Source organism: Astatotilapia calliptera, chromosome 15 (assembly GCF_900246225.1).
Source record: "Astatotilapia calliptera chromosome 15, fAstCal1.2, whole genome shotgun sequence".
In the NCBI taxonomy this organism is placed as follows: domain Eukaryota; kingdom Metazoa; phylum Chordata; class Actinopteri; order Cichliformes; family Cichlidae; genus Astatotilapia; species Astatotilapia calliptera.
The window spans coordinates 12,981,139-13,084,189 of NC_039316.1; the positions used below are offsets into that span (position 1 = coordinate 12,981,139).

Genomic DNA, 103,051 nt, shown 5'->3' on the forward strand with positions numbered 1-103,051 from the left:
ACTTGCCTCCCCTCAAGCAATTTTTGTCTAAATATCTGAATGTATGGCGAGTGTGTCGAAACACTCTTGTTATCATGCTGTTCAAATGGGCCATCTTAAGTCTGGAATACACCGGCTATTCTGCTACAGAGCAGTTCATCATGAGAGGATTTAAAGTCAGCACAGCACTGACTCTGTAGCAGCCCATATGGAAAAGAAATAGTAAAAACTTATATGTGATTACTCATGAAAGTGGCCACTTTCTCATTACTTTCATACATTGTTTTAGTAAGTATCCAAAACATACACGTTTCATTATATAATTTTTCAAGGGATCTTATATCTGTTTTCACTCTTATATGCTTTTCATACAAGTTTCACACAAGACAGATACAAACTTTATAAGATTTATATATATCTTTTCCATATGGGAGAGTAGCATAGATTGCATGCATGGGTACAAAGGCTGCTGAGATAAAGATAAAAGTATTGTGCAACCAGTTGCTGGTGGTTGCTCATGTGAAATTGGTCACAAGAATCTATACACCACTACACAGCGCTGGTATCCTCATTGCGATTGCTTTGGCCAATAGCAGGATCCCACGGTCACCAGTAGTTTGCATGCATGAGGCCAATTTGTTTCCAAAAACGGCGGTAGTGAAGCGATGGTGAAGCTTAGAAAAGTGCAACGCAAACCGGAAATGAAAATCGTTAGATGCAAAGTAAAAGTTCCCTCAGCTGTATGGCACAGCTTTTCAACAGGTTAGAGAATACAACTTTTTGCAAGTGACTGCAGGGTACCAGCAAGTTGTAGACCAGTCTCTAGACCTGTGTGACCGAGGTCTTACTAAGGTGCATCCAAAGACCCTACAGGTGCATCACACAGACACCTGTTAATTAGTGCTAAGCATCACTAACCAAAATTGGAGCACAGACTTTGTGAATGGGGGTGTCAGTACAATTAACCAAACAACAGGTCGTACAATCAAATTATCTGTGGCAAAGCCTCACAAACAGCTAGGACTGTATCCACCTCTTTCTGCAAGAGTCACTCAGCACACACGTCTAATAATCATAAACTGAAACATTAATGTGGAAAAAAGCTACAGAAATAAAACTATGTTTTGTACCACCAGCATCGACATTACAGAAAGGTCACTGTGCCTCCTCAGCTGAATTCGTGTGACATCATTTTACTTCTAGTTGTAACAGTAAGCCATTCAGTTTTTGCAGTAACGACCATGATCATATGAATTATTCACTTAAGAATAGCTTTACTGTATCAACAGCGATCGTGGTAGCATGACTGATTTTGGAATGGATGAGTGCAAGTCAGTCTTTGGGAATTACCTATCATGTGTTACTTTGGAACTAAAAGAAGGGCATTCATCAGCTTGTGATGCTAGCTTTAAAGCATGAGCTCACTTGAAAATTGCAAAACAAATGTAAATGTGTTGGGAGATATTCTGTGCTCACAGTCAGTGATCCTAACTGTCCGAGTATGTGGTGAGTTCATTAATCCTTTTCTGTACCCTGACGAAGTGTTGCTCCTCTTTTGTATACTACGCAGTCTCAAACAGATATTTCTGTACTTTCGTAACTGTTGCCCCATTTCTTTATAAGTGTAATATGCATGTATGACTGTTACCAGATTTATCATGTGGTTTAAAGTAGGTAAGTAGGTTGTTCATGCTCAAATTGCTCATGTACCCTATAGAGGTGGGTCAGTGTTTAGGTTTTAATTATAGACTATGGGACTGCTTTAAAAGTATATTTAATGAGTTATTTTTACTGTAGATTTTAGTTTATATCCTCTGTTTTGTTTCTGAACAATTCTGAACATTTCTGGTGCAAAGTTGAGTATTTAACCATGGTGCTTTACAGGCCATTTGAGGATCTGTAGTCCCCGAGGTCATTCTTTTACTTTCCATTTTCTCTTCCTTCGCTGTCACCCTTAAATAAAGGCGTAAAACGCACAAACATAATCTTTAAATCTTTTTATTCATGAGCTGATTTGTATTCCCCTTTAATTTCTTAGTTTGATCTTCTGTCGTATTTTGAACCACAGCGTTTACTTCGTTTTATCTCCTTCCTGCTTGTAGCACGCAGCACTGGTGAACACATCAGTATGTTAAGTCCAAATTGCATGGCCGAATTATCGAGCTTTCTCCCTCCATCTCCCTCTTTTGCTCCACTTCCAAGCCCTTTCCATACTTGAAATGTTTTGCAGGGTTACTGAGATGTTACACTGTCACTGTGCAAGTCTGGATTTTAAGTTACAAATCCTCAGAGCCCTGAAGACCAACCAAGCGAGACTCTGAGTCACCCAATGCAGTGTGTGCGTATGTGCAATTGTGTGTGTAGCTTTTGTAGAGCAGGGAGCGAGGCTGTACGAGATGGGAAAACTCAATGTCAGCCACACACAGCAAAGAACCATCCAAGGCCTTTAGATGTCAAGCACAAAATTAAAACATCTCTCTGAGCGCCGTTTGTGTGTATTTGTCCCAGAAGCAAATAGATTCAGCCTGCAACCTGCGTGGATGATTAATTACACAAACAGTTATTATGCTTGTCAGTTCACAGTGGGGTTAGGCCAAAGACGTCATTAAATTTCTCTCAGGGCTAAACGAGGTTTTAATGGGTCTGTTAGAGTCATCAGAAGAACCTATGGAGACAGGATTTTTTTTAATTTTATTTTACCTGATAGATTTTACAGTACCATTTGTCGCAGCAGCCTTGGAGTGCACTCCCAGATGAACATACATCATTGCTTCATGTAGGCTGAGAACTGGTGGAGCTGGTAGAACTGGTGGAGCTGCTCAGCGGCCAGTAGCTCTATACTTACTTCCTCCTCCTACCATTATTCTTCAAATGTGATTTCATTTACATCAACAGCCACTAAGCCAACGTGTACTGAATGATTGTGTTTACATCAGCGCTAACTTTGATTGTAAATTTTTTTGATTTAGTTGCAGTCGTAGTCTTTTGACTAGAACATCATTTAGTTTTCTTTTAGTTTCAATCGACTAAATATCATAAGATCATAGTAGACTAAATCTAAAGTTGATTCAGTTGAATAAAATATAAAGTGTTAAAGTTTGCCGTGGTTTTACCAGTGTGAGTTGCTCCATGATTTAGAAAGCGTTTCATTTTCCTTGATATCAAATGTGAAATGTGTCCATGTGTCTGCTCTTGCCTTCTTCCCAAGCACTGACATTTGGTTGTATTTTTCATGAGAAACAGGGAGCAAGCGTGTTAGCAGAACCCTCCCACCCAGATCAAACTGTGCGTGTCTAACCTTACCGCAGACAGACTGCTTCTGACTGGAGGACTTCCGAGCTTGTGCCGCCTTTCTACACAACCTAATTGGTTCTGATTGGATCGTCTCTCCAGAATGTTTTCATTTAATTTTTATTAGTTGACGAAAGTGTCAGTACCTTTCATCATAGTTTTTGTACTCATGCATTCATTTTGATTTAGTTATCCTCTTGCTTTCACTGAAAAAAAGAAAAGAAAAAGCAATTGATGAAAAATATGACAAAAATTATTAGTCAACGAAATTAACACTGGTTTACATGATGTTATTTGGCTTAAATAACGCTGAAGTCTACATTAACACCAGTATTGGAAAATCTTACCCATAAAAAACTTTGTTACATTTCTATTGCTGCTTGTAAGTTCAAGTCCTCATCCGGTTCTGTTCTAGGGCCTCTACTTTTTCTGCTGTTTATATCTGCTCCCTCTTCAGGACATTTTGGACATTTTTAAGAACTGCTATGCACTGCTAAGCAGGTGACATTCAGTTTCAACACATTCCGTTTAGTTTTAAGATATTTCTAAGCAGCCACCCTATGATAGCTGGGATAGGCACCAGCTCCCCCACAACCCTGAGAATATGTGGAAGACAGTGGATGGATATTTCTGAGCTTCGGATCTTGCAAAGGTGCTTAGACACTTTTAAAAGTTTGATGGATAACATTATTTTACAACTTAAGAAAATAATAGATATCCTTGTTTGTGTCTCTCACAGATTTGGTATTGGAAACTCCAGGTTCCTTTGCCACTTTTGCTATATCTTCTATCAGGAACCTACAGGTAACTTTTAACTCAGTTTTCACTTAGGATACTCACATTAAAACCTCTGGTTTGCTCTTATTTTTTATCATTTAAGGAATATTGCCGTTGCCATGCTCTGATCTAGAAATTGTTTTTCATGCTTTTATTTCATCACATTGGGGTTACTGTAATTCATTGTTAACAAAGCTTCCTTGGAACCTCTGCAGGTCAGTCAGAGCACTGCTGAGAGGCTTCTAAGTACTCACATGTCACATCGTTGCTAATCCAGTTGCATTACTTCCCTATTAATTATAATTTTGAAATTCCCCACAAAAAAATAATTAACGTTTAAGTTGCATTTTGTACACAGCTGAGTGTCTGTACCATTTAGATGTCTGTTAGGCCTCCAATCAACAGAACATTGCTCAGTGGATGAAGGTGAATTGCTTGAAATTAGGCTAAATTCAAATCTTTACAGAGCTAGAAACAAATACTGTTCAATAAAATTGTGAAGTAATTTGTTTTTAAAGCTGAACGGAGTTATACCACAAAACGTCCAAATATCTAGTGATCAGCGAGCATAATTCTGTGATATTTCAGACTGTTTAACATTAATGTATCTACTGTTGCTTGAATCATTCTAATTTTGTTGAAATGACTGGGAAAATAAGTTGGAAAAGAGCATGAACTCCCCTCCAGCGTTTCAAAGAATAATAATCAGTGTGTTTGTTTTCAGGCGTGATTACAAGTAAAGACAGAAATCAGCCACCTGGTACAACCACTTCACTGTATTAGAAATCTCAGTCTAGAGCTACTTGGCGCCTTGACCTCATCACCCTGCATATTCATCACACTGGATAATTAGGACTGCATTCTTGGAAATATGTGATGTTTTGCAAGAACTACAGATTTATGGGTATAGCATCTGAACATCGATATCAGCTTTATTTATGGTAAAAATGTTGCAAAATGTACACGCTTGTAGAATAAAATGTGAGAACGTGTTAAAAAAAACTTTGAAATTGTAATTGAATATTTTCCCTTGTAAAAATGCTTCAGACGCTTGTGTTTAAGTTACTGTAAAATAAGTAAATATCAGTAAATATGCCATTTACTGAAGGTGGTGGAAATGTTGTGGTTATATAAATTGTTTTGGGTAAATGTTAAAAAAAAAGAATAGGGCATGGAGAGTTTTAAATTCAGTTATTATTATAATAAACATTGACTTTTTCCCAGGGGGGAGAGGGATACATTACTATAAGAAAATAAAATAAATTGCATTGGATCAGCCAAATTATTATTTTGTATATCAGTACTGGGCCAGTGCATCCTTATTAAGCTCCGGGTGTGGGATTTAAGTGGTTGATTTAGCCTTAAACAGGAATTTCCTCTTGGATACTTCATCCATAAAATAATCATCCACAGTTTATATGCTGGTGTGTAACACGTCACAATAAAATGACAATATTTTGATGATGGTTTTATCTGTACTGAGCTTCCTGTCTTGGCAAAGCACACAGAAACAGTGCAGGGAGCAAAGCTGCAGGTTTTAATAACAGTGTTTTGAACAGTCGCCTCAGACTCTCGCAGCTGCTTATGAATTGGTCATAAGGATGCTTTCTGTTTGTTACTCTAGATGATCCCTAAGTTGGGACTGCTCCAGCTGCTAAGATTTAAGGAGAAATTAAAGTCAGAAGACACCAGGTGCATGAGAACAGACGAGAAAAATGATTTGTTGGTGAACAATTCGATCCCTGGACAAAAAAAAAGAAAACTGCCCTTTTAACCTTCAACCAAAGTCCCTACAGAGCGTCTCCAAGGCAGAAAAATGACTGCTTCAGCTGTGAACATCTGCGTATTTGAATTTGAAAAACACTGGGGGGGGGGGGAAAAAGCTTTAAAGAGGTCACAAACAGGACAGAGACCAAAGAAGTGAACGTTTACTGACTTGATTCTCCTTGCTACTGCCCGAGTTTTGAATTTTCGAACAACATGTCTTACGTATTCCCAAATCCGTTCTGCAGCTGCTCCTGTGGTTAGGCAAGTGCTTTGGGCTCTGGTTTATGTAATGACTGCAAAGCAACACACATATACAGTACGGCTGACTGAGCTGCTGCATGGCCAACGCTGTGGCAAGCCGAAACAGAATCATTACAAACACTTTCACTTATTAAATTGGCATGCTGCTGAATGCAAGAGTTTATTTCATGGTTCAGTGCAAAGGAGTCAAGAGCAACGCCAGGATTTGAAGGCCAGAAACATGCCCTGATACTAGATTCATAGGAACAGAAGTATTTATCTTTATAGACAGAGAATAGAAAAAATGAAGCACTAGGAGTTTAAGTGGAGCCTTTTGATATGAAAAGGTTGACGTGGATGAATTCGTTGTATGGGTGTAAATATAAACACAAGTCAATTATAAGCAAACTCAACACACTTTTGCATTAAACGACTAAAAAAACGGAAGAGTGTAGCAGCAACCACCTGCCAGCGAGTCTGTCTTCCTTAAACGTCCTCACAACACGCTGCTCAAAGGTTTGTGATGATGGGTCTTCTGACACGTCAACAAAGCTGTCAGAGAGAAACTCCTCTGAGCTCTGTGCATAATACATACACTACTAACGCTTATGAATTTAACACTCAAAGGTTTGCTGAGGTCAGAATAAAACAATGTTCATAGAAACCATAAATCGGACATGAACACTAACAGTCAGAGGTACACTTTTCAAAATTAGGTGATCATACCCTCCAGATACCCAGTGCAAAAATGCAGAACAAGAGCTCCACACAGTGGAGAAAGTAAATCTAGGCACAATTTGCTCACGATTTTGGGAACGTCACAGTCTGCTGGAGGACCTTTAGTTAACATTTAACAAAATGGAGCTTTAATATCTTCTTCCTTTTCTTTTCTTTGTCTCAGCTTTGCCCTTCACCTGTGAGCCATTCACGCTGTACTTCAGTGGTCGGTCTGTGAAAAGAAAATACACAAAATACAAGAAGACAGAGAGTAAATGTACAGCTTTTACTGTGAGCTTTTAGCAGCAATGGGAGACATTTGCAGTAAAACATGACAAAGTTGCTGCTGTTTTACATAATATAAAACATTTTATTGAGCAGAATGTGGGGGGGATAGCAGAGTGATAGTACACTGACTTTGCCCTATTGCAACATTTATAGCAGATTATAGTGACAGTGTCGGCATGCTTGATAATCTCATTTTGCACCAAAACATTTTGTCGTTTTTTGTTGCTATTATACTCAACATTTGCCAGTAATTATTCACACAACTACCTGGCAATCCAAAACTGTAAACTATTTAAGCCACTATCGCAGTAACTAACAAAAGCAGAAAATATTAACATTTTAGAAAACTGAGCAAGATTGCTTTTTTCATTTTTCCTTTAAAAACTGTGATTAAATTAGAAAAATGACTAATTAGTCATGAGATCTATGTCAAGACATCATTTTCAGAATTAATTCCACTAAAATGAACACAAACCAACCTGGGAAAAGGATTTTTGTCAGCGAAGCTTTCACTTCAAAAAGCTCGGGGTTCTCCTTTGAGTCTTTCGTGGCATGGAAGCTCGTCAAGTGCAGCGCAAGCCACCAGTCTTTTCTTTCAGCCATCTTTTCACAGACAATGTTCTCCCAGTCTACTCTGTTAACATTACACAACAGTAAGAAACAATAATAAAGTATGATCTGTTTCAAGCTGAATTAAAAATATAACTTAAAAAAAAATGCACATACTGATTTTGAAGCTTTTGGATCACTGCCTTTAAACGGATCCACACTTCCAGGTTGCTCCCCCAGCAATTGAAGTCCAGCATTTCCAGGACAACTCCCAAAGCTTTCTGGGTGTCACTTTGTTTCTCTTAAAGAGCAAAAATCATATATTTTTTTATTACAAGAGAGAAAGAATGATTTAGAGACACGGCTCTAACCTTGGAGAAAATCAAACAAAGGAATTAACATTACCTATTTAGTACTGTCAAAACAGAACAGCTAGCTGTAAATAACTTTTCTATACATTTACTATCATCGATTTTGCAGCAAGACTGAACTTTATTTGGCCAACGATAGACATTTAAATCCATATTTAATTCCCTTTTACCCGACTGAAGCAGGAGAGAGCTATACTCCAGCATCAACTCATGGCTGGGGACCAATGCATGGAGGACCTACAGCAAAACAAAAGGACATTTTAAGCTTTTGAAACTGAACTGGATACAGTGTGTCTTTTCATTTTTGTCCACATAGCTTTAAATCTAGTAACAGCCAATTTAAAACCTTATTCAGTGTGAAGTTTAACAGGGATCACTCCAGTTTTCCCTCAATACACAAATACACAAACTATAAAATATTAATCATTAATACCATTTGAACACCTAGATTCCAATTTAAATTCCATTTTTTGAGACATCTTTAAAGCACTGATTGAAATAGTAATTAGTTACAGTGAGTTTCATATGCAGCTTTACCTTCAACACTTTCATCAGTCTCTTCTCCGAAGCACCTTGTCGCTTTAAATACTGGTAGAGGTAGACGTGCGCATTGGGATTGGGTGGGAAATTGCTGTCATACGCATAGTCATTCAGGACTTGCAGAGCCTCCTTATGATGCTCATAAAACTCGAGCATCTGCCAAAAAAATAAAACAACGGTCATGTAATCAATGCTAATATTTTCCTTACACTAAACAACAACAAACCTATAAACAGGGCAACATGTGACAAACAGAAAGAGGCTAAAGTACCAACTCCACTCACAGGTGTATTTCAAACACTTTATCTTGTATCCACTTCAGAATACCAACATTTTTCCTCTCAGGTTTGGAGACCTATTGATTGTCTATCCAACCATGTGGTTACGTCAGTGAACAAATCTCGCCCTGGTTTCACTGAGTGCGCTGCTGCTAGCTCCTCCGTAATCTTAAACTCTTTTTTATCCCATGTAAAGAGAACTAACTGGGCTATGTCACTGATATCAAAGCTCTGGTCCAGAGCCAAGGAGAAAAAGTCAAAACTGTCTGCTTTGTTTTTCAACTGTAGCTCCAGATTTCCCCACAATGTCCTTGATCCATCTTGTTATGGATGTTATGTTAGCATGTCAGAGTGCACCTAACGTCCACCAGAGAATGCCTTACAGCTTATTTTGTAGGAAAATGCAAAGCTGGTCAAACATGGATGCTGGTAGCATCCATAAGCTCTCGTATTTCACAGTGTGATTAGTAAGTAAGTATGTCTGTGGAGGTTCTAAGTCATCCAGGTCATCGTAGTCTAAGGAGCAGGGAAAGAAAAGCATCTGGACTTCTTTAAGTTGCTTGAAGATGTTTCACCTCTCATCCGAAAAGCTTCTTCAGTAAGAAAGTAAAAGGTTATTTATATAGCACTTTTCACAGACAGATGTCACAAAGTGCTTCACAAGAGAGGTAACAAAAACACAGTCATAAATACATCATGATAGGCTTCAGCGCCCCTGTGATCCTGAATTGGATAAGCAGAAAAAAAATGGACGGCTGAAGGAAACGAAGGAAGGAATGAGTGTTTACCTCAACATATCTCAGTATGAAACAATCCCAGACGCCTGGATTTTTCAAAATCTCCTCAAGATTCACTGACGCTTGCCTGAAGTAGTTTTGCATGGTTTGATTGGAATCAGATTCATAATAATCTGAAAAAGAGAGCACCAAACATCAAAGATGTGAGCCCAGACAGACAGGTTTTCACACACAAACACATTTTTCCCCAACATAATGAATTTAAACTGCTCTGTCAAACACGCAGTTCCCATGTCTGACCTGTAGGTGGCAGTGTGACTTCACACGAGCCTCCTACACGCATCTTACTGAGAAACCTAAATAATGCATGTTCTGGGCTGTTATGCTGCACGTTGCCTTACCGCTGCTGGAGCGTGTGGACTTTTTGTCACACCAGATGATATAATCCAGCAGGCCCCTGTACGCCTGGATCAGTTTAATATTCTGAATCTGAGCTGCTGTCTCTTTCCCGTGCCTCCAACTCTCAGCGCTAGCAAGATGCCGCTTTGCATCTTCAATCTGCTGGTGGAGCAGGAGGTGGAAGGAATGTTCCAGAGAAATCTAGAAACACAAAATGACAACACCTCATAAGAAAAAAAAAATATGCAGATTCACATGAAAACTACACTGCGGCCACTTTTATTAGTTGAAGTACCATTAGGTAATGTCTAAACCCCGAATGCTTCATTCGCTCATAGATGGTGTTGTAATCTTCCATTGTTGAGTTGGGATGATGGTGAAAGATCTCAGTGGCAGTTCTCCAAATAAACTGAAATTTCAAAGAGAGCATTAAGGTCAAGGATGAAAATGAATGCAGTGTTTAAAGCTGAGTGTTTAAACAAGTCTTTATTAATTCTAATAAAATCTACCTCCTTAGATGGCTGCGCTGTGAAAAGATTTCTGTCTTCTAAAATTTGGGGGTAGTACACCATATATTCTGCTGCCTCCTCCCATCTGTGGTGCAGCATGGCTTCTCTGATGCGCTCCCGACACATGCTGGTGGTCCGGCGAAACCCATTCTGTTGAGTCTGATCTGAAGATGAAAGGTATGAGTTCCAAACCTCAGACAACATTGGATTTGTGAGGCTGATAGAAACATTTTTGATACCTTTTAAATTTGTTTTAATAAAGAAATAAAATATTTGTATTTCACATTAAAGTGAAGAAATTATTTCTTAATTACCGCTGACTAAACTTTTCTATAATGTAAAATCCAGGACTATGTAGAAGCCGGCAAACAGTGTACCATACATTGATCAGTGAGCAATAAGTCTTGCATCTAATATGTCCTCTGCTGTCTAACAGAAAAATTTATTTATGGAAATTCTGTACAACCCACCTCCATAAATGGGTTTAACCAGAGGGAACTTTGATTTCTTCTCTCCTTTTGAAGAGTTGTCCTCTGAGGAGTCAGAGTCATTCTCTAAGTCAATGTGAGGCTCCAGCTCTCTTTCTAAGTCATCCATAATCAGCACAGCAGTTAGACTCAGTCAGGATACTTTAATCGGCTCATCTGCAAGAAGAAAATTAGTAACAAATACATAAATGTATTTTTCTTCCTTTTTAAAAGGTACGTATTATTATATAAGACAAAGCAATCAAAAACAGGCACCATTAGTGTCACTGTTTCATGAAAACTTATTTAAAGATATGCATGACAACAAATTCCAATTACACCACAGTGCTACTGCACTAAAAATTGTCTATCAAAATGGTAAATGAACTGGTTCTTACATAGCACTACTACTCTATCTGAGCACTCAAAATGCTTTACACAACTTGCCTCATTCACCCATTCACACAAACACTTTTTCTATGGTCTTTCCCTGTAAGTGCTTTCTATCTAAACTTCACAAGCATTCATACGCTGATGGATGCACCGGAGAGCAACTTGGGGTTAGTATTTTGCCTGCACAACGCTACACCAAACCATATCATGCAAAAATCTTAGATACTTTGGATTCTCATCCACATACAGAAAGGTATCTGATGGCTCCCAAATTTATTGTGCAACATGATAATTACTCCAAACATGCAGTGCTTAATTAATTATGTTGTAAAAAAAAAAAAAGAGAGAAAAAAAATGTTAGAAATTATCAAAAACTTGTTTAAACTAAAAAGTACATTTGTTATTTATTAGTCAAATAACAAGCTGAATTCACTTTGTATACCCAAAGTTGAGCTGAGCTATTTTCTTCTGGTTAGGAAGTAAACAGAAGTAGTAATAACTGTAATTTGACATCTTAATCAGAAAATAAATATCATTTAGGGTGGCTGTGGCATAAACCCTAATAAATTTGTTAAGCACTGTATATTGCCAGAGTCATTTTTGAAAGAAAGAAAAAAAAGCAGTCAATCTCGGCTTGCATACAGACACAAGATCAAATCAGGCAGCTTGAATCCACTATAGAAATGTTTGGAACAACCTACCCAGTAGCTTAAAAACGTTGGGTATGAGAAAATAGAAGCATTACTGCTGTTTTAAAGACAAAAACACTCACTTTAGGACTTTACTTGTGTCTGGGTATTAACTTCCTGAGAAGGTAACGGACAAAATAAAAGTATTCAATACTTAGTAGAGGCTGAAATATTTGCACAGTACTGCATTTAAACAGGTGTGCTTGCCAATAGTTCAGTGATGTGTATTAGAGCAAGACCGCTTAAAAAGCTTTCATAATATAATTGGTCACTTTATACTAGAGTTGGCAATGTGCAATTGATAAAACTTTGGACATCTACACATGGGATATACCAGTGTTATTACAGTCTTGTTAGTGCAGAGCTATTCTTTGCAGCTGTATTTGATGCTAACTCACTAGCTTTCTTCACAACGGCTTATTTAGAGGCCAGCGAAAAACTACAACTTTAAGTTTTAAGATATCAAGAAATGAACATTTTTCCACAAAAGCAACAAAGAAACGGTCTGTTTTCTTCTGACTTACCCACCAGTTTTAAGTTTGCTCAGACTTTTCTGGAGAAAATTGTTTATCCTCCGTACCGATGTTAACAGCTACCTGCATCAGAGAGCTAACGTCCTATCCAACGAGCATTGCTGTTGTTAATCTTGAAAATTAATATAATGCAACGGATTGCTATGCTGTTGATTACTGTGACTTCCACACATTGTTTTTGACCGCCATGCTTTAGTACCTAAGGAAGTACAGTAGGAAGCTACGCTGCCATTGGCTGCTGTACCCGGAAAGGGCGGGGCAAATACTTTTCTCCTTCCTCCTCTGAATTGAAGCGAAGAAACCTTACAAAACTGACTCCTGTTTACAGATATTTCCGCTTTTGTGTTTCTATAAAATGCTGCGTTCAAGAAAAAAATAGGAAAAACAAGGATAAGAAACCCTAGACACAAATCAGCATTGTTTACCCTCTCCACTTTACTTTCTCTACGCTTTTATTTATATTAAACATTGGCAGTGTATAAAATACATTATTTTGTCACTTTTTACATAGCTCATGTTATTCACGGTTTTTTTTGTTTATTTTTGTTTGTTTGTTTTTTTTTACCATTACTCCAAAAATATTTAGCTATGAAATACTGAACTTTTTACTCCACACCATTTATTTTAAAGATTTAGTTCCTTATTATCTTTCACTCAGAAGGATAGCAGCAAGAGTAAAACGGCAGGTTTAGAATATGTTAGTGAGATCTGCTATGATGTATGGTTAGGAGATGTTGGTCCTGACAAAAAGACAGGAGGCAGAGCTGAAGGTTGCAGAGTTGAAAATGTTCATATTTCATTGGGAGACTCTAGACAAAGTTAAAGGGACAAGGTTGAGATGGTTTGGACATGTGCAGAGGAGGAGCAGATATGCTGGACAAGTGATGTAGTGAGTGACAAGTGAATGTAGTGAGGGAGGACATGCAAAGGGTGACAGAGGAGGATGTAAGGGACAGGATTAGATGGAGCCAGATGATCCACTATGGCAACCCATAAGGGTAGTATTATAACTATATTATACGGGGTCTAAATTTTTCTTTTACCTCTTTTCAGAATAGTTACTTAGTAGAAAACAATTATCAGGATCTTGTGTAGTGCCACTTTTCATCAGCAAAGAGGCTCAGTGGTTAGTGCTACTAAAAACCTGGCAGGGCTCTTTTGTGTGGTGTTTACATCTTCTCCCTGTCATTGCACAGGTTTGCTGTTAATCTCATTAATTTCCATCATCGGTTAAATAAATGCTCATAATAAAAATATAATAAGATGCCATTTTTATGAGGGCAGAGGGATTCACATGAGCCTGAAAATCATGCCCAGTGTTCTCTCCACTCTATTTATTTATTTCTTTTCAAATAATAGATTTCCAATGGGCAACACCGCCTTTGTTTTTTACCCTCTCTGTGCCAGCCTATTTAAAAGATCTTGGAAACATCCCTGCCAAAGGCAAACAATGGAATCCATTAAGATAGTAAGATGAGGGCAAGTTATCAAGACACCAATATGAAGGAGCAATCCACAGCAGATATATTTGTATATTAAAAAAAAAAGAAAACTACTACAGAGATATTCAGCATATACAAAGCAGTGATGTACATGATTTTCCCAGCCGGCAATAAAGTGTAAAGCACAACTGCAATGCAGGATCATCCTCATTAATCACGGCACAGATACTGCTCCTAAGCGCACATATGCAAAGTTAACTGAGGCACATCAGTTAACTTTTTATGACGGTCATTTCGTGCTAAACGATAAATCAAAAGCATTTATGCATTAGTTATTCATATACCATTTTGGTTGTCTTTCCACTGTAGTAGTCAAATATGCCCAATAGTCAAGTATGCATGATAAGGAAACCCTTTTGCACATGCACTAGACTAAATGATAAGCCTAATTTATGACTGCATCTGCTTCATTTTTTCTTTTCTTTTCTTTTTTTTGGTGTTGTTTTTTTCCCCCACCACGGCCACATGAAGCAGACACATCCAATCATGCATCCTGTGAAAAGCGATCCTGAGCCTACACCCAGCCGGATCTGCTGTGCTGACGTGTCGGCTCCTGCTGCCCAGTGCTCATGCTCCAGCAGCAGCAGCGGAGTCAATCCAGTCAACAGAAACTGCCAGCATGGCAGCAAAACACGTTTACCGACAGGGCTTTTTATTACTTTTATTTAACTTTATGTCAGCCGCAGCCCTGGAGAGAAGGTTCTCCGACATTAAGAGATGCGCCGATAAGGAGTGCAGCAGTAAGTCCGCTGGCTTTCCAACTAATATCTCAGGGGGGCTTCTCTGATGCGTCTTCGCACCATCCCGATACTACAGCCATAAACTGCCGTTATCTCTTGACCTGTTGCCGGTCGATATTTGCGACCTTGATCTCCTCTTGCAATTGTTGTGATGCTGTTTACCTGTGTGATGCCCAGTGAAAACAGGACAAGCAAACATTAACATTAATCATTTGGCTGGGTAGGATTACTGGTTTCGATGCAGCCCCTGTTGGCTGGGTGCCTGTCAGCTTCGGCCTGCCTCGCTCCCGGATAGTGGAAGCTAAGGTTAGCAGCTAATTAGCCACCGGCCGGCTCGCTCTGCTAATGTTCGGGGTAAAGGTGATAGGTGAAGTTAAAGCCACGGTGTTTATAGTGTTCAGCCACATTTGCCTCACTCTCATGTGGATTTGTGGGATTGGGCTGCTTTGCCACAAATCAATATGCTTCTGTAACGCTTCTAGCTAGCAAAGTTTACATTTTTCCCCTGCCTCCTGACTCTTAACCTCTACATTCAGTGCAAGACTTAATAAAGGACACGCAGCAGTTTTACTTACAATACAGAATATTCATTTAGCAATTGTTAACCACAACCGCAAAGTCATCTATAGAACGTATTTTTTATTGTTGACTTATCATCAGGGGGAGCTAATTTTGACTCATAAAACAGTAAATATCACACACTGTAACTCATAAAACACAAGTCAGAGCTGAAACTCAGCCACTCAGAAATAAGTCTGAGTGAAATACAAAATTTAAGACAGTGGTTAGTAGCTAATACTTGAATCATAGTTAAAGCTTCACCTTTTCTGCTTTTTGTGCATCAGTTTTGGGCTTATTTTTCTAATGCACGTGTTGTTAAAGTGGCAGCATACATTTCTGTTATTTAGCTTTACATCAGTTAAGTATGTTGTAGTTAAAATGTAGTTGTCCAGTGAGATGTGTGGAATAAATACCTAACAACATAACAGAAGAAAACTGCCGACAGATAAGTACAAGAATTACTGACCATGTATGCTATCATCCCTCTTGTTGACTGATATGCACATTCAGCTGTAAGTATTAGTTATTGTTTATGTTAAGATGTCTTTGTTTCTCTGACACAACAGGCTGTAGGAAATGACAACAAACCAAAATTACTGGTTTCAGCTAAGGGTCGAATGCTTTGTATAAACATCAGCTTTAGCCCGATGTTTTACATCTGGTGCATCCAAGAACCCATCCACCCAGTTTCTTCTGCATATCCAATTCAGGGTCATATTTGGGGTGCAGTCCATTCCAGATGGTCTATCGGAGGCCTGACGAACCATTCACACTTATGGCCAATATAGAATCACCAAGTGCTTTACATGTTGGCTTGTCAAGCAAAAGATTGCTGATTCGATTCTAGCCTGCGATGCAAATAAACCTGGGGGTTTCTGTCATCAGGAAGTAGTTTCTAGAAAACTCACCGGACAATATGAAAGCACCACACAGCGGCCTTAGCCTGCAGTGGATTCAAACTCAGCTTCTTGGTGTGAGGTGACTTGAACTAAGCCCAAAACAAATATCCATCCATCCATCCATTTTCATCCGCTTTGTCCGGGGCCGGGTCGCGGGGGCAGCAGCCTAAGCAAAGAGGCCCAGACCTCCCTCTCCCCAGCCACCTCTTCCAGCTTATCCGGGGGAATACCAAGGCGTTCCCAGGCAAGCCGAGAGATATAATCTCTCCAGCGTGTCCTGGGTCTGCCCCGGGGCCTCCTCCCGGTGGGACATGCCTGGAACACCTCACCCAGGAGGCGCCCAGGGGGCATCCTTGTCAGATGCCCGAACCACCTCAGCTGGCTCCTTTCGATGTGGAGCAGCAGCTGCTCTACTCTGAGCCCCTCCCGGATGGCCGAACTTCTCACCCTATCTCTAAGGGAGAGGCCAGCCACCCAAAACAAATAAAATCTTTGAATAAGTCATTCTTACCCTTTGTTTTTTGTTTTGTTTTTTTCAGTGCTGCTGTGTCGGGGGAAAGCTGTGAATGATTTCTCAGGACCTGATTGTCGGTTCTTGTCTTTCAAGAAATCTGAAACCATCTATGTATATTACAAGCTGTCAGGAAGAAGACCTGACATATGGGCCGGAAGTGTAAGTATACTATAGCACATATTTATTGAGCTCTGGATTTAATTTGTGTAGTTAAAATCCTGAACATGTTCTCTCGCAATAGGTTGGAAGCCACTTTGGCTATTTCCCAAAAGACCTTCTGGCAGTTAACCACATTTATACTGATAACGAATATGAAGTTCCAGCTGAGGTATGGAAATATATAAGAAGATAATCCACTTGTGGATACCACAGATAGTAAGATGTAATTTTTAATTTTTTTTTTTTTATCTCTTCTCAGGAAACAGATTTTGTCTGTTTTGACACTGGATTTGACAAGTTTGATAATTATGATGTAGATTTGCTCCTTGGCTTGTCAGCAGGGGAGAATGATAGCGAAAACAACAAAACATCTTACCAAGTCCAAGCAGCAGAAGCAATAGAAACAAGAGAAGAAGTAGCTCAGAGTGAAAAACAAACTGAGCATCATGATAACTTGGAGGAGCTTCATAAAGCCCCTGATGATCAAAGTGCCTCTTCAGCCGTTCTTGATCAGTCAGCTGAAACACCTTTACAAAACACAATGGAGTCCAATGCAGAAGTTGCACGTGATGCTACAGAAGCTGAAGAGGTTAAGGAAAAACATGTACCAGAGTCTGTCCCTGAAAACTTGTCAGAAAAGAGTGAAACCAAAGATACACCCGCAAAATCGGAAGTGGAGTCTGTGCCCAAAGATGATTTTGTTTCAGAAAGCGAACCAGTCTCATCTTCTGAAGGAGTTCAAATCCCTGAGTTGAAAACTACCATTGGTTCAACTTTTGATGCCATCGTCACCGATGAAGAAATCACCGAGAAAATTACCCCTTATGAAGAAGAGGAGGAGAGTGTAGACGTGGAAAACCATCCAGAAAGTGGCACTAATGTTAAAGAAGAAACTCCACTGTTCTCTTTTTCAGAAGACTCCATCAATACTCAACCATCTGTGGAAATCCCCAAGTTAAAAACGACCCTTGGGACAACTTTCGATGCTGTGATCACAGATGAAGACACCACCAAGAAAGTTACCCCGTATACAGAGGAGGACAGTGAAGATGTGGAAGACCATCCCGAAAATAATAGTGATACTAAAGAGGAAACTCCACTGCTGTGTTTTTCAGAAGAATCCGTCAACACTCCAGCATCTGACTCTATTAAAAAGCCTGAAACTCCACTGGCGACACCTGAGGATAAACCAAAGACAGCAGAGGAGAAGAACGTGTGGACATCACTCGGAGATGCTGTGTTTTCAGCTGTCACTGGAGTAGACATAACCACACAAGAAGTGAATTCAGAACAAGAGGAAGATGATGATGAGCGAGTGCCAATCCCTAAGTTAAAAACTACCCTTGGGACAACTTTTGATGCTGTTGTAACAGATGAAGAAAGCACCAAGAAAGTTACACCAAATCCAGAAGACGACAGTGAGGATGTGAAAGATCAGCCCAAAAATGATAGTGATACTAAAGAGGAAACGCCACTGCTGTCTTTTTCAAGAGAATCCTCTAACACTCCAACACCGGAGTCTCCTAGAAATCCTGAAAGTCTGCCATTGACACCTGAGGATAGACCAAAGACAGCAGAGGAGAAGAATATGTGGACATCACTCGGAGACGCTGTGTTTTCAGCTGTCACTGGAGTAGACATGTCAGCAAAAAAAGTGAATGAAGAGGAAGATGAGGACGAGGAAGACGAGGAGGAAGAGGATGTAAAAACCCATGATGAATCACTCTTGGTAAAATCCCCAGAGGACCCAGAGAACATGGAGCCAGTTCTTCAAGATTCTTTGAATTCTACATCTGATAATTCTAATGTGAATGAAGGCACCAGTGACTCAGAGAAAGTTTTGTCTGATAAGAATGAAAATGATGTAGAAGTTACTGGACATAAGGAAGCTCAGGATGAAACCAAAAAATCAGCAGAGGATCAAATAGAGCATCTAACAGAGGGGATGAGAATATCCACGGAGCCACTGCCACAAGATAATAATTTAGACAACCATGAGGCTGAAGTAACACATATAAAAACCACACATGAAGCCACTAAAGACAAAGACGAGCAGGAGGTGCCCAAGGATTCAGAGATTACTGAAGACAAAGACGAGCAGGAGGTTCCCAAGGATTCAGAGATTACTGAAGACAAAGACGAGCAGGAGGTGCCTAACGATTCAGAGATTACTGAAGACAAAGACGAGCAGGAGGAGCCCAAGGATTCAGAGATTACTGAAGACAAAGACGAGCAGGAGGAGCCCAAGGATTCAGAGGCCACTGAAGACAAAGACGAGCAGGAGGTGCCCAAGGATTCAGAGGCCACTGAAGACAAAGACGAGCAGGAGGTGCCCAAGGATTCAGAGGCCACTAAAGACAAAGATGAGCAGGAGGTGCACAAAGATCCAGATGTCACTGAGGATAAGGCAGCAATACCAGACAGTATTACTGCTGCAGAGCAGGAATTAGACAGTGCAGTGGATGAAAAAGAAAACATGACCGAAAGTGAAAAACACCTCGACTTGTCCGCTAATGAGAGGTCCAGTGACTCAGACCTCAGAGATGATGATAACGTAGTAAATGACAGCCTGCCTAATCAGATACCTGATGATTCAATGACAGATTTAGGAAGTAATAACAGTCGAGCAGAATCACCTGTTGATGAGCCAGAGATTCAGGATGCACTACATACAAGGGAGATGATGGAAGAAGATGAGACTCCAGATGCGGAGGAGGGGAACGATGAAGAGAGAGAAGAATTACTTGAAGATGAAAACGCGCTTTTGTTCTCGCAGTCAGACAAAACCTTGCCTGAAACAAGTCCACCTACCGTGTCACCTCCAGAGCCAGAATACAGCGAAAGCGTAATGAGATTGACTCTGCTGTGGGATCACTTCACAGAGGAGAAGATGGAGCAGGTCCAAAAGCTTCTGGGTCTAAAAAATCTCTTCAAACTGGAGGCCATGTTCATGGATCTGGACATAGAGTTTCAGGCTACCCGTCAGTCACAGACGGGTACTACAGAGGACATTGAAAATGCGCTCGAAGGCATCTTGGAAGCCTCTGAGAACACTATCTTGGACGAGATTGAGAAGATGCTTGATAGCCGGGACACTAAACACGACTATGATCACCATATGGACCCAAGTAATTTGGATGAAGAAACAGAAATACTGGACGACTTTCAGGAGCTGGCTTTCAGCCTGCGGCAAAAATATTCAACAGCCAGTGACAGCACACCTTTAGCACTAGAACTGTCATCAGACACTGAGAAAGGTGGGTTTGATCTGTATTATTTGAAGTATCTTGAGTACAAAAAGGCTTACACGTCTCTGTGGTTGCTTATTCTGCTTTAAACATTGACAGTTGTGCTATTAAATATGTTCATTGCATCAGTTTATAATCAAAGTGAATGCAGAATTTGATACTGTGACGAAGCAGATATCCAGCATCTTGTTTCCAGATAAATAGATAGTGTCGTCATCACGCTAAAAGGGAGTTCAGTTCACACCCAACAGTAATGGAGCCGTTGAGATAGGATTTCCTGCTTTTCTTACCATCCTAACAACAATTAATTGTGGTCACAAAGGGAAAGAAAAACATGTTTTCTTCTCGTTCTCTTTGACATCAGAAACTTCCCCCTAGGTTTTTTCAGTGTAGTCAGCTAGTCAAATCAACTTTTGAGGTGAAATTTTAGATATGTTGACTATCAGTGAACACAGTGACATAAGACTCTGACCTAAATTAAAAGGAAATGTTCATAATTTCATTACAGAAAATTAAATAAATTACTTTTTAAAAGGTAAAAAAATAGCAAAAAGGCCCAAGAGTTTAGTGAACTTACCTCAAATTGCTTATTTTATTCAAACTCCAATCCAGAAAAAACACTCTTAAAGCTATTTTACAACAATAACAGAGGAGAAACTATTCCAAACTTTCTATCTTTTCTCTCACTTTGTTTACTGTTTTGTTTTTCTGAACCAATGGTTTCATTTTTGGGCAGCACGGTGGTTAGCACTGTTGCCGCACAGCAAGAAGGTCCTGAGTTCAATTCCCCCACAGTCTTTCTGTGTGGAGTTTGCATGTTCTCCCCGTGTTTGCGTGGGTTCCCTCCGGGTACTCCGGCTTCCTCCCACCGTCCAAAGACATGCAGCTTGTGGGGATAGGTTAATTGGATAATCCAAATTGCCATTAGGTGTAAATGTGCGAGTGAATGTGAGTGCGAATGGTTGTCTATGTCTATGTGTTCGCCCTGCGACAGACTGGCGACCTGTCCAGGGTGTACCCCGTCTCTTACCCTATGACAGCTGGGATAGGCTCCAGCGCCCCCCACGACCCTGAAAAGGATAAGCGGAAGCAAATGGATGGATGGATGGTTTCATTTTCACTCAATATACCAATTTAGGTATAGCTTAAGCATCAAGCAGATGGTCACTGTAGTGGATTTTCTGGAGTTATCCCTATCTATTTGTTGATGTACTTCTATTTGAGGAGGTCTGAAAACACATTAGTCTTAGTCAATCTTTTAGGAGACTGATAACGTGACTGTCCAGTGATGGCGCTGGGTATTTTGGCTCTTCAGTGGGCCACAAGGACAGCTCAGCTGCATGCTGATAGTGAAGAGACATAATGTGTTTCTTTATCTTGAGAGTTGACATAGGAAAGGGTTTATGAAAATCCATAAGAGATTAGAATTTCAGAATAACTCTAACCCTTTCTTGTAATGTTAAAAATAACTATATTTCATATTACTAATGCATTTCACTTGAATAATTCTTTTTTCACAAAGCCAAAATGGATTTTCATGATAATGAATTTGTCTTTGCTCTGCAGATGTCATGCAATCTAGAGGCTAGTTCTAGATTTAAAATGTTTAATCTTAAATTTAAGCATTATTGGGTTTTCCCCTATGTTTCCATCTCAGATGAACAGGAATTGAATGTTAAAGAAGATGTGCTACACATTGCTGAGGAAGAATTGGACAAAATACCAAAGGCCGAGAGCGATGACAACCTGACAATAACGGATCCTGAAGAAAAGCCAGCTGAGGTTGAAGAGGAACAGCTGGTTAGACCGGACGTTAGTGTGGAGGAAGATGGTGGACACTTTAATAAAAACAAAGACAATCCGCTGAGCTTCAGCACATCTGATGAGATGCAAAAGGTGCCTCAAGCCACCCTGGAAAATGCCTTCGACATGGGCCTTGGTGTTGAGGTTGAACACTCACCCTCAGGTTAGTAATGTCTTTAGAGCAATGGTGTAATGGAATTAAATTGCAGGTTTCCACCAACAGTTATAATATGTAAGATTACAAAGAGGCTGTGTGGTGTAAATAGTAATACAGGTTCCCCATTGAAATTGTGCCTTGAACCTTAGTGTGCCATGGTCACAAAAAAGGAGCATAAATGTTTGATTCCTAATAAAATGGGGCGATCATGGCTCAAAGAGATGTCAGTTCGTCTTGTAACCGGAAGGTTGCCGGTCTTGTCGTTGTGTCCTTGGGCAAGACACTTCACCTGCCGCCTACTGGTGATGCCCAGAGGGGCCAATGACGCGATATGGCAGCCTTGCTTCTGTCAGTCTGCCCCAGGGCAGCTGTGGCTACAACCGTAGCTTGCCTCCACCAGTGTGTGAGAGTGAATGAATAGTGAAATTGTAAACTGCTTTGAGGGTCTCGAAAAGCGCTATACAAATGCAATCCATTATTAAAATATCATTGCTTTTGTGAAATATTTAGAACATGTAAACACATTATGAGAATTTTGGACTTTGGCTACAATAAAATAGGATAATCTTGAGGTCAGCAAATCAGTCACATTAAGCTTCCTCTGGTTTTATCATATTAAAGTTACACTATATTAGTTACATATGGTTTTGCCTTTATGTTGATATTTAACTATATTCTGTTATAGAAGAGCTTTACATAATCCAGCAATAACAAACAGACTTACTAACTGTTAAATTCTGTTTGACAAGGGTCTATGGACTCCATGGAACCAGTGTCCGAAGTGCACGAAGAAGAAGTGGGGTTATTCTCAACAGGGCTTGTTTATACGGGCTGCATCCTTGCAATGATCACGAATAAAACTGCAGAGTGGAGCACTGTGGTAAGTGTACCACCATTGCATACACCACATCCTGTATACATTAGATTCACCACTAATCTAATTCACTAATCTAATTTGTGAAATATTTCAGCAACATCCAAATGAATCTAAATCTGTAATCAGTCTCGATGATCTGACAATTAAAAACGTCAAAATAATGTCCGATTTTTCTGATCTTTCTCTGTCATGTGCAGGGAAGAAGCACAAACATGCAGATTTTTAAGGAACAAGTTAAACAAATTAGTTCTCTATCATCTCCTCTGTCTGCGTATGCTGAATATCTGTTGCTGGTTTGAGTGCCGCACAGAAAAATGAATAAACAAATGTTCCCTTGATGGCTTCTTTAAAGGAAGTAGGAAAGAAAAAACTTATTATATACTTTTTAATGCTATCCCAGGACATCCTAACATCACTCATAGTTCATAGGGACATACTACATACTATACTTGAGTATGCTGCTATTGACTCTTTTTGGCATGGTTTATTAGATTGGATGATTGAAGTCTGAAGAAACAATTTACTCATTTAACATACAGAGGCCTCGTTATCACGTGGAAGAACAACAGCTTGGCACCTCCAGCAAAACCCAAAACATTTGAACCACGCTTCAGAGCAGATTTTCAAAACATCTCGGCTTCGGAGGCTTGACACAGTGTCGAAACGTCTGTTTCGAGCTTCCCATCCCTACCAAAATTTACTATTTTATTTGAACTTAGAGTGTCTTAGAAATATTACTCGTAAATGAGCAGTACACAGTCTAGAAAAGTATTGGCCTCTCTGATATAGTTACGCACCATATTTTATGTTGCTAGGGTAACCAGATCCGGGCAAACTAAATGTGATGAAAGGGGTTTGTTTGCGAAGACTCTGTGGGACGTGTTGCCAGTGCCGAGAGGGATTTTGATCTAAATTAAAACATGAATACACACACATACTGTGCAGGTTACAGGTTTGGCATTGATCAGGTCAATCACAAATAAACTTTGATTTACTCTAATTTAGTTAAACTCAATTACTATAGAATAGACATAAAGAGGAATTTAATTTTTTTTATGGTCCTATGTGGCAGTCTTTGTGCAGTCTTGCATTTCCTGTTTGCATCACTGTAACTGTTAAAATTTCCACCTCTTATCTCTGTGGTAATAATTTGGGGATTTTAGTTGGGAGGCATTCAAAGAGCGAATGGTTCATAAGATCACTGTTTCAAGACTGGGAGGAGACACAAAGCTATCCTCAGGGGTCACAAGCTAGTGGGAAGGGCATCCGGTGTAGTATCTGTAACAAATCAACATGTGGTTCCCTCCTGTGTGGCAACGTCTTGGGAAATAAGGGAACAGCTGAAAGCATGAAAGTACTTTCAGCAAGGAAGCATTCATAGTTCAGCTCATCAATTTTTAAACCAAAATGTTTCTTGTGAGACTAGTGTCATCAGGAGTGTGAGACTGTACAGCATTTTTATATCGAGACAGTGTCCCGCATTTTAAATGACTCTAATTTACAAAAATGGACTTGTGTCAGAATAAAACAACTCAAAGAGAACTTGGATGCATCCCTGCTAAAACCCAAAGATGATTAGCAGACAGAAAAGCTGAAAAGACAGCAACTGCAATGACAGCTGTTGGAAGCATGTACAGAAAACTGTTCCATAGGACCAATTATGAACTTCAGTTTCCATCTATGCTCATCACTAATAATAAAAAAAAACAAAAACAGGAGCCTCAGCTGGAGATGACAGAGTTAAAGATGCTCAGATTTTATTGGAAGTGACCAAGATGCTCAGCAGGATATCAGACGGTTGTGTGATAGAGTAGAATTCAAGGAATAGGGTGAAATGGAGGCAGATGATCCACTGTTTTGTTTATAAGTTTGTTTTATAAGAATCACTGGCGAGGACTTTTGTAGAGCCAGCCAAAATGTAGGGCATTGTCGCAATATTTGGGGCAGACGTCACAGACTGTTGTCTTGCTGCTCTGAAAATAGGAGGGGATGGATCGATCTAAATATTGATTATATAGATACCGGCGTTGGTACTGGTATCTGATCAATACTTGTGTGATAGGATTGATCCTTTAGTTTATCTCCTCTGAGCATGTCGCTTCAGTTACATCAAACAGTAAGCATGTCTGTTCAAGCATCCCCACAGCCCTGTCCACACTTCGCTCATCTTCCTTCTTCCAGTTCTGACGTAATTGGTTCTGATGTCACTCAATTTAACACTTAAATTTTACTGAAACTGAAAAAATATATCCTGAACATGAAAATATTTAAGTAATTTAAGTATAGTATAAGAACCCTTTTTGGTTCACTATCAAGTCATTTTTATTTATTAAGCACATTTAAAATAACAGGGGTTGACAGAAAGCGGTTGCCAGGAGGGCACATTTAAATTCCAGCGCTTCAAAAAAAAGACAAAAAGTGGGAAAAACAGTCAAAGGTGCACTTGTGATTTGTTGACCAATTAATGCAAAACTCACAATTATTTGTCATAAAAACGTATTCAGATTCACCTCATAAATCATTACATGCGGCTCTTAAAAGTACTGACGCAGGCAAAGCTGGGTCTGTATATACTTTATATAATAGTATACTTTATACTGTATATAATATTGAATAGATACCAAAAATTGCAATGTTGCATTCCACTATCCCACATTGTTCCGCATGAATAAACTCTTTTCCCCACATATAGTTTTTGGGGAGCTGGAGACTTGCATGACTTTAGAGACTTTTGTTCAGCCAGCCAAAATGTGGGACAGAGGATTAAAATCGTGTGGGTACACTTCTGGTCGCCCTACATAGACGTCGGTCTTACTGCTCTGAAAGTGTGGTGCATTATGTGAGAACTCAAATTTCCAGTTTTCCCTGAACGCCCCCTCCGGCCCTCCCCCTGCCTTGTTGACTGTCGCGGTACAGGCTGAAGTTCGACACAGCCGGTGCTGAGCTGGCTGCTGGGGCTAACGGCCTTATTGTGGCATGTACAGGCAGATAATGTGTTGTTGAGTTAGTGTAGCCTTTTTTGGTCGCTACAGTCGTTATCCATAATCAGAACCACCAACTCTGCTAACGACCGTCGCTTCACGATAACTGCTGTGAATGGGATTTGACGGGTGATCTTTAATTACCGTTAGCAATTCGTTGTTACCAACTCCTATCTCCACTATTTTACGTTGTCCATTTGTCTAACGACCGCTTATTTGTCTTTCATACGCGGGAGACATTAACGCTCCTGAATAACGAGCGTTTGCTTAACGATACAGTTACTTTGTGAATAGCTAACGTGCTAGGCAGCTAGCTGATACCTGTCAAACTAGCATCTGGCTAGTTCCGTTCTTGTTTTTAAACACGAGAATGGAGAGGGAGACATTATCCCTGCCTGTCATGGAACCGGAGAACACATATGTAGTTTTTGTGGAGGAACTGCAACATGTAAGTATTCATTACAGTATTTAAAAAAAAAAAAAAAGCCAGACTGACACCTATATGAATATTATTATTTACGCTGTCACGGCCTGTGAGGTTAACCATGACGTGTTAATTAGCAGGTGGCTGATGGATAATGACTTGGACGGTTCCTTGTCCTAAATCTACTCACCAAACTTGCCTTTAGCATTAGCAGCAGTCGACCGGGTCTTGTATATTTGATTGAAGACCTTTCACTGTCCTGTGCCCTTTTCATTGCTATCTAACTTTTCTTACAGCCCAGCCTTTGTTGAATTTGTATTGAACATTTAGAACTGAAAAGCAGTAAATTGAAGAGAGGCTTTTAATATTTGCCATTAGTATTAAGGCAGCTGTAATCCCTGTATTTTATTAGAGCCACGGAGTGAGAGCATGTATGTGTTTGCTACTGTTGTCTCATGGGGAGTTCAAAGGTTTCTTTGTGATTGGACTAATATGCTCGGTTTGGTATGACTGGGCATAAATGAAGCTAGTTTAACTATAAAGTGAAACCCACCTAGCTTGTGAAAGAGAAAAGCTTGTAGTATGAATTGCTCCCTAATCAAGTAATGTATGAAATGCTACATCACTTCAAAATGTATGTATAGAACAATGTAGAAAAACACGTTATTTTTATCTTAATAAATAACCAACAGAATTATTTTGGTGACTAAACTGAGAGTGTAGACTAATCTTTTTGTGTTTTTATATCGATCCTGTGTCCTTTATCACATACACTCAGCTGCCACTTTATTAGATAAATACTTGGGGGCTTGGCAATGTTTTCCAGTTTTCTGTTGTCCAATCCTGCTGAGCCCATGTCAGTCATATCATTAGTTTCCTGTTCTAGCTTACAAGAGTGGCACTTCTGCTGCTGCAGTAGCCTTTCAGCCTTAAGATTCGTTGTGGGACAGAGATGCTCTTCTTGCTAATCTTGGTTGTAATGAGTGCTTATTTGAGTTACAGATGACTCTTTACTGATGTGTCATAGTTTGGTAAATGTATGCACAGTGTGTTAGTCTAACGGTAGATTTAATTTGATGTTTAATCAGAGCTTCTGCAGTGTTTTTATTGTATATTGTCTAGTTTGTTTTTCCATTGGGCTTTTTTGTTTATTTATTTTGCAGCCAGATTTATAGTCATAATTATTTTGATACATTTTGAAACATGGTAACTCTCTTGTCTCTTTTTAATTGTCTTTGAGCTAAATTAAAAAAAAAAACATTTTTGTAAACCAAAGTATTCATGCAATAGCCTGAACTTAAGCTTTTACTGAGAGGAAAAAGTGATGTTGTGATAGGCAAAATGAGAATATGAAAGGAAAAGTGCAATCAAGTTATAAGACAAAATAAGAGCATCACTATGAAAATAATTTTCAATCAATTTCTTTTTCAATCTTCTTTTCACCACTTTTGAAAGCTGTGTTTGTAACTAGAAATCGATATAATTGAATTGCATAGTGCTAGTTTAACCATCTGTTTCCAGTTTAATTTCGTTCTCCAGAGTTAAAGCTGTGGTTGTGGGGTTGTTTTTTTTTTTTTTTTGTCTCTTCAGATGATTTCATTGCTGCCAGAAGAGTGGAAGCCAGGAGAAACTTTGTTTGGCTGTCCTTGGCAAGCTGTTGTCATCACTGCTTTGGTTGGAGTATTGACCTTCACCCTCTTCTTCTGGAGGACTGTGCTGGCAGTAAGTGTTGTGATATTGCTGCTCTGTTTATTTGGTGCCTGTAAAATGCCAATATTATTTGTATGAGCTTTGATTTAATAAGGCTTTGTATCCCCCTGGGTTATACTCCCATTGGATTGAGTTATACACAGTATAAAATCTTCCATATTTAGGTCATTGTTGGATGATATTATACACTGTAAGATTTAAAATTGATTTTTTTAATTTTATTTTTAAAGATAAAGAAGAAAGAGTACCTCGGTAAGTTTTCAGTTATAATTTTTGCACAACATGACAAAATGCATATGTGTACGGCCTCATTGATTGTGTGCTTTGTGTAATGGGAAAAGTGGATGAAAAAAGACTCAGAGAGCAAATCCAGGTGCACAAAAAGGAAAAGGATGAAGCTCTCGCCAAAATGGCTGAACTCCAGAAACAGGTGAGCCCCAGAAAGAGAAATGTTGTTGAGTTTCTCCTATACAAAAACAAACAAAACACATCTGATTCATGTTTTCTTCTTTTTGTAAAAGACTGAACAACTGAAAGAAAATCAAAAACAGTCAAAGGAAACTGTTAGTTGTACAGTGAAAAAGATGCAAGAGCTAGAGGTAAGCAGTAAGAGTCTTTCTCATATGTATTTAGTCTTACGTAACCGGGTTGAATCTTTGTTGACACTCAGTTATTTGTTGAAGGGTTGTCGTTAATTTTTTTTTCTTTACTGTTTGCAGAGCAAAGTCTTACAGGCTGAAACATTGAATAAACAGATGGCCGAGGAAAAGGACAAATACGCACAGCTACTGGAGGAAGAGCGGGCAAACACTCTCCAAAATGAAACCAGAGTAAGTGTTTCATTTGCTTTCTGCTCGTTGTTATTTGCGTTCTTTTCACTGATTCATGCTGCAATTATTTATTTATTTTTAACAGATTGAGAAATTAGAGAAGTTAAACGAGAAGCTACAAGCTAACAGGAAAAAGATTCAGGAAGCGCTCTCTAAGGTACAAATCCTTTTGGGATATTTTTTTTTTTGCAAACTCTGTAGTGTTACTGTGACCTTTTAGCTTTAATTTATCTCATAAACTGTTTTCTTTCATCCATAGACTACTGTTCTCCTGGATGAAGCCAAGATTCGGGAAGATGCCCGAAACGTTCAACAAAAATGTCTTGAAAAAGAGTTTGCTGCGTTAAAGGACGAGAACAAAACAGTAAGACAGATATGGATATTTCTCTTTTATATTGTCATTAATCTGAATGCCTAATCAGATTTAATTTATGCTTTTTACCCTGCCTCTTCTAACAGCTGAAGGTCACCATTAAAAGCTGGGAGGAAAAACACACAGAGCTTAATGAGAAGATTAAAGTCTATCAGAAGTCCCAGAAAGAACTGGAGGACTCTGTGGTGCTCAAAGATCACAATGTGGAGGTCATTTTTTTTCACTAACTACTGTCATAACTCTTCCTGATTTTTGTTATTATTTATTTATTTATTTATGAAATTGTCTCATTCTTGCACAATATGTCCACTTCAGGTGCTGTCTGAACTTCTGTCTGACCTGGAAGCTTGTGATTTACAAAAAGGTGACACCAAAGTTTTGGCCAATGGTGAAGTAGCACCTGGTAAGTTTGTAGTTTATCAGAATATTTATGGATGAAATACGGCGAGTAGTTTTATTAACCACTGTTTAATAATATAGTGTTTTGTTGTTCTTTCAGTGTCTCTTACAGACAAGAAGACGGCCGTAAAGAACAGAATCAAACAGATGATGGATGTTTCTAGGGTGAGATATCAACAGATGTTGTAAAGCTTATTATATTTTAGTTTATAGAGGATTGTTCGGTTTCTAAATGTTATTGCATTTTCCTGTATTTTTCCCTACAGGTTCAGACCACTCTTGCTGTAGTTGAAGAAGAGCGGGATCGCTTCATGACAAAACTACTGAATGAAGAGAAGTCCAGGAAGGCAATGGAAGGTACATTGTGAATTTGTTTAATGTCCTCGGGATTCCCATACACTTGTTTGCCATACACCTAGGGGTCATTTTTGACCCAAGGACAACACAAGGGTTAAGAAGTTGTGTAATTCAGTTGGGTATCTGCATCCTACTAAACTCCTCTTTGTTTTATTTTAAAACAGAGCAACACCAGGAGCTTGAACATGCAATCTCAACCCTGAAAAGTGAGAAGAGCCACATTGAAAACCAGTTCAAGATCCTCCAGCAGAAAAACGAAATCATGGTCGAAATGTATCAGCAGAAGGAAAATGCCCTGCAGCAGTAAGTGAAGTCTTCAGCAGATTCGAAATTGTTACTTCCTGTCGTGAATGTCTGAAAGTCTTCTGTATTTTTGTAGTTGTAAATTTTACTTGCTGTCTTTACACCATGAATGATGATGATGAGTAAGTGAAACCTCTCATCAGTTGTGATTTGTAGAAGGACTGGGAGTTACTGTGTTTCTCTGCGCACACAGGAAATTAACGAAGGAGGAGCTGGAGCGGCGCAGCAAAGAGAATCTGCTGTCGGAGGTTGGAGGGAAAGCTGTTGAAGCTGAGGAGCAGGTTAAAATTTTAAGGCAGCGCATTAATGAGATGGAGGACCAGATGAAGAAGACTGAGGAAGTCTACAAAGAGCAGGTAGACTGTGTGTTTGTTTGTTTTTTATCTTAACGTTTTCAGATTAGCCAACAAAATAAAAACATTACTCCAATCTGAATCTCGGCTGAATGGGATTTTCTTTCTTTAGATCAAAGAGCAGGAGAACAAAACTCACTCAAACTGGGTATGTTTCCACACCGTTTATTTACAGATGCGATAAATAATTTATTCGGTCTGCGTAAGATTAGTATTGAGCTAAAACATTACTCTGCTTCTTTGTGCTGCCTGCAGGTGAACGCTCGTAATGCAGAGCGAGCTCTAAACCAAGAGAAGCTCGAATCATCGAAGCTTCGTGAAAAGTGAGTTTTGGCAGTTGTTAAAGCTTCCTTGTTGTTCTGGAGTATCAGAAATTTTGTTTGTTACTCATAATGAGGCTGTTTCTATACAGGAAGTTGCGAAAGCCTGAAAATGTTTAGTCGTTACCTCACATCATAGCTGTTCCTATTACTGCTTAATGTGACTTCAGGCTGAATAGATTGGAGGCTATTGATTGTTTGTTTTTGTTTTTTTTGGACAAACTGTGAAATTATTTAATGACGTCACCACTGGCTCTGTTACATTTTCATCAGATAATTAAAATTGCCGTAAGTCACAGCCCAGTTTAACTGCATCTGAGCTGTTTTTCTTCCTATTCACAGATTGGCTGTACTCACCTCTCAGCTCAATGAGCGCCGCGCTCCTCTCTTCAGACCAAACTCTGGTCAGCCTGCAGGCCCTCGCCAAGGTAAGCAGGCACATCTCACCCTCTGTTTTATTTCCATCAGCTCAGCTGTCATCCCGAAGAACCACTGAAGATAATACTGTTTTCTGTTGCGGGGCAGGGGGGCTCCAGTTTTGCCTCATATGTGTTCTGATTGTGTATTTGTCCTGTTCATGTGCTTGATTTTTCTTGGAGACCCTGAAGTGACCCTCTTTATTGCATGACTTGTGTTGTTTTGTCAGCTGCAGTTCTTTTCTTTTGGTAAATTGACGGTTCAATTGTAACAGGTGACTCATACGGGCCCTCTCCTGTGAGTGGGGGTGCACCATCCCCACCTATAATGATTGAGGGTCCCAGGCGTCCTCCTTCTGCCCCAGTTGCACGGAGAATTGACCCGTTTGGTGAGTCCAAGTGGATTGCTTCCCCCACTTCCTTTTTACCCAAGTGGAACATCACTCTCCGTTACAACCTCATCTCTCTCCTCTTTCCCTCCTGACTTTATTTTTCTTTTCAGCTCTCTCACCTCAAGTTTTCCTTTTATGTTTTTTCCTAGTGTGTATTGCATCCTGATTCCTTCGGGTACCAGCTCTTATTTTCACCCTCCCTCCCCTTCCAGTTGGATCATTTGCTTGTTTCTGTTGAAATGTGCTTTTGCTTTTGTTTCATTAAAAACAAGATTAGATTGTGGAAGAAGATTTTCTGAATTTGTATGTGTATGTGTGAATAAGTTATTCTTAGAAATCAAAGATGATTTCATTTAAATGCAAGGGTTTGGGTTTTTTGTTTTTTTGTTTTTTTGTTTTTTGTACCTCTGATTTATTTTTTTTATTTTTTTTCCTAGGGTGTACAGTCTCTTTGTTTCCTCTTACTCTGTGTGTTGCGGCTGTGTTTTCCCTGCGAAGGGGCTCCATGGAGTTTTGGTTATTCATAGTTTTGTGTTTTTCTACCCTCAGGTCCTCGCCCTCCATCAGATCCCCATGGTCGTTACCCTGAAAAACACATCTCTGGGATGGGTATGTCCTCTGCAGTTTGTGCATTTCGAAGGTTTTGTGTTTATTTTGAACCTGTTATTAATGCAGTACTGTTTCCCCTCTTTCAGACATGATGGGCCCACGTAGCTCATCTCCAGCCAACTTGGATGCATCTGTAAGTTTCTTTTTAATCATATCAAACCCATTTTTATGTGATACCATCTCTCCTTTCATGTGTAGACTTAGAGCTCCTGCTGCATTTCCACTGTTTGTCCTAATCTGAAACAGACGCAAGCAGTAGATCCACAGATAAAAACAGAGACTAAGGCTGAGGTCACCACAGAGAATCCAGAGGCAGTGAGTACAGATGCTGTCAGTCCAGGTGTTGGTGTGAAGGTGTTTGGAAGCACTCCACGTCCTCTTCCCTTAAGCTGGATTTGGATTTGGAAGGGGATCAAAGGCTCTTCTTTTTCTCTGGGGCTGACTAAACATTTTTTTAGGCTTAGTGTGTTTTTCATCTCACTGCACTGAAAGAAACAGCAACTCAAAAATGTGTCTTGAAAATACTGGGGTTATGAAAAATTGCAGAGTATGTGTGTCATATATCAAGATGCTATGAAAGTGGCTTGTTTTTAATCCAAATAACCATGGTGTGTGGTTAGTGGTCATGTGATTAAACCCTGGCTAAATGCACTGTGTGGTTTCTGGATCACTTCACTGCATGACAAAGTGTTAGCCCATCTATACTCTCATGAAAGTTGTCACTTCAAATTGTCATGTTTGTTTGTTTTCCAGGGTCCAGGATCCTTCATAGCATCACCAATCAGGGACTCACCTGGACCCATGGTCCACGGACCTCCACCTGGTCCTGCACCCTATGATCCAATGCTCCCTCCTGGCCGTCTGCCACCACCCATAGCTTACAGACCACCGCGACCTGGCCCATATCACCTCCCACCTGGCCCTCCTCTTCTTCAAGGTCCTCCCCTACCAGCTAATGGACACCCAGGTATGCCCCTGCCTGGACCAATGGGAGGAGAGTTTGGACCCCCCAATGGACTTGCAATTCCCCCCAGGCAAGGCCCTGGCCCAGGCATTGATCCCCGGGGTCCGCTCCCACCGCAATTCCGTCCCCCTCCACCTCATCACTTTGGACCGATGCCTCCTCCACAGGGTACGTTCAACTTTTTGTTATATTTATAACACTATATTTTTAGGTCCATATAAACCTGATGTGGACCTCTTTATATGCCAGACTTTCTCATTTTAGTTTTAGCCAAAATGGGAAAAGTTCACTAAAATGTTATAGTTGTACTGAGTAGGGCTGTAACTAACGTTTATTTATGTAGTCGACTAAGCTGCCAATTTTTCTTTGATTAGTCAACAATTATTTCCATAACTCTTATCTCCACTTCCCTTTTTGATTTAATTTCTAGTCCAAAATAACACATTTCAAGATGTTTCAGTTCATGAATTCATGATTGCAGTGGACATATCTTTGAGATGATGTCCCCAGCTGTTGAAAACCACGCTAAAGATGCTCTCTGTCATGACTTCAGCCATTTGAGAGGTGGATGAGTCTCTTTACAGGACAAACTCATCTATACGACTTTGCTTAATACTAGTAAAATAGAATTGGAAAACTGTCATTTCTAGTAAAACACAAACTCTGGGACATACTTAGATCAGTTGAACTGCCAACAGACAGTCTGTTGTCATCATCTTCAGTATTCTTCAGATTCAGATTCATCATGCAGAAGAAGAGCAGCAAGCTATTAGACATGATTCACAGTGGAGTTGAGTGAGTCCAGATAGATTGACGTAGAGGCAGTGTTATGGTAAAGCCTGGAAATGGACTCCATTTGTAGCCGCTTGCAATGCTTAAAATTTGATGAAGAGCAGCCATTCATAAACAAAGCGGATAATAGCATGATGGTAAATGAGCAGAAAGTAGTGCAGTGTACCACATGATGAGAGGAGTTACGGCTTTAACAAAAAAAAAATATATATATATATATATTTTTAATGTTTATACATGACATTTTCTCACATTTGCCACCATTAATTTCTAGTCATACAAGCCAATCTTACTTGGACTTAAAAAATATATAATAAACTGATCAGGGAAGCCATTCATATAGTTCGCCTTATCAACTCTTCGGTTTTAACTAGTTTAAGGTGGCATTCTGGCTTTCTAATACTCAGCTTTTGGCAGATTTAGATTCTGTTTGTAGCAGCTGAGGGGTTCCTTGGACTTACGAGATGAACATACACAATGCTTATCTCTTATTAAATAATGCCAACTTTATGCTTCCCTTCTAAAAATGGCAAATAACATAATCTGCTGCTGTGGTTTTCATCCTGGCTGACTAACATGAAACAGGAAGGGCCGGGGCGAGCTGGTCAGCAGTAGCTGAACTTTCAGAATAGGTGGGAGGGGATTGTCCACAAGTAAATGAAATGCAGATGCTAATTTGGTGCTGATTTAAAAATGAAAAGAAAAAAATTGAGTTGCAGAATATATTCTGGTCCCTGTTCATCTACTTGGGCTACTAAAGTCTGTGTAAGAAGACCCTGAGGCAGAAGAAGGCAAAGGCTTCTTTATTTCCTGAAAGAAGTACAGACCTGGTCTTTGGTCTTTTTTGTCTGTGTGACCATCATTTCCCTGCGATTTTCCTGTTTAGGTGTCCGTGGGCCCATGGGACCTCGTCCACCCTTCCCTCCTGACATGCGCTTCCCATTACCACGTGACCACCCTGGCCAACCTGTGGACCTGCCTCTAGGTGCCCCGCCTCATCCAGCACATCCTGGTGATGCTTATGGCCCGCCTGCACCCGATGCCCTCCAGAACTCTGTAGCCGCTCACAGCGTCCCCAGACAAGACCTGCACGTGAAGCAGGAGGCCCCTCAGGACTCAGCCAGGCCAGAAATGGTCAAGCCTTAAATATGCCACCAGCTATGGCAGAGGACTCAAACACCCCCGTTAACTAAACCTGTCACAATAACAACCCAGATCCAGTACAAACAAAGATCATGATTATTTTCATAGTCAGATGCAAATGTTCTTACAGCGAGGCCCGCAGATTAAAGAATGATCAGTTATGTCTGAAATGTGAGCTGAAAGGGTTGCCACTTTTCTAAACAGCCTGTGCAATAACACTTCGTTTTATGCCAGATTTTCATTTGTGTTGATCTTTAAGAAAATTATATAGCTATGATTTTTAAAGGGGCAGTTTTTTTTTTTTTTTTTAAAAATGTCATTTCCTGTGGAAATTGTTTTTTAAAATTGAGAAACAGGAGGGAGGTTTAGCTTCTAGCATTTCAGGAATACCATGATTTTTCCCAAAGCTCTTGCTTTACATACAAATTTCAAAGCAAATGTGTAATTTGACGGCCAGATGTATAACTTATTTTACTATGTTGGTAGAACTTTTATTAATAAAGAATATAAAAGCTGTGTGTGGTACGTTAATACTGAGGATGTTTTTTGTAGGGTGTGCGATGAAGAATATATGTGAAGAAATAAGGCGTACATCTGTGCTGTTATACAGACATGTTGGTCCGAAAGCTGCTGTTTCGTATTTGCTGTCTACTGCTCAGTGATTGTGCTGTTGGTGGGACAAGGACAAAAAAGCTGCTCGGTTAATCTGATTTGCTGAGCTGGGAAGTCGTTCCACCAACATGTTAATGTGCTTTTAAGTCAGAATGTGAAAACGTACAGAGACAATGTGTTTGCATTTTTATTGCTCAGAGTGATGATGACAGTTTTTGTTATTTAATTACCTGGGGTTTCTTTTTCTGGTTTACAGCTAAAATGTAACTTTTGTAGCTAATCCAGGTCCCTCTATGTGGAGGGAAAGTGTTAGAACAGAATGCCATAATTCAAATTAAAAATGAGGGGAAAAAAATTATTTGAAAAACGTGAATTTGCTCCATTAATCAAAAACGTCTCTTAGTTAACCAAATATTTACTTTGACCCGCCGTGTGTCTGAGTATGACGTCAATAAGTTGGCCACCTGTGCAACAAAAGTTTCTCAGACTTCCCAAGACGTTTTTTTATGCTCGAGTGGGAGTTCATGTGAGTTTTCAGTCTTTTTCCGCTTACTCCACTACCAAAAGAATGTGTAAGGAGTAAATACACAACACTGCTTCTCACTGTCCTAGGAGACTCTCATTCATGCTTCATCTCGGATTCAGCGCTGGCTTTGGGCCACTTCTGCCTTTGTGCTCTGAGGATTGTATGCTATGTGATAGAAACTAGGGTGTCTTGTGGGCTGGATCTGGCACTCGGTGGTAGATTTCTCCAAGTAGCCCCTCCTAAAGCCATTTATGTCAGTGGTAGTAACATTGTGGTGTTGGCTTTTTGGTGGAAATTCTTGGATATGGTGTTACTGACCACCATCTTACAAACCACATTTACCCGAATATTCAGGAAGCTAGAATACCCAGAGGTAACCTGCACAGAAAGTACCCTGGCCAAAGCAGGGGATTTGAACCAGGAACCTTCCTGTTTCCTTTTTTTTTTTTTTGGGTTTGTAAATCTGACAAAATTAAAGAAGCAAAACACGATACCTCGGCTACATAAAGTCATACGTCCGTGCTGATCTGTGCTAATTATAACTCAATTTTCTGTCTTTACATCATCTTCACATTAAACATTTTTATTCGTAGAGTTTGAAATACTTAATAGCATCACTTCTTGATATTAACTTTTCTATTTCAGTATATTAATGTATAAACTTTTCCTCACTCGAAAAATATCAGTTCAAATAAATCAACACACTGCCTCATTTGTAGTTTATTAGAAATTAAACACGCCGTAAATGTTTGATACAATTTCCTTCATTCTGCCAAAACGAAAACACTCCACAGTTCTCACTCCTGCCACATCAGAGCACTTCACACATACACACGGTTACTGTATATTCATCAGTTAGTGTATCTTACAGTTAATTTACAGTCCAGATTTTTTTTGTGACATTACAAAAATAAAATCTAAAAATCAAAAATTACAAGACGTTTTAGTGAAGAACATCTATAGAGTCAAAATGGAAAGAAAGATGTGAAAAGCTCGAGAAAAGAAAGAGGTCTCTAGAATAAAAAGAAGAGCACAAGCGCATGAGAACAGTTCTGAACGTAACCCCATTCACACAGAGCCAACACGAAATCTGCAACGTAACAGTGGATTAAAACCCTCTGTGTGGTTACGACAGCATGTGATCCAACACTGCGTATCGGAAACCGGTGCTAAACATCCGCTTCATGGCGAGACACTTCCACAGTATGCAGACCGTGCTGCATCTCTTTCCCTCTACGTTTCTAAATCCACGCTGACACGTGGCCACTGTCAGATTTATAGGGACATTAAACGTCTCCCTTTGTGATTTTTTCTGAAAAACCCAACCGTTTTTTTTTTAAAACCAGTATCACTTTACATGTGCTACAAGTTTAAAAAGAAAAAAACATTGATTAAATTGAAGATGTTACCTGTGATGGCCCCACTTGAGTCATTATAAACCTGAATGTGACTACTCACTAAACCAGTATGAAGTGCAGACTGAGTTTGCTTAGTGTTTAATTACAAATGAAAATTAAAAATGTACTTTTCAAATGATATGCACGTTTACTTCCGATGGCACAATTCTTGCATGACTTGCACTTCGTTAGGTACACTGGTTCAAATGCTGGTGAATGGAATGGCATGCTTTGGGCCCCTTGGTACCAACTGAGCATTGTTTAAACACCACAGCCTACCTGAGTATTGTCGCTGACCACGTCTATCCCTTTATGACCAGTGTTCCCATCTACTAATGGCTGCTTCCAGCAGGATACCACACCAGATCGCAAAACTTAAACCATCTCAAACTGCTTTCTCGAACATGACAACAGGTTTACTGCACTCAAATGGCCTCTCCAGTCCTTAGACCTCAATCCAGCAGAGCACCTTTAGGATGTGGTGGAACAACTCACAGGCATTTGCATCGTGGATGTGCAGTTGAAAAAAAAAAGAAAAGAAGATATAGCCTAATAAAGTGTCCAGTGAGTGTAAGTTTAAACAGATACAGTTTGACATTTTGAGCGGGGAAACTTACAACATGTTACTTAGTGAGCTGGCGGCAGCTGAATCTGTGCAAAATAAGCCACCTTTAATTCAAAGCTGCTAAATGTCAGGAACTGTAAATGTTAAAGCAGGAAACAAAACTGTGAGACAGAGTCTGCGACAGGCAGTAAACAGATTCTTTGTCAGGTTAGTGCCCCTTTAAATTTCTGTTAATTCACTAGTTTTAAGACAAAATGAGGAAACGTCAGGACTCGTCTCTCTTGCGTCTGTTATACCTGTTTTAGATGTGTGATTATGAACCGTTCATAACTAAAAATGATAAAAGTTTATTATTGTAGTGCACTCCGGACTTCATAAATACACCCGGATTACAAAAAGCACTTCTTTTGTGGCTCAATGGAACAAGCTGTCGCTGTTTTGTCTTTAATTTATTTCATGTCTTCCTTGGTTTGCCGAACTTAAAAGTCTAAACTGAACATTGAAGGATTCAGATGCAGATGCTCACGGCCTCTTCCTGACCCCCCGAAAAAAAGAAAAAAAATCAGTGAGCTACGGAAGACTGAAATGAGGTGGTTTGAACATGCTACTTCTGGATTCTGGAAAACTTGGTATTTCCTACACTTCACAACAAAATCAAAGACTTTAAAATCTGAGTGTGAGCTGATGCGACAGGAATCCAGCTCTGTTCACTTTACTTTCTTCAAATACTCATGGAAAAAATAAAAAATAAATACCACAGGTTTTTTGTTGTTGTTTTTTTAGTATTGCTTGATGCGATGAGGGGGAACACCACATTTTGCTGGATGTGGATGTGAGAGAGGCCTTCGAAGGTTCGAAGCGTGGTCCGACTTAGCTGTCTTTGTGTAACGTCTGATGAAGATGGAGATAAAGTGGTTTCTTTGTGAGAAGCTGCAGTTTCTTCCTCTTAAAGTCCGTGGGCTTCTTGTACCTGAAATGAAACACAGGAGCAGTTTTCACTCCACAATCGAGAGAAGATTTTTCTCCAGTTCACGCTGGAAAACGCTCATTGGACGGTGAGACTCACAGCTCAATTACGATCGGCCCGGGTTTGATCTCGTCCATTTCCATGAAGGCAAAACACTTTGTGCTGGTGAACCTCTTTTTGGGTTTGTAGTGCTTGAATTCAAAGAAGATAGCTGCTCCTGGAAAAAATGTAAACGTACCTCAAATGTTAAAGGAGGATATGAGAGAATATGTTTAATAGTCACATTAAATCAGGAAAAATACTGGTGCTGGCCAGAGGGATACACCTATTGTATCAATTTCAAATTCCCTTTGTTCCCAAGTTATCGCATTCACAAGATTTTCAGAAAACATAACCTCTGACCTTGAGATCGAGTTAACTGAGATAAGAACTTGCATGAGATTTTTTAAGCGATACATCCATGGTATCAATTTCAAAATCCTAGGTGACAATATTTCTAAATTTGCAGCAGGTTGCTGTCTCTTCCTGGGCTTGGTTGTGCGTGAGGTTTCTTCCTGTTAAAAGTGAGTTTTTTCTTCCCACTGTCGCCAAGTGCTTGTTCAAAGGGGGGCGTTTGATGGTTGGGGTCTTTACCTTACAATATAAAGCGCTCTTAGGCGCCGTTGTGATTTGGCGTTATATAAATAGAACTGAAATTAATTGAATTGAATTAACTTAGGTGCCACATAGGTCACATAGGTGCCACCTATGCAGTAATAATTAACCATTAACTAATAGTAAAGTGTGGAGAATTCATAGCCAGCAAGTGGTCTTCTTTCCTGGCTCCTGCACAAACTACACAGACATCTCTTTATATCTGCTACATGTGAGAAGGACTGCCTGGAGTTTTTGTTTATGTGTAAAAACAGCTTTATTTTCACTGCAGGTTTATTTTCTAGTCGTCCGCTCCTCCCCGCAGGAGCTCTCTTGCCTCTACTCGGAGAACGCTGAGCAAAAAAAAAAAAAAAAAAAAAAAAAAAAAAAAAAAAAAATCACACAAATTACTTGGCATGCTGTGAACCCAGCGTGTGGCGGGGACTACCTTTTGGTAATTTCTCCACATGTCTCTGGACCTCCACGTCCACACTGAAGTGAATGTACGTGTCTTCCTTTCTGGTGGCCACGGGGGTATCCTGCACCGGGTTCAGATCGACACCGTTTACATCTGCAGCCACAGGAAAAGGCGGAGAGGTTTTCATGTACAGGGGACAGAGAGTGTGGGAGTACAGCTGAAAAGAGGGTGTGTCCAATCTGAAAGCAGCAGCTGTGAAGGTTATAAAAGCAACTCCAGGCCAGCCTGCTGAAGGCGTGCACTGTGGGATCTGTACCTTTGACACTGATGGTCATGTAAGGATCAATGCACTGTCCGGCGTCCTTTAACCCAATTTTTTCAATCCTTATTGTAAGTAGCGTCATCCCAGGCTCTGAGGGTAGCCGTGGTAACAAGGTACCTATAAAAGGACAAAGGTCAGAAGATATTAGCAGTTAGAACTGGTTTTAAAAACTGGTTTCAAGTTGGGGATTTTGGCAAACCAGTTTTACACATTTTGATCAATCCATAGGAATGATGCGTTTAATCCATTCTCCTTTAAGTCCCTATCACTTCCTGATGGATATCTGTCTTTGGGGCTTTGTCTACAGGCAGTTTGCCAGTAAAAAGTTAGTTTACAGAGGTTTAAATCTCTTTAGCTAAATAAAGTTTGAACTACAGCAGGAAACAAAGCTGGCGAGAGGAAATAAAGTGAACCAAAAAAATATCAAAGCTGTAGCTGTGAACCAAAAACCATCATCTGAAAGAAGATAAAGACACATTAAAACAGAAGGGAATACAACACAGCCAACGAGCCAATCAACAGTGGAAATAGGAAACACGTGACCAAATTATGTTGTCGTTTTGACCCTAATTTGGGGGCAAAGTTTCCCACCGTACACTGTGGAGTTTAATGGATCTGACTGGCAGTCCTGCACATGTGTTTTAAGCCCTTGTGACTACTTAAATCAAAGTTAAGGCTCATTTAAAATTGGGGCTGCAAGTAATTGCTGGGATTTGAGCCAAGAAGTCTGCTGCTCCTTGTACATTACTCACATTTATATATAGTTTGAGCTATTGTAAGCACAAAAATATGGGTTCCTCTATTCGCCCCCATCCCGAGAATCTCACGTACTTTTGGTTTCATTATGATTAAATTGGACACAGAATTTATTGTGCTTCTTTTCTGTTGGATCAAATTTCGCAGCATCCTATGTGAACACTTTTAGAAAAGGTCATCAATGACTCTCACACACTCATCATGGGCATGAATGCCGTGGTAGTTTTTTGGCTTTTTAATAGTTTCTGTGAACTGTTTTTTCCAGGATAGAATAATAGTGCAGCATACAGCTTTAATAACACAAGTTTTAATATATTTTGCATTTTTTTCTCATCTCCATAGGGTCAAAGGTATACAAACAGGCTCAAATCTATACATACATCCGCATACAATCAACAATGTCTTTTAACTTAGCAAGGCTGAGGCCTTCTAACTTCTCGTTAGCAGTTGTTATTGACTACAACTAGCAGAAAATCTTTGCCGGCATAAAACAAAGATTTGTTTGACGGGACTCATTAGATTGATCAAGTTAAGAAGGTCTCTTGGAGAAATTTCTAAACAACTGCAGATTCCTGGATCAAACAACTTAAAACCAGGAACCAATGAGGCGCAAACTTCACATGAACTGGAAACGTCTGAAACACCAGCATCTCTGTCCACGGTGACACAATCATCATAGACTGAGACGATGCTGACCAAGAAAGAAGCTCCTGCTCCAAAACCCACAACTGAAATTTGCACCACATGAACAAGCCAAATGCCTTCTGGAGAAAACTGTTATGGTCAGACGAGACAGAGATTGAGTTATTTGGCCACAATGACAAGAGGTATGTTTGGGGTCGTAACGGTGAGGCTTTCAAACCAAAGAAAATTGTACCGACTGTCGAGCATCACGCGCTAGGGCCTCCAAATCCTTCCATCTAACCTCAAATCAGCAGCTAGACGGTTGAAACTTTGTCACAGTTGGGTGTTCCAACAGGACAATGTTCCCAAATGCAAATCAAAACTAGGAAAATGGGAAGCAGGCTAACATTAAGCCCTTAAAATAAACTTCCCTATTTTTGGACTACGCTTAAAAGCCAGCTCTCCTCCAGGAAATCAAGCAATTTAAATAAACTCTACTAATTCTGCTGAGAAGAGTGTTCAAATATCCAATTAGAATTATGCCAGAAGCTTCTTGGTGGTTACCAAAAGCGTCTGCTTAAGGTGCAACTTAAGGGACATTTAACAAAATGTCATTGCAGGTGCATGGACCCTGTGTGGATTCGACAAAATACCAAATAAATAAAAATTTGTGCAAGCAAATCTTGCTTTTTTAAAGTCACTAAAGCTGCATGCTGTACAATCCATCCACCCTGGAAAAATAACAGGTCAAAGAAATTATTAAAAGCCCAAAATTACCATGACATTCATGCCCATGATGACTATGTATAAACGTCTGACCACAACTGTATATTTAGAGTTTTCGAAACCTCACTTTGGAATGATGATGGAACAAGGAGATGTTAGGTTGGGTATAACACATCCTCTGAGGACAGAAATGATCTCAGAGCCAAATCATCACATTTACCATAAAGTACTTAACTCTAATAAAGGAAATATTTCTGATTTTAATAAATGAGCTCTGAAAAAAAATCTGTTTGGCCAAAGCTGATGGAATCAGGCGACCTTGATCAGTGGAAAAGCTTTCTGTTGGTGAAAGAGTGAATCATTAACTTCACCTTCCAGTCACATATACGCATCTAGTTCTAAAATTAACTCTGAATGAGGCAGGATTATTCACAGTCATGCAATAGAGGACAGATTCAAACGCCTTTCATTCATAAGCTGTACCTTGCAAAGCTGCTAATGAAGCAGGCGGGAATGAGCGGTGAAGCCATGCACGGCACCAACAGAAAAGACAAAAAAAAAAAGCAAACACACACGGTCAGATGATCCTCCAAAACACGACAACATGTAACAATGACATGTGAACTCAAGCGGGTGATAAACAGGTGTAACGCACCAGGAGCCCGTGGCGGAAAAGCTTCCGTTGAACCTGCTCCCGCTGTGGCATCCTCCTCCTCTTCCAGCTCGAGGTTCTCCTCTTCACCTGGAGCAAAGATTTTCCTGATGGCAAGGAACACAAACCCGCCCCCCCCAAAACACCTGATTCATTGGACTGATAAAGTTTACATATCCCTGTAAGGAAAATATTTAAAGCGTGTGCCCCCCTTCACAGACACACTTTTTTTTTAGAGACCTGAAGATAAAATTATCAACGCTTGTGTGTGATTACATGACTCATGTTGATCTATTAGTTATTCTTTTATTGTATTAATTCACAAAAATCTGTAAATCCAGTAATGTTGAGAGACAATGACACATGCAGCACGAGCCCAAAGCAGTAATAACACCAGTGATGGATTTTTACCTTAACGGCACCGGCTGAACATCGAATGGAAACTCTTTGTTGTAGGTGAGTACATTTCTAATTACTGTTGAAGAAAAAGGAGTTAGGTTGATTATATCACTATTAAAACATGTCAGAATATCCAGTAAATTGTCCATCAGTGTTTTTCCTTCATAGAGAAATTGTTTCCACAGGCCAGAGCAAAAGGAAAAAAGAAAAATCACCAGATCAACATTTTAAATTCGTCTTTCATTTACTAAAGTGTAATAAACATTTGTTTGCAAAATGCCCAGAAATGCATGTAGAGTTCTGTCAAATAAGGCCACACAGTTTCAGCACCTTTACTGTACACACATCAATCATGTTTTTCTGCAGAGTCGCCCCTTAGAGGCCCATTTCGAGCCAGGAAAAAACCCAGTCATACACTTACTGGTTTCCAGTTTCTTCAGGTCTTCTAAGTTGAACTCTTCCTTTGACTGAGTGCACTGAAGAAACCCAGACAAAAGATATGTTCAGTATTTGTTTTTCCTCAGGAAAAAATGTAATTTTTTGCAGCGCTGTGCATAAGTCTTGAGCCACCCCTAATTTATTCATAATGGGAAATAGAAAAGTGTGTAAACATACAGCATACAAGGCAAAAACAACTCTAACGAGCTTGAAAGCCAAGATTTATGATCACTTTTATTCATCATGAACTGACGTCTCTTAGTCAAGCTTTCTTATGGTTTCTTTAGGTAGTCTTCAGAAACAGCTCTCCAGGCTTCTTGAATGACATTTACAGCTCTTTCTTGGAAGTTGGTCGTCTTCTGTTCAATGTGAGACGATCTCACACTTATCTCACATTAATGTTGAGGTTCAGGCTCAGGGGAGGTCAATCCACGACTGACAGTGACTCTTTGTGTGTTTCTCTATTCAGGAATACTTTTCCTGCATTGGCAGTGTGTTTGGGCAGAAAAATAACGCCATTATCAAACACTTTCTGGACGGACCAGAATCTGATTGTACTTTTCTGTGTTCTTATTCCATCGATTTTAACAAGATCCCTAATGCACACTGGCAGAAACGCAGCCCCAAATCATTACAAGGTTTTACAGATGGGTGTAGACACCCACCACTACACCTCTCTCCTGACCCCTTCTATACTTACCGATGATGATTTGAACCAAAAATGTCAAACTTGGATTCATCACTCCATAAAACCTTTTGGCACTGATTTCGAGTCCAGTTCTTGTTTAATTTGGCATCCCTCAGCCTTTCCTCCCAGTTTCCTTTCCTTAAGAACGCCTTCCTGACAGCCACCCTTCCACTGAGACCACTTCTGATGAGGCTTTGTTGAACAGTACATGGCTCAGCTGAAGGGTCAGATGGATCTCTCAGGTCCATGTGTCAGGTTTTTGATGGATTTTTTCTGGTTTCTTAAGGCTTTGAAGTACTGTTTTGTATTTTAGGCCTCTCACTTCTTTTCTTCTATACTTGACACTTTTCCTTATCTTATTTTAAGGACACCTTTTCAGTTATAGCTCTTTGGGAATCACTTAGTCCAACAATCACAATTTTATGCCTTTTAAAACTCAAAGTGTCTAAAGATAACATTTTAAATCATTTATTTGCTAAGTTGCCTGTTATGTGTAGATACAAGACCGTTTTACCCCTTGAATTAGGTGCCTTTTTATGCTTGAATGAGTCACTGGTTAGTGTTAAGTGACTTAACAAGGAAAAACTTCCCTTTGGAAATGGTCAGGTACAAGGAGTGGACCTGACCATTGGCCAATGTCCAAAGACAAACTTTGAAAGACCTTCAGAAAGCCTGGAAAACTATTGCTCAAGACCACTTTCAAAAGTGTTATATGCATAAGTAAAACTGCCGATGCTCAAATTTTACTTTTATATAATAACGATGACCTCAGCATCTCTGAAAACCTGGATACGGCCTCCTTTTTGTAGCTACTAATCACGCAGACTCCTATACAAACCTGCAAACTGGCACTTCTCATCTCCAGACATGTTGCAATCTTTGCCAGAGTTTTCTTTAAAAGAAAAAAAAAAAAACACTCGTTAGTTTAAGTAAAGTGACAGGCACTCCGGTGCAGAAGCTGCAGGCGGATGTAATGATTACCTTCTGCTCTTCGGTGAAGTCTGATGAATTTGCTGACTGGACTTCTTTTTGCAGTTGTCTTGCCAAACTAAACGAACCCACATGAAACACAGTTAGACGCGTTAATGATTCACTGCAAGACCCTGCAAGACTCCTATAAGGTAAGGTGTGTGTCTGTGCGCCCCCCTGCGGACAGTAGAAGCCGCTGCAGTGATCTAGATTTTTGCATTGTTAGTGCAGTTTTAAATAAACTATTAACTGGGAGAGAAGCTGGGCGCATTTTAAGGAAATTGCAAAGACAAAGATCTGGTCTGAGAAGCAGAAACCATTCCTCACTCAGCAGATGAAACCCACCCATAACAATGAGAGGGTGTGGCTGACTGTTTCCCAACACTCTGAGGAATACTGGCCCGTTTCTGCATTGCATGACACATAATGAAACAGACTGCTCGCAGCTCCGACCGATTTTCCATGACAGGCTACATGGACGGACTCTCCCTTAAACTCTAAAGTGCTGCTGTGGACAGAGCTAGGATGCATCAGGCAACACATCTGCTCCCCACTGCAACAACTGCCACATCACGTCATGGATGGTAGGGTTTATTTACTGCTCCGAGAGCTGACTGACAGCACACGGGCTAACTTCTTGCACCTACTGTCTCCTACATGTTTCCCCGCAGATTTTAGGGACAGGCGACCCAGAGAAGGGAAAAATAATAATTTTTAAAAAAGAAGAAGAAGAAGAAGAAGCACAGCGCCCGGACTGCGTTCGGGTTAAACCAGCGCTGTGGACACACAGGACACACATGTTGAATGCAACTTACATTTGGTACTCATCTATAGCCTCCACTAATTGTCCCCACGAGTCAAAGTCTGTGCCTTTCTTAAAACTGGCGTGCCATTTCTGAATAGTCTTGTTGACATCAGACATGTTGGCGGGGCGGATACTCGCGGCGCTCTCAGGGCAGCATAGCCGAGGAGGAGATTCATCTACGGGGCTTCAGCGGCAGCGGAGTCGTCGGCCAGGTCATCTGCTGTCCAGAGGCGCGCGGATAGACCGGTGACACTCCGACCAAGCCCTTTCTGCCTGCTCACCCTAATATCAGCGCATCCGCAGGAGAAAGGAAGTCCCGCCTGGAGCTCGGGGTGCGCGCGTTTCGGGACTCGGGGTCGCCCGAATGGGCGAAGAGCACCGCGGCGCGTTTGAGGTTTGAGTGCTGCGGGGAGAAAGTAGAGCTATTTTATTGAAAGGTGCAGGGATTTTTAACAACTGTATACACCAGCAACAGCTATGAAGCAGTACTACAGTTAAAATACTGCAAAGTAACAGTGTTCATGTTTGGCTGTTTGGGGTTGTTTTGTTTTTTTATGTATTCTCCACTTTTTATTTTATTTTTTTCTTTTCTTTTTAGGTATAAGGATCTTTCACTACACTGTTTTGAATTTTAAAAAACAGTAAACACAAGCTCCAACGAAAACCCCCCAAATAATATTTATAATAAAATACAATATGATTGTGACTGTTTTATTTATATAGCACCATTCTTTACACTTATACTCAATGTGCTTACCAAGCGATCAAAACAAGAGAAATCATAGACGTCTACAGTGTCTTAAGGCAATACAAAATGCAAGCTAACGAACACAAACTTATTATATGTAGGAATAATTAAAAGGTTTCAAGTTAAACATGTGTTATTACAACACTAACAGGGTCCACATGATTACCTTTTATTATAAAATTTAAAAGTGTTATTTCATTTATTTATTTATTTATTTGTCTTGATGGTTGCTCAGTCATGCAGGCAATGAAATCCTAGACCTTATTAGCAACTCTATAAACAGTATATTCGCATTATGTGAATACACTGTTTAGAATGAAACCTGCAGTCAGCTAAGATAGAAGTTACTTGAATGAGTGACGAAACGTTTCCCGCACGTAAAACTCTACGTCTTGTTTTCTCCCTACTGTAATATGTTCATGGACACCGTAATATTTCTACTTTGGGTCTGCAAAAGCTGAATAAATTTTGAATTAATAAAAAAAAAAACAACTAAATGATTTTAGAGGGATCCAAGTGATTCATGGGCTGTCCAAAGATAAGCGTTGAAGCACATCTGTGGCCTTTATTTTGAAAGAAATCGAAATGTCTTCCGGTTTCTCCCAGTATGTCGGGATGTGGCGGAGGAGCTGAAACAGCGCAGCTAGTGGTGTCCTTTCGGACGACTTGGCCGCTGACAGAATGAGATAAGATGGATAAAGAGACGGCGGCGGATTGCTGTGCGGCTGAAGACGATGAATATCCGGACTCGGAGGTTTTTTGTCTGATGAGAGTCGGGAGGAACTCAGACTGGCTTCGCTTGTTCGAAAACACAGAGGTGCAGCTTGCTAATGTTAGCTAACGTGCTATATTTATACTAACATGAAGCTTGCTGAAGTTCACGGCAGATTCCAGTTTACATGTTGGGGGAACATTACCCCCAATTTATGGTTAATAATTAAGAAGTGTTTTAAGCTGAAGAGTGTCCCTGTCCGTTTTTATAAAACCGGAGATGCAGACTGGAGCTAACTAACATGTTTATTTTTGGCTGTGCAGATCACCATTGGACGTGGTGTGGATGTAACCTACCAACTACTGTCTCCCACCTGTCCCCTAATGATCTCCAGACTGCACTGCACTTTCAGGCAAAGTGAAGACGGCCACTGGACAGTGACAGACAAGAAGGTGACAACGAGCTTTATTGTGAAATATATTTTACAGCTGTGCTAGAGGTCTTTGGTACAAGTCCTGTGCAGGGATGGGCAGCACTTTCTCTAAGGGAGGCATGCTGACGTGGATAAAATAAATAGAGCCACACGAAATTAAAACATGATGCGCATATTACTAAATTATGCCAAACCCAATTAGTGTGCGAATATCTAAAAGCTAAGAATGGGTTCATGTTTTAAAACCCACCAGTATTATGTTGGCATTTGGTGAAGTTTTGAGTCAGTCTGGTTTACTGTGACATAAAGCCATAAATACACTTGAGCATCAGCATTGTCAACTTTTCTATGTATTTATGTGTTCATCACAAAAAAAGGATGTCAGGGAATGCCAATTTTGCCCATTTGTGTTGTAGGAAGTTTGTTATTCTGTAAATCTTTTCGTGGTATTTATCTGTCACGCACATCTTTATATAATAACGGCAAAATAAGTATTGCAACAAGTCAAACTGTGCAACAGATACCACAAATTATACATACACAAATAGCAAAAGTTTCAAACCCTTATAACTCTAGAAACATGAGATGAAAGGTGAACATCAATACCATACTAATCATATACTGTTTTATGTTCTGAGGTATACTAAAATGCAGAAGGCCAAAGGTTCAGGACCTTCAACAGCAACACCAAATCACATTAGATGTTAGGCATTGAAAATGTGAAATAGATTAAGTTAAACTGCCAATATTTTATCATTGCTATTTAATGAACATTTCCCCAAAGATTGTTAAGACAGTGTGCATCCTTATGCAAACTTTCCATGCTATGGTATTTTACTTGTAGTGTAAATTTCTTCATCTGCAGTTTTGTCTTTTTCTTCCTTACTCGTGAATGAAATCTAGTCTGTTTTGGCCTTTAACAAGTGTGTTAAAGTCCGGTTCACTGTCAGCACTAAGGTGGGATTTGATAAACTTCATTAATAAGAATGTCTGTTTACGTATGAAGTTAGATTCAAAGAGGACCAACATCTTCTGTGCATGCCTCCTTATGTGTTGAAAGTTCTCCTTTTTGAGAGAAGAATTCAAATCCAGCGCTGATACTGACTCGAAGTTCTCTGCAGTAGGGAATCAAAAGTGCAACAAGCATCAGTAATGTGTTCATTTTTAGCACTGACTTATGCAACACATCCTGGTGTACAATACAATGGAAAAATACCAGTTCCAGTTATGGGTTCATTTCAGTGTCTTTATCTGGGATCTGCTTAAAAAGTCCAAAATTTCTCTCTGTAAGCTCTCGGTTGTAACACCTGTCGGTTTGTTCCATTTCAGCCTCAGCCTATCCGCGTGCAGTTCATGAATAAATCTCTGTCTTTCATACTTGCTTTCATTTTGCTTTCTGAACTCAACTATGTAGTCTTTGGTAATCTCATGTACAAAAATTAGTAACTGCTCTGTCGCCCATCCCTTTTGTATGTGTCTCTGAATGAAGCTGTGGTGGGGAACGTTAACGTGGACATGACCTACAGTCTGAACGGCAGAATGACATCATTGTAAAATGTTGCATGTTTGAAAAGAGTTTCAGTGTCCTGGACACGAAGGAGTGGAATCACCTGCTGAGACGGCTCCTGAAATTGTTTCGGTGTGAGGAAATATCCTTAAACAGTTTACTCTCCACCATGTGTAAATGTCTTGGAGACAGGATGTTTAAGTAGTGTAGGCTTGTTGTGCGAACATCCCGTACAAGACACATGGACTACAAACAATCCACGGTACCTTCGTGACATCTGTCGACCACCTCTGTCATGCCACCACATGAAAATGACTCCTGTCTCCCAGCTGGGATACGGCTCTGGGTCATACCAGATGCTACAAAGTCCATGAAATTTAGTGGGTCACTTAATATTTGCATGTGTGGCCTTTCAGCCGTGTGATGAGTTTGTATTTATCCATAGATGCCTTTTTACAGTCCTGTTATTTCCAGCAAATGGCAATATGTCTGAGCTTAAGTTTGGGCATTTGTGACTTTAAAGTACATTTAAATTCTCAAGTTAATTCAGTTTTAAATATGTTTCTGTACCAGTGTATTATTTTGGTTCTGTTTTTTTCCCTCAGAGTCTTAATGGTGTTTGGGTGAATGGAACTCGTCTGCCTTCCGATGAAGCCCATCCGGTCAGGCTCGGAGACTCCATACAGCTCGGAGTTCCTGTAATTGGAAACAAAGCAGAGTTTGACTATGTCGTCGTCCAGAAGCCCCTCAGAGACATTAAACGCTTCCTGGCAAAGAAACTGGTAGAGCGAGTAACTTCAAAATCTGCCCACATATCCAAGAAGCCCAAGAGGAAATTGACCATGGAAGAAGTGGAGCCATCTACCTCGAAGCCCAAACTCTACCGCTGCTCTTCTGCAGACAAGTCCTTGGCAGTGCCCTGCCCTTTATCTCCGCTAAAAGGTCAGCAGCGACTCAGTCACATAAAGCCAGAGGGAACCAGACCTGGCAGAGATGACCGTCAAGCAGAACGACCTTCAGATGGCTCCAGTGCTACCCGTGACTTTGACAACTTGCAAATGTAAGCCAGAGTAACAGCAAGATAAGAAACAAATGTACCCAGTAATAAAAGAATGAGTGAAAAATACTACTCTGAAGTTTTATTTTCCTTGTTTATTGTCTGCAGGTACAGTCAGAACATTCTGCTCTTAAGGGAGCAGGTGGATAACACCCAGAGGCAGGTCGCCTCCCTGGAGGGGGAGCCCCGACAGGCTGACCCGCTCAGAGAGGAGCAGGTCAGGGAGCTGCGGGGTCAACTAGATACACTCAGAGCTAAAATGCACAGGATGGAGACATTAGAGAAGTCTTTTAGTGAGACTAAAAGGCTGCTAGAGGTGAGTTGTTTTTTTGTTTTGTTGTAGTGTCTTTTATGTACAGGAGTTCCTTCATTAGCACCCATTTTAAAAATAGCCTCTGTTTGTTGTCTTGTTGTTACTTTTTTTTTTTTTAAAGCTCCTACAAGTGACAGTTCATGCTTGATTGGCACTGCTTTGTAAGATGCTATTTTAAATCAAATCTGTCATTAAATTTTAGTTATTTGACAGCCAGCAGGCCTCTGGTGTGAGTGTCTCTGACCAAACAGTCAGAAACAGACTCATAAGGGTGGCCTGAGGGGCTGACGTCCTCCGCTGAGGGCTGTGCTCACTGCCCTGCGCTGTGGTGCCCGATTGGGATTAGCTATAGAATACCAGAACTGGTAGGTCTCTCCTTTTCATGGATGAGAGCAGTTCACCCAAAGCACGAATGATAGACACTGGAAAATGTTGTGCTGCCTGTAACATTGTTTAGCACAACTGATTTGGTGTTGCGTTCATGATGGTCTGTGGAGGCATATCCATTGAGGAACATAGAGGCCTCTACGCTCACATAGAGAGTAAATACAGCCTCTGTGTGAAAGTAGATGCACAGATATTGGGATGATATGCTGATACGCTTTCAGCATGTTTCATGGTGATGAGCAGTTCTACAGAAGATGGACAAAAACTAGTCTTGGATGTTTTTCCCACTGTTATTAGTGTTATTATATTTTATCATGATTGTATGTGAGTATGCATTCATATTGGGGGGTTATGTGTCTTTCTATTCCTCTGCAAAGTGCTCTGAATTTCCTCGTGTCTGAATGGTGCTGTACAAATAAATCCAACTTGACTTGTTGCAATAGCACCACACTCAAATTCAGTGAGCTCTCTTGAAAGGTCCATTCTTTCACAAATACCAAAGATTAAGCAGTGTAGGCCCAATACTTTTGCACCTATAATCCAAAGAATACAATTTTTGCATAAATAATTGCAAAACTCAAAATATTCTCTTTCACCCTTTTATGCTTGTAGGAGCAGAAAACGCAGCAACAAGAGGAGCTTTTAAAAAAGCAGCTTGAAGAGGCCCTGCAAGAAGTATGTCGGATCAAACTAATTTGTGTGCAGTAGCTGTTATTATTTAGAGTGCTTGCATTTTGGTAAAGCAGAATACATTTTAATATGTGAATTTGTTTTCCACAAATCCTTAGCAAAAGAAAGTGATAGGTGAACTTGCGCTCTCCCGACAAGGCTTTGAAGAGATTCTCTTGGCCAAAAACAAGGAGTTGGAGGTGACAAAGGTATATTTAATTAATGCATTTATTTTTTTCCCTTCACATATTTCCACCTGCTTTTGCTTTCGAGGCTTGACTCCATTTCATCTGTTACAGGAGGAAAAGGAAAAGGCAAGAGCCCAAAAAGAGGAAGTAGTTACACAAGTGACTGAAGTGCTGGAGAATGAGCTTCAGTGCATCATCTGCTCAGAGCTCTTCATTGAGGTAGAGCTGATTACAGTTTAAAAGCAATTATTATGAAACTTATTATACGTTGTTTTGTGTTTGAGCTGATTTGTATACTAGACGCCTCTAACTGTCATCACCTTGGTTGATCCCCTGCAGGCCGTCATTCTGAACTGCGCTCATAGCTTCTGCTGTTACTGCATCAATCAGTGGCGCAAAAAGAAAGATGAGTGTCCCATCTGCCGGCAGGCCATCCAGTCTCAGACCCGCTGTCTGGCGCTGGACAACTGCATCGACCGTATGGTGGAAAACCTGAGCCTGGACATGAAGGCGAGGCGGCAGACCCTCATCTCTGAGAGGAAAGGTGAGAGGTGCGTTAACAGTGGTGTCCTACATCAAATACAGTCAGAGATGCATGCGTGGCATTATGACGTCTGCTTTCACTTACAAACACAAACCACTCAGAGTAAGTTTTCCTTGTTTCAGATAAGCGAGCTGTTGACCATGAAGTCATCAGATCAGGTCAGTGGAAAGCAGTGAAATGTTTCTTTGATGCTGTTGAGTCGGCCGGGTTATTCAACGGGGAGGAGTTCAGTAGTGTGTCATCTGTGGGTGTCTGTGGATTTATATGCTGATGTCACATTTTAGTTCATAGTGAAAAATAAAACTTTGTTCAGTCCTATGAAAAACTAAGTGTACCCCATGATTCAGTAGCTTATAGCTTGTAGTCATTTAGCAGCAATAACTTGAAGTAACCATTTTCTGTAAGACTTTAAGTCTCTCACGTTGTGGAGGAATTTTGACCCACTGTTCTTTACAGTGTTGTTAAGTTTATTGAGGTTCGTGGGTATTTGTTTATCCAAAACTCTCTTAATGTCCCACTGTAACATTTCAGTTGTTTAGGTTTGGACTTTGGGCTATTGCACCTTAATTGTTCTTTTTCAGATACAGTTTGTTGTAGTTTGCTGCTGTGCTTGTGATCATTGCTTGTTGCATGACTCAGTTTCAGCCAAGCATTAGCTGTCAAAAAATGGCTTCATATTTCACTCTCGATTGCCTTGGTACACGGAGGATTCATGGTCGACTCAAAGACTGCAGGGTGTCCAGGTCCCGTAGCTCTAAAACAACCCCAAATCATCACCCTATAGCACCAGGTGGGGTTGTGATGAGGAGAGGTGGATTTTTCAAACACAAGATGGCACCACAATGAAGCATTTTCTCTGTATTAAAATTGCAAAAAAATTGAGCTTTCCTACAGAAGGAGCTACAACATTATGTATAGTTGAGTTAGTGTATTAATGTGCGGTATAGTTGTGGTGAAAATGAGCATCGTCTGGTCCTGATGTTGGTGGTTTTAGTTTTCATCAGATTTGTTTCCAATTTGAAAGACAGAGCAATGCTGATCTCATCTTTTTAAAGTTTGACAAAGAGCTTGAGAGTCCCTCGTGAAATGTTTGCAAAATGCAACTTTTTGCCTTTTTGTGTTTCACAGCAGCTGAATCTGCAGAGGTGATGGTGATCCCCGATGATGACAGTAGCAGCAACAGCAACAGCAACAGCGACAGCAACAGCGATAGCAGCATGGTGTCCATAGATAGCAGCCTCAGCTCCGTGTTGTCTGTGGACACGGACAGTAGCATCCATTTGGAGTCCAGCTCTCCGTACAGCGGATACTCTGATGACAGTTCTGATGAAGATGAGGATTAGCCCCTTTTTCTCCTCTGGGCTGTAATATGGAATTAGACTTTTCTGCTGTTGAGTTTCGCTTTTCCATGGAATGTTCCCGGGACATTTAGGATAGAGGATGCAAAGTTTGGTCCAGGGAGGTTTATGTTTAGTTATTTTTTGTAAAATAATCATTTGTGTTGTCTTTATTTTCAACTAAATGAATAAAGTTTATTCATATGCATTTCAAGTTCAATTTCTGTTTCCTTATATTTCAAGTAAACCTGGGAATTCAAACTTTTGTCAGTGGCACAGAAATCCTGCGTGTGTTTGGTGATACACGTTTTACTTCTTTAACATTTACTGGCCCAGGTAACTAAAAATTCTGCTGTGTTTTGAAAGTCGCCACCTTGGTGTTAAGTTACATTCGCAAACAGCCTCACAGTTCAAACAATGTGTTTAAACTGATGTTGCTGGTACCACAGCAACATCAGTCCCTTATGACCAGACAATGATTGTGTTATCAAAAGCAGATAAAGGCAGAAAAAGGGGATCTAGTGGCTCTTTTATGCTTTGGAAAAGGGATGTTTAATTAGATTAGAATAGAAATATCCCTTATTGTCCCTCATTGGGGAAATTCAGGTGGTCCAGCAGCAAAGTGATAGGCAGATGGAGCATTCAGATTTAAAAAAAACAAAACAAAAAACTTCACAACATAATGACAAAAAATACTGTGGAGTTATTAAGTTATTTAAAAAAATCCATCTTGTATGGTCCCTCTGTGCCTGCCTGGCTTCTTTATGGGTACTCCGGCTTCTTCCCCCTGTCCAAAGAAATGCATGTTATCTTAATTGGCTGACTGTGAATGGTGGTCTGTCTCTCTATGTTAGTCTCAGGATTGGCTGACAACCTATCAGGACCCTGCCTTTCAAGTGGGATAGAGTCCAGCCCCCTGTGACCCTGAATTGGATAAGGGGAAGAGAATGGATATATACGGATGGATATAAATCTCCTATGATGAAATATTTCTATGCTGATGGGCTGCAGCACAGTTTATAATGTGGTAATGCTGTAATAGTAACACTTTCCAGAGCTACTCTCATTTATTATAGCCTGCCATGGTTTCTGGCTGTGAGTCAGGGATTAGAAATCAGGAGAAGATCTGCTAACTGAACCCCAGTAAACTGAATCTTATATAGAAGTGTTGAGATCAAACATAATCTCCTTCGTCAGCTTTGTTGGTTCAGTTTGTTTTTCCATTAAAAGAAAAAGAGGTAAAAGCACATCAATGCTGGTTACCTAGCATAAATCCATTAAGCTTTTTGTTCTTCAGTTGGAAAACATCCTCCTGCATTTAATAGGTTAACAAAACTAACAAGTCTCAGTGTGTTAGAAAAAATAAAGGCAACATGTTTTTAAAACGACATACTGTCATTTGTTTTCTGTGGCTCCCTGCCTTCAATTCATGCCCTGAGTCACCTGGGAGTCGCCCTGCCTTGCAGACAGGCTGTGGAGCTGGGAGGCTTGCAGAAAAGTCTGGCAGCACTCCACAGTTTACCTCAGCTCTCACTGCTTCAGCCTCATATAAACAAACAACTGAATGACTTCAAGTCTTAACATAGTGTGGGAATTTTCAGTAGCTTCGCATGATTCATAGTTGCTGAGATTATGTTTCTTTTTTTAAAATTAGGATGTTTACATGGGCTGTTGAAGCGCACAGGGCAATATTTAAAGGGCACCACTTCCAAAAGGCTTTATTGTCATCATGCCCCTTGACCATTAGAGCTGTCATCTGAAAAAGATCATGAGATCATGAGTTACTTCACAATGTTACACTTCTAAATCTACCAGCGGTGGGCGTCACATTTAAAAATAGATTTCCATCTTGGAAAGAAGCACTTTATTTTGCTAAATCCTTCTATCCTTTAGTAATTAGACACACGCTCTGTTGCCTGGTAACTAATGCAACAGCTCCTTGGGATCTGAAAGAAAATGAAAGAGAGATGGCACCGGCTGCTCCGGTGCTAATGCACACAGTCCTCAGACTGCAGACAGACAGCTTTGATCCTGTGTTAACTCCATGGCCTGGCTTTGGTTGAGGTCTTAATTGCACTATAATCACTTCATCTATCTAATGCTCCTGAACTAAATCACTTATTATCCCTGAGAAACAGCAATTATTCAGGAAGATGTATAAGCAAATATCCTGCCGCGCTGCACTATTTGTTAGGGGGGAAAAGGTAGATTCCAATGTAAATATTCACACATTCTTAAATTAATTATTATTATATCTTAAAAATAAAATACTTACATTGCCAGAAAGTAAAAGTAAAAGTACCCAGGCATGTTATTCTTTCTTTTGCATCTTCTGATTCGATACCTCTGGAAAACAGTAGGGTTGAATAGCTGGTTGGTTTTTCCCATTTCTCTTGTTTGCTTCATGCCAAAACATCAGAGATGCCACTTTGATCAGTAAACATGTGCACCTCTTATGTGGTGCAGTGACAACCCCTCCCTTCGAACACTGTGATTCACTCCACAGAGAGCACTGGGACAGCAGCCCACAGAGTGAGTTTGCCTTCTGTGCTGTGGATGCCTGATGTCACGCCAGTCCATTAAAGCCGGAGTACGAGGGACGCGTGTGTCTGTCGGACCGCGTTACACGAGGACGACAGTGATGGACTGCCTTGGGGCTACAGTTGGAGCCTCTCGTTCCTCCATCCGAGCCGCCATCCGACTCCTGGAAGCAACCTCACGATGCCAGTAACAGCTATCTAACTGTTACTCAGTCACGCTCTCTCTGCCCTAGCATATGGGGAGCAGAGTCAGGATTGCAGCATCATGTACCTGCTTTCATCCATGCTTGAATGTTACACAACTGATGAAAGCTGATGAAGTCCACAGATGATTAATTCAAGGAACAAATTTATCCTGCATCTACTTGGTATTTGATTCGGGCACTTTAAAGCAAAGATTCACACAAATGTATGAAATTAAGTGTTACATCTTTCCACTGCATCAAAGCAGCAAGTCTACACACTCTCGTTCCGTCTTTACTATGCTACAATGCTTTTCAGACTATGAAAAAATGCTCTAAGTGTAATTTGTGGCTTATGTGATAACAGTGGTGTCAAATTCAAACATCTCATTCTCTCAGTGCAATTAGCTCCTACAGCTGACTCTAAAATTTGTGACTCCATCTCTATCCATGTAAAATAACTTGGCCTTAAATGATGTTTTGCTTAATAACAACCATGAATCTCTTAAGGTGGTATTTACAGATTTCTCACCTCCTACACAGTAGCCTTGCGCCTGTTTTGTGTTGCTTGTGAGACAGATGGATCCACTCCAGTGTGCTCTTTTCCAAAAGGCCCATGGTCCAGACCCAAGGTCCATCTGGCAGTTTGGTGGCATCTGAGTGTTTCACAGCATGATCACTGCTTCCTCAGATGCAAACCTAAACACAAAGCACTCGTTTCTCTGTGAAAATAAAGCTGTGGTTGTATAAATACTGGATGTTATTTAAACATGCGATTTGTTCCAGGTAGCTTTGATTCCCAAATTAAGCAACTTATGATTGTACTCTTCTTCTCTTTCTACAGCTCATTGTTATTATTATTAATATTAATATTAGTAGTAGTAGTAGTGGTAGTAGTAATACTATAGCTTGTCATTGTCTGTCTTGTGTATTTAAGAAAAACTGTTTCATTTCATGAAACTCGGAAATTTGTTTTCCCGAACCGGTGACTCACAAAAATGAAAATGATTTCCATGTGAAATGCGTATTTCCATGTGTCTTACTAAATTTTGTATTTATTTTTTTTGTCTCCTAAACACAGCAGTAAACAGTATAAACATTACGTTTATACGTACATCGAGGTATCGGTCAACATTCAGAGTAAAAACTCAAATTTCCCAGAGACGTTAAAGTAAACTCACTGCGTTCCGTTCCCATGGGAACAGATGAACCCTAAACCAGTACTGCAGGTATGTTAGCATGTATACGACAAGGATTAGGCTGTGTATATCTAACTGAATGACATAAAACAAATATTAAATAGCTCCGTGAAGAAGTTTTTATTCGATAGCTATAACAGTGGTGGGACTACATGCTCTTAAGCTAACTATGTAAGATACCGTATTGGTCAGAAGCTAGCAACTTCTGCCCAACTTCAAAAGCAACTCAATAGCCCAATAGCTGAGCTACTTAGACTCACCATATAACTACAATTGAAAATATAATATCTGTCTATGAAGGAAACTTTAAATGTGTGATTTATTTATTGACTTATTCTTTTTTATTATTCATTATTTATTTATTTATTTTTTTAGTCCACTTCTGGCACTTATTTTGTAAAATTACTGTAATAACTTTATTCGAACATTGTTAGGAAATAAAAACTGCACGTAATCGCAAAATGTAATCAAAGTAAGTGAGTTCGTTAACTGAATTTAAATTAAGCTGATGCAGTTCATAAATTATTATTTTATTTAGGGGGGAAAGCTATTTGAACCCACCTGGCCTGCCTGCCACCCCGTTTGTTAAATTATTATTTTAACCACATTTTCAGAAAGCTGAGTTCAATTTTCTATTCACACCCAGGACTGATCACTGCAGTGATCATTGTAGTAGACTAAAAGACCACAAAAAGTAACACACCATGCCACGGTTGAAAAAAGCTGTTGAGAAACAAAGTCATTGAGATCTATCAGTCAATGACAAAGCAGTTTCTAAGGCTTTGGGACTCCAACAAACCACGGTGAGAGCCATTATCCACAAATAGACAAAACTCGGAATGGCGATGAACCTTCCCAGGAGTTGCCGCCATAGCAAAGTTACTCCAAGAGGACAGTGACGACTCATTCCAAGAGTTCCAAGGAGAAAACCCCCGCTAACAAAAACGACACAAAGGCTCGTCTCGCGTTTGCCAAAAAATACCTTGATGATCCCCAAGACTTTTGGGAAAATATTCATCCAAAATTAGGGTCCAAATTTATCCACACTGATGTGAAAGACTCATTGCCAGTTACTGCAAATGCTTCATTATAGTTCTTGCTTCCAAGGGTTGCATAACCAGGTATTAGATTTTTCACATCACCAGGCTATTTGTAAGGTGATGGGCCAGATAGATTTAAATAGCTTTTTCCCTTAATAAATGAAATGATCATTTAAAAACTACATTTTGTATTTACTCAGGCTATCTTTGTCTAATGTTAAACTTAGTTTGATGTTCCAAAATATGTAAATGTTACAAATATGCAAAAAAAGTTAGAAATAAGGAAGGGGCCAAATACAGCACTGTATTTTCCCCATACATTTCACTTAAGTGCCGTATCTCTATACTATAATGCCTCTCTTTATCCTCCAGGGCTAATCTTATCCAAAGTGAAGATTGCAGTAACATGAGGAGGATCATTGCTGAATATCTAGACTGGTCACTGGCTACAGTGTCCAGTTTGTCAAACCTCTCTCTCCAGTGCATAGTGAACAACTTTGAAGGTGGTTTTTAGTATCGCTATTATCCACAAGTTTATAATCTCACTTGTAATAAAGCTGGAACTTAATTGCAAAATGTATACCTGTTGCAGAAAGGCCAATATATGAAGAGCTTACATCCAGTGAGAAGGACTTCATTCAGAACAGAGTGTCCCTTTCCCTGCCTCTGCATTTCGCAGCCAATGTTTTCCCAGATGGCGTTTACTGGAAGCGATGCTGTGAGCAGAAGTGGAAAGTTTGTGACGTCTCTAATTACGGCGAAAGCTGGAAACGAATGTTTTTTGAAAGGCAGCTGGAGAACATCATTGAACTTTTCGTTCCAGGCATAACAGAGCCAAAGACAGTTCTAGACATGGTCACGCTTTGTAAAGACCACATCAAGAAGCTAAACATTGCTCAGCTTCTGCCACCTGTCAAGGAGCCGCAGACGGAGGATGAGGAGCAAGCATCAGAGCTGACACTTGCAAATGATGATGATAAATCTGGTATGGACCACTTTGACTTTAGGATCTTGCTTGACAAGCTTACAAACCTGGAAGAGCTGCACTTGGTGTACAAAGTCAAATCATGTGGTATGAACTTTGAATGGAGCATGTTTGAGATGACCAACCGGGACTGTGAGTCCCTTGCCAAGGCACTTAAGTCCTGTAAGACATTAAAGGTAAGTATTGCATTAAATTACATAGTACCCATTCCAGATATCCTATGTGAAAAAAGCTCCCGCCCGACTTCGTGCAGAAATAAATCCCCATTCTATGTACGTTTTTTCAAGCCCTCAAATAACAGGAGTGGGATTGGGTTGAAATTTGGCACCTTATTTTGTTTTCCAGCATTTTGATGCTGCAGGATTGCTGCAGGATATTTTTGGAACAAAAAAGCTCAAAAAGCTACAGCAAAATATCAGTTTTAAAACCCAGGACAAGTGTTGCACTCAGGAGTCAAAATCTACTTGTTGCTCATTGCAGTTGTTTTTCTGTGACCAACTTTGAGCATCAACATCAAAGGATATGTCAAGAGTTCTGCAGAAAAAAATGCAAAAATGTATTTTGTGTAATATTGTAATATTTTAATACTTGCAATCTATCCATTAATTTTTATCTGGGTTCTGGCTGCGGGGGGCAGAAGTCTTAGCAGAGACGCTCAGAGCTCATCTGGGCGGACACCAAGGCATTCTTAAGCAGGCCAAGAGATGTAATCTCTCATGTGAGTAATGGGTCTGCCCTGGCACCTTCTTCTACTAGTGCACACCTAAATACCTTACCTGCATCCATTAGGTATCCTAATCAGATGCCAGAAGCCCCTGACCTGGACTTTCAATGTGGAAGAGTAGCAGCTCTACTCAGAGCTGCTACTCTTCTGACTGAATAACCAAGTTCTATCTATTTCATATTCCAATACTGATGCTCAAAGTTGATTATAGAAGAAATTTTGCTGAACAAAAAAGCTGATAAAAATTTGATCTTATTATAGTTTTTAACTGTTTTTATGTATGGATGTATGTATGGATAGTCAGTTTTTAAGTCTATCCGAACATCTATTCCATCCGTTTTTCTTCTACTTATCCAACAGAAACACAATGCTATGATGGTACATCCCCCCCAAAAAATACATTTTAATCCGATCTAAAAAGTGCCAAATTTCCAGCATCCACTTTGTACTTTGAGAGCCTGTAGCACTAAAAATGAAGGCAAGCATATTCTGAGGGTGTCCTGATTAATTTTTCAATGTTTACCCATAAAACATTACTTATCTGATCGTGTGGTGCTGATGTGTAAGCATGTTATTTTTTGTGTGTTGCTTGGAAAGACCCATCACAGGTTCTTACTGTTTCCTCAGCTCTTTAGGCTCCATCTAAGCCACCTTGAAGATAAAAAGTGTCGTTTGTTGGTGAAGTACCTTTTAGACCACCCCTCCCTGCGCACTCTAGATTTTTCTCACAACGTGATTGGAGACAGCGGAGCCAGAGCCATCGGCAAATTGCTCACAAAGAGCAAGCTGGAGATCCTTAACCTGTATGACAACAATATTGGCGGCCCTGGGGCCAAGGCTATAGCTCATGCCTTGTCCAAGAACACAACTCTTGTGTCCCTCAATCTATGTCTGAACCGTCTGAAGGATGAGGGTGGTCAGGCTATTTGTAAGGCCTTGTTGAACAACAAAACCCTACTTCACCTGCAACTGGGAGCCAATGGGGTAACTTGGCTTACTGTGCTTTCCCTGTCTAGTATGTTAGCACAGAATAACACCCTGAAGAGCATCAATCTCTCCTGCAACACACTGGGTGAGGTAAGAGAGAAATAAGTCTACTTTTCGCAGCAAGGAAAACTGCTAAAATTAGAAACATGCTGTCTCAGAAAGATGCTGAAAAAGAAGTCTATTGTAATTCCTTATTATGTGGCTGTTTTATTATTGAAAGAAAACGGATTGCATTCCTCCGGACTGCAGAATACATTTTATCCAAAATGTATAAATTCCGCACCCTAACCATCCTATGAAATTTGCGTTGACAAAGATAAAATCTACATTAAAACCCTACAGCCCTATATTCAAGAAAGCACTAACAGGAATAGAAAGATTGTGTTTCTGCCTTGTTAATTAATTCAATCCAAAAGTGAATTTAAAATCCTTGTCCGCACATACAAATTACATACAAAGTCCTGAATGACCATGCCCCTTCATATCTTGAAGACTTGGCAATATAGTGTATCAGGCGACAGACACACTCTTTAATTTCAAGGTTAGACTTCAAAACTTTCCTTCTTTTCACATGCACATCCAAGTTTCTCTTTTGATTTAACTACGTTGTATTTTGAATCTGGAAGCAAGTGCCACCAAGAAAGTGAATCCTTAAAAGACCATTAACAAACATAACATTTTATGGACAAATTGGGCGTCTTTGCATAAGAAGTAAGACATTTGAATAGTTTCCTTTAAATTCAGACATTCAGTTGATACATTTCTTCTTATTGTCTAGAAGTAGATGCAAAATGATTTTATTTGCATAGTGCCCTTCTCTTCATCTCGCCCTCTAGGTCCTCTATGCCATGTAGGAGGCTATTGCCATCGTAGGCTTGTAAAGACCACATCATATCTTTTCATGTAATTTCATGTGTAAAATAATTAACTGATAATTAACTGATTATTCATTTATTAGAACTTTACTCAGCAACAATTAAGGATAGCGTTGAAAACATCCATCTGTCCGAGCTACTAAAGTGTATGCGTTTTTTTATTCTGTGATATTATTTCTTCTTTAATTAGTTTTGACTGCTGTTTAGACCAAAGAACCTATTTTAATTCAGTCAACATGGCTCATAAACAGTATATCAATAAGTTAATAAAACTGATAATTGATTTAAAAAAAAAAGAAAGAAAATAATTTGTAGTTGCAAAGATATTATTATTATTAATAATAATAATAATAATAATAATAATAATAATAGATAGATAGATAGATAGATAGATAGATAGATAGATAGATAGATAGATAGATAGATAGATAGATAGATAGATAGGTTTGCTGTTATCCCGAAAGCCATGCAGATTAAAAACTGTCAAAAATTAACTGACAGAGAGGAAGAGTGAAACTGTTATTTTAAGTTATGGTTTCACTGTAACCACTTATTACTTCTTCTTGTTAAATTTGTCAGCTTTGGAATGCTGGTTCATTTTGAAAAACTCTCAAAGCATGCTAACGCCTGTGCAGACACAGCATAGTGAAGTCAACAGAGCAGCTGTAAAGTACTAGGATTTTCAATTATTCATAGATATGTGTGGGAAAACATGTAATAATGGAAAACTGAGTAAGTGTTGTTTCCCCAAGAGAGGTAGATCTGAATTCCCCCTTCTCATGCTCTCTCTTCTTCGGATTTTAACTGCATATTGTATCTCTGACTGGAATACACTGCGGAGGATCAAAAATCACCCACATAGCAGAAATCCAACATGCAGTACCATCAATATTTTTGACCTTGGTTTCAGAAATAGAAATGCCTGTTTTACAAAAAACAGCAAAAGACTGGTAGCAGCAGCAAAGGGGAGCTTATAAAGTGTGCCGTATTTCGAACTGCAAGGTTAGCAGTGAGATGTTTTTCAAGGTTATTGAGGCCATCAGCAGAGCTTTTAGGTGTGTGTATGTTTGCATTTGTGCAGGTTGGAGGGAACGCTTTGGAGGAGGCGATGTCTCACAACACCAGTGTGACAGAATGCAATATCCACCTGACAGACATCGAAGAGCGGAGAGTTTCCGTCATTAACCAAATGGTTTGGAACAACCAGTTTAGAAAACAAGAAACAAACCCAAGAGAGAAGAATACTGAGAATGCCAACTGATGGTTTTTATAATATAAACCCATCTTTATCAGCCGTCTGTCTTTGCAATAGATGAACGTATTCATCTAAAACCACAATAAACGAAAATATGCAGCAAAATTCAACCAAATTTGGTCTAAAACACAACAGATGTAAGTGAGCCCTACATTAATTCTAACGTAAGAAAAATGCAGGATATGATGTGTCATTAAGATCTTTAAACTATCTCAAATGAGTTGTCTGATATCTACTTAATTCATAATGATTGAAGCAGATGATTGGTTGCTGGCAGACCAGGTCATGTATCAATCATGGGTATCCTGCGCTGTCATTAGTTGTTGTTTCAAACAGTCTCCTGCAAGTTGAGCAAAGTTTATATCGGGATCTACCTACTTTGCGTAGCCAGCAGGGGGAGGGATCACAACATCACAACTCACATTTACTCCAGTTCGAGTAACATTTCCAGAAATCTTCCAGCTGAGACTTTTTAGACAATGAGTAAGTGTGAAAAATATGTCCTGTTTTGATTATGAAGCAACAGGAACCAATGAGCTTGGGACCGAGGGGATGGACCAGCACACTGTTGCTTCTGTTCTATTTACTACACTTGTTGACAGTATCAAAAGTTTCCTTTGGCTGACAAACATGCAACACTGGTTGCATCAGTTGACCTCAGATCAGTGATCATAGTCTTTCTGGCATGTCTGTTGTGTATTTTTAAACAAATAGACCAGATATTTTAGTGAGCATTTCAGTTTATTGAGTTTTTTGTTCTACTTTGATACACATGTTTGGTATTCAGTCCTTATGTAACATCAAGGCAACGTCGTGATGGTGTTGGAATACATACAGACTTGCATTGTTTTATTTTTACCTATAATCTACTGGTAAATAGTGTAACTCTTGAACTAGGCGGCAACAAAATTATCAGTCAGATGTAATTTACAGTCATAGCCATGAATCAGGTGTATGTCACAGGTGTCACACCTAAAATCACAAATCAGTCTCCAGAGCCATTTGAAGAGAGGTTATTCTGGACTAATTTAGCCAAAAAGCAGAAAAATCTATGACAGAATACTGATTTATTATATTTAGATCCTTAGTAATCACTAAGCATATGTTTATGCTTAGATATACCTTATCCCAAAGCAGTCAAATCACACCAACAGCATTTGTATTTTTAAAAAAGTATTCTAAAATGATTAAAAACGTGTTTAAAGGGAAACAAAACCATCCCAAAACAGCCTTTTTAGGGGGACTGTTCTGCTTCTCTCCATTTAATAGCAACACATCAAATCTGTCCCTGCTCCAGTTAAGTGTGTGTTTGTGTGCATGTGTGCACACAATATCCACATCGACTGACATTCTACACTCCTGTCTCTATTTATTTACAGTACAAAGCCATCCTGCTCTACAATGTTAAAAATCCACAGATTTATGGAAGTATAAAAGATGAGGCCCAAAGCATCATTGAGTGAAAGAATACAAATCATCGTACGAGCCTAATCTACCTCATAAGACATGATAACGGCTATAGCTGCTTTCTTTGCAGAAATGTTATTCTAACAGTCATCTATAGAGGAAAAGTGTATAGCTTTAAAACTTTCAGTCAGATTGTAATCGGTCAAATAGCTTGTTTCTGTTGCTGCGTAAACATTTCACGGGTAAACACATTTTTCTATTCTTACATGGGACTATGTATGAATATCACAGTGAAGCCACCTGAGAGGCTTGATGATGATGATGAAGGAGAGATTGTGATGATTTCAGAGTGGCACAGTGACTTTAGCATTGACATCCGGTGCATCCTCCTATATTTTGATTAACATAACAAAAAAGACATTTCAGTACATTTAAATGCCCTGTGGAGACTGCATGCTGTTATTTGTGTTGTCCTCTGAGTCATGCAAGTCCACTTGAGTCTCTGACTTCTGACCAGCACGAGCTCAGTTGTGATCCAGTCCTTCACAGCTACAAAATAAGTAAAGAATCTGAATGGGCTAAAAATTAACTTGTTAGCTCAATTGATTCCCAGCCATTTTAGCTCAGATCACTGACATCTGTTCTGTGAATAGTTTAACATACACACTGGAACCACTGAAGATGTATAGAGAGCCTAAAATAATAACTTGCCATTTGTACACTTCAGTTTTTCTGTGATTAAACTAATTTATTTCAAACACTTGTCATAAATGTCCCCCTATCTCAAGATTTCAGGTGAGATTTTGGTGTTAGCATCTTGAATACAGGAGCCTGAAGCTGTTCATAACCCACCGCATTAAGTTGTTAGAGCGGTAATATGAGACGTATTATTCTGAAGAGTTGTTTTGTTTTCTTTGATAATGCAGATGTTTTTTCTAGTGGAAGATTTCTCTGGTAATAACCTCTTTTTCATGCTAAGATACCGCATTTTTCTTGTGTTTCATGGTGGAATCAATTTTAGCAAAAATCGACTTTAAAACGTTGCAGTTTACCGGACCTTTACACACAGACTAAGTGATGGATTTATGAATAGCGAGTGCAGAAGTGAAACTCAATGACTGGAGATGTTTGCATCTGCACCTCCGCCTTCTTTATGTGCAGATGAGAACATGAGTGATTATCGGGATGTTGTTGCAAGCAGAATCGTTGACCTGAATACTATCCTGAGTTTGGGGTGAGGTTGCATAGATGACCTTGAGTTGTGAAAACAGGTTAAAATTGTTAGTTAAACGTGACTCAGCCTGTTATGAGGGGGTTGTGTCTCAGTCCACAGCTCCAAACACAACAACACACATGGAATGTAATGAGTATGGCTGATTGATCACTTTATCGGGAAGGCAAATCTCAACACCAAATGTCTAAACGCAGGTGAGGTTCATAGTATTCAGTGATGGCCGTAATGGCAGTATGATCCATGTATATCCGTCGTTATGGACGTCCTCTATGCTTAACCTCCATTCCTTCAAGTGGCTAAATGACTGTCCAAAAATATTAAGGAGTGCTGGAAGAAATAAACCAAACTTTGAGCGATGGGTTGTGCTGCGGGGAGTGGCTTTTGTCACTGTTTGCATTAAACACTGCTTCGGTTCTTGGCTGCAAAAGTAAATTTCCCATCAGATACCGCATGCACTCAGCTGAGAGGAAGTAGGTTTTAGTGTTTTAAAGTAATCCTTTTATATAATTAAATCTGACACTATCAGTAGTGAATCCAGGCCTCTGCCTATTTCGAGTGTTTTCGATGGCCAGCTCTCTAGCTGTCTCTCTGATATGCATCAGCAGCAGCAGCAGCACAGGGCTGGCTGTGTGAGTAATGTGAAAAAGAAATCTGAAAAGCATTTTGTGTCTGATTCTTACAAACTTGTGGATTTTTGCCTATGTTTTCAATAACCTTGATGTGTTCTTCTGCTTGTTTTAATGGGAGGATAGTGAGATGAGATGAGAAGTCATTGCAGCTTGTGCTTGTCAGTAACGGTTGATGCTAGGCACTTAAATAAAGAGGTAGGCTCAATGAAAATATTGCCCAACACGAACCTAAATGGATCTTTAAGATTTTAAACTGGCGGAGTTGACACTGATTTCTCAGCAGTGCAGTGAGGGTATTTTTTTACTGCTTTACAAAATGTACAGTTTGAACAGTTTAAAGAAGTGTTTATGAATCAGTTTTAAATCCTCGTGTCCTTCAGCCCTCGTCTGCTAAATTATTCAAACTCCTCCTGTGCTATATTTGGCGAGCCATGGAGTTTAATGTCATTGCAGCCAAGCACATATCAGCTGACTGAATGTTTTATCCGCACATTTATTTTCAGTTTTTTTCTCTTTGAATGGATTTCCATGAGCATTAACTTTGAATGGAGACATTAAATCATCCAGGATCAAAATGTGTTAACATGCAGATTTCTGTATTTGTCGACTGTACTGACTTCACTTTGATAAGAGCCATGAGAGGGTTAGGGTGTTTGGTTTCAGCAAAACTACTTAGTCTCGTTAGTGTGTTTTGACAAGGTTGCTTATCTTTGCGTTCCATTTCTCGTTTGGCATCCATTTAATTTTTTCATTTGCTGCTGAGTCAAAGCCCATTTCAGGCTTTTTATACCGGGAAATGTTACTCATATCTTTGTAAATTGTCTGTGACTAAGATCTGTAAATATGGCATTTACACTAGGATGGGATGGCCCTTGATTTTCATTGGTTATCTGAATCTCAACAGACTCTTTAGGGCTGCACATGACACTTTGGAAGTATCCTTTAAAGCCTCGCTGTATTTTAAACAACAGTCTCATCGGGTCTGTTTTTCCCTGATGTATTGAGTGATAAATTCCACACACATACTTTGTTGTAATTGCTGTTGTGTCAGGTGACAGTATGTTTAGAAATGTTAACAAATCCTTTGTTGTGGTAACTCAGAGAATGCTCTTTTTTTTTTTTTTTAAATCTCTGTGTTAAAGAGACACAAGAGTCCATGTATGAAGAGTTTCCTTGGCCTTAGCTCGTGTCATCAGAGTGAAGTTTCTACACAGGAGCCATTTCTGTGCAGCGAGCGGTGGTCGTGGTTGAGGCAGCCTTCGTTGCGATGCACGATGAGCACTGGGAAGTACAGCGCGTCCTGATAGGCTGGAGGGTTCTCCTCACTGGCCTGCTGGCCTGACAGACAGCGCGTGCTCTCTGTGGGACACGACTGCTCATTCAGGCTCCCGCTGCTCCTCCACAGGCAGCTCCGCCTGGAGCCGTACAGCCGACCCAGCGAGAAGCGGCTGGCGCTGAACGGGATGCGGGGGCTCCCAGTGTTGCAGATGCTGAGGGCGCTTCGGGAGAAGATGGAGGAGCTGCTTATGGCACGGTGGCAGCGTTCGCAGTTCTGCCTGTAGCTGCCGTAGCCTCCGGATAAGGAGTAGCTATTACAGCTCCCTGAGAGCTGGGCCAGGTCCATGAGAACCGCCTCAGAGTAGCTGGGCACTAGCTGCTGGTTGGAGCGGATGTGCCACTCGAGCTCTGTGCTGTCAATTGTGTTGACCCGTGGGATGTGTCTGCAATACACCCGCTCGTCAGATGGCGTTACTGGCACATAGTCAAAGCCGAACAGCTTCTCCACATGGTAGTGCACACAGGAAGTACGATACTCTGTCAGCACCCTCATAGGCCAGGACAAGGTGAAAGCAGCCGCTACCCAGAAGGTGGAGTTGGAAGCATACCATGGAAGGTGATCAGGGTCAGAAAAGGCAATCATATACTCCTTAAAGTCGACATTCTTCAGGTGCATCCCCTCACGTGCCTCCATGTAATCATCAAGGCCCTCGTTTTCTGTAAAGAACCTGGCCCGCTGGTTCAGGTAGGAGTTTTCAGACTCCACATTGGCAAAGCTAAAGCACTTGGTGAACCTCAGCTTGGTGATGGGGAAACCATCCAGGCCCAGCAGGTTCTTCGAGATGTCCTTAACCCCGCAGTTACCGTAGTCAAACTCCGCCTCGGCTACGTGGGTGTTTACTCTCTCATGGTAGACCTGTGTAGTGGTGTAGGCATCTCCATTACGGTAACGTGTCACCTGTCGCGTTCTCCTGACATAGTGATAGCTGATGGCCTTCCACCAGATGCAAGGCGTAGCCTGCTGCATGCGCTGTATGCGCTCCGTCACGCTGTCCACATCAACCTTGTACTGCAGCTCATTCCTGGTGTAGCAGTGCCAGCATTCGACCAGGTAGACCACATAGAGCATGACCAGGAAGGCCAGGGGGATGTAGATGTAGCCATTGGAGCAGGGACTGTCATGGTACATCATAGAGTTTCCCTTGTAGGCGCTATTGAAGGTGAGGCGTGTGACCTCTGTCACCTGGCACCAGGCCATCACCCCGACACAGCCATACATCAGCAGTGACAGCAGCAGGCATTTCCAGTGAGTTTCCTGACACAAGGACTTAGCCAGAGACTGTTTCTGAGGCTGTTGCTGCAAAAGAGAAAAAAATGATTACAAACACAGGTATTAACATAATAATATAAGAAGGAGTAACCTATACCTGAAGATTTAAATGAATGGCACATTTTAATGTGGCATTGATGAACACAACCTAAATACCTGTAGGCAAAAAGTTAAGGAGCAGCGGCTCATGTGTATAAAATATTTAAGGAAATATTCTTCGTTGCAAGTGCTTTTGCATAGTTTATGCATGAGCCAAGAGCCAACTGCTCATTTCTTGCTCTGTGCATGTTATAATCAGACGATTCCTTCATTATTACCATTAAAATGTAAAAGAAATCCTGTTGTCACGTGAGAGTTGAAGACTTGAAAGAACTGATATGATTTTAAAGAGTCAAAAACATTTAGGCAGACAGGCAGAAAAAAAGGCTGTAGTCTGACTTGGGCAGCATTTAGATGGTGCCATCCTTTATCTCCTCGGGGCACAGCAAGCCCCAGCGGCTGCATCAAAGAGCTCGAGAGCTGGTTACGCCCTGCAGGAGCACAGCCACACAAAACCTGGCAGAGATTCAAAAGTCCCAGGAAGGGGAAGATTATCACTAAATTCATTCAAAAAAAATTTGCATGACAGACCTCACTTCTAACACTTCAGATTAGACTGTAAATGTCTAGATTTTGATCTATAGGTCGCCTCTAAACACCACATTTAAAAAAAAAAAAAGCATCTGCTCTATCACAGCGCTGATTTATTGAACTCGACATGTCAGCTCTGTGCTCTTCGAGTGATAGACGAGCATAAATAATCAATGTTCTTGCATCATAATTAACTTCCCGACCTTGGTCACATGGTCTTCAAGCACACTGCCAACCCAAGGCTACACCCCACAGAGCAAAAGGGATTAACAGTGAAATTCCCCACTGAGATAAACCTCCTGCAGGAGGAGTGCTCGCTCACCAGCATTCTGGCCACGTTCGAAAATTACAATCAATACTACGTGGCACATTTTGTGGCCAGTGTTACATTTTACAGGCTCGAGGTTAATGATGAACAGTTGTGCAGTAGGAGATATCGTTCTGATTATGTGCCTGCAAAGCAAATGCATCTCTGCATGTTACAATCTGATTAAAAATGTGTTAGAAAAACCTTGCGCTGGTCCTAAAATATGAAAGGAGAATCCATTTTTAATTGTAGTGAGTTACATTTATATTTAAGGCAGTTATTGTATGAAACAGCTCTAAAAGTCTTCTGTGTACAGTTAGCTGAAGGCTCTTGTATCATTTTTTAATATTTGGTTTCAGTGTTGTTTTGTATTTAGTGAAAATTCCCTTTGCATGAAAGCAACAACTGAGAATCACTTCAGCACGCCACCTTACGTGCTTATATCCTAATGTAATTTTACAGTTTGCACTCATAGGAGTTATAGATTTTAATATGAAAGTGGCTATTGTTAAAAGGAAAAACAGTTTCAAGAAGGTTCAAATCTGTACAGTCTTCACATTCAGGAGGCTGCCGTGGTGCCTTTAGTGCCTCTCGCAGTCATGGACACTTTCTCTTGACATAATAAGACCAGCTAGGTTATATAAAAAGACTCTCTTGTGTAATGGATATGTAACTTGCCCAGCATGTGTGCATGTAGGGGAAGACTGGAGAAGAAGGAGAGGAATTGGGTGTTATAGTTTAATTCAGGAAAACTGCTGTTGAGTCCTTATGTTTCCAAATCTGTTTTAGTTTTTCCCTTAAGGGAAATTTACAGACTCCCCCCCCCCCCTAATACAACATCTCACTTCTCCCAGCCCTAGTAACGTCAAGATGTCTTTTAAATGCTGCGTGACTTTCAATATCTTGTGGAAAGATATGAGCAAAGTAAGTTTTTTTGTTTTAACACTTTCGTGTACCTGATTGGACCGTGATAGATTCTTAAACCTAATTTTGGAAGCCTGCCCGGAGGACACAGGAGCGTAATCATGGCGTTCACACGCTCGAGTGCGCGCATGGGTTCGTATAATAGGCAAATAAAGCGCTTTAAGTGCTGTGCAAACACTTAAATCAGAATCTAAAAAAAAAAAAAAGCCAAATGATTATTACCGTGAGATTATTACAGTGAGCATGCACAAAGGCAGCCTGTCACTTAAACATGCCACACTACTCAAAAGCCTTAATTTACTGCAAACAATTCTTACCTCTTCCCGGGGGCTTTCCGTCTCCTCCTCGGGGACGGTGGTGGTGGCGGTGGCGCTTTCACTTGCCGTTGCAGCCGATGCTGGGGACATGGTAATAACAACAACACAAAGACCGGTGGTGCATGGATCTCCTGATGGGATGGGGGCTTTCCAAAGCAGAGTGAGACATAAACACGCCGCGAACTCCTCCGCGCATCATCCGCAGGAAACCAGTGCAGCAGGAACCCAAACAGAAGGGCTCAAAGGATGCTGCATCCCCAGCCTGTTTCAGGTGGGCACACTTCGCATGGTGTAGCCTACGGGAACGCGGTCATTGTGCCTCCGAAGAAGACTGAGAGGCTGTGACTCTTCTCGCGATGCGATGGTGATGGTGATGAGGACTGCTGCGGCGAGGGATCCAGTGTGATGAGGGAAGTGACAAAGCTCCTCTCCCTGCAGGCAGAGCCCATGACACCCAGTGAAGCTGTGAAGCAGGACAAAGGAGACGGGCAGCGGCACATGCGAGCAGCCAGCCCGACACCACGATGTAAATAACACGCACGTACGTGTCCACGTAACTCACAACAGCACAGAGGGGCGCTGCTGCTGCCGCTGCTGAGGAGGGGGTGGCTCCTCTCAGCAGAGATCTTTATTCTGATCTGTATTTAAGCAAGTTCTTTGAAAAACAGTAATAGTAAAAGCTCACGTAGGGTTTAAATTCGTTATATATATGAAATTAAATAAGCCACCTGTGATGCTCCTCAGATGGTATGATTTTTTGGCTTGTTTGGCTTTGTTTCTTTTTGTCAAAGGGTTTAATTTAGTTTAGTTTAGTTTATTCACAAATCAATCAAAAGTACAAATTCCAACATAATAGACAAGATAGCCATTTGTTAAATGGGACTCCCCAAAAGCTAACCACATCTTATGAGTAGGGGCCTAATCATCAGATAATATAATGCAAATATAATTCCCAGGTCATGTTTCCTTTTTTTGCAGCTGTTTTATTTCTGTGGGTTTTTGTTATGTATTGTTTGTGTATATTGGATATTCCCTGGATCTATCCATTTGGACTTTATATGGGTCAATAAATGTCTCTCTTTCGTTTTAGTCTGCCTATGTGTGCTGCATTTGGGTCCCTCTCTTCCACCCTGGACACCACCACAGTTTGAAGACATGCTGTACAAGATGAAACACGAGACAGCGTTTGCGATGAAAAGTGTTTTAGTTAGACACTTTGGTCAGACTTTAATAGCTTTTATCACAGGAAGGAGCCATTAGAAAATAATTTCACTGTAGTCATAAAGGGATGGACACAATCGGCTACATGCTGTGATGTTTAAGTGACGCTCAAGTGGCCAAAAGTGGCCCACGCCATTAGCAGCCTGAACTCTATATGCAAGGCAGGATAGATCCATGCCTTCATGTTGTTTATGTCGAGTTCTTGTCATCCAAGTGTCACAGCAGAAATCGATCAAAGCAGCCAAAATTTTTCCAATCTTCTGTTGTCCGGTTTTGTTCAGCCTGTGTGAATTATACACTCAGTTTCCTGTTCTAAGCTGACTAGAGTGGGCATCCGGTGTGGTCTTGTGCTGCTCTAGACCATCGGCTTCGTGGTTCTATGTCCTGTGGATTCAGAGATGCTCTTCTGCATACTTTGGTTATAACGAGTGATTTTTTTGAGTTACTGTTGCCTTCCTGTCAGTGCAAAGCAGTCTCCCCATTCTCCTCTGACCTTTGACATCAACAAGGCAGTTCCACCCAGTGAACTGCTGCTCAAAGCATATTTTCTCATTTTCTTCTCTGTAAATCATAGAGATAGTTGCATGGGAAAATCCCAGCAGTTTCTGAAATACTCACATCAGCACATCTGGCACCAACAAACATACAATTTTCAAGGTCACTTAATTCACCTTTCTTCCCCATTCTGATGCTCAGTTTGATTTTCAGCTGGTCATCTTGACAATGTCAGCATGCCTAAATGCACTGAGTTGCTGTCATGTGATTGGATGATTCCACTTTTCATTTCAAATAAACTTCCTAAAGAACATGTGATGATTCCACAATAAAGTTGTATTTTAAATTCTTAGCAAATTAATCTCACCACTCCACCAAATATAGCTTTCAGACAAAAAGAAAAAGAGTACAAAAGTTCAAGTTTAAGCTGAGATATGGTTTACTTAATGCTGTGAATAAGGAGAAGAGGGCAAAAAGACAGAATTGCCCCAAAGCGTTTGTCATTATTTCATTGTTTTTTGTGAAAGAAGAGACCATAAGAAGACCAAGTAGGGAAAACTGAATATTTATCCTTGCTTTTGTTGTGCACAGCCCTATTTAAACAAGAACACTTTCCTGTATGATCCTGGAACACCGGCCTGTGTTTATCACAGAGCACAGTATGGACATTGGACTGGACTCCTGGTGTAAAGTGGAAAAAGTAAACACAACAGTAGAGAAAAACAGATGGTAACTCTTAACAGCACTAAATGCTTCCCTCTAACAGTCAGCATTGTTTTATGTTGTAGACTGTTTTCATCATGGACCTACCCCCCTCCCATTAAAGTACAGAAGCAGCTGTGTAAGTGAGCCCTCTAAAGGCCAAACCACAGGAAGCGTCTCAAAAAAGTAAAAGTAAAAATACAGATGATTAAAAAAGAAAAGCTCTGAATATTTTCTTCTGTTTATTTGACTGCATCAATCCCAAAAGCATGCAAAACAACTACAGACTGACACTGTGAGCTCCTGCTGCTACAGACAGGACCCCTCAGCACATATCAGTAGCTGCTCATGTTTAATGTCTCCTCACTTTTAAATCCAGCAAAATGAGTTTTCTATAAACCAAGCTCTGGTTTTGCAGCTTCTTAGAAAAAGGACTAAAGCTCAATGAATAATAATGTGCTTGTGGTTTATTGTTGCTACCAGTGACAAGCCTGAAAACCGAGACTTCCGCTGTGGACTTCAAAAATAAAAGCCAGATGAACGGAGTATCACAGTGGGATGCTTGTTGTGTTCTGAATGAGTACATTAATGAGATTTGATACTTCTATGTAAGTCAGACTTAGATCCCATACTTAGATTATCACACTTTACTGTGATTGTGCTCTGAACCACGCTCAGCTTTGAACTCCCCCGCTGTTTTGATACCAAATACACATCAATAAGGTTTCATGAGTGCACCTTGCACAGTTCCGAGTGATTGTTTTGACGCAGACAGACTCAGACTGATAAGCTCAACTATCTCACCTAATGAATAGGCTAACAGGTTTATTTATAAAAAAAATCATAAATAAACACAAATGGGCTTTGTGTTGATCTTGTAAATGCACACCGGATGAAGGTTACTTTATATGGCGTCTTTCAAACAAAAATAATAGAACTTCCTTCCTTTCTATGCTTCAGATAACACCCGCGGTCAAACTTTATTTTGATATCTACTGCATGTGAAGTTTGATAAGTGCATGTTGCACACATGCTATTGTGGTGATGTAATTAGTCCATGTAGAGACAAGCATACCTTCCAAAGTATTTGGAGCCTCTGTGGTAAATCGTATTGCACAGGGTGTCACCAGGATTACAAGTTGTGAAGATGTGAGGCCTGCATATGCTCCAAAAGGGCTTAAAGGAACATGTCATTGTGTTAGCAAGTTTTAGTTCTGTGGTCAGATTTTGCATACTTAATTGGTTTTATTGACAGTTGAGTAATTGTTTTGTTAAAGCAGTTCATTTAATGCTGTTTATGAAAGTGTGCATGGGCTCATGCATCATTCAGAGGCAGTAATAATCACACAACTCAAGCGGGGAATAATCACATAAACAAGTTGTTTGGTTTTTTGATTCTATTGTTTCATTTTTCGTTATTGTATGTGATGTTGCTGCTTTCAGTATCCCTGCAGCTGTGGTACACAGTGAAGACTAAGGTTCTCAGAACAACTGAGACTTAAACATCAAAAATTGGAAATGCAAACCAACACAGTTCATTTATTTGATTATATATTTACTGTTTTTTTATTAGCACACTAGACAAGGTTGATTTCATAGTGTGTGTGTGTGTGTGTGGGGGGGGGGGGTATTGTTATTAAGCATTTTGTATATTTCTTATTTTGCGCGTTTGTTGGCCTCATTGAATGTTGATATAATAATAATAATGGATTGGATTTATATAGCGCTTTTCAAGGCACCCAAAGCGCTTTACAATGCCACTATTCATTCACTCTCACATTCACACACTGGTGGAGGCAAGCTACGGTTGTAGCCACAGCTGCCCTGGGGCAGACTGACAGAAGTGAGGCTGCCATATCGCACAACAGGGGTGTTTCCAGGAATCGTTAATGGGGTGGAACAGGATAGAAGAATAACAGGGCAGGTTGGGTGGAAGAGGGGAGGCTGGAAATCAGAATATTTGATCAGAAGTAAATACAATTTGAGGCTGGTGTAGCTCTATGCCCTAATATAAATGATGTTATATGACAGACTCTTTGTGTAAGCGAATATCATGTTTCATATTTCTTAGCCTAAAGATGTATTCATGTTAGCCACAAAGTGAAATTTGCACTGGATGGTGTGAATAGACACTAATCTGCATTAAAGGTATTTCAACTTTGCAAAAACCCATGAGCGGGGATTCTCCTGACACTGCCAACAGTCAGAAATGAATGATGAGCTTACTGAAGTCATTTGAGGGAAGCTGGAGTTTAATAGTTCAACTTTACTCTTAGATAAAGACCGATGGGGGAAAAGGAGAGGGTGTGGGAAAAGCTACTGATTGTACTCCTCCTTATCCCCTTGACTTTTGGGGTTTTTCCACTGTGACTGTGCAGCGAGGCATCAAAGTGCACTTAATGGAAAATGAAGATTATACAGAATCGTCCTTCTTCAGAATCATTATCATTTTTAAAAATAATAGTTATTAGTCGTTTCCTTATTTTTTATTAATGTGTTTATCACTTTGATCTCCAAATCCCTCCCAAATTACTGAACTTCTTCCACAATCTCATTCTTTCAGCCACTACCCAGACCTCGTGATTGTAGATATCATGATTACATTAGACAACAGGTCTTATCTATGTTTAGCACTGCAAGATTAACAAGCAGTCATTTCTTTTGAGGGGGGGGGGGGGGGGGGGGGGGCAGATGTCACCCTATGCCCCCCTCTGGACATGCCCCTGAAAATAAATTCCAGTAAGAGTTAGTCAGAAGCCTGCGAACTGTTACCATGTCATCCTAATAGAGCACTTTGCTCTCAGACTGCAGGTTTAATTGTGGTTCCAAGGATATTTAAAAGTAGAATGAGAGGCAGAGCCGTCGGGTTTCAGGCTACACTTCTGTGGAACCAGCTCCCAGTTTGGATTCAGGAGACAGGCACTCTTTTGGATCAGGTGACCCTGAATCCCCCCTTAGTTATGCTGCAATAGTCCTAGGCTGCTGGGGGCTTCCCATACACTAAGTATTTCTTCTTCACTCATCTTTTTCACTCATTATGTACTCACACTCCATTTTGCATTTAATCATTAGTTACTACTAATCTCTGACGCTCTTCCATAGTATTTAGTCTTTTGTCCCGTCTTCCTCCGCTCGCTCTCAGAAGATGGTTGCAGATGACTGTTCCTCCATGAGCCTGGTTTCTTTCTTTTAAAGGGGAGTTTTTTTTTAATTCCCAATGTCATCAAGTGCTTGCCCAGGGAGGTTGTTTTAATTTTGGGGTTTACCCTGTATTATTGCAGGGTCTTTACCTTACTCTACACCACTTGAGGAGACTGCTGTTGTGATTTGTGGCTATATTATTAATAAATGAACTTAACAAAAAAAAATGAGAAGACACGAAATGGAAACTCATCAATGGGTATATATATATATATATATATATATATATATATATATATATATATATATATATATATATATATATATATATATATATATACACAAAGCCTTAGATAGTGTGCTTTTATTTTGATAATCACAAAGTAATTCCGCTCTCACACCCGACTCTCCGGCGTTTCTGCGCGCGCGTGTTCGCGAGGGAACATACTGTGTGTGTGCGTTCGATCACGCCACTGGGGATTCCCCCGCGTGACAAAAACAGCTTTGCCTTTCACATGTCAGCTCTTCCCCTTCTCGCCTTTCATTGCTCATATGCTCTCCGCCTGGAGCTCACGCATTTACCGGATATTTAGTCGACGGGTAGTCGTTAGTGTCTCGTTTCACTCGTTTTAAACCCGATACACCATGTTTTCGAAACTTTTTAAAACGCGTTAAATCGGTAAAAAGTGAACGCCTCTTCCTACACAGAGGGCACAGTGTTGTCGGTTAATGGCATGATACGCAGCGGCTCGTTCCTCTGGTTTCACGAAGACGGTGCGGCGGTTATCACAGGTGTCACCGGGCTGTCCGGTCACATCACCGAGCACCGAGCGGCTACAGCGCCCGCAGGAAGCCTTTAAATCCTCGGGGAAGGCGGGAGGGGGAAACCCAGCGAGGCCACCATCATCATCACCACAGCAGCACTACCATGGCGAGCCATGACTGTACTAAAGAACACTTGCCGGAGGATAACCGCACAGACTCAGGCATTGATTCGTACCGCTCCATAGTGAAGTCGGAGGAGCCCCGGGGGCCGAGCAATGACCTCAGCGGGCCGAGGGACAAGTTCTCCGGCGGGGAGGAATGGCTGGACTCAGCCTACGGTTCCTCGTCTCTCACGGTAGAGAGCCTGTCGGATATAGTGGAGGGCTGCACGATTTCCAGCAGCAACCAGCAAGTACAGAGCTCTGAACTCTCTGAGCAGGAGCAGGAGGAGAACTTGCTTACAACTATTACAGAGGATGGAGACACGTAGGTTTTTAATTGTTATTCATTTAATTTCCATCAAAAATAAAAAATTCTTGCTCATCTTGCTAGAATATTTGCTGAAAGGAATGCTGCTGCACACTGGTGGGTGAATACAAACCTTTTTGCATTTTAACTGTTTCTCTCTTAGAGGTTTCACCAGCTTTTTTGGCACCCGTGATTTTTATCCTTAGTTGATATGGTTGGCAATATCCTACAGTTAGTTTGCAAAGCTCTTTATGATTATCATTTCCATTATCTAGTGATTTGTACATTAATGCCACCACATTAGTTTTAATTGGATCACTGCCTGATATGTAGTGATGGGGATTTATTAGACAATGTACGATTCAAAATGATTTAAAACAAGAAAAAAAGTATATATATTTTTATAATTGGTGACCTGTAATTAGAAATCTTTTTGTGTATTTGTTCTAAATATTGCACAGAATAATTTAAAGGTTACCAGAATAGTTGCTGGTTTAATTTTGAGCAGGGTAGTAGCTTCTCACTTTTTTTTTCTTCTTCTTCTTTTTTTTTTTTTTTTTTAAAAGTCTGCTGTAAGCTGATGAACTTAAAATCGTCATGAATGGCATTTCTACTGCAGCTGGAGTCTGTAAATCACATTAAATTTCAGGCACAGTTTTTCCCATGGCGATACAGGTTTTAAAGGGGATTTCATAAGAGTGTGATACTGCAGACTTTTATAATGAACTTTGTCCTTGTCGCATATGTGACCGGTCTCCATTGAGTTGTCGACTCTCAGTCAGAAAACAGAAGTGAAACAGATAGGTCTGGACTTCCCCCATGCAGCACAGACAAAGCACATGCTGTGAGGTAGCTGTGTGGCCCGCTTTTCATCCAAGAAACTTGTTGATCAGGACAGGACAGTGTGTACGCATGTTTTCATCCCTCACAGGCTTCTTTCTTTCCCCCTTGCTTTTTTTTTTTTTTTTTTTTTTTTTTTTTACTTTCTTCCCCCTTCCTTCTTCCAGACAGCTAAAAAAATCATTTGCAACTGAGCGGCTTTTCGCTGCTCTTCATTTCTCAATTTGAGTCAGTGAAACTTTTGCACACAATCTAAACACCTCAACCTCCACACACACACACACAATCTTATCAGCCCATGCAGACCTTCTTGTTTCTTATGTGACCCACTCATCTAGAGTTGCAGCGTCATCAACCAGCAGACCGATTTAATGAATCCTGCAGCCACGACCAGCCGGTGTGATCCTGATGTAGTCACATCACACTGCACAAGTGTTGTTGTGTCTCTGACCTCTTTTCATTTCCGCTTGCTGATTGTTGGGGCCACATGGTTTCATTCTCACACCCTAACTATAGATACCTGGTGGAGGGGGAAAAAAACACCTGAAACACACCACAGTGCATTGCTTCGACTGACAGAATCATGCAAACACTAATTTTCCCCTGTGGGATTTTTTTTTAAAGTTCTTATTCATTCAAGTCTTACTCAAACCAGGAAGTCCCTTTCACACAAAGACATTTGCTGACAGGTTTATGTCAGTGCAGCTCCATCAGTCTGCAGACGTAGCTGACATTTAAGCATCACAAAAATGTAATGTGGCTTCTCGTGCAGTATCCTCTCATCTTAACCATTACTGGGGTACTCGAGCGATGGATTAACACTCACAAGCAGCTTTGTATTTTTACATTTATTTTCATTTTCTCTACAGTTTTTGGGAATTTTACATTCCTAGAAATGCACAAGGAATCATGCACTTTGTCACCTGCAGCCTTCCTAATTTACTCACAGTGAGAAATGCCCCACATCTGTTTCCTCATTGCTTCTTCTCAAACAGCCCAAAGATATTTAATTCAGTGGGGAAAAAAAGCCAACTTATATGCTTAATCGGTGTTGATAATAGTAAAGTAGTAATACGTTTTATGTATTTATGGCAGTAACTACAAGAAATGCTTTTTTCCCCTTGTTTTGTGCCAAAAATAAGCGTAAAATATTGTCACCTTTTTAAAATAAACCTTATGCAGGTACTTTATCTTTTTTTTTTCTTTGTTTCTCAGTGTCAGTAGCTGCAAACAAAATGTTCAGTTGCATGATTAATCCTTATAGATTTCAATAACTGATCACTTTAAAAAAGCAGCTGTATTATCGTTACCGCTGCACATTAGTTTTTGAAACGCTGATATTTTAAATTTGTGACTAAATAAAACTGAATTCTTTTTTTCCCCCCTTTGGTGTGGGTCTTTTGAAATAAAGTAACCCCATTTACCATTTAACAAATCGATAAATGCCATGTTGTTTACTACTTTGTATAATTAGACATGTGGCACTGTAAGTGTTCAAAGCTGAGTGTACAGCGAGACGTCGTGGGAACTTTTGATCCCACTCTGTCTGCGTCTGAAGCAGCCCGCGGCGTCCAGCTTTGGGTTAAATGACATTTACTCTGAAAGCAGAACGTCTCGCTGCTAAACTAACAGAGAAGTAACTGCTGCGGCGAATCGTGCAGCAGTAAAACATCAACGCTTCAAGCCCGTAAGATAAAACCTGATGTCCGCAGAATTTGGACTCAGCAGTGAGTTTAAAGAACTTGAAGCCTCAAACTTTGATTTTAATCTGTTAAGATCCCTTTTCCAGATGGGGCCCTCGCTATGTTGCTGTTGAGTCTAAATTAAGCACTAATGCTCAGTTCCATTTCCTGCTTTGCGCACACATTTGTTTGCTACAACTTCCCACTGTGTTTTTTTTGGGTGGCGTGCTTTTTGTTTTGTTTTGTCTTTTGCTGTAAGCGTTTAAACTGAAGCCTGTGCGATTATATCTGCTCACAGATGTTTGATTTTTTTTTTTTTTTTTTTTTTTTTTTTTTTAAAACCACCAGCACCTTGCTGTGCTGTCTAGAATTTTTTTGTATTGCTCAATACCCCAACGACTCAGTCTTGCCATTCAGCCCACTAAGTGTTACATTTCGAGGTAGTCTCTTGAAATGAATACCGAGGAAAATTGTTAGGCAACATTTGTTGAAATTCACAGCACTGCTTTTTTTTTTTTTGAGGGGGGGTAAGTTGCTCAATTTGAGATAAAGTAGGGCTGCAGATTTTTCCAGACGTAACGGTTAATGTTCATCTTCTCTTTTTCTTTCTCACTCCCGTAGAATCCTGCACTTAGCAATTATCCACGAAATATCACCACTTGCTAAGGAGTTGATACAGATATTCCCAACAGAAGTCCTGGACATCCAAAATAATTTATATCAGGTAGGTACAACAGGTCCTACAAGTTGCTTCTGCTGGAATTTTTTAATCCACAAATACTTCCTCATCTGCACCTTGATTGTGGAAGCGGTGGCTTTATTTATATCTCTGTACTTCCAGAGAACTCTTGTTCCTCTTTATTTGCAGTCCGTCCTCACTCGGGACGTCACTGTGGGTGGTTCCAGTGTTAACTCATAAGGGACTTTGAATGGAAACTCCCCTCCTCTACTTCATGTAGAAATAGAACCACAGGGAGCTGTGGAGTGTATCCTTGTGTGGATGTGGGTGGAGGAGTTGTTCCAGTCCTTCAAGAAGTCCGACCAGAGACTTAACTTGAACTTGCAGAACTGTCAAAAGGAAACATATGAAGTTGAGACTCAGCACTTCACGTAGTGACTCAGTTAGCTCTGTGCTGGGCTCTTTTGGTTTCCTAATTTCCTCTTAGTAGTCATTCTAAGATTTCACATTTGGACACATTACCAAGAAGAAATTTGTTTGCAACCCAGGGGGTTTAAAATAAAAATGCATCTTCATTTCTGAAGGAAAAGGAAAACAAATGGATTAGGGATTTTTGCCATATTTTAACACGTGGTCCTGTGAGTACAGTCTCGCAGCAAAATTCTGATAACAAAAAAAATTGCAAAACACATAAAAAAAAAAAAAGGGAGGGAGAGACAGCACTATCATACTCTACACCTACAGCAGTCTCAGTAAACCACAGTGCAGAGTAACCGCATCACTTGTTGTGGATTAAAGATAAAACTCAATTTCTCGGAAAGGGTTTTCCTCACTTGTACCTGAATGCAGCAGGTACAGGCCTGCGCTCTGGGGATTTTCAAAGGGAACCATTAGACTTTTACCTATTTCCTCTCATATTTATACCACTTCAGTAATGGGTGCTCACATTAAACATGGCAAAAGTTTGGTATAATGAGGTCGGTAATCTCAATGAGCCGAAATTTTAGTGAAGCTTTGGATTACTCTAACGCTCAGAATCATCATTCATGCTAAGCTACTCTACTAGAGTCCAAAAATAATAATGAGGAGTTTGAAATGAGGATAAGAGCATTCTTGGAAATACAGGGAAGCTGCAGCTGTGAAGGAGAAGTGACAGGGTATAAGGACAACAGCTGAAGAAATATATAAGACCACCATCAACCTGTTATTGTCAGTATGTTTGATGAATCAATGGACAGCTAGTATTTTTTTTGTGTCTTTGCTTAATATCAACTCAACATTTTAGTAGATTATTTAACATCTCAACTTAAATATGAACTTCTGACGTGTTTTTGTTTATATTGACCAGAGACACACAGGTAAAGTTTTTGTTTTGTTCCTCAGAGCCCTTTGCACCTCGCCACCTACCTAAACCTGAGAGAGGTGGTGCAGTGTCTGATGGAGAAACAGGTCAGCATAGAGCTGCAGGACCAGGACGGGAACACGGCGCTCCACGTGGCCTGCCAGCACGGGCAGTTAGAGTGTGCAACCGAGATGACCAAAGACGTTTCTCCCAGCAAGTTGGCTCCGGTCCTCGAGACCCAGAACTGGAGAGGTGAGGGGAAAACAGTCATGGCTGCTACTAAATCTGTTTATGCGAGTTTTTATGCATTAAAGTCAAAAGTTGTTTTTGTTTTACATTTTAATGTCGCAGAAATATTTAACTAGCTTGTCTTTCCCTGATGTCCTCCTAAAAGATACATGAGGATTTTCTTGGACAGTAGCAGAAGAAATAACGCCCACATTTAGCATTGATGTAGAACATGTTTTGTGTTGTATCGATACAGTGTTGGTCTGTATTCTGCTTGAAGTTTGTAAAAACTGTTTGACCTAAAAGTGAGCTCCACATTGCAGATTTCAGACAACATTTGTAATTTCAGGTCTTGGCTGTCTTCACTTGGCTGCACTGAACAGGCAACATGAAATTATGAAGCTCCTGATCAAAAAGGGCGCAGATCTGAATATACAGGTTAGTCTGTGGATTCCCCCCCCCCCCCAAGTCAATGCACCATATGAGCTGTATTTGTGTAATTAAGTTTTGCATAAAGGCAGAATTCACACTAAACAGAAAGCCTTTTTTGCACTCGTGTAATTCAGCCTGAAATGATCACAAACAGTGCAGCTCCACTTGCAGACTTCAACTCATAACAAGGAAAAGGTTGAAGGACCGGATGAAGAGTTTGTTTTTGTGGAAGCAAAGCTGCAGTCTTTATTTATTTTTTTCCCCTAAGAGGGCTTTCCGTACTTGTTTAATCCAGTCATATGTCTGCATTTATAATCACATACGTCCTGTTTAAACTGTGTTTACCACATCGGGACCTTATGTTGTGTTCCTATCATAAATCAGCTGCACCTGTGCAATGCTGATAGTGATATGAGCTGAGCTCGGGGCTTCCTGCAGGATTCAGTGAGACATAATTAGATTTGAGATATGATTAGGTCAGACTAGCCGGCCGCTCTTAACTTTCTATTGATGGTAGGGAACGTGGCAGTCCCGAAACCACCCCAGACATTCCTCTTAGTTTAAATCAGTGGCCTAACATATCAGTCTGCCTCACGTCCGATGTATTGAATTATTCATTATTCTAATTAGAATGTACTTTGACCTTTTTACTAGCTGATTTCAAGAATGTGGAATTGCAAAAATAAAACTGTGAAACTGTTTAAATTTCATAATGAATTTCTGCCCTTTTTGTGGAATTTCTCATCGCTTTTCTTCGTCCGCTCCCCTCGTAGGAAGGAACCAGCGGCAAAACGCCTCTTCACCTCGCTGTGGAGCTGCATGACATCACATCTGTGAAGCTGCTGCTCGGCAGCCGAGCCAACGTGGACGCTGCAATGTTTAATGGCTGCACACCCCTGCATCTTGCGGTGGGGAGACAGGACGCCACCATCGCCACCATCCTCTGTCAGAATGGCGCCGACAAAATGCTGCGAAACATGGAGGACGAGACGGCGTTGGATTTGGCTGACGGCAATGATGATGTAAGCAAATATTAAGGGTTGAAATGCACTGTTGTACATAGTTTAAATAATAAGACTTAAATCCTGTTTTAAAAAAAAACCCCACAAAACAAAACCAGCAATATGTATGTTTTGCAGACTTTCAGTGGTAACTGTGCACTAACTCAACGCACAAACCTAATCTGTCAAGCCTCCTCCTACTGCCTGACTGAACTCATTCTTCGTTTACTCTTTAAGTGGTTTAACATCACTAACCTACCAGTTCAGAATAACCTACCAAAGCATACAAGCAGGGGACCTGGTACTCTTTTAAAAAGCAGAGTAGTCACAGCAGAAGTGGATTTGGTTCATTTGTTTTCATTTATTTTACTCCAGTTTGTATGAAGCTCACAGACAAACACTATTCATGGTTTCAATTTTGACCTCTTGTGCTCTAAATGCTCTGCTTAGTTCTGGGTTTCCTAGAAAGACATTTAGATAAGGGATAAGTCATCTGTACGGCAGCGCTTGTATAAATGCTGTTCTCTGGTATTTTTTCTAATCATTATTTAAGGATCAGTAAAGTTTGACCTGCTTCTTGTTCTTGTCTTTCAGATTCTGGCTCTATTTCCTTTTGATGACATCCAGATCTCTGGAAGGTCGTTGGTTGGCGTGAAGTTTTGAGCTGAGTCACGGGCTGAACAACAGTCCTCTAATTGTCTGGAGCCTCACTGCAGCTCATATAAATAAAAATTTTAAAAACCTATATTTTGAGCTAACATTGTTGATTAGTATACATATGCTTAGACAAGTATGTGCACAGTATAAATCTCACTTCGCTCTGATTAAACAGAGTAGTACCGCTTAATTGAAAGATTTTACAAGCTTGGTTATTTTGCTTCTTTCTGCATGCCTCTGGAGATGGTTGTACTCAGCTGTAAAACCCCACCTCACTGTGAGTACCAGACTGTCTCTAAACCTGTTCAGTGCCCACAAAAAAATCTACCTCTTTATCATTTTGACCTGGTTTCAGTGGCTACAAATAGAGTATGCAAAATGCATAGTTTCGGTTTCTCAAACTTTATCAGTGACTTTGCATTGAAATTGAAGTAAGTTTTAATTTTTTTAAATTTTGTTTTTAACTCTGAAAATGTGGCCTTTCACTGTAGTGCATAAAAGAGATTTTTGGAAGAATGCAATCAGAGGTGTGAACAGATATTTAAAAAAATGTAAATCCTGCAAAAAACAAACTATTCTCATCTCTGCTTTTGCTAAAAAAAAAGTGACAAGTGGTTAAAAATGTAATGTATATAACAGGAAATGCAGCTTGATCTTTTTGATTTGTAGTTTTTGTTTTTTGCTTGGAATAGTGAAACTATTTATCTCAACCTAGCTTTCATCAGCAGAAACTGTTCTTTGTGTAATTACACTGGCCTGTCTAGTTAAGAGTTCATTTATTTTGTAATAAAAAGACAGGAAATTCATGAATGTTGTCTTTTTTAATTGCAAAAACAGTCATGGTAAAGTACGTGTTTAATTTTGAAGGTTTTACATATCAGCACTTAATAAAAAAAAATAATCAGATCTTAAAATTAGCTGAATACAGCTTCAGATAAACTACAAAATGTGGCACGGTTTCATTATTTATGTGTGGAAAAACTAAGTACAGTCTGACGTCTTTAGGAACTAAATAGATAAACAGCAGCCAATCAAGTAGCACGGGCAAGTGTAAGCACCTCTATGAAAATAGAAGCTTTGGTAATTTGCTGCTCTGAAACCTTAGGGTGTGTGTTAACATGATGACAGAGGAGGACAAATCTGGGAAGGATTATACAGCCATTTCTTCACAACTGTGCAGACCAGCTGTCAAGCACAGTGGTGGAGGAGTCATGATTTGAGTTTGTTTTGCACTCACTGAGTCACTTGTAAAATCCTCTGTTTACCAAAGTATTCTAGAGCCGAACATGACACCATCTTTTCAGCGGTTAAAGCTTATTCAGGACAATGATCTCAAGCGCAGCAGCAAATCTACAACAGAAAAGAATCAAGGGAGTGCAATGGCTGAGTCAAAGTCCAGACCTGAACCTGCCAAATGCCTAGGCGGGGCCTAAACTAATCCCCACAGACCTCCTGAGGCAACGTTGTAAAAAGGGAGAGGCAAAATTCCTCCGTAACGATGTGAGCGGGTGATAGTGAAATAGAAACAAAAATGCTTCTACAAGTTATGGAATCATGGGGAATACCGAATTTCTCACATGCTGCCAGTATGCCACGTGTTGCTGTTCATCTGAGGCTGTTTACCTAATTTAAAACCTGATTAAAAACTGGATTTTTTAAAATCTCATATGTAAAACCGTAGAATTGAAAGAGGGTGTCCTATCTTACTCAAGCATGCATCTCTATCTAATGTGTGCACGTGCACAAGCCTGACACGGTTTACCAACGGTCTTACATGTGCAATTCCAAGTTGTTGAAAGCCTCAAAAGAAGGTGTTTCAAATACGCACAGAGACAGGTGATGCAGATATATTTTAGCTTCCACTTAAATGAAAGTAAAGATGAGATGATTAAATGTTATGTTGTACAGGAATGCTCCTAACAGCAAAAAATCAGCTGACTGGAAACATGGTTTATTTTTGTTTTCCTGTAAGTGGCTTCTTCCTTGTGGGTCTTACAGTACAATGACCGGTGGAACTGTGGAAATTCCAGTTGGTTGGATTTCTATTATAAACACATTACCCACCGCAGAACAGGTTCACTTCATGTTCATACAGGTATATTGACCTGACTAACTACCTGGCAATTACAAAATTACTTTCCTTTGACCAGGTAAACATGACAGCAGAAGCAGTAGCTGCAGATTTGTCTTTATCTATTTCCTGGTCAAATTAGCTGTATGGTTGCAAAGCACAACTCAAGTTTTATATTGAATATAACAGTTAATTTTATGGGATTTTCTCATCTTTCATTATCACATGTGCACAAACAAAACTTATGGCAACAGCTACCAAACCGACAAACCTCTGTGGTCAGTAGCTAGAACAGAGTTATGAAACTATACCAGTCTACTTCTCCATTCAAGTGTAATCTGGAAAACTGATACTGTTGTGTTATGTACAGTAAAGACCATGCTAGTGCTGCAAAAGGTTTTAAAAATGGTGTGTTCAAGTCATGTATTCCGCTCTGTGCGATCCTTCTCAATCAACATCTATGATGATAGTATGCGTAATACACTCAGCAGGTCAATTATCTCATCAGGTCTGACTAATACTCCTGGAAATAACATTTCTTTCTAATGGAATGCCGGAATTTCCATTCTTGCAGACATCCACCTATGTGGACATAGCCTACGTGGGATATTATTCAGATAAATATATCAGCTGCTATTATGTGATATCTTGAAATACGGTTTCGCTGTAATATCTTGGTTTAGTTAATGATTAGCTGCTGTATTGAATTTGTTTTTATGACGGAATGTCTCTCTTCACTTTTGCAGTCAGAAGGAAACAAAGACGAGACAAACGTTGGAGGAATTACTACTGAGGTGTAGTGGAACGAGGGCACACATTCCCCTGCGTGAAAATAAAAGGAATTCCTTACTGGTGACCTGTTTTAGAAGTGAGTCAGGGGTACAGCAGGCACTGTGGCGTCGTTGAAGAAGCAGCTCAGATGTGTTTATCAGCAACAATGACAGCAGCCTATTTCGATGCTCACTCACTGGCATGAAGGAAGTGCTTTACTGTGCACGTGTTTATGAAGTAGGATTCATTTGAAATGCCTCATGCATAAGGCTTTCCAGCACAGCTTAACCTTCTTCAGAGATGCATAGAGTGGATGTCTTGGTTGTCTGGGCCTTGTTTACTGTCTTTTATACTGGAACTCTTCAAAAACTATATATATCTTTACATTTTAATCATTTTTTCTTATATATACATATAAAAACGGTATGTCACGTCTTATATGCGATGCTTCATGTTTCCAAGAAACGGCAGAAATGAGTCATTACATGTAAAGAAGAGAAGATCTGTTTTCTGCTTTTGCATTTATTTGTATTTACTTACATATCAATAAAAATAAGGAATGTCATCCAGACAGTCATCTCTATGAGCAGGGGGGGAAAAGCCAAATTAAGAAACACAACAACAGCTTAAAAGTTTAGACTATGAAGATTTTCAGACACTGAGCAGTGGGAAGCACTGGCATCAAAGTAAAGACCTGTATCTTTACATTTTAATCTTTTTCCCCCTGTTTGTTTGTTTGATTCATTTTCAAAGATCTGAATCTTTGAATTGTTAATTTTCTTATGTTATGCATTTACATTTACACCACAAATATGATATGTTTTGGTCCAAATTTAGGTATTTCTTTAACTAGAGCAGATAATTATTTCAGGCTCATGTGCCATCTTATAGATATGGTATATTTATACTTTAAAATGTGACAAATAGTATGTATGTCAAGCTTTAAAATGAATAACACGGAGTATAGAGTAGAATACTTCCAAACTATAGCTTCCACCATCTGGTGTAAAATCTTGGCCCAAAGAAGATTTCAATATTAGATTGGTTGAGAAACTTGTGCTACTGTTGGCCAAAGAGGAGAGGGGGAAAGAAAGGCAAGAGTGTGGAAGTGAGTTTAATTACTTCTGGAGTTAACCATCCAAAGCAAAGGACAATGCACAAGAGAAGTGCAGGAGAGAGTGCAAGCAAGGTGGAGTGAGTGTAAATGAGTGTCAGGGCTGAGGATTGGCTCAGGATAAGTGTCAGCAGCAATAGTATGAAAGTTTACAAGACGATGATGTAGACAGCAGCACTGATAAAAAGAAGGCTGAGCTGGAAGTGGCAGAGCTGAAGATGGGTGTAACCAGGATGGACAGGATTAGAAATGAGTAGATCAGACTGACAGCTTAGGTTGGGCCTTTTGGAGACAAAGAGAGGCGAGGCTCAGGTGGTTTGGACATGTGCGCAGGAGAGATGGTGGATATACTGGACAAAAGATCACCATGGTGAAAATTCATGGCATTCCAATCACAATAGTTGATCACAGGGCTATGGTGGGCCCACTCAGTGCCCTGCTGTCTGTGCACGTCATAGCCCAACAGCTCTGCAGTTCCTCCTCCACACCGACAGGGGTCAGGGCCGCCGGGAGGGCGCCGTTATCTCTCGCCAGCATCCTGTGGTGATGCTGCTGAGTAAAGAGGAGGTGGCCTTTCCTGCTAAAGTGAACACATCGGCTATTGAGGAAAAGTCGAAGACCTCTGATCTAAAAGCGACTAGCCTGAAAGAAAACAGCATCTCATTATTTAGTCATTTTTCACCTGGCGGACCCACGGGGCTTCATGGTGTGTCACAGCGGGGACGCTTGAGTCTGTCGGCGTGTGTGCTACGCCGGGTGTCGGCCACGGAGTGCAGGGAAAATGCCTTCTTTCTCACGGAGGTAATATTTTTCAGACAGAAGTGTAGCTAACTGGGAAAATGTGTCACGCTGAAGATGAGTTTGAGGTATGGGCTCATTCAGCTCACGGTGAACCTTTCTGTGATGCAGCCTTACGGGGGCAGATTTTTGAAGCTGTAAGCAGCCTACGGAACTGGTATTAGCTTACACTAATTTAGCAACTAACGGTCCGACCTAAACACCCTTTCGTTTGCCAGCCTTTACCATAAATGGGTTAATTTAGTTTTATAGCGAGCGAGAGAGCGAGAGTCCGCTTTTTCTGTACAGTCTACGGCCGTTTGATAGTGGGCGTGTCTGTCTGCAGGCAAATATGTTGAAATATGTTTCATATCTAAGTCAGTTTACTGCAACTAGCCCAAGAGTTATGTGTGCATTCATTAAAGGTTTAATAAATGGTTCCAACACCTATGGAAAAATACCTAATACTGGTACAAGTATTGGTGTTTTTCCACTCTACACTTTCTACATCTACCCCACCAGCCTTTTTTTTTTTTTTTTTTTTTTTAGCAACTTGGGAGAAACAGTTCCGTTATTGTAATGAAGACCTGTTGCTCCAGTTTTAGTGGTACATATATGTGCACACGTCAATCTAAACAAGTGCTCATTTTCTCTGTTTGTGTGTCTATGGCGTAGCAGCATGTAGGATGGCTTGTCTGGTGCAGTGCATTCCTTCATGTAATAAGCTTCTTGTTCAGGGCCCAGGTCTCCCTGCAGTAGGCTATTGGCTGACCAGGGCGCTGCAGAGTCCCAACACAAAGAGGCTCTGTGTTAGCCGGGCTCACAGGCCCCCACAGGAGGAGGCCCTGCCTCACTCCAAATGGGATACATCTCAGTGCTGTTGTCGGCAAGGAACACACCTTTTCACAGGAAGCCTGAGTTTCACCACAGGTGTCCTTTAGTCATTAGTAACACTTAAGCTGTTTGTGGGAATGGGTGATGAAGAACATCTGATGTCTTCACGGCTCAGTTAGCAAGTTGGTTGTTTTAACTGATTCCATCAGCTCATTTCATCATCCAGTGCTCTCATGCTGTAGCCACAACCAGACTACACTATGCTTGATGCTTTATTATTATGTTATTAGCTTGGAAAAAAGTTTTAAGGTGGGATTTATGGCTCTGGAGGAGGTTTTCTGAAAAAACTGCCCTATTTTTAAAAAAAAAAAAATGTTTTAACATGCTACAAACGGCATTTAAAAGATAGCAAGTTAAGTTTATAACTATTTTCAAGAGAAAGCTGCTTTTTTACAGGATGCTACAGAGTTAAATGCACAGAGAGTGGTAAGTTGCCCCATAGTTTTGGTGCTCAGGTCTGGAAGGAAGGCAGAATCCCCCTTAGTTTCAGAGAAAGGGAGATATTTGAGGACTTGATAACCCAGTTTGGAGAATAAGGGTGTAGTGGTTCCGTCATATAGGTGGATCTGTAAATAGACAGATCCACCTACAGACAGACAGATCAGGGAAAGATAATTAATTAAAGATATTGTGAAGATGCATAATGTGATGGTGTTTTCTTCTGCAGTATTCGTCAGTTTAATCAAACCTTCACCCAAACTGTGATTGGGGACAAGGTCACATATGTCATTTTACGGGCATGTTTTCATTTTTGCTAAGAATCGCTACTCCGTGTAGAGGATTGATTAGATTTTAATGAAAGTGCGTGAAAATTGAATAACCATTGCAATGCTCACAAATTAGCTTTAATTTTAGATGCTTAAATGAGCAGACATAAACAACATTTGTGTATTGTTCATTTAATATTTATCATCAGCCTTGTTAAAATAGAAAGTAATGTAAGCTGTCTTGTTTATGTGTATAAGCTGTAATCACCAGCAGACTCTCATTGATATTGTTTCTGTTATGTAGCCTGATTGGTAGTTTTGTGTCACCCTGTAGGATTTGGCCTGCACTCGTGTTGCTCCTGTTCCCTTCCGCTGTGACTGCAGAAGAGCCTTCGCTGCTGGATGGCTGGCACGATGTCTGGCTCTTCCGCTTTCTCGTCAACATGCTGGGATACTCAACCATTATCATCCCTGGCTACCTCCTCATTAGCTATTTCAAGCGCACCAATTATGCAGAAACAGGTTCGGGTTTTGAGAGAATTTTACTGTCTTATTTTTAAATGCACGAAAGCTGCTGATCTAAAACTCCTTGGGCTTTTGTCTTTCTCACGTTTATTTAGGGAGTGGGTTTTGCTTTCCTCTCATAAAGACCTGCGTGTTTGGAAACGAGGCCAAGACCAGCTTGTTGGATGACACGTCTGCAGCAAGCAGGAATGAGGCTGATTCGGGTTCAACACTCAAACAGGCGTTAAAGTTAATCTTTTGCGCTGCCGGACTTCAGGTATCCTCCCCCAAAACCTTCAGTCATTAATTGCATATGCTAATGCTACCACATTATGTCCTATTTCTGAGGACCCAATGTTTGGAGGTTGAAGTATGCCACTGTTTGTCGATACTGTATTTAGAGCAACATCCAGCACAGTGCAGTACAGCAATAAAGGTACTGATCCATGCAGACAAATTAGTTATTTACAAGATTTGTTCAAGGAGTGAAGGTTGTATAATTCTTTTTTTTTTTTTAAGGCGGCATGATGGTAATGTCGTCACAGACCAGTCGTACTGGATACTTTGTTCTCTGCCTTCATTGATAACAGAGCTCACTACAGGCAGACCTCAGATTAAAGCAGATCGCAAACACGCCACACCTGCTCGACCATAAATTTCACTTGTGTTGAATTAGACTGGCGACCGGGGATGGCTGCTTAGGGTGTGCCCGCCTCTCACCCAGTGATAGCTCAGATAGGCTCTCCTCTTTGTTTAAAAACAGAGTGACCGTAAGCCCACTCCAGTGTTGTCTGAGTGACTTTAAAACAACACTGGAGTGGCTTTGGGATAACTCTTGAGCGGCACAGTTGAACCCCCTTCTCAAACAGAAACATACATCGCTGGTGAGATCTCAAATTTCTGACACTCATCTTCCATTGTGATAGCGCTTTAGATACTCTGCAGTCAAGAATGGCAAAACATTTCCAAAAACGAGGTGTACAAAACTTCAAAGCTTCAGCTAAGTACTCAGTAAAGGGCCTGAATACTTCCGCTTTCCTTTCAATATACAGGCAGTGAGTTTATAATAGGGGAAATGATGGATTTAATTCAGCCGTTGACAGTAACACGGTTAAATGTAAAAAGAGTAAAGGGTTTGAGTAGTAGTAGTGTGATTCCTGCTTTTAATACTACAGTGGCAGAAACTGGGGTCAGAATTCACACCACCTGAAATAACTCTTTTAACGCTCTTATTTGATAAAGTGATTTAACTCAGTGTTAAGAATAAACTTCTTTTCTTATCTTAGGTTTCATATTTGACATGGGGAGTCCTCCAGGAGAGGGTGATGACTCGTTCTTACGGAGCCGCAACTACAAATCAGGAGGGAGAGAAATTTAAGGACTCGCAGTTCTTGGTCTTCATGAACCGTATCCTTGCTCTGACTGTGTCAGGCATCTGGTGCGTCATGTTCAAGCAGCCTCGCCATGGAGCACCCATGTACAAGTACTCCTTCGCCTCGCTCTCCAACATCCTGAGCAGTTGGTGCCAGTACGAGGCCCTCAAGTTCATCAGTTTCCCCACTCAAGTCCTGGCCAAGGCCTCCAAAGTCATTCCTGTCATGCTCATGGGCAAGATCGTGTCCCATAAAAGCTACGAATACTGGGAGTACTTCACTGCTGTGCTGATCTCGGTTGGCGTCAGCATGTTTTTGCTCTCAAGCACAACCGACAAACATCCATCCACCGTCACCACTTTCAGCGGGGTCATCATCCTCATCGGCTACATCGTCTTCGACAGCTTTACCTCCAACTGGCAGGACAACCTGTTCAAGTACAAAATGTCATCAGTGCAGATGATGTTTGGAGTCAACCTGTTCTCCTGCCTCTTCACCGTCGGGTCGCTGCTGGAGCAGGGTGCCTTCTTTGAGTCGTTGGGTTTCATGACCCGCCACTCCGAGTTTGCCTTTCATGCCGTGCTGCTGTCCGTGTGCTCGGCATGCGGTCAGCTCTTCATCTTTTACACTATCAGCCAGTTTGGTGCTGCCGTCTTCACCATCATTATGACCTTACGGCAAGCTTTCGCCATTCTTCTCTCGTGTTTCCTTTACGGTCACACTGTTACCTTAGTAGGTGGCTTTGGTGTCGTTGTAGTGTTCCTGGCACTTTTCCTACGGGTGTATGCACGTAGCCGTATGAAGTCAGGTCGGCGGGGAGCGCAGCCGCTTGCACAGAAGGTGTAGCGCTCCAAACTGGGAACTAAGACCACGTTTTCTGTGGTGCTATTTGTCTATTTGTGTGCATCTTTCTTTCTTTTATTAATTTTTTTTTTACCGTTCAGTTCTTTTTAATTTTATTTTTATTAGCAATGGTACAGAAAGGGATTCTGCAGTTTTTACTCTTACACCAAGGTACCCCCAAGGGGTTCATGTGATTCGTTAGGTCAGAGAAGTTTTGAGTGCCTGCAAACTGCCTCTTCAGCTCTTTGTTATCTTTTTTTTTTCCTTAAACCTCCATACGTTGCCCATGCATCCAGTTTAGGGTTTCTATGACCATGGAAAATGTACGAGTTTAATAGCTAGGCATTATTTCCCAAGCGTTACTGATATTGTCCCTTATTTAATTTTATCCAGGCTAATGGCACCATTTGTTGGGTTATCCTTCAGTCGCAGCAGCCAGATGTTTATCTATCAACCTATTGTGTTGGAGAGCAGGGGTCTTTATGTGGCTTAAGATGGTGTCAAAACATGTTGCATACATTTTAGTTTAATTTAAAATATATTAACATGTCACATAGGCTAGCATCAGTTAGGGTTCAGGTAGACAAAATTCTGGGTCATAATGAAAGAATCAGATGCTGCTGTGGGTTGTTTTAGAATTTTTTCTCCACACTATGTTTTACTTAATGTTTTGAACTTTGGGCAAAAAAAAATGTGTGTGTATATATATATATATATATATATATATATATATATATATATATATATATATATATATATATATATATATATATATATATATATATATATATATATATATATATATATGATCTTAAATCAGTTTTTTCAAGCCAACTTGTCAGTTGTGTACTTTTGTAAAAGGACTGCTTTGATGTGAATGTTTGGGGAACACTGAATGGATGATTCTGATGCCTCATTGCTGTCACAAATGATGTGAAGATACTGTAGACCCAGGGGTCAGTTTGCAGAATGGAGTGCATACAAGGGAAATGCAATGTAACTGGTACCTTGTTTTTATCATTCTACTATTTCCTCTGGTAACTGGATTAATATTAAAATAACTTAATACTATCAAGTGTTTTGCAGTGATGTTTACATTGTTTTTATTTAACCAGAGGAGACTGAAAAGAAGGTAGTAACATCTGGAGAAATTGAACCAGCCATGTCGCCAAAGAGTCATTGGACGTCACCTATCATTTTTCCTGTTTGGCCTCAGCCCGACATTCAATGGCATTGACCACAATCTTAGAACCTGGTATTTACAGGGAGTTCATTGCAATGGTTTGAATCATTTTTATCTAATACACTCCATTTTTTGTGTAAATGAGCAATTTCTTTGAAGCTATCATTTTTTATCAAATTGGGTAAAACCGGCACGGTGGTTAGCACTGTTGCCGCACAGCAAGAAGGTCCTGAGTTCAATTCCTCCATCAGGCCGGGGTCTTTCTGTGTGGAGTTTGCATGTTCTCCCCGTGTTTGCGTGGGTTCTCTCCGGGTACTCCGGCTTCCTCCCACCGTCCAAAGACATGCAGCTTGTGGGGATAGGTTAATTGGATAATCCAAATTGTCACTAGGTGTGAATGTGAGTGTGAGTGGTTGTCTGTCCCTATGTGTTAGCCCTGTGACAGACTGCCGACCTGTCCAGGGTGTACCCCGCCTTTCGCCCTATGACAGCTGGGATAGGCTCCAGCGCCCCCCGCGACCCTGAAAAGGAGAAGCGGAAGCGAATGGATGGATGGATGGGTAAAACCAGGTGAAAAATACAAAAAGAAACTAGATGGAGTTATACCTTTTTCAATCAAATACAATGGCATTGTATTATTCGGACCATGAGGTGCACCAGATTATAAGGTGCACTGTCGATGGATGGGACTGTTTTCATACATAAGGCGCATTAAGCGAAATGAAACAGTCAGATAAGTCAAACTTTACTCAACTCATTTTTCTTGCTTTCTCCACTTCCGTACCATTGATTCATTAATGTTGAATTCTCTTGCAGCTGCTCTGTTCCTATGTTGTTGCAGTATATTAATGACTAATCTCGTATTGTGGATTGATTAATTCATTTGTTCTCATGACTCAAGTTTGGTCCATTTACAGCACCCTGCGTTGCGATTGCATTTATCCCTAACCATCAGAAACCCTCACGTTAACTTTTTTCGAGTGGAAAAAGTAAGCGTTCATCCTCCGGCTTCACTGTGTTTATGCTAACATAGCTGTGTCGCTAGTGATGTCATAGCAAATCATTATATACCAGCTAGTCCAACTTCAGTAACCCTACAACAGTCACTGCTGTTTAGTTTTCTGTCTTCATTTATGTTGGAAGTGATAGCAGAGCTGTACGTTTTAATTTTTTTCAGAAATCTCTCAGTCAGAACATGCTATATCATGCTTAGGTAACTAGCGAGCTAACTTCTAACTTATTTAAATTTAATAAATCCTGTTTTCATGGATGCTTGGATGTTAAACTTAACTGTTACACCTGGTAAAGCAGCAACGCTGATCACTTCATTAAAGATGAAAGAATTTAGACCGTTTTTAACTCTCAGTGATCCAGCAGTGTAGGGCGGGGCAATATGGCCAAAAATATTCATCACGATATATATATTTGAAAATTTGCGATAACAATATAACTGACGATATAATTGACATGAGACAAAATACTTTACATCTCCACAACTTTATTAGTGCAAAAAAAAAAAACCCCCATTGATGTATTTTCACTTAAACAAGCAGCTGTTTTTTATGTGCATTGAAGCTATATAAAAATTTAACAGTGCAAATGCAAATTCCTTGCTCACAGTTTAACCAAAAGGCATTTCCAGTGGAAATTGGCCAACATATCCTGAGCATAACCATGTATAATTTCCACAAAACTTAAAAAGAGGTTATACACGCTAGAGGTGGGAATCACCATACATCCCAGGATACGATATTATCACAATACTTAACGCACGATACGATATTATTGCAATTTTTTAAAATATTTTGCGATATTCAGATTCTGTACATAAAGGTAAACTTTATCAATATTCATTTTATCTAATATCAAAGTCTCACACTCAGTCTTTCTCTCATTTCAGTCAGTTTTATTGTTGACAAACTGAACGGTTTGTATTAGTCTAGTCCAACTTAACTGAATGCAACCGTCTGGTACAATTATAGCTATTCTGAACTATGCAATTTATGAAAACTATGCAGCCCATTCAGCAACTGAAGAATTTGAAAGTAAATTAAAACAAAATATAATTTTACATTAAATAAAAAAGTTTTAAACTTAATTAAAATAAAACATGTCTTAAATTAAAATAAGTAAACTGTCATGTTTGTTGCTGCAAAAAAATAGTTAAACACATTTGGACAGTGAAGGAATGTCAGGATTCTTGCTCAGAAAAAGGATCAACATGCTCTGAAGTCAGAGCATGTTCCAGTCCACAAAAACTTTTTTTGTAACAAAATATCGATTTCTGCTGTCCCTGTATCGATACATTATTAGCAAACAAAATATCACGATACTACACAGTATCGAAGTTAAGTGGCAAACGGTCATACCTAACTTACATTTGTGCTGGAATTACTCTGTGAAAGCAGCAATGTGCATAAACTACTGACGGTAGGACGTTTTGCCAAAGTAGGATGGTTTGTCAGAACACCGTGTACCACATAAAATCAGTTCGGTAATAACGACGGCCCGCTTGCATGCTCTACCAAAAATGTGCTTTGGTGTGTATCTGACGGAAGAAAGCCAAACCAGTTCCACACCACTGAAGTTGCACCATTTTTACAAACCAATTCTAGTTCAGCTTTAAACAATCCGCTTTCGCCCTTCTCATTCTCCGTCGCCGCCCTGCTTTTTCCGCCATGTGCGTATAAAAACAAGGCCACTGCGCATGCACGTTTTACCCATATTCTATCACGATATTTCATTTTCTTATTATTGCCTGACATTATACCGGTATTACCGTGAACGGTATGATATGGCCCAGCCCTACTGCAGTGTTCATTTGACTTTGGGACCTGAAGCAGGCATAGTTTTGGACCCAGATCACTCTGCGAGGCTCCTGACTAATGATCGGTGCGGCTTTGTACTTTACCAAAGTGGTACAAAAACATTTTTTGACACATTTGTGAGCGCTGTGTACCACATAAAATCGGTTCGAGGTCAGTAAGCACAACCAGAATTCATACATAAGGCGCACTGTCGATTTTTGAGAAAACTAAAGGATTTTAAGTGTGCCTTATGGTCCTTCTTCTGTGATGTGATTTGTAAATTCCAACAGTGTGCCCCATGAATCAAGCCTGTTTTATGCATTTCTGCATGAATACACCTGTGCATCCTTGATTATAGTTAATTTAGCAAATTGCTTCTTGCTTGTAGTTGCATTTCAGGAATGAAGACCTCCTTCATTGTAGTATACTGAGATTTGTTACAGGATCACAAGCAGGAAGAAACTTTACTCTACTTTTCCTGTAATCTTGCTCATAATGAGTCAATCACCAGTGGGCCATTGGGCCACTGGTGATTGACTGGTGTAAATATTAAGCAGACTGTCTTAAGGTTAGTCTATGATAAAATTGGTGTCACATTTTGTATGAGTGGTATTTGATTTACCGACTTTTTCTGAACATGTATGAAAAGTTCAATGTGGTTATAAAGCACACTTGGCAGGTCTGAATCTGATGATATTATTTCAGTAATCTTATGTTGCTACTAAGTTCAGTCTGAGTCACATACAACACACTTTCAGGAGGTGTGAGGTCCCGAGATGGTAAAATCAAAGTACAGTTTTACTCTCTGCTCTTTCACAACCAATAACTAGAATCTCGGTTTTGTCTTTTGTCCCTTGGAGGTTACTTTGGGCCATCTGTTCATGTCAGAGATACAGATTTCAAAGGAGTAAATTTGGCTTTGGTGAATAGGATTTACATCTGTGTAAAGGTGGGTGTCATCTGCAAAAAAAAGCTGACAATCGATTTTCATGAAGCGAATGTATATTTCTGTATTGGCAGCGATAGCAGCAGCAGCACAGTGCTGAGGCTGCTGTGCTTCAAAGCTTTAGGGGCCTGAGTTTTTACCATAACTGCAAGTTGTTCAGTTCAAATCATTTGATTCTCTTTCCGAAATGCCACGGCTCCCGTGTCCCTTCCACCCTCTCCTGTCTCATCGAGCGACAAGACAGCAAATATAATTTTCGAAATACGTTTGAGGTACTCTTTGCGCTTGTCACTGATTCATTAATCAGTCCACTATTATGATTCACTGAACATCAAAACGAAGACCGGGTTTGACTGTGAAGTGCCAGAAAACATTTCCCCCTGGTTTATCGATCTCAAAGCGGCTCAATTGGGGAATTTCCCTACACCTCTCGTTTTCACAAGTCCTACACCCCATCTGGGTTGTAGAAGTGCGTCACTGCGTCAGTCTTAGCACTCTTCTTTTCAGTGAGAGAGATTTAAAAAGAAACAAACAAACGAGAGGTGGGGTATAATAAGAGCTGCAGACAGATTGACCTTTGGTTTCAGCCCCCACTGGACCAGTCACTGTGAGCTCTCGCTCTGACTGCAGGGATGACACATTCCGAGTGTTTTTTATTCCTTTATTAAAAGAACATTTGACTGTTTCCATTACTTGGGAGCTTCCCGAAACAATATTTTCCTTCCACAGAAGCTGCACTACTGTGCAAAAGTCTTAAACCACCCTAATTTCTTTCTATTTTGAATATGGACAATGAAACATGCAAGCTTACATATGAATACAATATATAGGATAGAAAACGCTGTTTCTTTTTTAGTGGTAACACTGCAGCACCAGAGAAATGTGAAATGAATAAAGATCAGTTACAAAGCATGCCTCAGAAATCTGCAGTTTCAGAGATAAAATGTGCTATTTCTTCTGGATTTTGATACATGAAATGATAATATGATATTGATAATACAATCATATGGTAATATACACCTAAAGAAAATATATTTACTGCTTTTATTTAAAGCCCAGCTTGCGAGGCCAAGGGAAGATTCTGTGGGGATGTTGTCACATGGATAAATGTCAGCTCATTAATAACCTTGAATATTGTGACACAGATGCAGTAATGTGCAAAAGGTCTTGAGCCACCACTTCAGTTTTGTTTTAAATATAGTGCTTAGAAAATGGGAAATGGGTGTTGCAATTTACTGAAGCATCCGCAACCATACAGCATATAAGCTTGAAAGTCAATACTTGGTATGATCACCTTTAATCCCAACATAGCCTGAACTCTCTTAGGTAAATTGTCTTCTGATTTCTTTAAGTAGTCATCCGGAACAGTTCTCCAGGCTTCTTGGAGAACATTCAAAGCTCTTCCTTGGATCCTGGCAGCCTTTTATTATTTTCTTTGTCAAAATAATCCCACACTGGCTCAATAATGTTGATGTCCGAGCTCTGGGGAGGCCAGTCCATGACTGATAGTTCAGGTCAATTTTACTGAATTGGCAGTGTGTCTGAGGTCATTGTCCTGCTGAAAAATAAAGCAGAAGCAGCTGCCGATCAGATAATTTCCATATAAATGGTGGATCGAAATCTGACAGTAGTTTTCCGTGTTCATACTTTCATCAATTTTGTATGTGATGTATGTGAAATGTAGGCCCAACTTACTTTCAGATACTGTTCATCTGATGTACTTAGTTTTTTAGGCCTGTAACCTCTTCTGCCCTCCATTAATTCAGCTTCCTCAAATTTTGTAAGGACACAGTGCACACAACGGCGAGATACTCTCAAGTTCTCAGGCTAATAACTCTTTGGGAATCACCTTGTTGCTGCAAAAATACTATACTGTTGAACCAACACTGTGTTATGTTTGACATTTTTCATAGATTCAGATAAAGAACTAGTAAAAAAAAGAAAAAGAAAAAAGAAGCCATTTGTCGTGTTTAGATGCATCACTGATTCATTCCCTTATGTCTTTTTTATGCTTGGATGATTCATAGGTCATTTCAACAGCATATTATGAAAATGAAAAATATTACGTGCGGTATATATTAATATGCTTTTTTTTAAAAAAACAAAACAAAAAAAACCTTTGTCTTTTAGTTTTTTAATAGATTTCCTCGTTGAATCAGAGTACAGTTCAAAAGGTCAAATAATGAAAATCTAAATATAGAAGGAAATTTTAAAGAAATGGGGGGCAGCTTAGGAATTTGCACAGTACTGTAATATAAACATTTGAATCAGTCGAATTAAATAAAAATTATAAATCATTTTTACCCTGAAAAGACAATACAGAAGAATTTGTCTTCACTGGTTTGACAATTGTGAAGGAATCAAGAGGGAATTTTGCAGAGTTTAAAACAATGCAGATGTTACCAGACTTCAATAAGACTTGATATAATGATAATGACTAAAGGTAGTTTGCTTTGTGAGTGTAAAGGATTTAGGAACTTTCATAGACAGACTAGGGACACCATTTTTTTAGGTCAAAGTCATGAAGGTTTGAAGTCATGGCTTGTTTTTGTAATTCTCCAAACTCCAACTTCATGTTTAATAGCAGTATTTTCCAAAAGACAAAGATCTCGAAATATAATTACAATTCCAAGAATCAGAGCATCTGGATTTCTCTTTGGAATCTTATTTTTAGGGGGGAATTACATAAAGATGGAATGTGTTTAGATTTCCAGATTAGCCAGAGAAACTGACCTGCAGCCAGAATGCTTCAGAAATAATTACAGTAAGATTTTACTAACTCTGGGTCACTGAATCTGAAACAGATGCTTAAAATGATTAGCT

At 40.1% G+C, this 103,051-nt stretch overlaps 8 protein-coding genes and 1 long non-coding RNA gene across 17 annotated transcripts; 5 read left to right on the plus strand and 4 right to left on the minus strand.

The window, feature by feature from the left end:
• Window positions 1-6,205: 6,205 nt before the first annotated feature.
• On the minus strand, window positions 6,206-27,523 carry taf1a (TATA box binding protein (TBP)-associated factor, RNA polymerase I, A). 4 transcript variants are annotated; one of them, XM_026142830.1, is made up of 11 exons: window positions 26,580-27,523; window positions 10,913-11,086; window positions 10,443-10,606; window positions 10,229-10,342; window positions 9,936-10,134; window positions 9,586-9,707; window positions 8,517-8,675; window positions 8,150-8,216; window positions 7,786-7,909; window positions 7,539-7,693; window positions 6,206-7,003 (listed from the first exon to the last, which is right to left on the minus strand). In XM_026142830.1, the coding sequence occupies exons 2-11, from the start codon at window positions 11,037-11,039 to the stop codon at window positions 6,921-6,923; spliced, it is 1,314 nt and encodes a 437-aa protein (XP_025998615.1). In that variant the 5' UTR covers window positions 11,040-11,086; window positions 26,580-27,523; the 3' UTR covers window positions 6,206-6,920. The 4 variants fall into 4 exon arrangements, with proteins under 4 accessions (XP_025998615.1, XP_025998614.1, XP_025998612.1 ...); XM_026142829.1 differs by lacking the exon at window positions 26,580-27,523 and adding an exon at window positions 14,997-15,059; XM_026142827.1 differs by lacking the exon at window positions 26,580-27,523 and adding an exon at window positions 12,520-12,745.
• Window positions 14,551-36,320, plus strand: mia3 (MIA SH3 domain ER export factor 3). 2 transcript variants are annotated; one of them, XM_026142822.1, is made up of 28 exons: window positions 14,551-14,766; window positions 16,766-16,899; window positions 16,982-17,068; window positions 17,159-20,156; window positions 21,805-22,113; window positions 22,857-22,987; window positions 27,980-28,111; window positions 28,330-28,351; window positions 28,441-28,529; window positions 28,621-28,698; window positions 28,819-28,929; window positions 29,015-29,086; window positions 29,189-29,293; window positions 29,389-29,511; window positions 29,618-29,705; window positions 29,802-29,866; window positions 29,968-30,058; window positions 30,223-30,361; window positions 30,555-30,717; window positions 30,827-30,862; window positions 30,970-31,037; window positions 31,377-31,462; window positions 31,726-31,839; window positions 32,392-32,451; window positions 32,538-32,584; window positions 32,698-32,766; window positions 33,205-33,583; window positions 35,094-36,320. In XM_026142822.1, exons 1-28 carry the CDS (start codon window positions 14,646-14,648, stop codon window positions 35,351-35,353), a joined length of 6,177 nt encoding a protein of 2,058 aa, XP_025998607.1. In that variant the 5' UTR covers window positions 14,551-14,645; the 3' UTR covers window positions 35,354-36,320. The 2 variants fall into 2 exon arrangements, with proteins under 2 accessions (XP_025998607.1, XP_025998608.1); XM_026142823.1 differs by lacking the exon at window positions 32,698-32,766.
• Window positions 36,321-38,189: 1,869 nt separating this feature from the next.
• Window positions 38,190-47,294, minus strand: aida (axin interactor, dorsalization associated). Of its 3 annotated transcripts, none has more exons than XM_026142833.1 (11): window positions 46,858-47,294; window positions 46,055-46,121; window positions 45,912-45,965; window positions 44,369-44,423; window positions 43,960-44,023; window positions 43,552-43,655; window positions 43,380-43,388; window positions 40,785-40,907; window positions 40,499-40,621; window positions 39,517-39,634; window positions 38,190-39,420 (listed from the first exon to the last, which is right to left on the minus strand). In XM_026142833.1, exons 1-11 carry the CDS (start codon window positions 46,962-46,964, stop codon window positions 39,321-39,323), a joined length of 924 nt encoding a protein of 307 aa, XP_025998618.1. In that variant the 5' UTR covers window positions 46,965-47,294; the 3' UTR covers window positions 38,190-39,320. The 3 variants fall into 3 exon arrangements, with proteins under 3 accessions (XP_025998618.1, XP_025998617.1, XP_025998619.1); XM_026142832.1 differs by having other exon boundaries at window positions 43,380-43,391; XM_026142834.1 differs by lacking the exon at window positions 43,380-43,388 and having other exon boundaries at window positions 46,858-47,293.
• Window positions 47,295-48,156: 862 nt separating this feature from the next.
• Window positions 48,157-54,950, plus strand: rnf8 (ring finger protein 8, E3 ubiquitin protein ligase). Of its 2 annotated transcripts, none has more exons than XM_026194199.1 (10): window positions 48,157-48,412; window positions 48,631-48,759; window positions 50,853-51,307; window positions 51,413-51,620; window positions 52,617-52,679; window positions 52,793-52,882; window positions 52,973-53,080; window positions 53,201-53,412; window positions 53,528-53,563; window positions 54,534-54,564. In XM_026194199.1, exons 1-9 carry the CDS (start codon window positions 48,287-48,289, stop codon window positions 53,529-53,531), a joined length of 1,395 nt encoding a protein of 464 aa, XP_026049984.1. In that variant the 5' UTR covers window positions 48,157-48,286; the 3' UTR covers window positions 53,532-53,563; window positions 54,534-54,564. The 2 variants fall into 2 exon arrangements, with proteins under 2 accessions (XP_026049984.1, XP_026049983.1); XM_026194198.1 differs by having other exon boundaries at window positions 48,159-48,412; window positions 53,201-53,405; window positions 54,534-54,950.
• On the minus strand, window positions 53,570-58,641 carry LOC113037283 (uncharacterized). The gene is made up of 3 exons (XR_003274609.1): window positions 58,580-58,641; window positions 57,997-58,186; window positions 53,570-53,657 (listed from the first exon to the last, which is right to left on the minus strand). It is a non-coding gene; the product is annotated as an uncharacterized LOC113037283 (long non-coding RNA).
• On the plus strand, window positions 58,634-64,639 carry drc5 (dynein regulatory complex subunit 5). Of its 2 annotated transcripts, XM_026194202.1 has the most exons (6): window positions 58,634-58,693; window positions 60,076-60,206; window positions 60,296-60,421; window positions 60,527-60,864; window positions 62,040-62,489; window positions 64,356-64,639. In XM_026194202.1, exons 2-6 carry the CDS (start codon window positions 60,110-60,112, stop codon window positions 64,533-64,535), a joined length of 1,191 nt encoding a protein of 396 aa, XP_026049987.1. In that variant the 5' UTR covers window positions 58,634-58,693; window positions 60,076-60,109; the 3' UTR covers window positions 64,536-64,639. The 2 variants fall into 2 exon arrangements, with proteins under 2 accessions (XP_026049987.1, XP_026049986.1); XM_026194201.1 differs by having other exon boundaries at window positions 60,296-60,864.
• Window positions 64,640-64,712: 73 nt separating this feature from the next.
• On the minus strand, window positions 64,713-73,385 carry tmem151ba (transmembrane protein 151Ba). The gene is made up of 2 exons (XM_026194200.1): window positions 72,586-73,385; window positions 64,713-70,434 (listed from the first exon to the last, which is right to left on the minus strand). The coding sequence occupies exons 1-2, from the start codon at window positions 72,673-72,675 to the stop codon at window positions 68,992-68,994; spliced, it is 1,533 nt and encodes a 510-aa protein (XP_026049985.1). The 5' UTR covers window positions 72,676-73,385; the 3' UTR covers window positions 64,713-68,991.
• Window positions 73,386-78,536: 5,151 nt separating this feature from the next.
• Window positions 78,537-86,439, plus strand: nfkbie (nuclear factor of kappa light polypeptide gene enhancer in B-cells inhibitor, epsilon). The gene is made up of 6 exons (XM_026194203.1): window positions 78,537-79,395; window positions 82,521-82,623; window positions 83,962-84,172; window positions 84,498-84,586; window positions 85,354-85,602; window positions 86,176-86,439. Exons 1-6 carry the CDS (start codon window positions 79,073-79,075, stop codon window positions 86,242-86,244), a joined length of 1,044 nt encoding a protein of 347 aa, XP_026049988.1. The 5' UTR covers window positions 78,537-79,072; the 3' UTR covers window positions 86,245-86,439.
• A 4,223-nt stretch (window positions 86,440-90,662) lies between these two features.
• Window positions 90,663-95,987, plus strand: slc35b2 (solute carrier family 35 member B2). Its single transcript, XM_026143262.1, has 4 exons — window positions 90,663-90,995; window positions 92,907-93,094; window positions 93,193-93,353; window positions 94,363-95,987. The coding sequence occupies exons 1-4, from the start codon at window positions 90,976-90,978 to the stop codon at window positions 95,293-95,295; spliced, it is 1,302 nt and encodes a 433-aa protein (XP_025999047.1). The 5' UTR covers window positions 90,663-90,975; the 3' UTR covers window positions 95,296-95,987.
• Window positions 95,988-103,051: the final 7,064 nt, after the last annotated feature.

Coding starts and splice junctions, on each gene's coding strand:
- taf1a (XM_026142830.1), bottom strand. CDS start 11,039: ATGGATGACTTAGAAAGAGAGCTGGAGCCTCACATTGACTTAGAGAAT. Junction 8,217..8,516: donor GACTGATGAAAGTGTTGAAG/GTAAAGCTGCAT, acceptor GTTTTGCTGTAG/GTCCTCCATGCATTGGTCCC. Junction 7,004..7,538: donor GACAAAAATCCTTTTCCCAG/GTTGGTTTGTGT, acceptor TTCTTTTCACAG/ACCGACCACTGAAGTACAGC.
- mia3 (XM_026142822.1), top strand. CDS start 14,646: ATGGCAGCAAAACACGTTTACCGACAGGGCTTTTTATTACTTTTATTT. Junction 20,157..21,804: donor GTCATCAGACACTGAGAAAG/GTGGGTTTGATC, acceptor TTTCCATCTCAG/ATGAACAGGAATTGAATGTT. Junction 29,512..29,617: donor TCAAAGATCACAATGTGGAG/GTCATTTTTTTT, acceptor TGTCCACTTCAG/GTGCTGTCTGAACTTCTGTC.
- aida (XM_026142832.1), bottom strand. CDS start 46,964: ATGTCTGATGTCAACAAGACTATTCAGAAATGGCACGCCAGTTTTAAG. Junction 45,966..46,054: donor ACTTCACCGAAGAGCAGAAG/GTAATCATTACA, acceptor TTTCTTTTAAAG/AAAACTCTGGCAAAGATTGC. Junction 44,424..45,911: donor TGAGAAGTGCCAGTTTGCAG/GTTTGTATAGGA, acceptor GGGTTTCTTCAG/TGCACTCAGTCAAAGGAAGA.
- rnf8 (XM_026194198.1), top strand. CDS start 48,287: ATGGATAAAGAGACGGCGGCGGATTGCTGTGCGGCTGAAGACGATGAA. Junction 51,621..52,616: donor AGACTAAAAGGCTGCTAGAG/GTGAGTTGTTTT, acceptor TTATGCTTGTAG/GAGCAGAAAACGCAGCAACA. Junction 53,564..54,533: donor CCATGAAGTCATCAGATCAG/GTCAGTGGAAAG, acceptor TGTGTTTCACAG/CAGCTGAATCTGCAGAGGTG.
- drc5 (XM_026194201.1), top strand. CDS start 60,110: ATGAGGAGGATCATTGCTGAATATCTAGACTGGTCACTGGCTACAGTG. Junction 60,865..62,039: donor AGTCCTGTAAGACATTAAAG/GTAAGTATTGCA, acceptor CTGTTTCCTCAG/CTCTTTAGGCTCCATCTAAG. Junction 62,490..64,355: donor CCTGCAACACACTGGGTGAG/GTAAGAGAGAAA, acceptor GCATTTGTGCAG/GTTGGAGGGAACGCTTTGGA.
- tmem151ba (XM_026194200.1), bottom strand. CDS start 72,675: ATGTCCCCAGCATCGGCTGCAACGGCAAGTGAAAGCGCCACCGCCACC. Junction 70,435..72,585: donor CGGAAAGCCCCCGGGAAGAG/GTAAGAATTGTT, acceptor TCTCTTTTGCAG/CAACAGCCTCAGAAACAGTC.
- nfkbie (XM_026194203.1), top strand. CDS start 79,073: ATGGCGAGCCATGACTGTACTAAAGAACACTTGCCGGAGGATAACCGC. Junction 82,624..83,961: donor TCCAAAATAATTTATATCAG/GTAGGTACAACA, acceptor TTTGTTCCTCAG/AGCCCTTTGCACCTCGCCAC. Junction 84,587..85,353: donor GCGCAGATCTGAATATACAG/GTTAGTCTGTGG, acceptor CTCCCCTCGTAG/GAAGGAACCAGCGGCAAAAC.
- slc35b2 (XM_026143262.1), top strand. CDS start 90,976: ATGCCTTCTTTCTCACGGAG. Junction 93,095..93,192: donor CACCAATTATGCAGAAACAG/GTTCGGGTTTTG, acceptor ACGTTTATTTAG/GGAGTGGGTTTTGCTTTCCT. Junction 93,354..94,362: donor TTTGCGCTGCCGGACTTCAG/GTATCCTCCCCC, acceptor TTCTTATCTTAG/GTTTCATATTTGACATGGGG.